Below are 122,085 nucleotides of genomic sequence, written 5' to 3' on the forward strand. Positions count from 1 at the left end.
TGCTTGAGAAATTCAGAAATGAAGAACAGGGGATTAAGAGGGAACCGCAGAATCCAAAGCCAAGAGATGGTCAAAAGCGTACTTTGACAAGGAATTAAGCATTTAGGAAACACCAACCTTCAAAAGTGATTAATATTAGGTGACCAAAAAGGTGTTTAAGATTCAAAAAATCAGCGCACGAGAGCGACCCTGAAACACGACAGGCCTTTTTCCTTCCTATCCAATGCTGCAATTGCAGAGATCAGAGGTACAAGATTGAATTGAATTCCATATTACAGCACTTTCCTCCAGATTTTGCCGCCCCTCATAACCCAACTTCATATGGTCCCTAGCCAACTGCCTTGACCTTGTTTCCTTCAACTTCTCCTTAGTAGAGTGTCATCGGAAACACTTATCAAATGACTTTATATTATAATAATAAGACTATGCTAATTAAGAATGAGAAATTAATAATTAATAAAAAGTTTATAATCATGTCCACAGCGGCTCCCAAAGAGAGTTAAAGCCGGCGTTGTCGTCGAAGAAGTTGAGATTGCTCTGATAAGCACTGGCGTGGGGAGGAGTGGAAATGAAATCGTCCACGGAATGCTGAGGCGATTGAGATTCCTGAGGAGTGGAAGAGGTCGGCGACATTTCCATGCAAATCAGAGCCACCAGATTGGCTTGCTGTAATTGCATGTTGACGAGCTCCGCTTGAGCCTTGGCAAGTTGTGCCTGAAGCTCATTCACTTGCTTCTGAAGCTGGCATATTGCACCAGCAGAACCATATATGGGGTCTCTTATTCTCGCACTTGCCTCGTACACCATACTGCTCACCGCATCAGCTCTCTGACTCTCGGGAAGTTCCTGAAATGCAAATCGAAGCAACCCAGACCCATAAGCATTTACCCAATGATCAGGGTCACTTGAAAGAAGAAAAGGGGTAATGAGAGAGAAAGGAGGAAACCTGCAAGAACTTGATGATGTTGCTGGCGCCGAAGACGCGGTGGGCGATGGTGAACTTGGCAGGATCGGTGGGAGGGAAATAGGGAGCCAAGACGCATTTGTCGGCACATCGACGCCTCAGAATCTTGCAAGCAGCACAAGGGCTGGCGATCACTTGGGGTGTGGGGTGGTGGGAGGCCAAGAGGAGGAATTAGTGGGGGATTGTGAGAGAGGAGTGTTTGCGTCACTGCCCTCCATAACGTTAATTTGCGTAGTGATCAGACAAGATTGTTGCGTTGTGTTTGGCTCTTGCTCTCTGTTTGTTGTGTTTGTGTATGAGGGAGTTGAGAGGCGCGGAAAGGTCTTTATAGAAAAGCGGAAGGGCAAAGCCACAGCGTCATCACTGGGGAAAGGTGATGTCAGTTTCAAGTATTTGAAGGGTCTCTCTTTGCCTGCGCGCGTTGCGTTTTCCCACTTCCTTTTCTCTTTGACTATCAAGCCCCCTCTCCACACTCTGCTCTTTTTCAACCAGTTTAAAACCAAAAACTCCTGTACAAACTACATAGTTATATATTCTTTTTCCTCATTTAGTTTTATATTCTCCTTTACGGATATTTAAGAATTGATGTGCCAAACGCGGCGTTGTTCTGTTTGCTGTCTCCATTTTACTTTGAAGAATGATTGTGGGGGCGATAAGTTTCTAAGGGAGGGGGAGAAAAACTGCATATATTTTTTTCCATAGGAATGGTTGGGGATGGCTGAAATTTCAAAACTGAATTTGTCGCACTCTAATGAGAAGTAGGGGAATTAGGAAATTAACGAATGGCAGGAAAACGTGTCGTTCTCAGACTCCAGCTTTCTCGGACCCAACTCGCCCCGAAAAGTCATGATCTCTGTTTAATTTAGTTAGCTTAAAGACGCAGCAACTGCTAATTCATCGCTTTAATAAATATCCTCCCGAAACTAATTAATTTACGTGCAGAATAAGGGTTTTGTATGAGATTAGCCGTTGTAAGGATTAGAATTATTAACAGTCCCCTCTTGTCTGTATTCGCTTATTTTCCTCTCGTCAAGCTAATCCATATCATAACAGACAACACAAGTTGTGGCAGCCTGGGAAGACAAAGCGAAGATAAACATATTCTCCTCCTCGGAAAAATCCAACCTTAGCTTGCTTAACCGATTAGATACATAAGACTAAGCATCTTACCTACTTACTCCAATTGACGACTTCCATGGATATGAGACGGATCCCATGAGGCATGTCCATATTATCCATATTCTTACTGCCTCGAGTTCTCTGTCTAAACATCCATCTATGGACATGGTCAGCCCTAAACTACCGATTGTCTCAACCCGATTCCTTGGTGCCAGGTGGCTCGCATCCGTTGGGAAAACGGTTTTGTTTTGGGGTGTAAGAGTTATTGGGGCTGCTGTTGCTGCCACCACCGAGACAATGCTATGTTTCTACCCTTTAACCACCACCTAATCACTCTTCAAATGTACTAGTATTCCACAAACACATTCCAGTGTCTCCACGAAGAAAAAGAAACACACACACACACACACACACACACTAAATCCATGGGACAAATAGGCCTCGAGAAGTGGGGACAAGGTTGGTGTGGAGCTGGTCAGCCCGGTGGACACACTGAGTTAAAAAAAAAAAAACTCTGCGATCCGAAGTCTTAGGCTGCCATAAACGATTGCGACCTTTCAAATCTTGGCAAAAAAATATAGCCATATTGTTCTGCTATAGCATCTACGACACATTACGGTTCTGAAAAATTATTACTTTAGTCTTGGGGTTCTATCTTCTGATCGAGTTTTCCACAAAAATATTCGAGGTTTCAACTTTGAGGTGGAAGTAGTTAGACCTTTGTTATTTGGGATAATATTTGTTAATTACGGGGATCAATTTCAATTGCTTTCTAGCCATCACACAGGGTCTTAAGCGTGTGGACCTTTAGCAGGATGAAAAGAGGAACAATGCGATCTCCACTTTACGGCTTACTCCCACCATAACGAAGTCCCCTTTTTATTTTTTTCCTTCGCACTTAAAAGCTATGTTCGTTTAGTGGTGAAGTAGTGGAAAAGTGTAGACCCTAAGCGACTTTGACAGCTCAATTTCCTGCCCTGTCCTGCTCCACTATCCCTTCTTTATGGCGTTGTCGTGTTCATTTGATTCTAACTGGATAGGCTTTACTTGCAAATATGAACACGTTACTTGTGAAAATACAAATACCAATGCGGAGTGAAACACCTCACTCTACTGGCAAGACTTCCATTGGATTTCGGTGTGGTCGCATATGATCATTACACAACCAATTAAAGCCAAATAACCCAAAGAAATCCACAAGTGCCATAAATGAGTGTTGCATCTGAAGCCAGTCAAAAATTATTAGTTCATGGGTCCCTTCTCATCATGAATCAGAACTTGTCCTGCCATGCAAGGAATGTAGAAATCAAACATGTTGAATGGTCATACTGATACATGATGGCAAGTGTCATAACAAATGCGTCCTTTTTAAGTGCATTTATTAATGCTCTACCATATCAGCACCCTCTGGGTCATCCCAATCCTCTTTTAGCAGAATTTGCAAGCTCAATAAATGCAAGTTCCACGGCTCATGAATGTTGGTCTTTGATCTTAATACCGATCAATAGGGTTCAAAATTCACACGCTAAACCGTGACCCAGAGGGTACTGAGCTGGCTGGAGTTTGATGAATGAAGAGCATGATCCAAATTCATAGACATTCTCCATCTGCTTGACCAAGACTTCCAAAAGCCACGGTTCGTGAGTGAGAATGAGTTGTGCACCACGTAGACGCAAGGATCATGACCCCGTTTAGGGGAAGACAATTAAGCACAGAGCTGTCAAAAATAAAATACAAGGTAATTCAAAATGCATGCATCCCCTAATAATGGCTTTTAGTTGTCATTTTAGGAAGAGAAATTCTTAATGCTCTAGAAGTTTAATTAGATTTAAGTCCACGCGGTTGTGAAATTGGAGTCAGTACCGCACTCAGACCGCTAAAAGTTAGTTGGGACACCTAACGGAAAATATAACAATGTTAAAAAAGTGTAGGCTCCCTGCTTTATGCCATCTCATTTGAATATGCTGATCAAATGCTTGTTATTTGGCAACTTTAATCTTAACATGTCAACACAACCATTCATGTGAAGGCCATCATTCTTCTTATTGTCTATGGACAAATGTAAACTCGCAATCTAATCATTAATTTCATAATCAATTATATTTTCATTCCATTTTTACTGCATTAACAATCTATAAGCCTTTTTCAATATTCATCATATTTTTGTATGCCGTTCAATTTCATTAATTCCGTGCAAGGCATGGGATGGTGACTAGGTTGTGATACTGATAAGCCCTCTGCTCCTATACTATATTCGTGATAATGCCAGACACTCCGCTTCTATATATACCATAAACAAGTTTTCAGAAATTTATGATCAAGAATTAATTTGTTTCAAAGACAGATTAAATATATCTACCCTATTGATGATTCTACTGAAAGTGCTTCCCTTTCTTCCGGTCTGTTACTGCAGATGTTCCATAATTGCACAATCAAACCGTTGGAAGGATTAAGAAGCGACCATGAAAGTCGCAAACTAACAATCGTCTTGTTTATCAACTTTATATTAAATAAAATCCCCTTATAGTTCTTTTCTCCACTGAAAAAGCAGAATTCCAGCCTCATTAACATGAAGAATCCTGTAGCCCAAGAAGAGATTTTTAGAGGAACTCGCTCTATTTCGATCAGGTCAGCTTCACAGTCAGAACAACCTAAGAAAACTGATGTTCTTACTGATTTCAACTTCTTTCCTTGGTGCCGAGCAGCACCCTCATCGACATGAATTACACATTGGCCTCAATCAAAAACCCTAACACCAACCCCCCCCCCCCAAAAAAAAATCACCGTATTACATCACTGCGCCCAACCCAAAATACTCGGATTTGTACGAGAAGAGTAAATTTTATAAGCACAAATAGGCTCAGGAAAGCCATGTCTCTCCCGTGCATTGGCAATTATTTCTTGTACAAGGTTGAATTCCGAAAATAGAAAAGCACCAGAGTTGTATGCTACCTTAAAGCATTCAATATTTTAAAAACGAGCGGATAGTTGATGCAAATATTACTAACTCAGCATGTATGTGTACTGCATGAAGTCTTTGTTTGAGAGTAAGTATGGATACCGAAATGGCTTCACCGGGGATGTATGAATATTTCGGAGCTAACGACCATCATCCAATTTTAATCTCAACATTTTAAAAACTAAATAATATGAGTGGAAGAAATCCAACAGACTATTAAACTATTCTTCAAAATAACAAGTGCTTTCTTACGAGTGAGGACACAGAATGCATAACCTTTCATATTAGTTTGCTCACTGTTACTCCACAATAGAAAACATTCCCTTAAAATTCATCAGCCACCCTACCAAATCCAGCAAGTCGTTCAACCTCATAGTAATCTGCAACATGTCAAGTTTAAGCATAATCAAAACTCAATGCACAAAATAAAGATGTTCAAGATATGAGTACATGCTAAATGAAGCAAAGCAATCGAAAATGACTGAGCATGAAAGAAAACTATTCAACAGTTTTTCATAGTTTTCATTCTGAACAAAAACGAGCATGGAAATGGTGATAAACATGTAAACCTTATATGCCGGATACAGCTGCGCAATGGCAATATGTAATAGATTTTTTTTTTCCCCTCCGCAGGCACATATGACAACGTGGGAAATACAGCCAGAATTACAATATCATGGATGTTATGTTTAAAATATTCTACAGCTATCTCTAGCAATGGCATTTCATAATTTAATTCATCTTAAGAAACAACAACAGATAAGTTTTGGCGGTGGAAAAAAGGCAAAATAAAAAAGTCCCGAATATCCAGATGAAGTAGAAGCAGAGGCGCTTAATAGTTAATATGTAGAAGCAGAGATGCTTAATAGTTAATGCCCTAATCATGCCAGTTGAGAAAGAGACTATCTGCAACTATCGTCTCACTCTTTAAACTCGTCTTCAATGAAGTCCTGGAGAGCAATCATTTTAATAGCATTGGACTTCAAGCTCTTTATTGCTTCAGCGGTTGCCAGAGCTCCATTAACCGTAGTTACAATTGGAACCTTGTAATCCAATGCCATCCTCCTGAGAGCCCGACCATCTATCTGATCAAGAGTGTCACCTGAACTGGTTATTACCATCAATTGAATGTCTCCATTAGCAATCATATCACCAGCATGTAGCCGCCCTTCATGCAGTTTCAGCACGGGTACAGCAGCAATTTTTGCTGATCGAAGAGCACAAGCCGTTCCAGAAGTTGCAACAATCTGAAATCCAATCTCGACAAAAGCCTTAGCAATCTTCTCAAGGTGTGGTTTTGTCAAGTCACTCAAGCTCAGGAACACGGTACCAGAAAGTGGTAACTTTTGGCCAGCAGCAATTTGAGCCTTAGCAAATGCAGTATTGTACATGGGGTCAATGCCCATGACCTCACCAGTGCTCCGCATCTCAGGGCTCAAAAGAACATCACAGCCAGGGAACTTTGCAAAAGGAAGAACTGCTTCCTTAACCGAGACATGTTTAGGAACAACCTCTTTTGTAAACTTGATGTCATAAAGAGATTTTCCGGACATAACAAGTGAAGCATACTTAGCCAAGGGGTGCCCAATTGCTTTTGATACAAATGGGACAGTACGGGAAGCTCGAGGATTGGCCTCGAGCAAAAACACGTCTCCTGATGTAGTAATTGCATATTGACAATTCATAAGCCCACATACATTCAGTTTTTTGGCCAATTTTTCAGTCCACGACCTAATTGTCTCCAAACAAGAAGATGGAACAGTTCTCGTGGGTATTGAGCAAGCAGAGTCACCAGAATGGACCCCAGCCTGTTCAATGTGCTCCATTATCCCACCAATGACCACATTGCCATGTGAATCAGCAAGAGCGTCAACATCAATCTCTATAGCATCAGATAAATACTTGTCAATTAATACAGGACGTTCTGGATCCACCTCAACAGCACTCTCAAGGTATGTCACGAGTTTATCATCACCATAAACAATTTCCATTGCCCGACCACCCAACACATAGGAGGGACGGACAACAACTGGATATCCAACATCTGAAGCAATAGTAAGAGCATCTGCTTCACTCTTTGCAATTCCTCCTTTGGGCTGTTCAATTTTTAATTCCCTAAGCATCACATTGAACCTCTCTCTGTCCTCAGCAGCGTCTATGGAATCAGGAGATGTTCCCCAAATGCTTACACTAGATTTCCCACTGGCAGTAGCTGGCTTGTGTTCGTCCAGGTACTGCTGTATAGGGAGAGCCAACTTTAAGGGCGTTTGACCACCAAATTGCACAATGATACCATCAGGCTTTTCCAGGTCAATGATGTTTAAGACATCTTCAACGGTCAATGGTTCAAAGTATAGGCGGTCACTAGTGTCATAATCTGTGGACACCGTCTCAGGATTTGAATTCACCATGATTGTCTCGTACCCTGCTTCCTGCAAAAACAATGGACAAGTCAACAGGTTGATAGGGTATAATCAGACTGTATATATAATCAAGAAAGAACGTTCCTTTCTGGGAGAAATGCAAAGTAGAACAAAGCCAAATTGATCGTATTAAATCACTTAACGCTAAGGCTGATTTTTAGATAAGTGATGGCATCATGCAGCAACGTAGGCACCATCTCTACCCCAAAGTTACAACTTCTAAAAAACATAGAAAGGAGAAACTAGAAAGAATAAAAAGATACTGAAAAATTTTATCTTTTACCATTTCTTAACCAGTTATCACCAACAAACACACAGATGGCAGAGCTTGAACTCTCCAACAATTGGAATCTCAATCACATAATAATAAGGAAACGAACCTGAAGAGCAAAAGATGCATGACAACAACAGTAGTCAAACTCAATCCCTTGACCAATTCGATTTGGCCCTCCGCCCAGGATTAAAACCTTCCTCTTTTGAGTGGGAGCTGATTCACATTCAAAATCATAAGAAGAGTACATATAAGGCGTGTTGGCTTCAAATTCAGCTGCACAAGTATCTACTCGCTTATATGCTGGAGTGACACCCAGAGACAATCGCCTAAAGCGAACTTCTTTCTCTGTTGATTTAGTGGCAAATGCAATTTGTTTATCACTAAATCCTCTCCTCTTCACTTCGTACAAGTCATCCTTTGTCAAATCCATCAAATTATGAGATGACAAGAAATTTTCCACGTCAAGTAGCTCCTTGAGCTGCGCAAGAAACCATTTGTCAATGTAACTGAGCTCATGAACCTCATTAATTTTCATCCCTTTCTTCATAGCAGCATATACGGCATGGATGCGATCTGGGTTAGGAACTCTCAGGCTATACTTCAATTGGTCCCAATCATAATCCAACTCCTTCACTTGTCCACATCCCCACCCAGAGAAGCCATATTCTAGAGAGCGTACTGCTTTTTGAAATGACTCTTGGAACGTTCGTCCAACAGCCATTGCCTCTCCAACTGATTTCATCTGTGTCGTCAATATTGGCTGAGAACCAGGGAACTTTTCAAAAGCGAACCGAGGAATCTGCAACATGAATAGTGAAGTAAAAAGTAAATAGAGTTGAAAAAAGGGACGCTTTCCTATGTAAAAGGCTCGTTGATAGCATTACAGTGAGTTACTTACTTTTGTGACAACATAATCTATTGAAGGCTCGAAACTAGCTGGTGTCTTTTTAGTGATATCATTTGGGATTTGATCCAGTGAGTAACCTACGGATAATTTTGCAGCCATCTTTGCTATTGGAAATCCAGTTGCCTTAGATGCCAGAGCTGATGACCTAGAAACTCTTGGGTTCATCTCAATTACCATCACCTCGCCATCTCTTGGATTGACAGCAAACTGCACGTTAGAACCCCCACATTCTACCCCTATTTCTCTCATTATGGCAATTGAGTAATCCCGAAGTCGCTGATACTCCTTGTCAGTCAAAGTTTGCGCAGGTGCAACAGTGATAGAATCTCCAGTATGAACTCCCATTGGATCAATATTCTCAATAGAACATATGATGACCACATTGTCCGCCAAATCTCTCATAACTTCAAGTTCATACTCCTTCCAACCTAACAGAGACTTCTCTATCAAAACTTGATTGTTTATGCTAGCTGCAAGCCCGGCCTTACAAATTTCCTCAAATTCTTCCCTATTATATGCAATCCCTCCTCCTGTTCCACCTAAAGTGAAGGCTGGCCTTATGATTAAAGGGAATTCGCCAATCTCGTTAGCAATTTCAATACACTCCTTGAGCGTTTTGCCAATGCCAGAAGGGGGCGTCTTAATCCCAATGTTCTTCATCGCCTGTTTAAACAATTCTCTATCTTCGGCCTTCTTAATTGCGTCGAGCTTGGCGCCGATCAACTCAACTCCGTACTTGTCTAAAGCACCACTCTCAGCCAGAGACACCGCAAGGTTAAGCCCAGTCTGCCCACCCATGGTCGGCAATATGGCATCCGGACGCTCCTTGTCAAGAACCTGCTCAACCAACTCAGGCGTCATCGGTGTGATGTACGTCCTATCGGCCATTTCAGGATCAGTCATTATCGTCGCCGGATTCGAATTTATCAGTATGACTTCATAACCTTCTTCTCTGAGCGCTTTACAAGCTTGAGTCCCCGAGTAATCGAACTCGCAAGCTTGGCCAATCACAATAGGTCCAGCTCCAAGTATCAAAATTTTCCTCAAGTCCGTTCTCTTCCCCACTTTTGGAGATGTTAGACTGACATCTTCAACTGGGGGAGTGGCAATGGCGCCCGCAGATACGTCCCTCTGTTTATGAGAACATTGAATCCCTGCAAACTGCCACGGCCGAAAGCATATGGAAGATAAATCTTTTGGCACCCCAAACTTGGTAGGGTTTGTAGTGTTGGCTTTCGACACCCGCAGATTAGGAGAAGAGACACGAAGAGGCTGTGAGAGCATTTCGCAATGGCAGATGCAAGAACCCAGACCCATCCCGAGTCAATCCTTGGAAGTGTAAGAGACTGATTCTTCGGAGAAGATGAAAGTGAAGGGGGAAAGACGAGCGTTATTTCCGGCGGGGCCGCTGTGCTGCCAGAGGCTTGAGCAGTATATAAAAGGCGGCGCTGTCTGTCGCAGCTCTCCGCCTCGCGGGGGGGTATTTAATTTTTGTATTTTCACAAATCACGTATTATTTGAATTGGATTGATTTTATTTTACAAATTTGGAAGGGGGGGTTGGGGGGATAAAATAATCTCGCAAATTTTCAACATACATGAAATTATATTATTACTTTAACATAATTTTAAAAATATTCTTTTGATTGTAAATATAAAACCTATTTTGTACTGTAATTTACACTACAAAATGAATTTTATATTTAGGAGCAGAGGAGAAGTATGTAATAAATGATTGTTAAAAGAATATTTGACAATATGCATATACTATCTTGAATTCTTAATATAAGAGTTAGTTAACTAATTTGAGTATATCAAGAAAGCTTGTTAAATTAGTTATTTGTAATAAACAAGTGTTGTCTCCATTAAAATACTTTTGTTAATCAAGTGTATTGATTTTAATAATTAATGAAACTTTTAACATATACAATAACTACAAAGATTATTTTGAAGAAAATAAATAATATAAAAAAGAAAATGAATTGGAGTCTTATATTTAGAATCAAATTAAAAGTCAAATCAGTTTTTATATTAAGGTGTTTGGATATAATTAAAACCATAGTTTTAAAAGTACTCTTACAGTATATAAAGTAAATATGTGGAAGAATTTATTTCGATTTACAGTCCAAACAGCCCCTAAGATCTGAATGTAGCAATAATTTAGCGTGATAAAACCTCAATAGGTGGAGAAAGCGTTTGATGTAAGAAGTTCTATAATTTAAAAAGTAGGGTAGGATTAACTCATTTTCACTTGAAAAAGTTAAAATTAAAGAATCACAATTTCAAATTCAAAAAAAAAAATAGTTAAAATTAAGAAAACATAGCTTGAGTGGGAGAAATAATAAAAATGAAAATAACAGGGTGGATTGTCCATGACCACTCACTGGGTGTGCGGGCTTCGAGCATCTACCCCTCAGTGTGCTGCTTCTCATTTTGCATCCCTTGAGCATGCATCATATCAACTTTTGCAACAAATTGCGTAAAAGAGGAATCACTTCACTTTTAGACCGCACAACGCATTTGAAATGTAAGGACTTGCTTAATTATGAGCAGTATCATTGTTCATCGGACAGGGATGGGACGAGAAATAGTGATACCGATTGTTAAAATAGTGACGCGGATTGTTAACATTTTTAATAATAACAGGCAATATTTTTATAATTTTAAATTTTTAATACAAATTTGCACCTTAAATCATGAAATATTTTGTTGAGCAAAAAAAATAATGATAAAAAACTAAGGGTGTTTGGATGAAACCAAACTGTGGTTTGGAAAAGTGATTCTGGAAAATAGATTCTGGAAAGAATAGATTTTATGAAAAAGTGATTTGAGAAGTGAGAGTGTTTGGATAGTTGTTATCAGAAGCACTTTTTATATATACAAATTACTAAAACAAGAAATAAGTTAATATGATAATTACAGAAAAAATAGATTTTATGATATATTTTAATTTAGAGGAATAAAATTGTTAATAATATATTTTTTATTAACATAATTAATAATACATAAGATAATATAATTAATAATTAATTAATATGTATATATATTTATAAAATATAAGATTAAATATTTTTATAAAAAAATATGTTTATAAAAAAATAACAAGATATATATCCTATAGGCTCTCACACTCTCCCTTTTTTCTCCAAAAGCAGAAAATTTTTGCTTTTTCTAAAACCATGGTTTTGGTTTTTGAAGGGGGTGTTTGGATAGCATTTTGTGCAAACCATGGTTTGGGCTTCCAAACCATGGTTTGCAAGTGCATCCAAACGGTGCCTAATTCGTTGAGCAAACAAAATTGACCGTAGACCCAGTGCTTTGTTTTCCCGTGTCTAGTTTTTAAAGAAAGAAGGAAAGGAAAGGAAAGAAAAGCAAAAAGCAGCATCTCTACATACAGTAGATGGAATAAGCCTCGAGGGGGCATAGCAATGGAGAGTGAGAAGATAAAAATGGGCGGCAACAAAAGGACGAGGGGACGGGATTCTCATTTCTCTGTGGCAGAAGACGACGGCACGTGATGAGAGAATAATGCCTTTGCCGATTACCATCTCTTGCAATGAAATATGGCATTTGGCAAGTTCAACTCCTATGAACATGCCTTCATAACTATGGCTGGTACTGTTTGAGCCCACTACACAAATATCCTAAGATCACAAGCACATGAAACTCCTGCTCTCTCGATGCCTTTGTTGGCTACTCTTTGTCCGTATTGTTGCATTTTGCACATCTTTAAAAGTGTTTTCACAAAAATTAATTTTGCTGTTACTAAAAAGTGTTTGGAAAATATCAGAAGTGCTTCTAAAAAGTATTTTTTCGTAAATCAAGATAAACTCATCAACACAGTTACTTTGTATACCTTAAAAAATATTTTTAAAATCATATTTTTAATTCTATCTAAACACCTCTTAAAAGGTTGTTTCTTTTCTTATAGAAGCTCAGCCAAAGGATACCGTGTTTGAAAGTTAACCCAAACATGTTCAAGTACAAATATCTGTGGGCCCTCATGCTGCTTTTAATTTTTTTTTTGTTAAAGTATAGGTATTTCCTTACTGAAGACAAGATACTCCTCCGGTCCTTATTATAAGACCCCATTTGACTTTTTATTTGGTCCTAATTATAAAAACCCAATCCATTTTGTCTATTATATTTATGCATTTTTTCCAAGATAATCTTTTTAATAATGATAGTTTTAGCCAATATACTTAATTAGAAAGGATATTTTAGGAATGATAACACTTATTTATTATAAATAACCAACTTAACTTACTTCCTTAATCTCCTCAAATAAGTCAATTGGGTCTTATAATTAGGACCGGAAGAGTAGTAAGAATGTAAGATAAGAGAAATGGGCTTCTAAATCCACCAAAGAGTGGGTCTTCATGTACGTTTGGGTCTTTGGGTGTCATTGGAAAAGGGCTTAATTTCATATTCGCTTGTACAAAAGAAAAAATATACCAACAGGGGTTTAGATCTAGCAGAAGGAACTAGTCTCTCACAACGTGACGAACCAAGGTTCGAATCTCCACTGAGAGAGATGCCCATATTTAGTGCTCGACAGTGTCTCGAATAGAATTGCTTCCAATAAGAGAATACTTATGTTTTAGCAAAAAAGAAAAGAAAAGAAAAAAAAAATATACATATGTATATTATATATTTTTCACGTTGGCACCAGAACACCAAAAATAAGCGCTTGTTTGGTATCACATTTATCAAGTGCTTACAAATACTTTTGCATAAATAGAGATAAAACTTACATCTCTATCTCTATCTCATTCTGTAAATCCAAATTAAAACTGCTTTTAAAAACTTCAATTGCTATTCCGAACAAGTTCTAAATTGTGATTAATATTCATGTTTCTGTCTTAAAAGCACAAGATAACTTTCATGGGTAGAACATGTCTCTGGTGGGATCAACGTTCAATTATTTATAAAAACTAATTCAAATACCAATAAATAGTTCATTTATAACGTCTGGCCACAAAAATTTATAACAAACCCTACAATTAGCAAATTATCAACAATGCATTCCTGTTTTCCCCCCCTAATTGGGCACATTAATAGTTGTCTCTGCAATGGTTTCTGCACTATATCAAACCGGTGGATCTCAGCAATAAGTACAATTAAAAGAGGAAGGCATTAAACATATGTCTTGCAGGAAATCTGAATGGATCAGGAAAAGGCATAATATACACATGCAGACGATGAGAGCAAATTAAAGTAACTAAAAATGAAACCTGGCAGGTTCAACTTTGGTCATGCGAGCTTCGCCGGCGGGTTCATCGTTGTCGATCTTGCGGTCGTTTCTGAAAGCAGCATAAGCGATGATGTAAGCGATGACGAGGATGATCATGACGACGATGTTGATAACAGAAACCTTCCTCCAGCTCTTCTTAAGGCTGGCCACAACCCCAGCCTTGCACGAGTCGCACTCATAACACAACTGACTCTGATCGTTGCTCCACCTGCCGCAGTCTGCGTTGGCTCCCGCCCCAACCCCCACCCCCGGGTTCCACACCGTCTCCCTCTCGTACACGTACCCACACTCTGTAGGAGGCTTGCAGCAACCAGACTACATCACAATATATTAACTAGTCAGAAGATGTTTGTGATTTAATCACGTCGTTTCAGTTCACATCATATTCAGATATATATATACATATATATATATATATGGCATCTGTGACCAAATTGTGTGTGACCGTGTGTGTCTACAAATGGAAGCCAAACGCGCATGGATATAGGATAAGAAAGACGTCAAGTCAATCTATGTCTTCCACATCACACTCACTGGCCTCTGAAATTAAGGGCACGAGGCTGGGGCAGACACAACACTAACTCGCCTTTGAATGATTTTCATAATTCCCATTTGACTATATTCAAAAATTGACAACACAAGCATAATTGTATGTTGTAATGTCTCACTATAGGGTCATTATTTGCATGACCTGTGCTGTTATGAAGTGTTTAGAAAAGGAGAAAAAAAGAAAGGAAACCAGTGACATCCGCTAGTCTATCTTTCCAGTCTAGTCGAAGATACATTTATTCTAGTACCCACCACCGCCTTAACCATACCATAATACGAGCCCCCGAGGCAGAGGCCACACCTAAAAAGCGTTCTTGGTTTGATTAATTGACGCGCGGGACATATTATTGTTGAAAGCAGAAAGCGACAACAGATAGCTTAATTATATCACATCTGTTTGCCACTGCCGAAAGAAGACCACCTAAATGGACCCCCCCAAAAAAAACTCGAGTTCAATCAATGATGATGAAGTTTAAGCAAATTAAGTTTGTGGGCGTGCTCCAACAGAGAATTAAAGGATTGTTATCCTTTTGATACTGCAACAGCGCCATCGCTCAGATACTTCAAAATCTGACAATCAATATTGAAATACTATACCATCCTCAATTTATGACCCTAAATTATAATATTCAACAAAAGGGTGGGGGACAAAAACGCATGATATGATTTAAAAAGTCCTCCACCGCCACCAAACCCAATTAGGAGAAACCATGGATCATGCTGGGACTAATTAATTTTATAAAGATATAGTAATTAGAGGGGGAAAACATTTCCCAATAAATGAGGCCTCCCTTGGTTGATGGCACTGGTCAAGCTTGAAACGCAGGCGAATGGCCCACTCACCACATTTCTCGGAGACTGTGCATGCAATACCCATCACCTCCACATGACGCTGGGTCCCTTACTATAAACCTCCGACGCGACCCAACCTTTCACCTAAATTTATCGCCAGACGCGTAATAACAGTAAAAAGAAAACATCTCCAAGAGACTGGCGGGTGGCGGGTAAGCCACACATGAAAAGCTGATTCTTCAAAATTCAGATTATACTCCTCCTTATTAATATAGAATCTAATTGTTGAGTTGGTTTTAATTTTAAATATAAGATATATTTTTATATTTATTAATTTTCTCTAAACTATCCCTATAAATACTCATTCAACCTATTAAGAAAAATAATTACAATATTTTAGAAAAAACATATCATATTTTTTTATAATTAACTAATTTACATAACTTCTTTAATCTAATCAAATTAGTTAAATGGGTTCTATATAATGTCGTAATATGTTATTTTGATACGTACGATGACGCACCAATCCTTGATGAAATAATATGTAAACAAGATATGGCGAGGATGAAAGATGAATAAGAGCAGGGACCTGGATAGGAGTGAGCCTTCTGTGGAAGAACATATCAGCAGTTTCAGGCATTCCACCAACAGTTCTCACCATCTTTCTGCAAACCTTGGAGTCCCTGATGCAAGAGCTAATCTTTCCCCAGTAGGTATCACTGGCCACCCGCTCCTCCAACCAACCCGAATGATCCTCCAGATAGTAGTCTACATAGGCCCGGTTCATCACCGCCCGACCGGAACCCTTCTCCGTCACGGCATAGGCGAAGATGATGAAGCCGATCAGAGCTGCAATGACGATGAACATGACGACCAGGTAGAGGCGCATTAGGAAGGTGTTGCGGTAACAGGCGCCGGCGAAACCCGCAAGAGAGACGACCATGATGCTGATTCCGATGACGATGAGAGGCCACTGGAGGAAGGTGAGGCAGTCTGTGTTGTTTGCTCTGCTGCTCAGCCATATGCCTCCTCCCAGTATAGGAATGGACAGCAGGAACGTTAAGAAGTTGAGTAAACCAATCAACTGGTTGCTTGTTCCCATCTTCCCAGCCAACCCTTCTTATTAATCCTTCCCCTTTTTCCTTTTGAATCTTTTTCTAGACTCTCTTAAGCGGATGCAGAGGCTGTAAACTTTTATTTCTTGTTTGGGTTTTGTGGGAGCCTAGAGCCTACATATGCTACTTGCGGTCCATCGATCAGTTCCAAACGTAAGAAATGACTCAAATGACCTTTTCCTTACTTGAAACGGTCCTACTTTCGGTTTGTCGCCGGGCTGATTTCAGTGAGACCTTTTTTTTTTTTTTTTTAACTTTTCAGAGTAGAGATGAGAGAATATACTCACCTTTTCTCTAAAACATAGGATAAAAGGTAAAGTAAACTAATCTCCGTTTATCGGGAAATGGTAATTTACATATGCGGATGTCGGCCTTACTCACAGGGGATATGCCACGTAAGATAAGCCCGTACCTTTTTCCGCCCCAATCTTCTTTTTTTGGTTCGGTGAGTTTGGGCCTCATTTATCAATACATGTAATACTTATCTTGTTATGGGCCAGAATAGTGAGCGGACCGGACCCACATGTCAGCTCGTCCCAGAAACCGCTTAGATTATGACCCCATGACTTTGTGTTTAAAATATATTTTCATTTATTTTGTTTAAATTTAAGTAAAATTAAGTCTCTATCAACCTATTGCACACAAAAATTAGCTGGCAAAAAAAATTGTACAAAAAAAAATTAATTCTACTGAAATTAAATCATACTGTTTCATAATACATGTCAAAATGATTAAAAGCTTAGGCGTAATTCTTAAAATTAAGAAAACAATTCTTAACCCTATAGAGAATTAGAGAGGAAGGGAGAGAAAATAAACTTTTAACGAACTTGGTTTAAAAAATTAGAAGAGTGGGGTTATAAAATATTGATAAAAAGAATATATAAGATAAAAGAGTAAGCAAAATTAACTTAAAAATTTTAATCCCATTTTTCTAATTTTTTAGATTAAATTCATTAGTATTTTTCCTTCCTCTCCTTATCTCGTACCAAACCGACCCTAGGGGAGGAGACTGAGGCGGACTGATTTTTTTTTATTGGGTCAAGCAAACAGGCTGAAGCCCAAAACAATTAAGTAGGCAGGCACCCTGTCCATACGTGGGGAAGCAGCAACCTGGTTAAGCCCTAATAATTAAAATCATGACTGAAGCCGGAGTCCAATTGCCACATATCTGACCCAACTTTCTTTGTACCGGGGAAAAAAAAACTCAATTTTCTTACCGTGCTTCCTTTTCCGGTGGTTCCAATAATTCAACTTAATTTCAAAGTTGCCATCAAATGCAAAACGCACGCCCTTCATCGTTTGTTCCCAAGAGGTTTTAAGCAGCGGCTGTTGAGTTTTTTTAATCCAACAACCCGAATTGAACTGTGAAGCCCGGCCAGACTGAGCTTCACTTGAGTATCGTCGGAACCTGATTTTCCAATCTAAACACACATATCATTAAGACGCGCATGTGTTCATTAGTTGTGCATATAAATATGAATTTTGAAGGAACGAATTTTTTTTGTCACTTTTAAACCGCAAAAAAAAAGAGAGAGAGGTCACCTCTTTCAGTCGTTCACATTAATTGATGAGCAATGTCATCATCTGTCTAGTAAGCACTAGATTTCTGTGAATATTTGAAGCTCCTTTTACTTTTGTTATAACAACTTAATTAGTTTTTTTCCTAATTAAGTATAACTACAATTTATTATGTATAACTAATGGGATTTAGATATCCTCTCTAGCAACAAAATACTAGGCAACATGAAAGGAAAAGAAATAACGAGACGAGCGGGCACTAATGCTACCTGATTATTTTCATATGGGTTATTTGCCGAAAAAAATTAATCGATGGGTTTGAAAAATATGTATACTTGTGCACGAAATTATATTTATTTTACTTTTTAGTCGTCTCAGTTTACATGTCAGTTAATTACGTGGCAAAAGTCAACAATGTGCTCTATTTCGTGGTCGAAGTAGGCTGCAGTGTACATATTTACAAGATTTCGTGGGCCTATAAGATTTGACGGTAAAAATATTTACAAAAAATAATGTTTTAAATTGATAATGGTATAAAACTTTGCGGAAAAAATTGCTAGCTATGTAGAACCACACACTTTTTTATGAGGTAGCGCACTGACGCGCAGAACAACGATCAAAGACTCCGTGCTAATGCATGCATTCCATTTATTCCCAGTTGCTGTTGATTTATTTATTACTCTTCCGGTATTTGATATAAGATCTATTTAACTAATTTGATTACATTAAAGAAGTTAGATAAGTTAGTTAATTATAAGAAATATGACATATTTTTTCTAAAACACCCTAATCATCTTCCTTAATATCATAGGAATAATTTTAAAATTTTTTTTATTTGATTATGGTTGAGAAAATATTTATAGAAATAATTTTTAAAAAATTGATAAATATGTCTTATATTTATAACTAAAATTAAATTAATAATTAAGTCTTATATTAAAAAAAAAGAATATTCTTAAACTGAAATGCGAACCCCTGCGAGACATTTAAACCGCGATCCACCGAATCTTGTCCACAGTCATTGATTGTTGGGGGCATATCGATATTCATGCTGTCGCTGACTGTTTTTCTCTTGCCAAATCCCCAACTGGATATGGCTGCTGAGTGCCATGAGAGACAAAAGCCATTCCGAGGTTGCTGGTCATGCTTCACTGAAATTTTTAATTCGTAGGGATACGAGATGTTCTCTTCGGCTCCAATATAGAAATAATAGCGCATACTATATTTTAATTCTAGGAATCTAGGTACCTGGTGAAAATACGACGCTGTCATATCTTGAAGCTACCGACATTTCACAGACCAAGACTGGTCAGAGATTTCAGACTCAGACCGCACAAAACTACGAATTATCGTTCTCATGCTGCCTCTTCTCTCTCCCCCCCCCCCCGGGTCTCTTTCTCACTTCCTCCTGTTACCATAAGCAAATTATACTTTCACTACTCTCTAAGTTTGGCTAACATAGCAAACAAATCTGCGATCTCATTAGTCTATTCAACAATAACATCGTAGAACAAAAAATTTGACATCTGCTAGGGGGGAAAAAAAAGCAAGCCAGAAACAGGAAGGGAGGTGATTCAAGCGAATCAAATCCCTTGATCTTAACCCAAAACTCTAGAGAAATGAAAATTTAAAAGCTGATATTTCAGTCACGAGAGGAAATCATCAGTCCTTCTGTTTGTTTCTTCTCTTCTTCGATCTTATGATCAATGGAGAAGCATTGAGTGTCTGTCTACATTAGCGGACTATTGAGAAGACCGTGCCAGGATGAACCGAGACCATTGTTCCAACTTGCTCTTCCTGAATCGAGCCCTCCCATGTTCATGTCCCCATTGAACTGCCATGGAAGACCCCACAACACCTTGTTTTCACTTTGTTCTCTTCCATTACACATTATTTCTTGCTTCATAGTAGTGACCGACACTGCTTGCGTTGTGGGTGCATTATTGATTTCTTGATCATACGGGAGCATCATCTCTGCGTTTCCATTGTCCACTTCTCCCATGTCCCCGTTTCCATATCCGCAATACAGGTTCTGCAAATTATTATTCTGCTGGGTTTCCACGAATCCAGTTCGAAATGCATCTAAAAAGCCAGGATTTGTGGTGTTGCCGAGGATATCATAATGGGAGCTAGTGGGGTTCCCCAAAATTGATAGATCATGGTCATCATAGCCCAATTGCCCAGAAGATTGTTTTTGGAGCCTAACTAATGCGAGGGTGAGGTCATTAGAATCATAAGATAAGGAAGGGATGGAAGCGAGTGGGTTGTTGTGGGGGGTGAGAGGTTGATCTTGAGCCCTCTTTGATGATGAAGATCTCTTGTTCTTCCTGCAGCCTCCACCCACTGGAACATTCCTTAATGTTCCTCCTTTGGTCCAATATCTCCTGCATGACTTGCAGAAGTATCTCGGCTGAGAAAGACTGTAATTGTTGTAGTAACAGAATTTGGTGTTGGTGGAGTCACATCTTGGGCACTTTAGTGCTTCTTCCGGCTGAGGTCTCGGCTTCCTCTCTTGCTGTGCTTTTGAGCAAGCTATCATATTCTCCAGTGATTCGTTAGACATTTGCTGTGAAAACAAAAGCACAATTGGAAATTATTAGTAAGCATGAAAACCAAGAGCCACGGTGCAATTCCGCAGGTGAATTTTGAAATCGAGCGGGGTGGGGTTCATGAGATTACTCTTTAAATTCTTTCATGGGTATAAAAAAATAAAGCATGCGGGGATATACAATTACTACCTAGAAGCACGAATTAGAGAATTTTATATATTGTGGAAGATAATCGAAGAGGGAAAGTTTGCCCTAGCTTCCTAGCTGGGTTTAAGAGATCAGTCTTAAACCACGGTTCCACGTATCCGTTGGGATGGAAAAGCCATTCTTCATTCTACAAAAGAGAGACGAAACTTTCCTATACTTGCGCCAAAGGATTTTTCATAAGGCGCGAGAAATCAAAGATATATATGCTCTTATTTACTGAAGTTCATTTTCGTTTATTGCTTTGCAACGTACATATAGCTAAGTTGATCATGAAGAATTGACGGAGGAAGGCCTGAGACCCCAAACCATACTCAAGCCCAAACGTAAAAGAATTGAAGGGGAAGAGGAGAGGTAAGAAAAGGCATAAAGAAGCAAAGAGAGAGGCATGTGAGCGGGAGAGAGAGGAAGCAGCCAGCCTACCTGGTGTTGTGCACGGGAAGGATCCATCCATACAGTGAACTCAACCTGAAAGAATGAAGAGTCTTAGCTTGATTTGAGTATGAGGGTGTGGGCGTATTTGAGTATGGGTATATTAGAGAGAAAGGGAGGCAGCAGAGGAACAGAAACGTACAGACAGACAGATAGAGAGAGAGAGAGAGATCAGAGAGATGGAGGGAAGGATGAGGATGAGGGGATCATGAGGAAATAGGAGAGGTCCCAGATATATAAAGCAAACCCGAGAGAGAGAGAGAGTGGCAATGATGGGGGGTTTCATGCCGTACTGGACGATGATGATGGGTGAGTTCGGCTTGCACGCAGACAAAGCGTTTCGAAAATTCCAGTCCTTCCCCCCATTTCTGTTCCCCCTCAACGCTTTAACATATTTTTGTTCTTCGATTCATATACTGATTTTCATTTTCATTTCTGTCAATGATATAACACGCTTGGAAAATCTACGTTTCTTTTTTAATGTATGATCCTATTGTGATGCTCGAAATAGTGCAATACTTATTACTATATTCGGTTTTTAATATAAGACCCTGGTAAATTTTATGTTGGTCTTAAATATAAGACTTCAATCCATTTTGTTTATAATATTTATATATATTTTAAGATAGTTCTTCTAATAATGATAGTTCTAGCTAACACACTTGATTAGTAATGATATTTTAAAAAGATAACAAATATTTATTACAAATAACTAATTTAACTTATTTTTTAATATTCTTAAATTAGTTGACTACCTCTTATAATTAAGACACGAAGCAGTATTATTTTATCAGTTTTCTTGTATTTCCAAATTGACAAGAGGTGAATATCGTGCTCAAGTTCTCAGCGGTCCTTCCGGTTGCTGTGCTGGTGGGACCTTTGTCTCGCGTGGATGCAACTATTAGTGGGGCCCAGAAGGGACAGACCCGTGTCCGGGGGCCCCACGCATCCGCCAATCCATGGATGAAAGCATACTCGGCCATACTATGAGCCTCCCAAGCATTCTAACCTCGTGGACTCCTGTTCCCATTATGATCGGGAAAACTACTAATGAAGGGATGAGCAGTTTAAGGAAGATATGAGAAGAAAACAGAGATATGGTGGAGTAAGAAGGGAGGATAGTGGGGGGATTTGGAGGGACCCATGAGAAAAGAGAGCATGATGAAACAGATATATATGAACGAAGGAAGGGGATATGGTGGTGGTTTGTTGAATGTTGGGATGATGATGTGGACGGATAATGATGCGTGGGGGGACAGCCATGGGACATGGTGGACAGTCATACAGTCCATCAATCCCTCCTTCATTCTTCCATAAACATATATATATATATATATATCTATCTTTGGCTTCACTCACACCACTGTGCTCACTACTGTACCACTGTTCTTCATTCTGAATGGATTCATTATGAATTATTATTGAGTTGCTTTGTTCGGATGATATTGAATGTAATGCCAACACGTTTGCCTCCCTCTCTTCCGTATGATACAGCCCTACCTAACCTCACCTCCTCACTCATCTATCTACACGCTCTCCGTTCTTGCTTTCCCCTGCTCTTTGCCTCCTGCTGGTCCCTCCTCCCCCCACTCTCTTGTCTTACTCAACTCCCACTTCCTGCCCCACCCTTCTCCCTCCCCCTCCTCCTCCCTTCAATTTGGCCCCACTCATCATTCAATTACATTCCTATGACTAAAATTAACATGGACTTGCCACCTCTTAAATCCCATATTCCAGCATATTCATTATTTGTTCTAATCAGATACTAGACCCTGGCCGCTTAAAAAGGGGATCAAACCCGTAATCTTCTATTGAAAAGAAAGTTTTTATGCTGCTAAACTGCAACATATAATACAATTGACAACCCATGTTTTCATATTTAATATTAAAATTATTTATTAAAAAATAACAATAAAAGTCTCACTCTAACCAACATGGCCCCTCTGTCCAATCTTACTCCAAAGGAAGACCAGATAATGACGCTCTCCATCATATCTTTTCTTGATCAGACGAATAGGAAATGATGTACTGCCCTGACTATTATATTTTATTTAATCCGTCAATTCAGAGGGCATGGAATGATTAGTTTCGTCTTATTGTCCGGCTCAATCTGATTAATTATCCCTCTGGGTGGCGCTTTGTCGTTTAGCTGTTGGTAAACAAAAGTACTACCACTATTCATCATCTTTCGTTCTTTAATGCAGGCTACTTGGACTAAAGTTAAGAGCCTATATATCTATATAGCCCGCATTCATTCGTTGCCTTGCTTTGTCAATGGTTAATTACTAGCCAGCACATATCAGCCAAGAACATGCGATCCACCCGGTACGTGTGTGATTGCCCACCTAACGAATCATTAATCGCTATCATACCCAAATCCCGTACATTATTGAGGAAAAAAGAATAAGACTGCATGTGTGATTTAAGAAGATAAGCGAATCGGCAATACGTCCTACAGTCGGCTTTAATGAGCAACGAGATCAGAAAAAAAAGAGAGCAAACAAAAATTATGGAGTCGTGTAATTTTGTCCATAGGCTACGGAATTGGAAGTGTTCACTGCTCACCCCTTTTGATTTGTTGCTGAGTTGGGGGCAATACTTCCATGGCCATATGCGCAGCAGGATTCTTGGAGGGAGTGGAGAGGACGGGAAAAACTAGGTTACATATAGCTTTAAAAATATACTATTGGACTGTCATTATCATTTAAAGCTGTGGAAAATAATTAGCTAGCACTCAACTCAATGATTGATCCCACTATATATGATATATCTAACGGATCCTATGGCGAGTTCTGCTTTGGCTGCACCCTATGTGTCCATTCAAACCGAACTTTGATTGAAGAGGGGAAAAAAAAGGCATAAACCCGTCATGGTTGAATAAATTAATGCATGGGTTTGGGACGGTCAAGTTGATCCAAGATGGGAGGGTGCAAAACGGGGTGGGGGGGCCACCATGAACAGGGACGTCATAGGGATGAGTCATGCCGGTTGACCGGTCAAATTAATCTCAGTCAAAGGAAACAGTAGGGGAGAGAAAAATAATGTAAAAAGTGAGGGAGAGGGGATGGGAAACTGTGCCCAACATTCCAGGGCATTTCTTCGAAGAAAAGAATCTGGCGTTCCCACTTTAATTCCCACTTGTGTCTTCCACAGAATCTTTGTCTCTGTTTGGTATAGGATGATATCAAGTCTGATTTTGTGTGCTCGTTCGTTTTGTTCAATCATTCCGCATTTAATTAACAAGTCTTGGGTTGTGGGATTCCATTCATTATTAATACAATATTTCCCCCCCAAAAAAAAAGAGCCCGATCGATGTGAAAGCTTCATGAAAACTTTGGACCCATATCCTGCGTGATTGTCACCGTTCGATCCAGACATCACAGAAGCCAAGCCAGTACGCATTTTCCTATATGATAATAGCGGATTCATAATTAAGAACAAAGGCCAGTAGATACTACAATGATCTAACTCATCCATATACACGTCCATTCTCTTCATATTCTTAGCATCCAAGGAAGCTAGACATCATGTAATTAATTTATATTGGCCAGGCGTTCAGAGTTCCAATCACAAGGCCTTAAATTTTCAAATTTGATACGAATTAATCAATTTGGAAGTGGGTGTTTAATTATTTTATGGCTATATGTGCTGCTTCCACTGATTATTTATGGACCCCATGTCATTTAAGTAAAAGGGGATGGCTAAGTCATGGGATTTCAAATTTCGCTAACATGATTGTTTAATATTCTTGGTTGAAGCATATATAGACGATAGAATGAACTATAATTCAGTCACGCATGTACGCAGGTATGAAATTAAACAAATATCACTGTTACAAGGGGTATATATATATATATAATGGCCAGTGCTAATAAAATTAGCCCAATAAAAATTGGCATGCCCATTAAAAATGTGATTCGTACGTTTCCAAAACTTGACTTGATTAAAATTTAAGTTTTTGTTATAAAAGGAAACAAAATTTGTTGATTGGGAATGAACAGTAGGGGGGCAATGTTAGTGGGAAGTGTGTGAACTGCGAAGGGCGAAGCGCGGAGACAGTGGAATGTTTGAACTTTGAAACGCAAAACGCGGGAGGAGGAGAGAGAATGTGAAATGGAGTGATCGAGAGGAGAGGGAACAGAAGGCAGTGGGAGGTGGGTCCCGGATATATCGCCATATGCGTGGCCGTACACGTGGCATTAGTCAGAGCAGATGGTGGGGTGGGGTGACGAATATTGAGGTTTACGAGGAAATAACAAAAGAAGACAGAGAGAGCTAGAGATAGCTACGTAGAGGAATAGGGACATTTTAGTTAGAGAAATAGTGGGCCACAGCAACGTCAAAATCTTGGAAGGTGTCCGAGTGGGCCCTCGCTATATTCTCCTCCCTTCTCAAGCAAAGCATCATCCGTCCATCGCCATGTCTTTTCCAACTGTCCGCCTTCTTAACATGCAGTACAGTGCAATATTCACACCGTGTCGCTTCCTTAATTCACATCAGCGCACAATATTGGATATTAAAAATCAGATTCACGATCACAACACGGATGGCTATTTTGGGTGGCAAAGAAGAGGGAAAAAGAGGGGAGGGGTTGAGGGGGAGGGCCTGGACCGGGGGTTGTTGGCGAAATGTCACGTGGACCAAATGACCCGTATGTCACTGCCGACACGTCACCCATCCCAGCGTCGGCCCCTGGATTTTGCGTTCTTTCTGCCAACCAGTTTTCTCCGTCCCCGATTCCACCCGGCGTGATCCACGCAGCCCCATCTTCCTGAGCCCACCTCCACCTCCTGACCAGGAAACAAAAACAATCGCCGTAAGAAACCGACCATCAATTATCAATTAGTCTAATAATAGCAATGGAACCCAAATTCTTTCTCCCTGTGTGTATCTGAGAAACAGCTATTAGATAGAATTATCCATTGCCTCTGTCAACAATATTTCACGCTGCGTGAGATATACTTCCTGTAACGTCCCTAGTCAGTCAGCGACATTTTGTAGAGGTATTTTCAGAAATCATGGTTTTCTTTTTTCCCTTTCAAAAAAAAAAAAGTGCTATAGATCAGCAAATTTAACTGCGCAAACGTCTCAAGAAATGGATAGTGTGACTATGCGAGTTCGTCCGTCCAGGTTGTGCTGACATAGTGTATTGCTGCTACTATTCTTTTTTTTTTTTTTTTGCTTGCTTGATTCCCGCTGTTCAAATATTGACTGCTAATTTAGCATGCGCGTGTATCGTTGGTCTATTTGGCAATAATTTTATGTTACACGCACATGACGCGTCTTTTTTTTCCCTAGCAAATCAATTCTGTAAGAAAATCTGTTTCGAGGTATTTAATGCTCCACGTTTTCAATGATATAGGTTAGGTGATCATGTATCTGTGTGTGTGTCTCCCCACTCTGTTTGTTGTATCCGTCTGTCTCTGGCGAAAACTTATAGTCGCATATATGCGTGTGTAGCCGAGGACTGGTGTGGTGTTTTCTTTAGCCACGCATGGCTCTACTTTGACACGTGAGTCTTCATTCAAATGATGAGGGGTCGGTGGATATTTATATAACGATCCCAGCACTTGGGTCTTGAGTTCAAAGTTGAAACAAATATCATACTATATCTGGCCTTAATATAAGAATTAGTTAACTAATTTGAGTAAATTAAAAAAACTAGTTAAGTTAGTTATTTATAATAAATATGTGTTGTTTTTTCTAAAATATTCTTATTAATCAAGTGTATTGGCTAAAACTACCACTATTACCATGATTACATTGTTAGAGACAAATATGAAAGATAAAATAGATTGAGATATCATATTTAGAATAAAAATAAAAATCAAACGAGTTTTTATATTAAAGACCGGAGGTAATACAATATATATATATATATGCCTCCCGTTCGAAAACCGAATGATGTATAGTGAGTTGCCATACGCTCAGCAGCATAAATAAACACACCACAGTGTTGCTCTTCAGCCCAGACATCATTAAACTAACACGATGTAATGATCCTTAGTTATATGATCAAAAATAAAAAAAACATAATGAATATTTGTTTGTAAGAACTAAGAACCTCGCCATAAAGCACTACGTCATTTCTCTTAATCAAGTTTCTTTTTTTGCAAGTACAGGTATTCTCAGGAAGCAATCCTCCGCGTCATTTGTTTGCTTAATCAAGATCTGAAATATCTACATTTGTCATTTTGTTCACCTGTAATGTTTTGGTTGGGCCCGTCCATGTGGCTGCTCAATCGGTTTGCGTCTTCATTGAACACTGCCTTATCCGTGGGCCGTAGGGGTCATGGGCGCTGATTGGGCAGGTCTGAGGACTTTTCTTTTCCGTTTTTACTCCTGGTCTTGATGCTCATCAATTGGGCCGGCCCGATGACTCATTTCTCCACGTAGTCCTTCATTTGGGAGCGTGAGTGTGAGACCAAACTCAACACTGCCATGCTTTAAAAACACTAAAAAAACTAACATCTCATATCATAAGAGGGGAAAAGACGCCCTTCGCATTTTTGCCCCGGGGAACAAATTCTTTTGGACTAGATGGGGTTATTTACCAGTAATGTTCTTCTGGTTTCTAAATCAGATTGGCAACTGGGAGTGTAGTTACTTGGAATTTTAACGGTGTTAGTTATCAGATTCTTCATTAAATATCTGACATGTCGACTGAATTCGTTTAAACACGCTATAATTATTGACGATGAGCTGGGAAAACATCTATTATATTTTCATTTTTTTAACAAATAAAATGGTTTCTGTATTCCTATTCATTCGTCTGAACCGCTGGTTTATGTGGATTAATTGAGTGAGCAAGCTTACTGAATCTGATCCACGCCAACTCAGAAATTTGTAAGATTAGCGCTGTGATTGGGTAAGCAGAGAGGTGTTTTCATAGAAGGTTGCTTCCCGTAGGATTAATTAGTTGTGATTTTATGACTCGGTGTTTGACCAAATCCATGTGGCAAGGGTGGAGAGAGAAGTTTTAATTATGATTTTTTTTTTGTCGCTTCAGGCTAAAGGATAGGCTTTTTTTTTTTCCCTCGTTTGGGGGAGGGGGATCGAAGAGCTTCCAAGTCAGCTTCGTATGAATGAATAATACATATACATCCGCCTCGGTAATCCAGTCTGACTTAGTTTGTTGTCAAACTAATTTGTCCCACTCCACAATAGCCTTCAGATTCTTGCATAAACGCCGCATTTTCTTTTGGACGGCAATAATTTTTCAATCTTAATCTCTGGTCATATCTCCCCATCTTAACGCAGTGGAGAGTGACTGACTTATCACAATCAGACAGGTAAATGATATCTTTTTCTGGGGGGTTATATTATCATGACCAGTAAATACTGTGCCAGGATGGCATCAATTTCTTTAATTTACGATACATGCTCGATATTGACTAATCAGTTAACAACCCGTGCGTAGTACCTGTCTACGTCCATCCATTATATAAAATCGACAGAAAACCACCCTATTTATAAGTTATTCGGCTTACTCCTCATAAACAGCATCGATCCAAATAAACATGTATTTTGGATGCAGATAGTCTCATCCTGGACGTTTCACTTGAAAAGCAAGTTTAGCTCCGCGCGCGAGAAGGATATTAATAATAAAGCGTAGATTCATTAGGATACTAGCGCACGTCGTGGCCACTGCTTTTCTCATCGGTGGACGTCCTTATAAATTTAGCCAGCCTTCTTTCCACCAACGACCAACTTTTATGATATTAAGAATAAAGCGTAGATTAGGATGTAAGAAAAGCTTAAAGTCCTTCTCACTTGCTCATGTTAAATCTGAATGTTTTCTGTTTATTTTCGCGGGAGATAATATTTATTTTGATCTGTGAATGAATTAAAATTAGTGAATCTTGTAGTAAATGGAATTGATACTCTTTTTATTGAACTGTCATAAATATATATATATATGAAAAATGAGAAAGAAGATGATTTTCGTTTTATGCGCGGGGAATCCGCATTAGGTGGTAACGTGACAGTCGTCCACCTCGAAAGAACAATGGGCCGTCCACTCAAAGCATTACAACCTGGTGGACGATGATGTACGACCTCACTTCTACTATAAGCTTACTAAGAATTCAAAAAATAGCGTCATTTTTAATATATATATATATATATATATATATTTGAACTAGTTTTCCATTTTACAGTTTTTGAGACAACGTGAATTTTCCGATTCTAGTGGCAGTTGCCAAGGAAAACTGTAACCAGACTCCCAATTAACGTGCCAAAGCTTCACACACACCCGCGCGCACCATACAGGAGACGTTTTCAGATCTGAAGCCAACATCCGTTTTCATCATGGTTACCCGGAAAATGGAGCAGTTCATAGATAACATGCCGTCAGTGGACCTGATGCGCTCGGAGAAGATGACCTTCGTTCAACTCATCATCCCTGTTGAGTCCGCTCATCGGGCCGTCACTTATTTGGGCGAACTCGGCCTCTTCCAATTCCGAGATGTAAGTTCCTCCTCAGATCCTAACTTGCTTCTGACTAATCATGTCTGTTCCCCCCCCCTGCTCGTCTTCCTCTTCCATTCCCCTGTTCCTTCGTTTAATACGAATATTAGTTTTCTGAGTTCGAGGTATTGTAATAGTTTAGTGTGAAGTTTTTGCATTTGCCGTTGTGGGCGGTCGAATCAGTTTCAGTTGAGCTGACGGCGAGCCCCTGCAAATGATGACATCGCAGCATTATTGAATTCAATGTTGAATGTAAGTTGATCAGAATTCAGTGCTGGCATGTGGATTTAATGATAACTGGATTTCTTCCTGCCGTCTTATTGGACCCCCCTCATGTGAACATTTCCTGAAAACTGATCCAACATTCAATTTATTTTTAAATCAATAAGACATGTTTCCTGGTGTGTTGCATATGCGAGTTGCATTATATCTCCTGGTATACTCATATATATATTGTTGAGTGTGTAAAATATGGACAACTACGTTATGGTTGACTGTTAGTTTCGCAAGTTCTTCAGATTTCCCATCCTCATCCATTGTGAGTGATATCTTGTGCCAGTAGTTCAGAAATGATGACTGGAGTTCCATCAATTAGGTCATGACTACCTAGCAACTTGCTTAAATTTATTTTTTCCTCTGTTGACTCAGGAAGCCAAATGGGAAACCGGTTTATTTGGTTCCTATGTAGTTCTATCCTGAGTAAATGGATATGGAACTCTGTTGATGATAACAAGTTTTACTAGCAGTCCGGTCAAATTGATCTCACTTATGATCCACTATGTTTTATACTCGTGTTAGAGGACTACTTATGGTAATGGTTGTTGATGTATGTCTGATGCGAGTACTTATTTTCGATGATTGAAAAGGACACTAACTGTTGGCTGCTTTTTTACGTTAAATAAAATGAATAACAATTGGTGGACCACGCATTTGTGAAACTTACTATATGTTTCAATCAGGAGGTGTAGCTTTTCCTGGATCCAGACTCCTGTTTGCGTATTATCTGAATTTGCTGGGTACACAAAAATTTTGAGGGCATAATCTCTTTTCTGTATGCCTACAACAAGAGAGATTATAAATGCGGTGGTTTATTTGAATTTTCAGTGTTATATATTAGCATTATTTTTTTATTATGTATCTCTTGATGAAGGGTATTTTGAAAGGTAACTTTGCTGCTGAGTTTTAGAGTTGGTTTTTATCTTTTTTATTTGCTTTCATAGGTGAGTTCTGGAAGTACTCTTTGGTTTTTAACAAATCGTGGCCTTAGAAGTACTAGTGAGCAAAAATTCATGCTTCTGCGATATCTAACCAATGCATCTCTTTTTGACATGCTTTTCTCTTTTGCAGTTAAATGATGATAAAAGCCCTTTCCAGAGAACATTTGTTAACCAGGTATTTTTCACCTGCACTAACTAGAAATTCCAACAAATTCTGAAATCTGAGTGCCTCAGTATCATACGTTTTGACATCTTATTTGCATGATGACTGATTGGTATTACTATGGGGATGTCAGTCTATATTTGAAATTCAGGGAGCTGGCAAATTAAAAAAAAAAAAAAAGAAAAAAAAAAAGAGATAGAGAGAGAAATTCAGGGTCCATTCTTATGCCCAGTTACTGTAGTTCCGTATCCTTGTGTCACTGTATTTGCAACTTGGATTTACTTGTTTGAAAGGGAAAAACTAATGATAATCAGGAAGACAACTTTTGTTGATGAAATCAAATCTAATAATTGCTCTGCTCCTCAAAAGTTGTTTTCTGAAACTTGTAAGTTGGCTTAACTTGGTGAAAGAAATTGCTTTTTATTCACACAGACACACAGAGAGAGATTGCCTTTTAATTTTTTATCTTTTTTGGAATTAATATCAGCAACATATTAACTTTGTGGTCTAATGCTTAAACAATGTATATTTTGACACAAGATATTATTATCACTCTTCTGCAATCATGATATATATATGTTGAAATGATTTTTTTTTAATCACTGATATCAAATGTATTTCTTTACTGGTAGGTCAAGCGATGTGCAGAAATGTCAAGAAAGCTACGATTCTTCAAAGACCAAATCAACAAAGCTGGTCTTATGTCTTCTCCTCATCCTGTTTTGCAACCAGATATTGAGTTGGAGGAACTAGAGGTCTTTGTCTATTTTACTTTCTACTCTTCCAGATATAATTTGTGTCCTAGGCTCTGAATTTGAGTTATTTGATGCTAGGCTGCTAGCAATAACATGATTCCGTAGAAGTTGTTGCTTAGCAATTGGCCACTCTATAAGCAGATTCTTTATACTTGAATCTGACAATATATGCTCTTTTGGATTCATGTTATTCCAGTATCAACTTGCTGAGCATGAACATGAGCTAATTGAACTGAACTCTAACAGCGAGAAACTTCATCAATCATATAATGAGCTCCTGGAGTTTAGGATTGTTTTGCAGAAGGTAATTTTTCTTGCCTATTTGTGGTGAGCATATTGTGTTATTCTTAGAGGTAGAAGTACTAAAGGTTCTACATCCTGCTGTCTATTTTTGTTATGATTGTTTTCACATCTGAGTTTCCTCATCAAAGAAAGGCCTTTCTGATCACCATATAGCATTGGTTATGTTCCTCATCTCACATGTTATTCTGCTATATTACCGCTCTCATGTACAACGTCAAATATTAATGATACCATGATCTACTGCCACAACAACTTGATTGCTTTAGTATGGAAATGCCTTCAATACACTCCCTTGTTTTATGTATAAACTATGACTGGGGTAAATTTCAGGCACATGGTTTTCTGGCCTCAAATCATAGCCATGAATTTCCAGAGAGGGAGCTGGAGGAGCATGTATACTCAAATGATGGTTTTGTTGACACAGGATCTTCACTTGAGAAGGTTGCTCAGTCTTCCATCATCTAATGGGAAAAGTGTGAAGGCTTTTACTAAATTTTTAACGGTATTTTCTCTTCAAATCTTCTCATTATAAATTGTTTATTTTACAGGAAATGAAGCCTGGCTCATCATATCAATCTGGTTTAAGATTCATCAGCGGAATAATTTGTAAATCCAAGGTTCTTAGGTTTGAAAGGATGTTGTTTCGAGCTACAAGAGGCAATTTGCTTTTCAATCAGGCTGCAACTGATGAGCTCATAGAGGATCCCGTTTCAAATGAGAAGGTTTTTTTTTTTTTTTTTTGGGTTCATTTTCCTTTCTTTCATATTACTTTTGAAGGGTCACATAAATTATCTACAATCATTTCTAAAACATTTTTTTAAAATTTGTTATTGTTGTGACTTGTCCTGTTTGCTGCCGACTTATGTTGCCATTAATGTTTTCTGTCCCTACAACCTGAACTGTTCTTTTCAGATAGAGAAAACAGTGTTTGTCGTGTTCTTCTCTGGGGAGCAGGCAAGAACAAAAATTCTTAAAATCTGTGAGACATTTGGTGCACATTGCTACCCTATCCCTGAAGATATAACTAAGCAAAGACAAATAAGTAGGGAGGTGAGTATACTGAGCCTAGAAGGAAATTTCTATGTCCATCCTCCCCTCCCCGCGCGCTGGGGGGGGGGGTTTTATTTCTAGCCTATTCTATGCTGGCTCCCCCCCCCCCTCTTCAAAATCTAAATATACTCTGCAAGAGATTGCATTTTTAAGTTTTCTTTACAGTACCTTGGGGGAATGGACTCAGCTGTAGTTTTTTGCTCCGCCCATTCCTTTTTCCTGGAGGGGGCATTAGACCTAGTGCTGCATTCATTCGCAACCAACTATGGCTTGTCTTTTATTTGTTTGATGTTGTTCAACATGTCATCATTGCTGAGCGTAAATATGCAAACTCTGGTGTTTGTGGTTGAAATTTTGGTCTTCGGTGATAGGTCTCATCACGCCTTTCTGACTTAGAGGCGACTTTGGATGCTGGGATTAGGCACCGGAATAAGGCCCTAGCTTCTGTAGAGGCTCATCTAGCAAAATGGATAAACATGGTAAGCCATAGCTCATTTATGGTATGAATCCCTAGCTGATCAGTGTGCAACTGACAATTATTTATGATTAACTAATGGATTGCACCATGACCATCTGCTCCTAGGTAAGAAGAGAGAAGGCTGTGTATGATACCCTGAACATGTTAAATTTTGATGTCACAAAAAAATGTCTCGTTGGAGAGGGTTGGTGCCCTGTATTTGCAAAAACGCAGGTACCCTGCTTTTAGTTTCCCTCGTTTTATTTTATCCTCACCTACTTCTTTCCTTATAATTTTGGAGAAATTGAAGATGTATTTAATTTGGACACTCTGACAAGGGTATTGCTCTAACATTTTTCAGATTCAGGAGGCACTGCAGCGTGCAACTTTTGATAGCAGCTCTCAGGTTGGCATAATCTTCCATCCAATGGATGCAGTGGAATCACCACCCACATATTTTAGGATCAACCGCTTTACGAGTGCATATCAGGAAATTGTTGATGCATATGGGTAGGCATAATGTCTCCTTTGTAGCATGCTTTAACTCCTGTATTTGGTTGCAGTATCAGTAAATTGAACGGAATCTGTATGTTCTTTCTGATTAACCATAGTATAGGAAGATTCTTTTTGTATCTTCTCTTGAAGTGAACTGCTCGAATTGTCTCAATGTTGTTTTGGCCTGACTTGGTGAATTGAGGAGTAAAATTAAGGTTTGACCTTCAGGTATGGAGAGGGAAAATTTTCTACCTTTAGTAGGACTTCGGTTTGGCACTAGCCCTTTCCCACCCCTGATTTGCCACTAGACTTGTTTGCTTGTCAGAAAATCCATCCTAGATCGTGTAAAATTTTTGTAGCTATTGAATTTTATGATTTGATTCGCCAAAACTTGTTTTATTATAGTAGCTTGTATTCTTTCATTTATCTCGAGAATGTATCATAGCTCAGATAAACTTTCTAGCTTATTAGATGACATTAAGTTGGTAACTTAGAAATCAGATAAGATATCTGATGAGCCCTTTTACTTGGCAGTGTTGCAAGATACGAAGAAGCAAATCCTGCAGTTTACACAGTTATTACATTCCCGTTTCTTTTTGCGGTGATGTTTGGGGACTGGGGTCATGGAATTTGCTTGTTGCTGGGGGCATTGGTTCTTATAGCACGTGAAAGCAAGCTCAGTAAGCAGGTAATTTGGTTCCAACTGTGGCATAACTAAAATAAATATGGCAGTATGCTGTTGTTGTCAGAAATGCTATTTACTGCGAGCTATGAGTACGTAGTGTTATTTGTGATTAGCTGAAGGGTGTAATTTTGGTGAACTTATAGGAAAGTCACTGTAATGTTATACCACGAGTCTATGCTAATATTTCATGCAAGCGCGGGAAAAAATGGACAAAGGACTTGTTACTTTTATTCTGCTGTTGCCCCTGGATTCGAGCATCTAACATCTCTATTTACCTTTCGCCAGAGACTTGGAAGCTTTATGGAGATGATATTTGGTGGCCGTTATGTGCTTCTTTTGATGTCGTTGTTTTCAATCTACTGTGGGTTAATCTACAATGAATTCTTCTCTGTTCCTTTTCACATTTTTGGGAAGTCTGCTTACACATGCCGAGACACTTCATGTAGGTATGCACTATTTAACATTCATCTCTTTCCATCTGGTGATTCTGGTACCAATTGAGTGTTTTGTGTTCTATTTCTTGGATAGTCATGCCTTACCTGTTCATGCCTTATGTTGCACATTTTGAGTTCACATGTATTTTCATTGCTTCTCCTTCAACTCTCTGGCACTCCTCTTCCAAGCAGCAATGGGGTAGTTAATCAAATTATCATTATCGAAATATTTACTAAAATACGTTTGTTGATTCAAATCATTCTTCTGCTTTTCAAGTTCTGGATAGCCGTTCCCTGGGAGGAATCTCTTAGTCTTAGTTTGATACCATCAATGTTATGATTGTTCTTGCCGAAGGCAGTTGATATATTTCAGTAGATATTTTCATTGTATTTTTGACCCTTTTGTATTACAAATGCATCTGTCCATGAACTTTTGTTTGATCCTACCCAGGAGTGCTTTTGTTAAGAAAACTTCGCCGCTGTTTATTTGAATTAATTATTGTTTCCCTTATAATGTTACCTTTTTATTCAATTAATTAGTGGGGATAATTTTGTTTGCATCTTTTTCACAGTTGTCCCTCGTTATTTTGATATATTTCCCCTACCTAACTGTTATCTTCACCTTCTCATATATTCGTTGGCATGGTATAGGCTTTGTTGGTGTTTTGTTTTAAGTCATTCTCATTTCTTATCAGGGATGCACGTACTGCTGGCTTAGTCAAATCACGAAATACATACCCATTTGGGGTGGACCCTAGCTGGCGTGGAAGTCGTTCAGAACTGGCTTTTCTCAATTCTCTCAAGATGAAGATGTCCATTCTTTTAGGTGTGGCGCAGATGAACTTAGGGATTATATTAAGCTACTTCAATGCGCATTATTTTGGCAGCTCAGTGGATATAAGGTGTCTCTCTTCTGCCCGCCCCTACAGCTTTTACTGTGCTATCACTTCACTAGGATAAGCTCACTCTCCCGGTTGCTTTTAGGTACCAGTTTGTGCCACAGATGATTTTTCTGAACAGTCTCTTTGGGTATCTTTCTCTTCTCATTGTCGTTAAGTGGTGCAATGGTTCTCAGGCAGACCTTTATCATGTAATGATATACATGTTTCTTAGCCCCACTGATAATCTTGGTGAAAATCAGTTGTTCTGGGGCCAAAGACCACTTCAAGTATGTTTCTGGTGACTTAACTCAGTGTTTCTTATCGAATTGTTTTATTTCTTGTTCTTCGTCGTTCTGAATTACTGCTTGTTGTATGCAGATTGTGTTGTTGCTGTTGGCTTTAATTGCAATTCCTTGGATGCTGTTTCCAAAACCCTTTATCCTAAAGAAGCTTCACCACGAGGTACCGATTTTGCCTGGCTTGTGTATGATTTCTCTTGGACATTGAGAATTTTATTTACCTAAACCTCAATCTGTGCACAGATGTCTAGAAACGTATCCTTGTCTGTTTGAGTTTCTTCTTTATGATTCAGGATTGCTCCCTAAGCTTGCGGAGCCTCAATTCTTCTCAACTTCCTTCAAACTAAAATTTGCTTAAATTATAAGAACTTGTGACTTTCTATCGGCTATGGAGAGATTTTGTCTGGCTTCAGTTTTCTGTGTTTCGTTGACAGCTATCAAAGTAGCAATGTTTAAGGAGTCCAACAAATCTGCTAACTTTTATCCTGATGATATGATGTAGAGATTCCAAGGACGCACTTATGGTATGCTTACTACCACTGAGATGGATCTCGAGGAGGAACCAGATTCTGCCAGGCAACATCATGAGGAATTCAATTTCAGTGAGGTCTTTGTTCATCAAATGATCCACTCTATCGAATTTGTTCTAGGCGCAGTTTCAAATACTGCATCATATCTTCGACTTTGGGCATTAAGGTTTGTTTTTGGCCATGATTCTCTCTCATTTTCATGAATTATCATTTTCTGTAATATTGTTCCTTGGTTGATATCTTTCATCACCATTGCAGCTTGGCCCACTCAGAGCTTTCAACTGTTTTTTACGAGAAAGTGCTACTTCTTGCTTGGGGGTGAGTTTGGGCATGCTTCGTCTTTACTTTATCGAAGTTTTTTTATATTTCCTTTGTTATAATTGGTGTTGGCCACTCTTCTATATAGATTTGATGTTCGTCCCTTAGTTGACAAATTCATGATCTATTATCAAACTTGGGTGGAATGGGATTTTCTTTCAAGCTTTTGCCCAAATACAAACTTCTGAGACAGGAAATTACTCAGTTCTAAATAAAGAATGGTTTTCATGATATGGAAAGACTCTAGACATCCAGGACCAACGGAGGTTGATGATTTGGGCTTAAGGCAGGAATGAGGCATTAGAGGATACTTTATGCTTTACTACTGCTTTGGTATGTCTGGTTTTGGGTGACATTAACAACCCTTAATAAGATTCTGAGAAGTTAATTACGTAACACGTAATCAAGCAGGTTCTTTACTTGTAGCTTTGCAGTATTGCTTCATGTTCATGTATGATTAAACATTATTCTTCTTCTTCTTCTTTTTCCGTCAGATTTTGCAATCATTATTGTTGTTGTTAATTGCAATCATAACAGGTATGACAATCTTGTTATCCGGTTAGTGGGGCTGGCCGTCTTTGCCTTCGCAACTGCCTTTATTCTTCTCATGATGGAAACCCTCAGCGCTTTTCTCCATGCACTGCGCCTTCACTGGGTAGAATTTCAAAATAAATTCTACCATGGCGATGGCTACAAGTTCAGACCTGTTTCCTTTGCCTCGTTAACAGAGGACGATGATTGATCCGATTCTCAAATACACGAATGGGACTATTTACATAAGCAGGAGGACCATAAAAAGAAAATGTATAGGAAATCCAATTTGGCGGCTGTGGAGTTTGGGTTTGCTTAATGTTATGCTGCCTGACGCCGACATTGCAACAGAACTTATGGGTCATTATCCTATGGCTATGCTACTGTATAAAATTGCTGCCAACAGTTACGGATGCCATCTTTAGGAGGACATTTACTCAAGGTTTTTTTTCCCTTTTTTTCGGGGACAGGTTGTTATTCTGTTTCTTAGAATATAGGATAGGAAAAGGGAAAAGTCAAGGGAGGATAACGTCTACACTAACTCTTGTAAGACCGGAGATTCATCATAGACTCTAGCAATTGGATTTTAGTTTTGGGGTTACACACACAGACACACATTGTTCCGCTGCTTTGGCTGGAACGAGATACTTCGTTCGGAATTTTTCTTGTAATGAATAATGATTATAGAATTGTAGAAATTATAAAATTCCATTCTTTATAGTAAATCAGTTGAATAAGACATGGGAATGTGATTTATTTGGAAAGTAAATGCTTTATATACTAGCATGATGAATCGCCACGGATCTAATGTGCAAAGGGAGTATGAACCACAATAATGGATAAGTTTACTCATAATAATAAGCACTTTTTTGGCCAAAATAATAATAAGCACATTAAATCATTGATTTTGCAGGCAATTTCAATGGTTTTTGCAAGGATAGCTTGATTATTAAAATATTTAGAATATGTTAGATGCTCTGATAAATTAGAATAGGTCAAAGTCACGATAACCAGAAAAGAATTTTAATATTCAAAAACAAGAAATTTATAAATTGTGCCAACTGTTAATAATGAGTAACCCTAGCATGCCATAATCTAAAACATAAGTATCTAATTTGAAAATGCCTTGCTGTACTGGTCAATGGTCAGAACTTGATAACCTTGAAAAGAGCATGTTCCTTGTGATGATAAAAGCTAAAGGAAAAATAAAAATTCATAAATAAAATTTAGGGTGAAGGATGAATGAAAATTGATTTTTTATGCAACTTTTGAAATTGAATATTACCATGTCAACATTTTTCCTTGCTAGAAACCACCACCAATTTCCTTTCGAGATGTGGAAATTACCCAAATGGGTTTTGTATCTTTCAACAAGCTTGATTTTGATTTGATGTCAATGCCTCATGCTTAAAGGGAAAGCGCACCCCTCTGACCCTCGTTTTCCAGGTGAAAGTACGGAGAAAAAGTCTAAGCAGGGCCCAATAAGCATGGATGATTTGGATGGCCCAACTTATTCATCTTCAGTGATCCTTTTCTTTTTGGACCAATCTCGGAACACTCCTTGCAGATAAGACAGGACTCCATTGTCAATCTGGAATAGTAATGTGTCTAGTCTTGTAATTCTAATAAGGGAAAATTACAGTGAGGTCCCAAGTAATTAAAAAACAAGTCCCAGATGTTGTCATTCTCACGGTAGGACTTGTTATTTCAGGCTGCTCAGGTTGTTACTTGGGACTTTATAGTGATTATTTCTCTTATGTGGGACTTGAATGTAATTCTCCCTTCTAATAAACTCAAAGCTCGGCTGTTCTGAGTTCCCGCTTTTTAATGGTTTCAAACACTCCTATCAATCAGCACGCACACTAACCGACGCCCGATCCTTTCACTATCGACGGTTTGAAGTTTGAACCCCCAACATTCCATTGCCATTGCATCGATCGATCATTCTGGCATTAATCTAAGTCAACGATGGATTCCGATCTCTCGCTCTTAGAGATCTCTGTTGAAGACGATTCTCTTCTGCATATTCCCAGGGATAACTCTGGTGTTAACAATGCCTCCACCATTTTCTCTTGCTCTCCTCTTCATTGCCACAGATCTGTTCCTGCTCTTGCCCCTCAAACTGGTTAGGCTTCACTCTTTTCATCTCCTACTCTTTCAATTTGTTCCTTGCCCCCTCCTCATGGCTTTCTATATCGTGCCTGGTTTTTTGCTTTTTGTCTTATTTGAACGTTCCCGCGGCAGCTATCCATCTGTGTTCCCTAACGTATGCAAATATCCCATTTTCTGATTCCTTTTGTTATGATTTTTGTAATTTGGCCGGGTCAATTTTGTAATGATAGAAATAATGTCAAACTTATCACCGGAATAAAGCCTGCCTACTTCAATTTGTACGGCTGATTTAATGAACAATAATATTAATAGTACAATGTGGGTCATGTCTGATCCATGCGGCTTTCATATCCTTTTTCCCTGTTTGTTGGACCGAGCATATACTGATCAATGAAACACGCAGATGGTAGAGTCGGTGCAGTGGGTTTCAAAAAGTTGGAAGCACCAAAGCTTAATGTGGAGCCCCAGCAGATGAAGAGGAAGAAGAAAGTGGGTGGATACAATTTGCGGAAGAGCTTGGCATGGGATCGAGCTTTCTTTACTGAAGAAGGCATTTTCTCCTCCCCTGGCTTTCCGTCACATAAAATGTAGACTTAGTGAAACAAGTTATAATTCATGTTCTGTTCAGGTGTTTTGAACCCCTTGGAGCTGTCTATGATTAGCGGCAATCATAGTACGGCTAATAATGAGTTGACGATGATCGATGAAGAAGAAGAAAATGCAATAGTGGGTGACGGAGACATTGTCGGTGCTTCATCAATGCTACAAGACATTGAGGAAAATTTATTTAAGCCATTGCCAGAAGATAGGAAGATTGGCGCTTCCTCATCACCGGTTTCTCATGCATTAACCAAAGATACGTTTACCTCTGCATCCTTGGTTTGTCTCTACTCTGTAAAGTTTATATAGTTTTTGTTGGAAATATATTTCTTAACGCTTTTTAATTTCCCTTGTTTATCCTTCTGTTCGTTCGATACTGATATACTGATGATACTCTTTAGGCGAAGCGGAAGGTGCTTGCTGTCAATAATACCAATAGAAACGGGTCTAAAGGTGATGCCTGTCCTCGGCCAATTGCTTCATCTTCATATCCTGCCGTAGGTTTTCCACAATAGTTAAGAGTTTCCAATTATTGCATCCGTTTAATTACGTTGTCAGCATTTTTATATTTAGTAAACTATTAAGTACTGGGAGAGTTTGCTTTAACTCCTTTGAAAGCTGAAAAGACCTGACACATCAAAAGCACAGAGAAAAGAATCAAAATCAAAAGGTGCCAAAATACCTCTTCCAAAATCCCATGTTCCCGTGACTACAACCACTGCAAGAAGTGGAGCATTGGGCATAGGCTGCTCAAGAAGAAATCAACATGATCATTCGGGTAAATTTGCCAATCTGCACTTTCTTTGTTTTTCCCTCTTGAAAACATTTGTTAAGAATTTGAGGTTTGACAAATTCAAACATAAGATATATGTTATTATTGTGTAAAGGTGATTGGATTGACCAGTTTAATTTTGAAAGAGCTTTGTGGTTTCAGTGTGGATTTTATATTTGTTTTTATAGTTATAACTTTGACATCAGACTGATCGTTATCTTCTGTTAAATTTGCGTCTCTTGTACAGCTGCTTATGTTCAGAAGAATGCTGCAGTAAAAGGTCCGCCAAGAAACCCAAAAGGCGGGCATATTAATGCAAAGTTTGAAGTGACTGACAAATCTTCAGTCACTAGGAATAGTAAACGACAAGCTGGGAAAGATTTTGTGAGACCTTGAACCTTCAAAGAGGCTGTAAATTTAAAAGCATTCATTATTGGCCGTCCATTTTGTATTCGTTCTGTATAACTTAGTATTCCCATCTGCTTCTTCTGAATATTTTTATCTTCCCAGAATGACTCAGAATCACATCCACCGCCTAGGTTACAGCATCAAGCGGTAACTGAGGCAAGGAAGGGCTTTGAACTCCATCCTCCACGGCGTGATTGCAATACTGGTGAGAAAAAGCAACCCACACAATTTCAAACAGCAAGACCATCAGGCTTACGGATGCCATCTCCCTCACTGGGATTCTTCTCTCAAGTACGATTCCTCTGTTTGGTCGCATATTCCATATTTATATTCATGCGTCAATAGAATAGCAGTCTTGTACGATCTCTTGCTCATTTATATAACTTTCTTGCAGCAAAAAGCCTCTAGTCAACATAGCATATTGCATAAAGGCTTCAAACCTAGCAAACCTGCTGAAAGTAACATTCCTAAATTAAATAAAGTTGAGGTGGATTGTGTTAATGAAGCAAGGGGTCTGCATCCTCCTGGAAAAACTTCTGAAACTGTCAAAGGTGGGACAAATAATTGCACTCCAAATGTAAGCCTTACAGATGTCAAGTCCGAACCATGCTTGCAGGTAGAAGATAATCAGAAAAGAGAAGTGCAATGTTATTCCTTAGGTTCTGGGGAAATAACTGAGCAAGGAAAGGTTGAAACAATTCCAGAGCATGTGAACGACAATGATAAGAATCTTCTTTTAGAAAGTGATATCAATATGGTTGATCGTTTGAAGACTAAGGTTGATGAGGATCAATTCGAAGAACCACAATCTATGTGCTATTCTAGCACAAAAAGAACTTCCATAGGGAAAGATGATTTGCCAACCAGTGCACTGAATGCCATAGAGCACGAGGTAGATATGAAAATGAAGCCTCTCGTGTGTGATGCTCAGATCCCTAATGAAGGTTCGGTGCCACAAGCAGAAAATGGCTCTTCATTTACAGACTGCAGACACTCTGGAGTCTTAAAGGAATACAATTGCATGAAGATGGTACAGGTAAATTCAAGTCTTGGAGATTTTAGTGAAGCAGTATTGGGTGTATCTCGGGAACGAATTCCCTATAAAAGTACTGAAGGGGTCAAAGATTGTGTTGTTGACTTTGATAAACATGGAGCGGACGCGCAACTTCATTTATTAAATGGAAATCTGGCATCTTGTTACAATGACACCAGCCAACTTATTTCAGAGGCCGTAAATCAACAATCACAGTACTTTCATATTGTGAACGGAGGTTACAAGGAACAGTCTGAGAATCTGAATTTAAGTATAGAAGCAGAAATAAATTCAAGAAGTGATAGCGAGTCTCATGTGAACGTTCGCTTGGTTCATGCAACAACCTCATCGTCTCAAGAGTCTCCTAAAAAGCCTTTGCTAGAAGTCATCGATGCCAGTGAAAGTGTGCTCAAAATAGCTGAAATGGAAGACTGCAAGCACACAGGGGATGTTCAGTCAGGTTCTGTCCACAGAAAATCGGTTGATGATGAATATGACCAGCTTATTGACTCAAAATTGATTCAGGATATTTCTTCTAGGGGTGCTTCATTGCATTATGATTTGTCAGTTGCTCAGCGTGATGTCCTTGGAAACTTTGACCAACAAGCTAGGATGCTTACATCTAAAATGAATAACATTCTTTGCCAGAATGAGAATTCAGTAGTAAATCACAGCCCCTCGCATGATGAGAGCGACTCCTTTGAAACTCCTGCAAATGCCAGTTTAGATACGAAAGACTTCTTCGGAGGAGCAGAAACTCCCTCTGGCCTCCATGAAAATAAGCTATTAGCGCCGACAATCACAGAACCAAATGGCGCAGAGAGACGGATTGAAAATTTACGTGTGAAAGATACATCAGTGATGTGCTCCGATGAAAATCCCCTGATTTGCAGCCGCAATGACAACCCCGGTACTTCACTTGGCAAACATCATTCTCCACTAATGGTTGAAAGCACTAATAGAGAATCACCTCCGGAGCTTCGAAGACAGGGACTTGTAGTGGATGTTGATTTTTCGCAAGTTTACTTGAATGGTGATTTGTTCCCTGCAAACAATGCTTGTTCTGAAGAGATCAGAAGTGAAATTTTATTTGAAGGTGTGTCAGAACAATGCAATAACAATGCAAGTGAGGATATTATTTTCAAACATCATATTCAGGCTGCATCTATGATTAAAGATGGAAGCTTTGACATGGATGAAAGGACAAAGCATTTACCAGATGGTCCAGATCAAGTTACTGCTGAAACTGTTGAGGTTGACCCTAATCATAAAGTTAATGAATCCAATATAGCATCTTCTATACAGGGGAATGAAGGCCAGATTGTTGATCGGAAATACAATGAACGTTGTTCGTTAAGTATAAGTTTGAAGTCACAAATTGCAGATAATTTGATATCCCATGAACAAATTCCAAAGAGCATCGAAGCCGGTTCGTTGAAGAGGAAAAGTTTGTCAGAAGAAGCTGAAATTATTGTCTCTGGCAAAGATGAGATTTCTAATGCCAATGTTCAGAATCAGATTGCAGAAGATAGCGGCGAAATATTTCATCTGTGAGTATCTCTGATGTGGCAAAATTTCTTCATATGTATCTGTTTTCTTTTCAACCTCAGACATCGGTAATCTGGATGCCTCGCGAATCACGATTTGTAATCCTCAGTATTTTGAATGACAGTAAGAAATCCGGAACCAAAAGGAAGCAGAATGTCTCTACAGTGATTCCTCTTCAAAACGTTGCTCCGTTTTCTGATGAATGGTTAGCTGCAATGGAAGCTGCTGGAGAGGTGACTTGAATATAAATATTGACCGGATCCGCGCATACATTGATAATTGATTAATTCGTTTTCTGATATTGCAGGAAATTTTAACAATGAAAGGTGGCGCTGTCCAAAATTCTCCCACCGAGAAGCCTCAGCATGAACCAGGTCCATGGTCCCCGGTAAGGTCATTTTGCTATTTTAATGTTGTTCCGATCATATAAAGTTTTAGATTCCGACTCACAAACTCTATAATCTCGTTTAAATTTGATTCTTTTTTTTTTTTATTGGTTTATTTCTTGCTGAACATGTTAAACATGATTACTACTTACTGCGGCATGGGTCTTAATTTCCATGTTTCGCTTTGGTTTGCAGGTAAGACGTAAAAATCAAGCAATTGGACCATATGATTGCACCAAATACACCAATATGAATATCCCCCATTCCTGTCAATAATAACTACTGAAATATGATCCTTATAATCTTTGAACTAACCATTTAAGTTCTCATTTTTATTTTAAATTTTTGGAGCCATTCAGACGTTGTAGAACCTGCTGTATTGACTATGGAGAACCGAGTGCTTGGCAGATAGAGTTTCAATTTCCACACGACTTGCTCTGAAAAAGCTTCAGAGGAAAAATAAGTGTTGGAGGTTGAATATTATGCAATTTGTAATTTGTAAATTGTGTATGATACACTGCTTTTTTATATACTTTCGGCCTGTGTACAATTCTTTTGATTCTTTACGCAGTGATCCTCCACATGCGCAAGATGCCATCAAATTCCAAGTTAATCCGCATCTTTCTATATACTATGCAGTCCAAAATAAGTCAGTTACTATTTATACGCCGAATGACTTGTACTAAATTTTACGAACGTACATATAAATTATTTGTGTCCAAAAAAGAACGATTTAGATACTTTTTTAATTTCATTTTTATTCAGTTGAATATAATTGCAATCTGAATTGTGAGAATCACTAAGGCATTGACTACCTATAGGGGCAGAACTACTATTATTCTTCTATTGGTGAATAAAAATTTAAGTAATTTAAGTCTTAGGGATTCATATGAATATTCAAATCTTACCAATTGAATTTCTTACTTTAAATAAAAAAATATTATATATATTATCATTTTACAGATTTAATGAAATTTTATTTATAATAATACAAGGATGTTAAAAATATTAAATGAGATTATGATTATCACATAATTCTTGCAGCTATACAAGTTAAAATTCAGTGTTAAAATGTTTTTTATTTTATAAGGATTTAATTCAGATAAAATAAAACAAACACCTGATTTTTTTTCCTGCGTCGAAACATCTGATTCAAAATTGACACCTCGTGATTTTTGCTCCTGAAAATAAATCAACCATGGGGTGACCCAAGGCTTTTTAGGATTTACGTTCCCTTGCCATAGCCAACACTTCCCGCTAAAAAGTAAAAAGCCAAGCTCCACGTCCCCCCAATATTCTGCGAAATTAATTTGCCGAAAGATATTTTGAACTCCTAACCCTTATTTCCCTCTATCTTAATTTAAGAGGCAGCATAACGAAATGTTGGGAAATATCCTTTAAAAATTATAATTACCGGTAGTTTGATTTAACTTTTTAAATAATGACTAGGTAATACTCTACTCTCGGCGAGTCGAGGGGTATTATTATTTCAATGCCATTCAACTTCAAATGAGATGAAAATTACTTGAACAGTTGTCCCATAACAGAGAATGAACATCACAGGAAACTACCATGCTATCACTGTTCAGGTCAGGCAAAATACATATCTCAAGATGGGCATATCTTAGACATTCTTCCTGAAAACCAAAAGACCAAAATAACAAGATATGGGCGGAACACTTGCCACCGAGGCGGCGGGCAGTTTTGTCTCGATTCCAGCTGCTTATGCCTCAGCAAACCTGAAAAGCCAAGCTTTGATTTAAGTTTCCTGCTATAACTCATGACAAGCATAATCAAATAATAATGTTGAAATTACACATTCCAAAACACTTGTTTCAACGCATCAAATAGCCAATATTAAAACCAGCAAATCAAATTGGAACGTCTTTCTAACACTCATGGAATGTCATGAAAAGGTTTTATTTTATTCATCTTGTGACCATGTGTAATCACCACTAGTACTACAGTTCTCATCCTTCAAGTCAACGATACTGGAATAGATCCTAAAATCACAGCTAACATAAGTTTGGGAAAGCATCTTCATCCTGAATTAAGATGAACAATTAAAGATGAGACTAACCCAAGTTCAGAGAGTTTTAGATGTGCCTCGGCATAATCAGCAAAGAACGCATCTTCATCCTGAATTACAGTAATAAATCGGCGAGAATTAGCAACTTTTTGTTAAACGTCATTACAAGCAAATGCCATATAAGAAAAATGCGAATAATGTACCCACCGCTGCATATTTCTCAACCAGCGGGCGGAATACTGGATCAGACAGGAGTGCTTTGTCAGATGGCAGCTGCAGGAGGCCTTCTTTCTCACCAGACAACAGTTCCCTGCAATAAACGACATTAGTGATAATTGAAAATGGAGAAAAACCCAGGGGCAACGCAACGAGTCAAACATACTAACTTGAAATACGAGTTGTCAAAAATCAGAGGGTTGGACGTCCAGGGACCCTCAAATCCAGAACGTTCCTTGTGGCACCTTCCCTATCAGAACAGCAGGTGTAAATATAAGAATAAACCTATGCGACAATATGCACACATGTACACAACACAACAATTCTATCGATACTACCATTTATGGAAATGAACTTACAAGGGTGTGACCACCGGAGAGAGCAACAATATCTTGATCGCTGAGCCCCATATGATGGCCAAACACATCCCTCAGATGATCAGAACCTACAGCAAACAAGACGTAAGCCCCAGAAATTTATCAACAGAAGCAGATCTCTGTACTTTACTTATCCCATGTACTTACCCTTAGTGGCATCAGGCAAGCGGCCCTCCGGAGGTGGCTCTGGCTTGTCCTGTCAAAAAGAATGTATCACTGTTAGCCTCCGAACTAAAGCACAAACAAAACTGAAATAGTGCTATCACGAACGCAAGCAAACAGATCGAATGAAATTGCAAAACAAGGATTCAAGAAGTTACATATTGATCTTCAGCGATTTGCAAAACAATAATTCTCCAGATTAAATATTGATAATCAGTACAGTTATGATTTCATACGGTAACACACGCAAAAATGACCGGAATTATCTAATCTACCAATTTCTGTACAACAGTCCCATCCTTAACGAACGCGTTAATTCAAGAATAAAATCCAGACAACTTTCTCAAAGGAACAGGGAAAATACCCGCAAGAAAGGACATGATCAAAGATCATGGATACTTCTTTCTTAGTTTAAATCGCGACCAATGTAAACTATCACAAAACCTTTTCATTGCCTCACAAAGACAATCGAAGATACGACAAAACGTATGTGAGTTAAATAAATAAATAACGAAAAAGTATAAGATTAAACATCAGAAAATAAGAGGAATGAAGAACGGTACATGAATTCATATGGTTTATAAGAAATTAATCAACAAGGGAGTTTAGTGGGGACAACCAGAATAATTGGCCATACCTCTCTTCCGGGGTGGAAAGGAATTTCGGGCCCACCAGTGACCTCGACAGCTACCACACCAGCCAGCTAATTTGCCACAAAACGTGAACGACTGTTAAGTATGTAATGAAAAATAGCGCAAATAACAAATTCCGCCAACGGTTTCTCACCTGGTAGAAATCAGCGTAGGTCAAGATGGGAAACTGCTCCTTGATGGGCTCCAAAAGCCGAACAGCAATATCAAGCCCGTTGTTGGCCCCGTGAGCCAGTTCATTTGGGTGTTTGATGGTGCCAAAGGGACCACCGGTCTTGGTCTTCACGTCATAAGTCCCAGCAGAGTGCCACCTACAGAAGGATGAAACGAAGTCAAGTCACAAACTAACGGCAAGCCACTGCAGCGGATTCAAATGTAAACGATCGGGCATCTGAGTTCTTTCTGTCAACATTAAATGCAAAGCGGAAACATACGCCAAACGGAGCATGATCGGAGCACAGTTCTTCTCGGCGATCAGACCCCTGAGCTTCTTCTTGGCCTTTTCCACGGCCTTGAGATAATCGGCACTAACGGTAGGGTACGATTTGCCCATGGTTATAACTAACGAGAGAGCAAAGCCAGAAAAACAAAGTCAAATTTTCTTGATCCATAAAACCGATCCTCATTCAGATCTCAGAAATGATAATGAAATAGCGTAAAAATTACGACGATTTGGACAATCGATGAAATGAGATTTGGAAGCTCAGGCGGAGGCAATATTGCAAGGGGCACGTACCTGAGAACTGAGAGGAGCTGAGAGTTGAGACCAGAAAAGGGAGCGCACAACCCTAACACAAGAGTGGCACGAGGAGAGCACAAGCCACTAGTCTGAGATGGAGAGGTAGATATAGGGAGGGGGCAGCTAGGAAAGTTCTAGTAGATTATTATGAGCCGTTGGATATCCTCAATCCAGCGATTGTTAATTTGTTATGTTGATTTGAAAACTGAACGGGTGGGATGGATGGAGACTCCCCTTGCGTCCCAGCAAGACGAAAATGAGAGATGAAAAGGTGTTTTTTTTTTTGGTCAGAAAAATGACGAGGAAGAAAACGAGGGAATGTGAGGGCTATACTGTGAAAAGAGAGATGCCAATGTCAAGATTATCAGATTGTACGAAATGGCGAGATTTGTTGACGGACTTCATCATTTATTGGGAGTTAAATGACAAAAGCACCCTCCAAAGGACAATGAAATTAATTTCTCCTCAACAGCTGGGAGAAAAAATGTAAATGGCTTTTTAATGACTGCCATATTTACCCAAAAGTTGATAAGGATTTCGCTGATGTTCGTAATTCAGGGTTTTTGAATCATAGCATTCGAATTACATTGTTTTACAATAAATATGATTTTTTTTCCTGCAAAAGGAAAAAGATGATTTTAATATGTCACGGGGATCGGAAAGTAATTCACCTCATGACTGGCTTGGAATGTTCGCAACACCATATAAATACCGGCTGCCTCCTTCGTGTGAACACGCCCTCCCCCGGAAAGATTCCATTTTGTGAGCACAACTAAGATCACCGGTTAAGGCACAGTGCCGCGTGCCCTTTCTCTCTTCCCTATTTTGATTGGTCCACGCAAGCGGCCCTTGGGGGAATGCGCGCGGCACATAGATTTTATCCTGGAATATCCAAGTTTCAACTTACTCGCGCAAATTTTTTTAACGAAGGGCTGTGTCGTGAAAAAAAAAAAAAAGAGTGCTCCTTCGTTTTTAATGTACAAGTAAGTTAGAAAATTAATACTAATTATAAATATGAGATATTAAATTATTTCATTTCTCTTGTTTACTATTTTTCTCAAATTTTTAAATTTTATACATAATCTAATAATATGTGGAGATATTTATAGTGATTAAATCACAATAATCAATTTATTTAAATTTTTTAATGTACGAAAATTAGTTACTTAGCTTTTACACATATTATGGAATATTAAAGGCTTGTTTTGAGTTTTTATTTTTTATAAAATGATTTTCAAAATTTGTTTTAAAATTTTTTAAAAAATGACATTTTGTTAAAAACTAATTTGACTAAATTAAAAAAATTAATTAAATTAATTATTTGTAATAATACATATTATTTTTTTTAAGATAATCTTATTAATCATGTGTATTAACTAAAATTACTATTTGATAAAATTTATATCACATACAAGTACTATAATATATAATCTCTTCGAGGTGAGAGACAAAATAAGTTGAATTTTTTATTTAAAATTAAAATATATATTAAATTAACTTTTATATTTAAAAAAAAAAAGAAGAAGTAGTAGTTTTAAAATCCATTTGGATCATGTCCACGAAAAACTTGCGGTATTGACGTGGCAGTCCGCATTCACCGAATCGACCATCTCAAACTTGCCAATCAAAAAGTTTCCCAGCCAATCATCATTCTCCCGCGGGGGAGAGTCATTGTTTATGCCCACGATAAGTGTTACTGAGTCGAAATGCAACCATGCTGATTTTATTCCATACTTAAATTATAATGTCTGCCAATCTTTTATAGTTTTTATAATTATTATCTAGTGATTATTTTAGTGGTGCCTTAAAATATAAACACAAATCATTCTAGTTATTTTAATTTTGTTATCATCATACTGGTAAAAAAAAAATATTACCTCCGATCCTTAATATAAGATCCTGTTTGATTTTTATTTTGGTCTTAAATATAATACCCAATCCATTTTGTCTCTCGTATTTATACATTTTTTTCCAAAGTAGCTTTTCTAACAATAATAGTTATAGTCAATACACTTGATTAGCAAGGATATTTTAGGAAAGACAACACCTATTTATGACAAATAACTAACTCAACTTATTTTTTTAATCTCCTCAAATTAGTCAACTAGCTCTTATAATTAAGACGGAAAGTGGGAATAATTTTGTTGTCATCATGCACACACGCGCATGCAGGTATATGCGTGTGTGTCCGTGTAAGTGTAAGGACTCCCCAAATAGCAGTAACAGTGATCTTGTTTAGAGATAGAGGCCACGTGCACCCTAATGACGCTGAAATGAGAAATTACATATGAACATAAATAAATAATTGAAATTCTTAATTATAGTAGATGTTTTGTTCGACTTCACACCACTTTAAAAACGGCAATCTAGATTCCGTTCACGACAAATACGTATTTGGTTGGCTCTTAAACGCTGACATTAGAACTAAGGGGGAGAAATATCATTATATTACAATTTTTTAAGACTATAAGTTACTTCTTTAAAAATCGGTAGAATAATACGCATAATATACTACTTCCGGTTTTTAATATAAAACTTAGTTTGATATTTATTTTAGTCCTATATATAAAATTCAAATTAGCTTTATCTCTAATATTCATCGATTTTGCTCTCAAGTAATTCTTATAATAATTGTTTATGTTAATAAATTACTACTAACAGGTAATTCAAATACACATGATTGATAAGACTATTTTACAATAGACAATACAAATAACTAATTTAACTATTTTTTTAAATTATTATTTATATTAAATTCCGTATTAATGATCTTTCTCTTTAAAGTATGGACAAAAATGTGAACAATTCTATTCCCAGCAAGGGACCATACGTTGTCCTGAAACAAACGCTGCAAATCCCTACTTCCATACACAAATATCACATTTGGATTCAGATGCCCCTCGCCTCCCTTGTTCCCATTACTAAGATAGTCTCATTCTCTCTCGTCTCTGCGTCATCAGTAGTTTGGTCTCCTCATAATCATAACTGCTATTATCACAAAAAATTAAACTTAAATCACTAAAATTTGATTTGAAGAGTCACATATACAAAGTACTTGAAAATAGAAAAAATAACAACTTCATAAAATATTAAATCTCAACTATTTATTTTTTATTCAACGATAGAGATGTATTGAGGAAAAAAAAGAGGAAAGGGATCTAAATTCATAGTAGTTGATAGGGACCAGTCTTCTCCAGGCAAGCGACCTTCCCTTTTTTCATGGCGCGATCATGGTTTTTCTTAATAATTGTTTTTGTATGCATTGAAGGCATTAATTAGTTAATTAATATGATAAAATATACAGAAGTTCGCGAGGAGGTTGTTAGAACACGTAATTTAGAGTAATAAATCTGTTATTTGATGCTCATGCCATCGAATATAGCATCAAATTTTTTTCTGCCGTCAGAATATATTATTAAAATTAAAGTATACATCTCTTCAGTAACCACTTCTTTTGGAAAAAAGAACACCCTTTTGTCATTTAGGCTGACACGAATAGTGGGAAGTAGGAACCATCCTTCTTTAACCAACCGACTTTGTAGTTCAACATGAAGGCTCGGACTTTGCTAATTAATTATTGAGCAGAACTCTTCTGGTAACATGAAAGGTCCACCACCTAATCGAAGTTCAGGAAGGTGTACAGTTCTTCCTGCGACCGCCGCACGGTGTGTTCCTTTATGTGATCGTCTTTGCAGGTTGAAGTTGTGTGATTTCTCCTGCAAACTTCTGTTTGTTTGTTAGGGGCACGCGGGCTTCAAACTGTCATCCCCATGCCGGAGGGTTATTGGGTACAAATGGACCATCCAAGGGAAAACCTGACACAGTCAGTAGCACCCTAGCCTTTTCTTCAGCTGTTGCAGGCACTATTCAGGCTTCTGCATTGCCCAGTGATGTGACCCGGAAGTCAACATCAGGTGATGAGAATTATATTATGCTGCCTAGAGTAAAAAGTGAATTGTTGAATCCAGTTAGACTATACAACAGTATGGATAATCTACGCAGAGAAAGTGAAAAGGCTGCAATTTCCAATCTTTCTGTACCTGTGAATTTGAACAGTCAACCGTCTTCTCAAACATTACCCAGAGATAGCGATAGAGGAAATTGTACTACAGTGAACACAACAAATTCTACTGACATCCCCAAGCAGTTGTGCAGCTCTGGTCCTGATGAAGCCATTGCTGCTACCGATGAAGAGATTCAGCACCTGTGCTGTGATATGTCCTCAGTTAACATTGATAGAGATGCCCAAAATGAAAACCATGTTATAACCAAACCTAACAGCCCTCCATCTGATGGCGAAATGACAAATTTAGAGATGCACTTGCTAGCTAGCAAAGCTACTGCATCCAATAATAAGTTGTGCATTCCAACGGATCAGTGTGATTGGAATTTGGAAATTAGATTCACAAGATCATTAAGTATCAAACAAACTGAAGTGGAGGATGATACAACATCTTTTGATAATTTAAGATTGAAGGATCCAGAAGTTTGTTGCCCTTCTTATTTGCCAACATCAGCACAATTTTGTTGATTTATCTAACCATTCCAGCCCTCATCTTCTGCAGCAGGGCGAACCTTGTAGTGCTATAAATGCTGGTTCTTTATCAGCAGATAATAAAGTTGGGGATGATTCTTTATCACATGCATCTAGCATATTATGTAATGGTTACCCTGAGAAATTGATCTGCAGCAGCTCTTATGGTTTAATAAATAACACCATCAAACGTTCTTTAATGCTTCGAGATGAAAGAAATGAGCAACGCATCAGAAGGTTTCCCGCTATAGCAGTTAATGTTAGAAATGATGCTGCTATGGATAAGGGTGAACATAGTACAATTTCTAATATATTGTCAATGAACTTTGGACCCTGGGAGACTCATTGACATCACAAGATTTCGCTAAATTGTTGGGTGACAACACTTATAACCAGTATAATCCATTAGAAAAATCTGATTCATGGAAAGTCCAGAGTAACAGCCAGTCAAGGTTCTCTTTCGCAAGACAGGAGGAATCCAACATTCAAACATTTGATGCACTTCCATGTATTGGTGTTTGTGGGCAACCAACGACTTGCTCACTCATCCAGAACTTTGCAGAAAGAGACTCATATTTACATAAGTTGAGTATTGGAAATGGTTTCCCTATCAGTAACACTGAAGAATCTGAAAATTTAGGCAGTAGCCACTCTGTTGCTTCTTCTAATGAGCTTCCTGGTGAGTACCTGTAGCTTCCCCTTATTGGCTCATTTTAGTTTACATAAAATTTTCTGCTGGCATTTCCTGTGATTTGGGGTCCTTTTACTTCTTTTTGCTATAATTCTTGAGCTTTTTGTCTTTTTAGCATCTTGCCTTGGAGATTCTAGATGTCAAGTATTATGTTGCCCACAAGTTCTTCAATATGGGTTCTATGACATTGTGTTAACTTGACATTCTGAGTTTATTTATTTTCTTTGGCATTCAAGCTTACAGATAACTATTTTCCCCCAATTTTTATTAGTGATAAACTGACTCGGTTACAGGCTTTCTGCATCTCTTTTTCCTGATTTTTTGAAGAGTCAAGTAATAACTCAGGCTCTAGAATTTTGGGTTATTTGTTAGCATTCTGGCAAAGTTAGTTATTGGCCAACTTCTTGTAATTGCTACGGTAACTCAGCAGTCTATAGCCGTTTAATTACTTTCTGTCTACAATGATTTATAGCTGTAACAAGAGCTCAAATTACTGCTCCACCACGATTTTCTGCTCCAAGGAGGGCACCACCACCCGGTTCCTCTTCTCATGCCAGAGTTGAACAGGCTTTTGAATCCTCATCTGGTTGGTTGAGATTTTTCTCTAGGTATATCATTTTGATTTTTATATGGCAATTGTTCTCCACTTGACAGGGGATTTCTCTAGGTGTATCCTAGGGAGTAGTGAGCAAAAGAATAAACGTTTGATGGAATTGACTCAAGGGAAATTATTTTGGCTGCAGCTTCGTTCCTTAATAGTGTTTGCAATTTATTTCGTTGCTACACGATGCAACAGGGAATGTGCGCACTGTATTATTCTGCGATATATGGTTCATAGTCATATATATTCAGATGCTAGCGTTTCTTTTAAGTTAATCCAGCAGTTTTTCATTAATTCCCTGCCTTGCTTATTTTCTATTGAAGGCTTATTTTCTTCTTAAAGATGCAAAGAAATTCATAATTCATTGTGCACGCAAGATTTATTTATTAGCAAGGATAAAAAGCTCGACCATGCTATTTCAAGGGGTCTATCCTCAAGAAACATGTTTGTTCTCAGGTTCCAGCTGCGGTGTGAAATGTCATATTGCAGGATGCTACCAAAGCTTCTTCCATTTACTTGAAAAAAGAAAGTGGTCCCGCATTAAAAATAAAAATTAACCTTGACCTTTGAATTTAATCGATTCATTTTCTCAATGATGTTACAGATTTTTGAAGTTGACAACAAAACTGGGGCGAAACTCGCGCGGCCCATTGGCGTCTACTTTTTTGACACTTGACTTCGGACCCCTGCAAACGTACAAGTACTTTCGAAACAAAAATTTCTCTCATATTCATGGTAAAAAAAATTGTCTTTGGACCCTTGCAAACGTATAAGTACTTCGGACCCTTGTAAAATATATAGGCGGCTGTACTGCTCGTCTTATAAATAATGTGACTTATTTCTAGATTTTATGCAAACGAACATAACTTTAATTTTTTATTTCAAAATGGATCCTTTCCCTTCTTTCTACTCAATTTTCGGTTAACTTGTATCCAGAAAAAGAGTGGAAGAGAAATAGTAGGCGCTTTAGGAAGACCTAAAGAGACGAAAAAAGAGAATATGTAGGCTTCATTCAATGAATTTACCCTCTCACTCTCTAAATCAACATAAAATATAAAATCTGGCCGAAATAGTATGTTTCATTATCCAAACCTTTAGGTAGAGTTAATTTAATTGAATTTCATTGCTTCCATTGATGCTTTCAGAATGACGAGTACCACTGACCTCTGCCTATGTGCCTAAATTTGTGAAGCACGTGGGAGATAAAGTGAATTTAGATTATATATTTAAGACTAAATTAAAAGTTAAATCAGCTCTTATATTAAAAACCAGAAATAGTAATAATTTAGGTGCCCAATCTAACACAGTCTGGCTTAATGAAAGAGGCTAGTCTCTCAGAACATAACAAACCAAGGTTACTCGGGTATTATTTGATAAAACATTTAACATGTTCTATTAATACAAAAACTATCTTAAAAAAATAGATAAATATGAGAAAGAAAATAGATTGATGTCTTATATTTATAATCAAATTAAAAGTCAAACTAACTCTTATATTAAGAATCGAATGTAATATTAATTTAGGCGCCAAATCTAATGCGGTCTGACTTAATGGAAAATCTCTCATAATATCACAAACTAAAGTTTGAAATTCTGTTAGGAGAGGTGCTCATATATAGTGTTTTGAATAAAATTATCTCTCATAAGATGATGCCTATGTGTAGGGAAAAAAATAAGTGTCCAAGGTATGTATTCTGTTCTTGAGCTCCAAGCTTGCAAATAATACCAAGGAAAATCAGAGTAATCCTAATCAAATCTCTAGGGAGCAATGACGTCCAAGAGGGAACACTTTTTGGTGGGTCGTAAGCTGAAAGATAAAGTACTTGTTTGGAATTACTTTTAAAGAAATATTTGTAAGAACGTTTTATGTGAGGTAAGATAAAATTTATCTTATATATTTATTTCATATTTTATAAATTATGATTAAAATAAAATTTCTCTTACATATTTATTCCATATTTTATAAATTATGATTAAAAAATTATTTATGAACTATTTGAAATGAATCCAAAATTGCAAACAAACAAACGTGGGCACCTCGATCATCATCTTCACCCAAAAATAGATTTTTCGATACCCTCCCAAAAACTGTATTTTATTACGATGCAATTTCCTTTGTCACCCAACTAGCCTCAAGTCGGGTTGTCTTCTTTGCATCCACATGTTTATGATTTTGAAATTAAGACGCACACCACCTTTGTCCTTTTCTCTCTTACATCACCCAATCTTTTAATACGCCGACGCTCACAATTTTTTATTTCCCTCTCCCGCCCCATTAAGCAAAGTATTGTAAATTATGACACTGACGCAAAACACATGTTGTTCCACATAGAGGCCAATGTCAAACATTCTCCATTTTGAAGCTTGATCAAACAAATCAAATCCTAATATGAAAGCTTAAAAGAAACAAGACTGGTTATTTTGTAACGCTAGAGCACTAGTGCATTGGGGGGGGGGGCATTAGCATCTCCTTCGGAGGTGGTCCAAACTGGACCATAATTGTTTAGCCAAGAGTTATCAATCACGAGTCAGATCTCAAATTATACGTCGATCAGTAACTGAATTATACAAAGCAATTAGATCGCAAACATTTTTGAGGGGTTTGTTTTTTTCATCTATATCATTATTATAAGAGAGGCTGAGGCTAGGGGGCTGCGTGCGGGGACTTCATCTGGCAATGTTGAGTTGTGTTGCCTCCGGCTGCACTAGATGGATCAAAACAGATATCACGGGGAACTGAGGTCAAGCTCAGAGATTTTGTTGGAAAGATGGTAGCCAATGGAATGGTAGCTGAAATTGAGAATCCTGATGATGCTGCAGTAGAGAACGGTGGTAATGGCGTAGCAGGAACCTGGCCTTGCGTTTGCCAGCCCCATTGAGGCAGTCCTTGTGAATGATCTCTACTGATTCTCTTAACCCTTTCCTGCCAATTTTTTCCAACATAAAGACAGGTTATAAAGATCTATCCCAACGATAGAAGATATCATCATGTAATTGTTCTCTCAATGCTGCATTACATGCTAGGTAACGAATACGGTCCCCTGGAAACATGTTATTCCAATATGCTGGAGGAACTTTGGTGTCAAAGTTAGCACACTCAATATCTAATCATCAGAAAATTAAAATGACGCGGTCACTCACAAGGAATGTTTTTATGCATAAACATGCAACATATCACTTTATCAAAAGATCAAACGAATCATTGTTGGTGTTAACCTGGATGTTGATAAAGGCTTTCTAAGATAACGTAACAGCACAGCCGTTTCCATTCAAACCACATGTTGCTGTTGGCACTCATTCAAATTTCTCAGATTTTGTTATTACATGTTCCGTACCATTAGCAGGGAAACCCACATATTCACAGAAGGGTTCTAAAGCAAGTAAAAACAAATAGAGAACTCCATTGACCGTCTCGAATATAAATTACACCAAAAGCACAACACACATATTCAATATGTAGAACTTCGGAACATAGAGGTCAACTTTCTAGTGCCACCAAAAAAGAAAAAAAGAAAAGAAGAAGAAGCAGCATTCTTAATTGTTCAAAGCGGCTAGCGAGAAAATCAACGTCACGGTTGTTTACTGAGAAACAAGTAGAATAATCTGATTGTAAATCCATACACCAGACAATGGAATTCACCTGGTTAGGAAAGAAACCAGGATAGACGCCATTCCATGCAAAAGGACGCTCCTCAGTACCAACTGGCCTTTTCAGCGATGGATCACCATTTGCTGAATCAATATTGATATCCATCTGCAGAGCAAGAGAAACCATCCTTATTATGACCTCAATGCCAGAAATACGATTTCCCAAAGAGAAAAACTTTTTTTAACAAATATAAATGATGCCAACAAAGAGAGGGATAGGGGATTGTCAGTAGCTACATGTGAACCTACTAAGTTCAAAAGAATGCTGCTTGCAGATTAAATTCCCCTTCGCTTCATCGATAAAGGTTGTTATAGCACTAGCTCGAAAGCTTTAATAATACTATCAAACTTTGCTTCTTATATAACGTGCGATAAACCTAAAGTAATTGTTGGCCAAAAAAACCTAAGAAAATAAAGCTGTATTATTCAAATATACCCTTGAACTTCTTCCAGTTAGCATGTTGTAAGGGATAGGTTGCAACTGAAGGCCCCTATTTTCTTCTAGGCCACTGCCTGGTGTAGCTATGCCCAATTTGAGGTCAAGATTATGACCGCCACCTGATGAAAATATTTAAAACCCCATTTCATGAATGAACCTTTTTTAACACCATGACAATAAATGGAAAATCGAACATGAAAGTAGAAGATATTTGTTACGACCTTCAGTAATGACCTCAGGCTTCATCTCCCCTTCGTATGTTCTTAGTTCAAAGTTGGTCACTGCCTCCCTTCCGTTGCATTTGATAGCTGCCTTATCATAAGCCCTGAGTTCCGGAAAATCAAGAAGGATAGAAATGTTGGATACAAACCTAATGAGCTTATTAATTTGGGGTAATAAATTCAGTAAAGGCAGAATGTAATTCATGTATCAATTGGACCTTGCAGCTTCTACTTCGCTGTCGAATAGCCCAAGATATATATACCTGCACGAAAGCATTGCAATCTCCATAACGAAACACCTTTGCCAATTGTCTCATTGAAACAGGCATCTTAGGTATGCATTTCCAAATTTGGAAAAGTAAGGGGGGAAACATTGAGAACCAATCTGAAGCCAATTATCATTGCATGCCAAATAGGTATTTAAATTTGCAGTGTCCTAAATTTCATAAAATCGGGGTAGATCACTACTTTAAGTTATTTAAAATAAGTCCTCACTTTTTGCCAAGGAATTGTCCCATTCGAGCCTCCCAGCGACCACACTTGTGCAGTGTTACTCCTCGGTATTTTGAGCTCCCCCTTGAGAAACCAGTACTCTGGCGACGAAGTATGTGTACGAATTCCTCTTTGGTGAGATTTTTCGTCTGTGGATCATTTACAAAATATTGAAAAGTCCACTCAGATGCATCGTCAAGACTTTCTTTTGTTTTCTTTTTTTGTGAAAAGACTCATTTTAAGTGCTTGTGTTTTCTGTCAAACCTGCTTAAGATCCTCCTCGTAATCATTGAGATTGAAATTGATGTCAGCATCAACTCCCCTGAACTTAATAGCAGCACGGTCGTAGGCTCTAAATTGGAAAATTCCCCAGTCAATTGAGGAGTTCGACCATCCAGCTTTTAAAACAGAAGAGAAAGAAAGACGAATTCTGAAGCTAAGTTATGCGAAGAAAATTTAAAGTTGCGCAAATTTCACCTGGCAGCGGCATGAGCAGTATCAAAACCACCTACAAGCTCCAATACGAAATTTCGTCAAAACATGCTAAAAATAGTAAACCATAAACTATGGTTGATTTAGTAAGGGCATTAAAAAGTCCAAATCCATACCCAAATAGACTTGCTTCCCGCAATCCCTTCACCAGGTAATATGAAAGAAAATAGAAAACAGGTCAGAATGAATTCGGTACCGTGTATTGTGAAAATCTAAATTCAAAAGCAAATAGTCTCTTGGAAGTACATCTGATAGTCTCTGTTGCAGAAACTAGATTTGCCAAACTAAACCGAATCGTTGAACTAAACGACTATAACTAATACAGAGCAACTACGTAAGAGAAACGTCGCAACATAAAGAGCACATACGAAAAAAATTAATCTGAAAAGCCATTTCTATATAAAATTACCAACCAGATATGCGATTCCCATCTTCCAGTCCTTCTGTAAAAGGTGACCCCTCTGTACTGCGAGCTCCGAGACCTTGGACCCCTTCTGCTCTTCTTTACTTGCTGTCGTGGTTGTTGCTGAACTTGGACCATCTTCATCTCTCCGTTACCAACCTGATGATCAAAGGAAAGACTCATCCAGCTCTTTCTCGATGGAAGGGCAGACAAGGACTGACCCTGCCAATTCGCAGACTCGCCGTCCACCCCTTTAGTTTCATTAAACAGAAATAGCTCCTTGGTTGCGACTTCTTGCACGCCTTCCTCCTTAAGGATATCGAAATTAAAGGTGAAGGCGTCCCCACCGCGTGTAGAGCAGGAGTCCTCATCTCCTCCATTGCTGGACCCGTCAGCATAGACATTAGAGGAATTGGAAGTCCCCGATTTCGCCATTTGATTCCCTGAGGCTTCCGTTAGCTCGTCAGAGAACCTGATGAGTTCATCGTTACGAGAGGCATCAGTCGAATCGGCATTCAGATTAAGGTCGAACATGGTGGTTGATCTTCGTGTGGAATCTGATTTTCGTATCCTCCCTTTTACTGCTGCAGTTTATACTATATTATCCTAAACATCACCAGTATTTTTCTTCCCGGAGATGAATTCGAATGAGAAATCGATCCGATGGAAAGCACATCAACAGGTAATGTAAGCAAAAAGCCAGAGAGCTTCGAAGAACGAGGATTCTAACGCAGAACAAAAGAGAAGCGAAACGGAATCAGAAGGTCCTCCACTGCCTCCAAAAACGACGGAATAAGTTGGAGAAAGAGGAAGCGGCTCAGGAAAGAAGGCGTGGGCGGGAAGCTATCCAAGTGGCATTGTTCATATAATCGGCGGTAAAATGAAGGTCGGAGAAGAAATCACGGCCGACTCCGGGATTCTAACGGCACATGGAGAGAAAGAGAGGGATGCGACGTGGGGAGGAACATACGACTATGAGCCCATTCTAAGAGAAGTCGGAATATATAAACATTATCTCTCTGATAGAGAGAACCGGCTGGTTGGGTGACCGGTCGTTGATATTATGAAGCAGATTTTTGCGAACCGTCACTGCTAAACTAAACCTGCTGTTTCCGTCTTGGTTTCATAGACGGAAACAGCCGTCACTACTAAACTAAACCTGGCCGTGTAAGTCTGTTCTGTAAATTTGTGCTACAATGTTTAACCTCATCATATACATTCGGGAGGGTGGTGGTTTGCTTAACATTTTACGTAAACGTTAACATTAGTGATTAGTGATGGATTAAACAAATGAGATTTAGTTAATTGAATGAACGAGGAAAGCGGACTAGTCAGGGAGGGCGGGGGAAGGAGGATTAGTTAATTAATACAAACAGTAGTACGTAGTAGTATTATTTAATAAGAGGGGAGTGACGGAATTGAACGGGCGATATCGTGACACGTCGTGAAGTGACAGCTGGGGAGCACTTGTTTTCAATGAAGATAAAGAAAAAAACGATGTTCCGTTTTAGGAAGGGGAGGAAGAAAAGAACGGTGGAGTGAGTAGAATTCCCAGAGTGTCCTTCTACTCCTCCGTCCCCGTTAACTCAAATCTCTAACACGAGTAACTCGTGCTTATTCTTTCCTTCCCCCGACACTCTGGTATCTGTAGACTGTAGTTAGTTATCCGCATGGGCTCGGCTCCTTTTTCCGTTCACCAATCCGCGCACTTGCATTACAATTACAATCATGCCCTCTCCCTCCTCTCCTCAAAATACTAAAATAGGCGTCACTTTGAAACTTGCTTGCTCGCGGGTCAGCACCGCACTCTTCGCCTCAGCCGGCCGCATTGAGGTATTTCAGTAAATAGCGCTCTGACTATCTATAAATACAGCAACCAGCGTTTTTCTTCTTCTTTTTTCCCCATGGGGGTGGGGGTGGGCTACATGCAAAGCAGTGCTGCACTCTGTCAACAACTAATAATAACGAGCCATACCGGTAACTAAATTTAAAATCTGTTCGCATTTGGTTAAACCGAAACCAGTTTCAGGCTTGATAAGTACCTAAATTATCAGATCTAAATCATTCATATCTTATTTGGATTGTCCGTATTGATTTTCATCTTATTTTTATTTATTTAAAACAATTATTTTAGTAAGTTGAGAATCTAAAATAAAGATAATCTCTTAGCTATCATTCTTTTCAAAAATAGTTTTTTATTTAAAAATAATTAATTAGAGATTTTAAATATGAATCATTCAAATCAGATATAGATGATTCAGGTCTGATGAGCTTATAGTACTCATCAAAATGATGAGCATTGAGACTGCTTCTAGGTTAAACCTTTTATCAAGATATTTATAGCGCCTCTAATCTCTCATGTAGGATTTAGATGAAGGTTAGACTCAGATTTAAATATAAAATTTTAATTAACTTGATTTCTGGTATTTATATTTTTTTCCAAACTATTATACATATTAAAAGAGTTTGCCTTGTGTGGTAGTTTTAGTACAAATTATTTAAAAAAATTATTTTATGAAAATTAACAGTTTTTTAATAACTGATAGCTAATTTAAATAATTTTTTTAATCCGTTCAAATAACTGGTTAGCGTTTATTAATCATATGTGATTCACTGGAGAAATCGTTAATAATAACCCTTCATATTTCAAATGAGAACAGAGGCAGAGAAACCATTCTTGAAATAAGAGGGTCGCAGGAAAATCACCAGATGGGACCGGGCTGATATGACGAAAATATATATTCTCTTTCCCCTTGTCTAATTCCTTCATGCCAAATTAATGAGGCCATTAGTTAAATATGTAAATTCATATTATTCATTTTCTTTTTTTTTAACCAGTATATTATTCATTTTTCTTAAAACAGCTAGAAGCAATTAATTATATATGTAAATTCATATTATTGATTTTCTTAAAACAGCTAGAAAATCAGTACATTGCATAAAGCTTTATATAATTATATTTGTTAGCTGTAACACTAATTTTATGCAAAATCATATATATCTATATATCTGTGTTGCCTTGTGCCACAGTTAAATTAAATTAAGAACACCAGTACAAATGATTTATTTAATAGTTTTTTTTTCCCGCGTTTTGGCTGCAAGATCAAGCAACTTTTGTCCTAAAATGTGCAGTACGAAAGCCAATGGAAGGCGAAGTTCAATTCATTACCCCTCTCAAGGCCGAAAACACACGCTCATCATATATAATAAAACATAACATATAATATATACATGGGATTTGGAACTCGATATTCAAAAATAATTTTTTATGCAATTTTACTCTTAAAAATATTTTTAACCAATATCAAAGCACCCTAAGTTTAAGATATTGAATGTTACTGGAAACATTGTTTTAAGATAGTGAGTGTTGTCAAATAAATATTTGAAGACATTATACGTAGTAAAAATTAGTTTAGACTACTGAATACTACTGAAAAAAATATTTGAAGGTGTTAAATGTTACGTACTTTGCCCATTAATTAACTGTCAAGTCATAAATTCAGTGCAACTCAATCATCATTATATTTTAAAATTAATTGTTTAAAATGTTAGTCATTATATTTCAAAAATTAAACCTGTAAAAAATCAAAGTTATTTCTTAAACACATAGATCTTTAATTTAAATAATTATAACAGCAGGAATTGAGATACATTAAGTCAAAATTTAAGTACTAAATTGTTTGAATATTTGTTGATAGAGATGTCTATTACTCGTAGTTAGTAGCCGGCAATATTTCAAATAAGATTGTTTATAGTAAAAAAATACATACATAGTAAAAAAAAAAAAAATCTAAGTACTTCCGGTCCTAATATAGGACCAAATTGTTAAGTTGGTTTTGGTCCTAATATAAGATCCATTTTCATATATTATTAATTTTCTCTAAATTACCCCTATAGATACTCCTTCAACCATAATTAAGTAGAAGAAGGAGATGTAGTATTAAGAAAGGATTGTGGTATTTTAAGAAAAACGTGTTACATTTCTTATAATTAACTAACTTACCTAACTTTTTTAATCTAATCAAATTAGTTAAATGAGTTTTATATTAAAGACCGGAAGAGTATCCAATTTTAATCAACCCAAGATTATAGAAACGAGGTCACACAGTTAATGTCCTCATGCAAAATCTTGACCAAAATGTGAGGGTGTCTTTATTTGGAAAAGTGGAAAGAGCCTGTCTGTCAACAGATATCCGAGCATAACAAAAAGGGTAGTCATCCCAAGTCCCAACATAAAATTTGGTTAAAGTGAAGATGAAGAGCGATCCACTCGGTTCAGTCAATGTGTTAGCCGTTTGGACCTCTTGGTGACGGCAAACTAGAAGGAACAGTTACCCAAACAGAAAGAAAAAAATCTAAAATTAAAGGGGTACAGAGACCAGAGAGGACCGGGGGACACACAGACACACGAGACGAGACACATTTATGGAAGCTGGGGAGTAGAGATCTAAAAATTGTTTTTTGTTTTGGGGGGGGGGGGGAGGTAGGTGTACGAACGGTATGGTTAAGCGCCGCCCACCAAACGCAGGCTTCATACTGCTCACACCCAACCAATTCCCCCTCCTTGTACGCTACTAACGTTGTAGCCTACCTATATATCTTACTCCCTCACTATTCTCTGCCCTCTTCCCTCCTCCCTCCTCCTCCTCCATTCAACCTCGCGCCCTTCATTAATCTCGCCGTCCCCAATTTTTTATTTCGTTCTCTCCACGACTCCTTCCTCTTTCATTCCCGCTTCCATACTCCACCACTAACTTAGTAACTATATTACTCCCCCTTTGATTATCTTGTGGAGTATATATAATTTTTCACCTTCATGCATATATGGATGACTCTGCTCATCGTAATGAATCGCATATATATATATACACACAAAAAGCAGTGGGGGAGGGGGAAACCAAATAATGGGAATGAATAATCATGATGAGGCTGAGCAACAAAACGTGGTGAGTATACATGATATTTGGATGCCTGCTTCCATCATTTTGGCATGCTTTTCATAAATTAGGTCCGGCTCCACATTCTGTAGGTGTAACCAATCATATACGATCCGGACTTTCCGTGAGGCAGAGTAATAATAGGAAATTCAGTCTTGCAGATCTAATCGTATTTAGCCAGAGGCTTCGATTATGCGGTTGACCAGAAGAGATCATGGACCAATCTCCAGGGGACCCGCAGCTTTGATACGAAGTGAGGGAAACATGACCCGTTTTTAAGGTTAGCGGAAAAAAGAGCTCAAGGAAACACAACAACGTGAAAAATATCAAGTACAGTGAGGAGATAGAATGGGAAAGCAAAGTTTTGGGCAAGGGAGGCATACGAGGGATGCGAATAAAGGGCGGGGAGCTGGGACGTCACATCACCAAGCAAAATAATGAAGGGGGGAAAAGGAGGAAGCTGGTCCCCACGGGCTTCCTGAAGTTTCTGCCAGCAAGGATAGAATAAGGCCAAAACACCCCAAAAGAGGAAACGGGACACCTACACGTGGCAGTGGAAACATTGCCGGGAATAAAAATAAGGCAAGGAACAAGGAAAAGGGTGAATATTAGTATATGTGCTTTTGTGAGTCGCACAATCATGACGAGTTGCTCGTAAGGGTAATCATGGGCTCCTCAGAAACCTTTTCTGGTAAGCTTCGTTTTCCAAATCGGGCAACCCCTTCCGTATTCACTATGCCACCCAACCCCACCACTCCGATTTGATGCCTCCTCTGCCTCGTCCCCACCAACCAAGTCGTCCGAGCTTCAAATTTCTCGCCCTCTTCTTTTTGTTTTTTTTTTCTCATATTAATTATTCCCTCTCTTTTTTATTTTAAGAACTACTGCTAGTTTAATACATAACCAAATGATGTGTCAAAATATTTTTTTAAAAATCAAATCACACTCATCACGACTAATTAATTCGTCTCAATTCTTTAAATATGTCAAAATTAATTAAATAGGTCTTATTATATTAATATCAGAATGGAATATAAACTGTGATGGTCTTTGTGCCCTGCTACTATTGCAAAATTGCCATCGGATATGCCACTACGTAAAAATATCTGCTTTTAAAAGGCACACATATCCTTTAAAAATAACAGCATATTATAGATTATGCGCATCTTATAATAACAATAATAAATAAATAAACAAACAAGCGATTTAAATTAACGCCAGCGATAGGAATTCATAAGCAAACAGCTGGGAACTTGAATCATAGTTCTTGTGCGTGTGGTAATCTGGTTAGAATGAGCCTAATCTTTATTCTATATACGACGTTAAAGATTAAATTCTACGTTCATTGAAATGTACTCTTTGAACCTTATAAATAAAATTAAATAATGTTGTGAGTGAAATATACTTTTTTTTACCTCATAAATAAAATTAAAATAATAGCATACCAAAAAATAAATAACGAGTCAATAGCAGCAGTGATATATTTTCAATATATTATATTGATTTTATTGACCCGGGCCCTGGGCAATAATCCATGTCTAGATTTACTTATGGGCTTGTTCTCCTTGGTTCCAATTTATCTTACTGTTAAGAGAGCTTCTGACTTTGCCGAACCACTGTTTAAAAAAGTTATTTCTTTCTACAAAGCCACCCTTGATGTGCTTATTAACATGAAAATTAAAACACCCTCTTCTTAAAATTTTGATTATTCGTCGGTTTAAAATTTTCTGTTGACAGCCTGAATATTGACTTGTGTTAGCTGCGGAAAAAATATCATTTAAAATAAGAAAAAAAAGAGTACGAATTCAAACCACGATGCTCCCACATTTTTGCGTAATATAATACTGTGGATGTGGAATAAGCTTTTAGTATGGAGACATGGAATGATGCAAATAAAATTGATGGCCCAGCCAATTATCATACGATACGTACTTGTCCGGTGTCGCTTGCCATCGTCGTCCCACTCTCCTTTTCTTTCCTGTCAAAACTGATGCGTCGCCAGGCTAATAAAAATATAGAAAAAAAAATGTAAAAGTTTTCAGTGTGGGCTCAAATTATATCTTAAAAAATTAACGTGCGTATTAGTGGCTGCATAAAAAGGCATGTGGGTTTTATTCGATCACTCACGCTCTTCTTTTTACGTTAAATGATTTAAATTAATGACTTGATGATTTTTTTATTTTAGCAGACGTCGTTTAAGAATATAAATATACTATATTTCTATAATGGAAGGATTGTATCTGAAAGTAGATTATATTTGAACGGGGCATCCAATTCCAAGGGGCATCTTCTGGTCCAAGATTTTTGTTTCGTCTCTAGTTTTTGGTCCTAACGTTGAAAAGTTTGTCTGTGATTTAAATAAAAAGGCTAGTTCGAATTTCCAAAACTCCATTTTATATGTGCGAATTAATGGCTATTAGCCACCGTAATTAATTTTGCGGCCTTTTTTGTTTTACTCCGTCCTTCCCCGCAGTTTAGGGGCTTGTTTGGATTGACTTATAAGTAGCTTTTCAAACGTGATTTACGGAATACGAGGTAAGTATGTGAGGAGAGTTTTGTCTCGGCTTACGTGAACTTGCTTAAAGCCCGTTTTAACGGAGCTCCAAACAAGCCCTAGGTTATTGTTTCATTCTCGTAGTTGATATTCTTAAAATAGTGATCTGGTTTAGCTGAAGGGGCTCAAATATGTGCAGAACTAAACTAAATATGCACATGGAATTAATTAAATTAGACGTTCCCATATATTATAGAGAAATGGGCCTGTTTCCTTTTTAAAATTTTTATTAGAGAAAATGATGGAATTGGCGGTATGGATTTGCCTTTGGAGAGGGGGGAAAGCGTACGAGGTTTAAGGATAGGGAGACGTGGACGCTGCTTCTCCATTCGTGTTAAAAGCGTCTTATCCACTCGTTTTGTCAAACCTCCTCCCCTTTTGCTTATTTTTTAATTCTCATTATTACTATTATTCTATATTTTATTATTCCCCGCCACCTTTTTCTTTCCTCATTTCACTTCCTATTTTTTAAATGCTTCTGTTCCCCACCCCTTATTCTCATTTCCTCAGTACTCCAATTATTGACGCACAGAATCTACTGAACTCGAATTACTCATATGCCCTTGTACCTCCCCTTGATTGCCAGGCCAGGGATATTATTATAAAACATGTGCCTATGGGAATGGCTTCTTCTTCTTTTCTTTTTTTGGTTCCGAAAAATGTTTAGTTTTTTCCCCATCTTAAAGCCAACAAAATAGGAAAGGGCCAAGGCCCAGAAACATGAAGACTTCAAAAAGTTTGCCGGTATCAGTCCGATTCTAGTGGAAAGAATCACGGCATCATATATCAAACGCACCAAAAGAGGCAACAAGCAACGAATTATTAAATTATTAAAGAAAAGCATCAATATTATTCGGAAGGAAACCAAGATATAAATAGTAGTATTAAAAATACCAAGTACCCCAACCAAAAAAGATGCCACTTGTACGATGAGCCAGGTTGTTTCGTCTTCCGAGTATCTAATTAACTAAGCGTATAATGTTTCGGGGAGATTAAGATGATTAAATTTATTACAAATAGGCAGGGAGCGGCAAATTACTTGTACAGAACAGAGCCGTATCAGAATTAATTATAGAACCGAGGTTGGAATGTATACATGCATGTGCTTCAAAGTCTAGCGAGATTCACGAACTTCTGATTCAGATTAAGGTTCAGAAGATCTTTTTTATTATGTTCAAATCAGGCTGTTCTGCGTGGTCGATTATCCACCGTTTATTTATTTGTTTACGTATATGCTGTATGAGGCGGAAAGACGACCAGATTGTCCTAACGAAAGACATCGCATGATATATAAAACCCTAGAATCGCATTGGAATCTCTCACTTCGGCCACAAGTACAAGGAACTGCGTAGTTTAAGTGCTGCTTTAGGCAAGGGCAAGCATCGAACTCCACAGTTTTATGATTAAAAAGCTCCGTTTCTTTAGAAAAAGAGAGAAGCCATTAAAGTATGTGGTCAATAGAATCTGGATGGAGTGCGCTCTAAGCGATGAAGATACAAATGAATCAGAATTCAGAAAATGTAGTAGGTCGATCCAATCGAGACTCACATGCTGTGCTGTGCCCCTTTTGTCACCATAAATTTTTTATTTTATTTTCTCTTTTATACCATTATACTTAGGAGGCTAGCTCATGTCAGTCTGACAATCTTACCTAGAATGTGCACCCAAGTCATGTGTATTTAGTCTTACTTCAGACGGATTAAAACAGACATAATTCGTAGCTTACCGAGTTTCCATGTGCTCCTGCAAATTGTAATCAGCCATATCGCTTCAAACACCAAAACATGATATTCCATTACCTGTATATCTATTCTCTCCAATCCTTCATATCCCACTTTTCTTGCCTTGTCTCCTTATACCGGCATTCTTGGCAGACATGGAATTGTACCATTCACTAAAAAGACATGTGGAAATGAAGGTAATCAATATAATTCGCAAATAATCCTTTTTGAGTACTCAATACCCAGAAATCCGGGAGGCGGTGGCATTGGGCAGGCCCAAAATTCTCACGGGTCTAGGCCCACCATGGCCTCCTCTCTGCCTTCGTTTGTTAATGAGATGCTCCTCTCAGCCGCCATTACCATACAATCCTGGTCACTTGTCCAAGTTTCCATATAGAGAATATCTGGAAGTAGTTGACCAAGCAAATTGGGCTTTTTGAGGCCTCTGCCTGATTGGATTTCAGTGACATTTTGCCTGGCCCAATCAGTCCCAAACATCAAAATTAAGAGGGAGATTTCCTTTCTTGTACTTTGGAGGGACGTCCCTTAGGGACTGATCACACGGTTACATCTTTCTATATCCCCCCACGCTTCAACACGATCGCATTTCTCTTACTAAAATTAAAAACTCTCCAGTGCAGAATCCCGAAACTCAAATTTTCACTCTGGTAAAAAAAAAAAAAGAAACTCAAATTTTCACTGATCCATTAATTCTCGGTGCCTTGACATTTACTCAATTTCACACAAAACCGCCGCTTCTTCTCATTCTCCTGTTTTTGGTACGAGACGCAGAATGTCAGCCACTTGCTCATCATCTAAGAAGAATATTCCCCTAGCAAGAGGAAAGATCAAAGCTGAAATTTTTAACAGCATTTTCAACTCAGTGCTCTCTGCTGTCTTTGCAACTTGGGCATTCTTTGAAAGTCTTTCCCAAGGGGAAGCGTCAGAGAACCATTGATATGCACTTGTAATAAACAATAATGGCAAAATGGTGCGTGTATTGGTGAATAGAAATTTTCTTTAATGAGTATATTCGTGATGTGCCCCTTAGAAACAATAGCAGCAAAAAGACACTAACCATTGCGCCATCGAATAAATATTCCCTTTAATGGCAGAAAAATTGGGTGCCCCTTTTGCAGTTTCCAAGTCTTTTTTCCTTTCTTTCTTTCTTTGTTTTTTTTTTTACCTAGCCACCCTTGTCTTTGAAAATTACACACATAAATTATATAGCCGAGGCCATGCTACTCCTCCGGTCCTTAATATAGGACCCAATTCTTGAGTTGGTTTTGGTCCTAAATATAAGACCCATTTCTCATATTTATCAATTTTCTCTAAATTACCCCTATAGATACTCTCTCAACCATAATTAAGTAAAAGAGGGAGAGGGAGTATTAAGAAAGATTATTATGGTGTTTTAGGAAAAATGTGTCACTTTTCTTATAATTAACCAACTTACCTAACTTCCTTAATCTAATCAAATTTGTTAAATGGGTCTTATATTAAGGACCGGAGGAGTATTTAACATGGACGTGGCAGCGGAACACCGATAAGGCGACGACTTATTGGATTGGGCTGAGAGTGGCCCATATTTAACTAACCCAAACGAACTAAAGCCTGCTCTAGCTATTTTCTTTTTTAATATATTTTCTATTTCATTGTAAATTACGAAATTGATCCCATTTATTTTATCTAATATTTTTCTACTTAAGCTATTTTACATTTTTATTCTTGCTTAATTTTTTACCTCAATATTTCTTAAATTTTCCAACTTCATTAATTTAACACGTCTGACTTGGTTGGGACCGTAGCTTCCAATTCCATATCCTCTCTATATGCCCAATATTACGTACTCAGGTAAACAACTATTATTGGAGAGATCCCGAGTGAGTGATCCATTAATTCTTCGTCCCCAAGTCACTGAGTCACGGCTCTAACGAATCGCTCCCATCTTCCATTTTAAAACACCCCCACCCAACTCACACTTCAGATCACTCCTCTCCCTCTCTTCTTCTGAACGCAGCCACCTTCATTCACTGCTCTGCCAGTTCTCTTCACACATCTAAGCTCCACCACTATTCCTCACTTCCCCCGCCCTTTCTATTAATCGCTTCCATGGACGGCCCCAAATCCGACAACCACACCGTTCAGTCCCTGCCTCCCCGACGAGGCCAGATCAAGGCCAGAATATTCAGGTCTATCTTCAAGTCCGCCAAGGTACTTGCTTGTTCCTCTGCTGGCCACCGTCGCCGCGCCGAAGATGAGGGACTTCCTCTCTCCTCTCCCTCCCTTGCAACGCCAATTTCCAGTGGCTACAATACAGATTCTTGATTTGCCACTCCTGATTTTTTCCCTCTCTGACGAGGTCGATGCTCCATCGATCTCAGTTTTCGTGTTGAGTTCCTGAGAAATTATGCAAGAACTGGCAGTTCTGGATATTGATCCTCTGTATATACGGAATTATGCAGACAGACCCTGTTGTAATTGGATTTCTACGCGTGTATTGGTTGTATAAACATTATTTCGTTTTTTTTAATCTCTTGTATCTGCTCATTACCCATCAAAATTTTCCCAGATGTTGATGGATCACGGTGTGATTTTAGTTGAAAATGGATATGGGGATGCCCCTTTGAACTTTTTCGTGGTTACTGTGCTCAGAGTTGGGTGAGTTGACCGATTCGCCTCGATTCTGATGATGCAGACGCAAATATTCCCCCTTCTCTCAAGAGTTCTCTGCTCATTCTGCTTATTTATCTGTTTATGAAATCTTAGCTGGAGACAGTCAATGGAGTCTTGTGGCGAACGGTTCTTCGAAAATTTAAGATTTTTTTTAAAAACCATTTTCATGCTTCCTTTGATTTCCGCAATTTGACGGACAGCGAAAGAAGTAAAATGTGCTTTTTTGGGATGTCGTCAGACTGGGAATTTCAAAAAGAAAAAAAAAAGCTATTTATATGACTTCAATCCTTAAGTACATGTAACTGTGAGCAGGCCGAAAAAGAAAAAACCTTAAATACGTGTAGTGTGTATGTGGACTACGGTTGTTAAAAATAAAAATAAAAATAAAAAGTTAAAAGCCGTTTATCCGTTGGGGGACTGTTTCCTTTTCGCTGGGGAAGAATTCAACAGTCGTTGAGTCGATCTTTGGCTTCTCGCAGGGGATAAGATTGTTTAAGCAATAAAACACATCCAGTTGGCGTCACCCTGCCTGTATCGATCACTTGTCCCCCCCCCCCCCCCGGGTTGCCGAGAGAACCAGCTTGCATTAATCAAATCCGGTCTCAAGAAACGAACATAACAACCAAATAAATAACAGTAAAAGCATTTTCGCTTGTCTATACTGGACAGGTCGGAAACAAAAATCTGTGGGCCTCAGATTGAAGGTGTATTTGCACCTGAAAGATCATATTTTATCTGTAATCAGTGGATGTAAGAAGCTACTACGTGGATCACAGTATTTCATAATGCCCCGTGTGAGTATTTCAAGTTAGGAAACAAGAATGAGCAAAGATTCAATACCAGTTAATTGTCACGCTGCGATCAAAACGAAGATTAAAAAATGTTTATTAATCACCATCATTGGATTCCCATAAAAATTTAATCTTCTTTTATTATTTATATACGCTGCAACTGCTTCATGTGTGGACAAGGCACAAACAGGACTTGACCATTCAATATATGTCATCTTAACCTTTGCTTTTTTCTGTTTGTCCAGTAACAAAAATCCAGTTTTGATACTCTGGTGTTTTGAAGAATTCCTGCCAGGTTTTTATATTTTTCTCTCTCATTCATAACTTTATTTAATATCGTAAATATATAAAAAAAATTAATTTGAGACTGGTCTAATAAGTTAATAATTATTTTTTAAGTTTTGATTAATTAAATAAAGTGACTTATACGTTGAATCAAAAATAGTATTTTTGAAGGAGGGGTCATCCAATCCACATAACTATTACTATAGTATGACTATCATAATGTTAATAAACCATGGCGTCTTTTATAATGAAGTTACAGAAGTTTACTTTTGTTTAATGCATAAGATATGGCAAACGAACATGCTCTTTTATGTGCAGACCGGGTCAACGGCAAGTTAAATGCATTCATCTGTGGTTTTTAATATAAAAATAGATTTGATTTTTATCTTATTATAAATATAAGACTTTAATATACTATGTTTCTTATACTTATTTAAGGTAATCCTTATAATATTGATAGTTTTAGCCAATGTATTTAATCAGTAAGGATATTTTAAAAAAGATAATACCTATTTATCATAAATAACTAATTTAACTAGTTTTTTAATGTACTCAAATTTGTCAACTAACTCTTATATTAAAAACAGGAGGCAGTATTTAATAATTATAAACTTTTTTCTGTTGTTTGACCGGCTATAAACCTTATGATACAGCTGTAGCATTTGACGTCTGTGGGACCTGATAGTCGTTATGATGCTCTTATATGTTCATTATTAATTTCAACAATAGCATAATAATAACTTTAATAATTCAAACCCATTAAATACAAGACACTGACTATTTTATCTCTTGTATTTATCCATTGTCATTGTTACAAATATAGTTCTACCCATTATACTTTATCAGCAAATAGATTTTAAAAAAATAACATATATTTATTATAAATAACTAATATAACTGATTTTTTTATTATATTTAAATCAGCTAACTAACTCTTGTACTAGTATACTACTATAAAGGACAGGATATATGCAATTTGGAAAAACGAGTGTTTATTTATGTTTTCTTGACTTTTTTAAAAATAACGCGGCCCCTGGAGAAAACAGAAAACCGACCACGTCTTGCGCTTGAAAATTGAAATGATTCGGTCCGGGGTGCCTTGGTGACTAAGAAAATCTGATTTGAGAATACGTCACGGCTTTCGTCACTGAATGAAGTCAGCCAATGAGCGAACAAAGAAACAGAACATGTTTTTTGGTTTTTTCATATCTTGTGTATTCTTCGTATTCTAGTTCCATTTCCTCTCATCTGTAGTCATTTACTTGTATTTATGCATATGAGAGGATATCTTTAAATTCAGGATAATAAGTTCCGGTCAAAAAAAAAATTCAGGATAATAAGCTCTTCGATGGCTGGGGAACGAGCTTTGATGTTATACATTTCCATGATAAAAGATACTCCTCCGGTCCCAATGTAAAATCTAAGCCATTGATTTGAATAAATTAAGCATGTTAGTTAAATTAATTAATGTGATATATTTTTTTTAAAAAATCGTTAGCATATTCTTATATCAGTTCTTATTCAACTTCAACTACTTCATCCGCATCCACGCACACATATGCTCTATGCATATGCATATTCATAAAACAGTCACGAAGTATTATAATTGCATCAGGGTCAGAGCCCACCAATTCTTTGCCGAAGAGGCTTAGAAGGCCCACATGATGTGGGCCAATGGGCCAAAACGGGTCGTTTGGGCCGGTGTCTTTCCTGGGGCTGGGTCATTTATGGGCCACTGTCCCATCTATCCGCGTATCTGCAATTTTTGGTGATGACTACGTGTTTGTTTTCGCGTAGGAACTCGGACAAGTCTTCATAGTTTACTCCGTCGTCTCGTTCCCACTATGGTCTGTGCTCTGCAGTCCACGCGAGATTTGAATTGGAGATTTGAATTTCAAAGTAACGCATCCAATTTCATGGTGGATTTCCCATCATCTTCAAAAGCTAAAGGCACTCAACGGGCTCCGTCAAAGTCCCCCGACGGTCCTACGCTCCCTTCCTTCTTCCTTTATATACCCACTACTCACCCTCCTTCCCCCTTTAACATTCCCCTTTCACTAAAAAGCTTCCTTTCAACCCCTAACACATGGAAAATTCTGAACCCCTCCCGATCAAATCCATGGCGATTCCCTTTCATGGAGGCAAATACGTGAGATTCAACATTCTTGGCAATCCTTTCGATGTTTATGCCAAATATGCGCCTCCTATACAGCCTGTCGGACGCGGCGCTTACGGCATCGTTTGGTATTACTTCATCTCATCCATCCGTTGGTATACTTTAATTTGTCTATCCCCGTTAATCTTTCTGATTGTTAGTGCAGCTGTGCGACGAATTCTGAGACTAAGGAAGAGGTTGCGATTAAGAAGATAGGGAACGCATTCGACAACAGGATCGACGCCAAGAGGACACTTCGTGAAATCAAGCTTCTCAGTCATATGGATCATGACAACGTATGGCTCTTTTACTCTCTGATTGTACTTGCTTCCCTTTTCCCATCTTGTATCATCCAACTATGACAGCATATGCTTGATTTTTCTGCCCCTGTGCATGAGACACTGAAATGACGGCTTTGATTGCACCTGAACTTTGTAGGCTATGTCTTGTACATGACTCTCTTCAATGGTATTGTGCAGATAATTAAAATTAAGGACATCATACGGCCGCCAGAGAGGCAAAATTTTAATGATGTTTACATTGTGTATGAATTGATGGATACTGACCTACACCAGATCATTCGCTCTCCCCAGGATCTCGCAGATGAGCATTGTCAAGTGAGTATCTTGGAATCTTGCGAATGTAATTCTTAGCGTATAAAGTTGAGATGACGGATTGCTAGCTTTATTTTTTCCTCAATTAATTCACTGATTTTGAACTCAAGAGATTCGGTTCGTAAACAGAATATTGTAAAAGACTCCAGCTTATGCTGAATGTTAAATGTCATTGCAGTATTTCCTATATCAGCTCTTGAGAGGATTGAAGTACATACACTCTGCAAATGTGTTGCACCGAGATTTAAAACCAAGCAACTTGCTCCTCAACGCAAACTGTGATCTCAAGATATGCGACTTTGGGCTGGCCAGAACTACCTCTGAGACAGACTTTATGACAGAATATGTCGTGACTCGTTGGTATAGGGCCCCTGAATTGCTATTGAATTGTTCAGAATATACTGCAGCTATTGATGTATGGTCCGTTGGCTGCATTTTGATGGAGATAATTAGAAGGGAGCCTCTATTTCCGGGCAAAGACTATGTTCAGCAGTTGACGCTTATAACAGAGGTATTTTTCTTCTCCCCGTTGACAATTTGAATTCTTAGCATTCTGAACTTTTTGGTAGACAATAGGAGTGCCAGTAACTAGTAAGTGAAGGTCCCGGATGGGTAAAATATTGCTGAACACAGTCCTCATAGTTATCTTCATCAATCAGCTCCTAGGTTCTCCAGATGATTCAGACCTTGGATTCTTGCGAAGCGATAATGCAAAGAAGTATGTTAAACAGCTCCCACGTGTTGAAAAGCAACCCTTCGCATCGAGGTTTCCTGATGTGTCGCCATTGGCAATTGATCTTGCGGAGAAAATGCTGGTTTTCGATCCGTCCAAACGCATAACTGGTACGCCTCTTTTGGTTTGATAATCGTTTCTATCATTCGTTCATTTCCTTGAATTGTATTGTATGTCTGGACAGTGGAAGAAGCGTTGAATCACCCGTATTTGTCAAGTCTTCATGAGATCAACGAGGAGCCCATTTGCCCAACTCCTTTCATCTTTGATTTCGAGCAGACGACTTTAAGCGAAGAAGATATAAAGGATCTCATATGGAGGGAGTCTCTTCACTTTCATCCAGATGAGATGGCGGAATAGTCCAGGAAAATCGGTCCTTTGCTCTTAATGTTTGGTTTTATAAAATATCATATACGAGTTTGGAACTGGTTGGAGAGATGGTGAATGCGATGTTGTAATCTGTATAGTGAGAGTGAAGAGGGAGATAGGTTCACCCGGGATGCAAGTTTCTTTTTCTTATTTTTTCGCTCCTTTTATTTTTCGAGCTTTTGCACCGTCTCATTTTGGTTGACTGTCTGTCTTGCTGAAGCGAGGGTTATATGCCCCACAACCCTTTAGCCCATGGCTTCTCATTGTAGAAAACCAAATGCAGCAATGCCTAAGCCACAATAGTGGTTTTTTGTTTGGTGCTCTTATTGGTTTCTTGTCTCTATCCGTTGACTTCTTCTCTCTCCTTTTTTAAGGGGCATATAAATCCAGTAGTAACGTTGATTCAGATTTGCAATGGCTCTGACACTTGGCGTGTGAACTTGTACGCTCCCTTTTTTAAAACATGGTAAAGAATTACAGAGGATGGTGGAACGTATTGGCTATTGATTTTCCTTTTTCTTAATTTTTTTTAAAATCTTGATATGCACAATCGGTTGAGATGAATGAAAAAAAATGTTCAAATAAGAATTATAGTTACAGTAAGTTTCACTTACACGTTAATCCATAGCATTTACACATCCTCTAATGTCTTGTTAGAGGAAGGACCTAGTAGCAATTAATCTCTTCATTTGAGACCTACTGTAATTCTTTTCATAATAAATTTATGAAAAAAAAGGGTTACATACCCCTAGTAAAACTTTGATATAAATAATCATTATTAGTAATGATAACAAAAACACATCGAGTAATAAATATCTCAACTTAATATTAACGTATGTAATAAAATCAATTACTCCTCCAGTCCTAAATATAAAACCCCTGTACTAGTATGTATGAAGATATCATATTTAGGACCGGAAGAATACTTGGTTTTTGAATTTATTAGAAGGAAGATCGCCTTTAGTATCTTTAAGATTGTCTTGTCCATTGTCATGGCAGTTACTCATGGATTTTTTTTTTTTTGGGGGGCCAACAATTATCTTCAGATCCAATTCTGACACTTGTGCAAAGCCAATCTGCGGAGTTGTGTTGTAAACTTGTAATCATCAAAGTAATGCCACCGGCTACAAAGTTTTCACGTTAATAGTGACATAGTAACATCAATACAGACTAGGGATGCACCGAAGATGTATTGCATATCTACATGCTCGTTTCGTGAGCCTTTCAATTAAACTAAGATCGATGCTCATCAATGTTAGTTGTGAAATTTTCACCGCAGTGTTTGTTGAGAGGTTCGCCACTACTCCCAACTCGCATTCTATACAAGCAAGATCTACAAGATCAATGTGTGGTGTAGTGTACTATGATTGCCAGATGACAGACTAAGGGGGTGTTTGGATGGAGCCAAACCATGGTTTGCAGAATAGCTTCTGGAGAATAGATTTTGGAGAGAATAGATTTTAAAAGAATAGCTTTTCTGAAAAAGTGATTCTGATAAAGTGAGAGTGTTTGGATAGTTGTTGTCAGAAGTGCTTTTTTATATGTGGAAATTACTAAAAAGGACATAAGTTTAAATGATAATTACATATAAGATATATTTCATAATATATGTTTATTTGAAGTAAATAAATAATATTAATACAAAAATTAATACGTATATATATTAATAAAATAAATAAAAATGTTTTTTTGCAAAATGATTTAATAAAATAATTAAATATGTATATATATTAATAAATAATATATATTAATAAAATAATTAAAATTAAAACGTATATATATATTAACAAAATAAGTAAATATGTTTTTTTGTAAAATATATTATTTAACCTCACCCTCACAGACTCGGTCACTCCCCTCCCCTGATTGACGATCAGATTCCTGGGCCCACCAACAATCAATTATTTGAAGCAAGCAGAAGCAGCCCTCCGTCTCATTATCCGAAACCAAGGTTTTGAGGGACAAAACCATGGTTTCCCTCAAAACCATGGTTTCAGTTTTTTGAGGGGTGTTTGGCAAATTTTTTTCCAAACCATGGTTTGGAGACCCAAACCATGGTTTGGGAGGAGAGCCAAACACCCCCTAAATTCCTTTCCCAAAGGCTTACCCTATACCAAGTCTCAACAAACTCCTAGCTCCTACTTAAATGTTTAGAATATGATCACTTGTTTAGGTTGGCTCCCGAGTTTGCCGAGAGCCTTATCCAATGCTGTCTTGAAATGGTCAAAGGGAACCAGTTCCATCCTGCAAAGAGGGTGGACAATATATCAAATTGATCCGTTGACACAATGAGGAACATCAAGCGAACAGTTCATGCAAAGAAATAATAAAATCCAAGAGCTAATTGTTAATTTACAATTTGAATTCGGTAGGCAGAAGACATACTCATATTTCAACTTCCCATCTCGCACAAGACCCAGAAGCCTGTCTATCATTTTTCTGCTCTCTCCAGCTTTATCTGCAGTTATCCACTTCTGCAACCAGAAACCCCTCAGGGAAAGATCCTGCACATATGTAGTTTTAAAATTCAGTTACAAATTATAAGCCAGAGCAAGATTCTATAGTCTACCAAAGCATACAGGCACATAATATCGATAACTCAATTCGTCATAAACAAAAGTAATCAAATAGGAGGATATTCCAAGATGAAACTCTATTCTGACTCTTGGAACGCCTTACATCTATTGTCAACAGAATGTGACCTCTCACACCCTTTGAGAGAGGAAATTGCGGACATAAGATTCATCATCTTCTCCAACAGGGATCTGGAAATTCATCATGCTTATAGAGAGACAATTATGTGTGCTGACTACCTAGCGAAGAATGCTCATGGGACGTCCAGGGAGTTGAATCTGGTTCATATACCCCCGGCCTTTTGTTTGGATCAAATGTATCATGATTTAGGAAATAGCTTAGGATCTCTGTCTCCTAGGAGTTAGTCTGATGACTTAGTTTTACTTTGAAGCTGAGCTTGCCCTGTTATTAATTAGAGGAAAAAAAACGTAATCAAATAGGAGAATGAAGAAAGTACGTGGAAGTTATTAACCTTAAATATGAAGGATGAAGTTGACACTGTGATAGGCTTCTTAGACATTCCACCATATGTCACCAATGTTCCTCCCTGTCTGCAAGGCATAAAATTACTTAAATTCAAGAAAGAATACTTATTTCAACAACACGAAAGAGTTGCAACTCTTTAACCAGCTTTCCATGTTATACCTCAAAAATTTGAGAACCAGGGAAGCTGAATTCCCACCAACGCAGTTGAATCCCAATGAAGGTTCAGGCATATCACCCTATCGTGTCATGACCAAAAAGAAAATCGCTCTATAATATCAATGAGATGTAAAGTAAACCATTTGACACTCATAAAGGCATTAATTCTACAAATAAATTTTATAAACGACGCGCAGTAAAAATAATACTTGTGTGATGCTCTAATAGGAGTGCAAAAAAATGAAAGGGGAGGAGGGAGGCAAACAATTTATCTATACTTGACGCGTGATTTGACACATTGTCAACTTCTAGCCACTCCTACCATTTTCACTCTTACAAACCACACAGAGTCTAAGGAATGCCATCACAAACGGTACAGGTCGAAATGTATCCAGACTACTCTTCTACATACCTGCTTTTCAGTTGGGAAAAAAGATAATAACTATTATCAACATTCAACTGAATAAATTAACGTTTATTCCAGTGATAAGAAGCCACCAACCAAATCAACAATGATATGTCAAGACTCGGAAGATACCAAGAGACTCTTGACGTTCTTCACTTCCAACTGGCTCTCAGTATAAACTTCATCAGCTCCCAATTTCTTAAGTTTTTCCTTTACTTCATCAATCCCTGCCCTGCCAAGAATTGAGTTGGCGTGCAAGAATAAGACTCCTCATAATTATTATTTCCAACAGCAGAGGAAAAAAAAGCAAGAAATTTCAACTTCTGGTTTTAATATAAGATAATGCAATAAAATTAAGACAGAATAAGCTTCGATCTCAATGTTTTAGCTAAGCTTCAACAAACGTTGACATTCAGAAGCTCATAATACCTACAATGAACCATCAAATCAGTACCTGTCCCTTACTATGTTGATGTTGTGAACACCCCGAGATTGTGCAATCTGAATGACGCACTTACCAACCATGCTTGTAGCCCCATTTTGCACAATAGAATCTCCTGTTGGTATCCACGATACGAAGTTCAATCAAGCATCAATTACTCAACTCCACAATGAAAATTTATTGAATTTGTAGACAACTGCAGTACCTGGATTCAAAGTAGTGTAATCTTCAAGCATCCTCAGGGCAGTCAAAGGATTGACAGTAATTGTAGCAGCATATTCTATGGGCACATCCTTATTTATTTTATGCCACACATTCTGATCTTTGACAATGTATGTTTGCCATGTCCCTGTGCCAGAGGAAAATCAAGTACCTTTTGATACGATCAGAGAACGCAAAGGGTTCAATGGGATGTTTCTACATTCCAATTAGAGAAGAAAATATGATTTTCTCAACCTCTTGACACATGATATGCTTTTTGAACCAATTTTGTGCGTATGAACTGAAGATATTTGAACCGGGCAGTTTTTTAGATTGCCAGTACGAAGTCTTCTAATCTGCTCAGGTTGCAATTGAATTCGAGTTATAGGAACGGGGACAAGCGGCGTCAGTGCATTTATTTCCAATTCTATGACCTCAGAGCGACTTAGAATAAAAGCTTAAATTCGTGTAACACGGACAATAGCAGGCATACTAACTCATAAAAAGGTCTAATTAATAAATTTTAGAATCATATTTATTAATCGAATATGAAAGAAATATCAAATGGTGAAATCAGCGAGAGAGGCGCACCAAAAGAAGGTGGAGAAGGAATAACCCAATCACCAGGAGATAGAGCTGTAACTGCAGAGCCCACTGAATGCACCTCTCCGATGCCTTCATACCCACCAATAGCTGGTAGTGGCGGTCTCACAGGATACACACCTTCAAGTAAACACCATATTATTCCAAAGTCGTCCATTCGATGAACGAACCCTAACACAAATAGTCATTATGGAAAGCAAAATAACGTAAAATTAGTAGCAGGATAGCAAACCTTCAATCCTATTGATATCGGAGGGATTGATAGGAGCAGCAAGCATCTTGACGCACACATCATTCTCTTTGATTTCAAAGGGAGGAAGGCCTATCAACTTGGTGACGGAGTCAGGCGAGCCGTGAAGCTCGTAGACAACAGCCTTGGAAGGTGGCGATACAGCGGATGAGAATGCTCGCACGCTTTGGGATTGGGCACCATAAGTTAACTTCCGTGTTAAGCCGAAGAGCAAAGATGATCCTTTTCCAGCTTTCCCACCCAGCGATCGCCACAATGCCATCACTCTCAGTCTGTGCTTCTCTCTCTAAGGATTCTTCCGGACAAATTCTCCACCCCGCTCAGCTCAGAACTTAATCAGCAGATCACTGCTCAGCTACAAAATATGTGTGGATCTCCATGTTAAGAGCAGCCTGCAAGGAAGGTGATCGTCGCTCATTTCAAAACTTCTATTTGGTACTTTCCATCTTTAAAATGGGTTAAGGAGGCCCGTTAGTCCGGATGGGACATGCTATTGTGATGGGCAGCACAGCATGGGATGTGTTTTTGAAAGCTTGGGCCTACTTTCTTGTTTCGTGTTCTGGGCCAACGCCCTTGAGGAAAAACTCTGAGAGATTTGTGTTGTAACAAGTGTTGGTCTAAGTACCAACAGAATTTGGATCTAATAAAAAGAGTTAGTTTCTCACAGTATGATGAACTAAAATTTGAATCCCTACTGTAATAGGTACCCACATTTAGTGTCAGTTAGTGTCTTGAATATGATTGCCTCCAATATGATGATACCTATGCTTTAGCCAAAAAAAAAGTGTTGGTCTAGGTGGGAGGGATTTGGACACCTTAAGCATCATATTTTAGGTTCGATATTTGAGGTGATATGTATAGAAAAAATATTGTTGGAACCTAATAGTATCTCAAGAGATTAGTCTCTTACTGTTCAAGTGAGGGGATATTCTGGACAGAAGAGGAAAAAAAAAAAGCGGATTTGAAACTTGAGGCTGGTACTGTTGAAAACTTAAACGGACTCATCGTTGATTGCTTTTGGGAAGTTAGTTCAGATGAACTGGATCGCAAAATTCTGTGATGATGGTGTGTAATGCGTGGGTGCATTGCGAGTTTGAAGAAGGCCAATGACGCGGGCACAGAAACTGAAACATATATTGAAGGCAAATAAACCTTCATTCTGAACGCCATCCTAGTACAACACGAGTCAAAAAGTAAGCACGCAGGAAAAATATTATAGTACCAATTTATGTGAACATGTTTATAACGCCCGAATAAATACTTGTGAGTACAGTTCCTAGGAATGGAAGAGAAGCTCCTAGGAAACACCCAATATTTTATCTCGTCAACTTAGCCAGCTTGTGTTCTGCTGCCCCCAACCTGACAAGGTCAGTGTGGGATTATCACATGGTCAAAAAGTTTCTCGAAGAAATATTTTTGATGAATAGAGTGAACGCACTTGCAAGTTGCGAAGGAAAATAATAATAATAATTATTATTATATATTTTGTCAATTACAGGTTTAGAGAGGTCACTAAATTGTTAATAGATTTGAATATGTGGTACTGCTGACTCCTGATATACGGGTAAAACTTGTTGGACGCAGGACAGATTAAGGGTATCTGGGGTTAGTTAGCCAACCTAATATTATTTATTCCCGCTTCCTATCCTACCCACATCGTCCAATGCAGCTCTTCCTCACAGCTCACGCCTCGCTATTCAATTTTTTTAACCCAAACCAAAAAAAAAAAAAGGGCAACCGGACAGCGATTGATTTCTCATGCCCCAACATTCTCATTGGTCCGCTGTTCCTTGCGGTTTGACCGTCTTGCCCCACCACTTTTCCCACCCTAGAAAATGCACGGACTTACCCGCTGTCCTCTGGGCCCACATCAATTTCGAATGGATTAAAGGCAATGTGGGCCGCCCTATACTTCTTTTATTTATTTAATTTTTTAAAAATGAAGGGGAAATTAGAATTAGTTCTATGTTGACCCTCTAGGAAGATCCATGCCGTTCAACGTGGCGCACATGCTCTTTTTCATTGGCCATCCTCTGCTTCCACAACCCTCTCTCTTGCTTCCAAATTATGGGGATGAGAATTTGTTTACGAAATGAGGCGTGTAATCCACACAAAATAAAAAGGGGCCAAATTAAATTCGGATTCTGGAGCACCCCCATTTAAGCGGCCATACTGGAGTAGGGTTGATGGATAATGCAGAGTTTTGCACTTGGGGTTTGTAGAATCACAAGGTTGCAATTTGAATATCTGAGTTTCACTTCAACTAACTAAAACACCGGTTTTACAAATAACAGGGCCGGTGCATAAACTTCCAATCAATAAGACTACCTAACACTTAGTCTGTAATTTAATAGGGTTTAAATTTGGACCGACAATTAACCCTAATCATTACCGAATCATCCATGTATAAGCATGTTTTACTCTCAATTCTCAAATACCATATGCAATCCTTAATATAATAGCTAAGAGTTAGTTTGATTTTTAACTTGGTTCTCAATATAAAATCTAAATCCACTTTGTCTTTCATATTTATCTTTTTTTTTTTAACTAATTCTTATAGTAGCTGTACATATTAAGGTTTCATTAAATGGTACTTTTAACTAATACAAATAATGAGTAAGGGTGTTTTAAGAAAGACAATACCTATTTATTACAAATAACTAATTTAATTAATTTTCTTAACATCTTTAAATTAGTTAAGTACGGCTAGTTTCTTACTTTCTTTTGCTGATAAACAACAAAACTTAATGAGGATAATTTTGCAGAAGAAGTAGGAATAATCACTTTGAGTCTTTGAGCACTGATACTACTGGCAGCCTCATCTTCCTGGCCGGTCCGAGGGGGATGGTTTTATATATATATATATATATATATATATATATATATATATATATATAGAAGAAGGTAGGTGGGCGCCATAAACATAATAGAGCATTTGCCTTCACCGAGCTATTGGTGATTGATTAATCATAGATTACCTTTATGCACACTCACTCTAATCATGGCTCACTACGCATACATGCAATTGGCTTCCCATTCAACGGATACCCCAAGTCACCATCCTCTTTAATCACTAAAGTGCAGTACCCACTTCCTGCTCTTATAATATATTTAATTAAATTACGCTAACGAACATTTGATCCATCCATATCAAATCAATACCATCATTTTCGTACCTCAGACGATTATTTAAATATTTTCGACTGTTCAAAGTACGATTTTTCCCCCGCCCCATCGAAACCTTTAGTCACGAAGTTAATTTCATTCCCTATCACCATGGTACATAGGATATTGTGTTGCACTTGATTAGATATAGCGAATTTAGCATCCCAAACTATTAAAAAAAGTAGATTGTTGGGTATAAATGAAAAATAACAACATGAATTGTTGAATATATTAGGAAAGTAGTATCATCATAAATAAAATTAATATAGTATATACTTAAAATTAAGCTCTTGCTTAAAATAATGACGAGAAATACTTAATATATCATCATTAACTCAAATGTTTATTTTCTTTAATTGGGAAAAGGAGAATTTATATGAGGGACACGTATGGAAGTAGAATTTCTCTGCTAATGGTTCTGTAGCCTATTAATATATATAATTTCCTTGTAAGTTGGGATCGAGTTGTGTGAGTCCCATTTGTCGTCTTAAATGATCATTAGTGCATGCTTCCTCTGATTCAAAGAAGGAGAAGAAGAAGCTCTAAGATATCTGGTCTCTTTTTGTTAAATCATAGACGGCCGTTTCTGATGAATTATTAGTAAATATCCATTAGCAGAGTAGGAAACCGATATTTGAGCACTAAAATACAAAAAGAAAACTACAGTCACTCATTGAATAGGAAATGCAACACATAGGGAGCAAAAGAAAGCAAGGAATACAAGAGAATGAAGTCGAAGTTGGTCAACCTCCCATTATTAATCGCTAAAATATAATAAAAAAAAATCAGTTTCATACTATCATCCATATGATATAGCCTAACTGCCCACGACTCTCAATTTGTCCGCTCTAGCCTTTATGACGTCCCATGCACAGAGCACACAACACACACAGCCACACACACTTGCAGAACGAATATTACTTTTTCTTCGACAAGGACATTATGTGCATGCACACTTGGCTCTATATTTACATGTTTCTTAAAAGTTCTTAAAATAATGCAGATAAAACTGAGAGGAGACGCATGGCGAGATGGAGATGGTGGGGGGAGGCTAGCTGATGGATCCAAAATCGCAGGATTGACCTCAAAGCAGACGACACGTGTATGGATATGATAACCCGAAATGTCTTGTACGAGAGATCATATTTATTTGAAAACCGTGGCAACGTTTGAATGGAAGAGAGTTCAATCCCAATTCTGATCACGTCTCTTTCAAAAAACCCTTCCTTACGCTTATATATTTTATTACTAATCCAATCAGATTATTCCGCCTCATCTCATTTTCCTGCCTTGTCACTCTGGTTTCCTTTGTTTTGGGTCATCCCCTCGTCTTTAATTTCTCATTACTTCTTCTCCCACGCGTAATATTTTAATTAAATGCTGGAACTTTCTAGACCACCCTGGTGATGAGTCCTCTTTCTTTGCCATTTTCTTTTTGGGTTGGCCGGTTTTTCTGTTATTTGTCTTCATCCTCACGTTCTTTAATTAGACTGCAAAATGACACTCCCGCTAATTAATCTAAAATTGTCTATTAATAAAACCAAAATCCCTCTACATATGTTTTTTTCCCTTCCACTCCATGTCATGCCCAAACGAAGATTATATAGGCAGTTTTTGGTATGGCAACCTTTTCAAGTGAAATCCACTTATAAGAGTGAAGTTTCTCAAGCTAGAATAATTATGATAATGAGCCGCAGCAGTTTGGAAATAATTATTTTTCTGTGAACGTATTGCAGATAGCGAGGTTTTCTACAACTTCTGAAGATATATTGATATTCATGTTTTTACGCGGGCGTAGATTTTTAGTGTAATAATTTAAAGAGCTTTGTTTTCTTTCAGAAAATATAATTAATTAAATACCTTGTTTTCTATGGAACTCTTCCGGGGATTTAAGGATGAAGTAATTAAGAAGTTATTTCGAATGCCTCTTTCTCTTCCTACTCGAGAATGGGAAAAATAAAAAATGCATAATAAATAATACTCCTTTGGTCCTAAGTATAAGATCCTTATATATAGTACAAAAAATATCTTATATTTAGGATCGAAAGAGTAATTTGTTTGGAGATAACACACAGGGTTAAATGGCGGGGATTGAACAATTATTGAAACATGTTACAAATAAAGAAGTAATTAACATAGCCAAAGGGAAAAAGGGGTAGATATAATGATGAGAAGGAGGAGGAATCCAAATTGAATTGCAAAAATAAGTAAAATGATGCCACTTCTCGGAATTTCTTATACGTAAATCTTCTTCTACATACGTACGCGGCCGATCACTGCTCACGCCTGTCTGTTTGTGTACGTGTTTGTGAGAGAGAATTAATTAGTGGCAGATTTTTTTTAAAAATTAATTAGGTGGGAGAAGAATTTAAAATAGGAGCCAAAGTCAAATATCAAATGAAACATTTTCAGTGTCCCACCTTACATTCCTGCTCAACATGATTCCGGCCAGCGCGCGCCGTGCTTTAATTATACATGGTGCTTAAACAAATTTGGCAGGCACGAAGATGAAATTAAGAATCATGGCAACAAAATAATAAGAAGATGAGATATTAAAATAGAACAAAATAAATTATAAATAAACGTCATTTATTTATAGGTACGAATATAAAATATTAAGCATCTTGGCAATAACCATGTGTTTTGCTTTTAATATTTATCAAACAATGTAAATATTGTTTCATCCACAGCTGGGCAATACCGGCGACAATTTTATTTTTGGTAAAGAATACAGGTGACAAGTTAATTCATCAGCTCTTTCCAATACTTTATGAATATCTTCTAAGTTAGTTGGCAGTCAAATCTACCAATTTTAATTAAGTTGGTCGGCCTCATTTAATAAATTTATGTTCCACCATAGGTTACAGGTTTTCATTCATCCCCAGGCTGAATGATCCCCTGCGCACAGGCATGCAAAAACATAAAATATTCCCCTTATATGTTGTGTAAAATCGAAGAATTTTATTTACTGACTCCTATTGGTTTATACTTAAAGGATTAGTTATAATTTAATCCTCTCAAAGTTACCCGTAATTTATAGTCACGGATCTTTTTATAATCACCAACTGAGTTTAGAGACAAGAAGATTTATAAATATCACAACTCGACTGACAATTATAAAATTTTAACTTGCAAGTTTAAATTTTTTTATTTAACATGCAAATATAATGTTGTTGGAAATATCTACATTTAACTTTATAACCTAATTTTTCTTATCTTCTGTTAGGATGAGGATTTATGGTTAATTTTAAGAATTCAACTACTACTGAAAAAAAATACCCCCTATTTATGACAAACGCGTTCAACAGAAGGCAAAGTAAACATGCCAGTACTACTCGGTAAGTTGAAAACGGAACCAGTGATCCGGTATGGCCGAGTTCATCTGAAACCGCCTAACGTTAATTAATTTGTTGGCAGTTCTCACCGGTGACGGCGCCGTCAAGGCCGCCGAGCTGGAACGCGTTCGGCTCCAATCGTTCCGTTAGGGGGCCGATGTGGAAGTGCGATGCGCGTAGGCAAGGTGGGCCCCACTTTCGGCGTCATCGCGTGGGCCCTAGTGAATGGTTCGAGATGTTGACCTTTCTTGCCATTTCATGGGAAGGAGATCGGACGGTTCAGAAGAGCGCGTTGGTGTGATCTGTACGCCACCGGCGGACTATACCTTCTACGAAAGACAAAGATCCATTGCAGTTGCGATGCACACCAGCTCGCACCAAATCGATGAACAGCAGCTGCCTTGCGCCACGTCAGCGTAGCAATGTCTGATAAAACGAGTAGAAGGCAGCTCAGCGTAGAGCCGAAAGAGTCCGTGAGCCGATGATATTAAACTAAAAGGGCTTGGCGCATTCAACCAACTCCGGAGCTGATTATGCCCCTCGTATTATGGAAATGACAGAAAACTCCAATCTCTTTTTCGTGGCGTCTCTTTATTAGCGAGTATAAAATTTTTTATTACAATTCATGCTCATCTCATGTAAACCCTGAAAACATTAAAGCACCAGGAACATCGCCCAAAACTTCAGAAGTGCCCCTCTCTCTCTCCCCTGCTGTTTCTGCCCTCTCTTTCCTTCCAAGTCTTTGACACTCGATTGCCTGTATTTTCATGCTCTGGTCTCTGTTCTAGGCTTCGTTTTCTTGGCGCGCCTTAGACTGAGAGGGATTATGGGTTGCTTTTGTTTTGCAAAGAAATCAAGCAGAAAATCGCAGGCCAACGACTATAGCCAGAGCGCAAAGCCCAACAATCACACAGGTGCTGGTTAATTTTTTCGATGATCTTGATTTAATTTACTTGAATGTTCAGATAACACGCATTTGGCTAATCGACTGAACAAACTGATTACCCATTCTCTGTGATCATGGTGATCTTTATTTTTTCTTGTTTTCTGAGTAATCTACCTTTTTCTTTTTCCAAAGATTCTAGACATGGCTATGTCCTGAACTCATCAATGTTCATTCTTCCCGGCTCGTCGTATGCCATCTCTCTCAGTCCTTTTTTCTGGGTATGAAAATCAAGTGCACCTCCTTTGTTTTATTTTGGTGGAATGTTTCCCAGGAAAAAAAAAAAAACAGTTTTCTTTGGAAACGGAAAGAAAATTGTGAACTTGGTTTTTATGTAATTTATGTTCAGTATCAAGATTAATCGTGGTGGTCGGTGTTAACGTTCTCCTCTGATATTCCTAATCTTTCTCAGAAGTCATCGGATAAATTTTGACATCTATTGTCTATTTCGAAGTATTCATATAGGCCATGCTTCATTCTTCTTTCTCTCGGTCGCTTGCGTTTTTGAAAATACTCAAAGGGTAATCGAAAGTCGGGCTTGTCTTTTTGCACTTTGTTTACTTTTAAATTTTGATGGTTGTGGGTTCTCCAGTCATCTCGAATACAAGTCATTTCCTTTTTGATAAGTTGCATTAACTTGGACGCCTAGTGTCTCGTCGGATCCCTTTACCTTGGGCGCATTTTTGCATTTCTTACAGATACGGTGAAAGTTGATTTGAATGTGAATGTGACGAAGGAAGCTCATTCTAAGGGTGATCAACTTTCTCAGGATGTGAAGAGATTAAATTTATCGGACAATGGAGACACTAGTGGTAGCACGGCTCAGACTTTTACTTTTGATGAACTTGCAGCGGCAACAGGAAATTTTAGGTCGGATTGCTTTTTGGGAGAAGGAGGGTTTGGCAAGGTTTACAAGGGGCATTTGCAGAGAATAGACCAGGTTGGTTTGGGATTGAACAAAACTTATCAGTGAAATATTAATCTGGTCCAGCCGTTCTAATATATTGTGTTTTGTGCTCTTGTGCATCACGTTACTGTGCATATCTAAGGTTTCTGTCGAGTTGCAATGCGATTAAGATTTGTTATTTTTAATGCAGGTTGTGGCTATAAAGCAACTTGACCCTAATGGACTTCAAGGAATTCGGGAATTTGTTGTTGAGGTTTTGACACTTGGTCAAGCAGACCACCCTAATCTTGTGAAATTGATTGGGTTTTGTGCTGATGGAGATCAGAGACTATTGGTCTATGAGTACATGCCATTAGGATCTTTGGAGAACCACTTGCATGGTATATACTATGATCCTAATATCTCATTTTTCTTCAGATAGAATCTACACTCAGCAAGTTTTCTTTTTTTAAAATCACCATTGCATTGCTTATTGATATCCCCCATTCCACCTCAGATCTTCCACCCGGTAGAAAACCACTTGACTGGAACACGAGAATGCAAATAGCAGCCGGAGCTGCAAAGGGCTTGGAGTATTTACATGAGAAAATGAAGCCCCCGGTCATATACCGTGATTTGAAATGCTCAAACATCTTATTAGGTGAAGGATATCATCCCAAGTTATCTGATTTTGGTTTGGCCAAAGTAGGCCCAAGCGGCGATAAGACACATGTTTCAACAAGGGTTATGGGCACGTATGGTTACTGTGCTCCAGATTATGCAATGACGGGTCAGTTGACGTTCAAGTCAGACATCTACAGCTTTGGCGTTGTTCTTTTGGAGCTCATCACAGGCAGGAAAGCCATTGATAACGCTAGACCTGCCAAAGAACAAAATCTGGTTGCATGGGTATGTCAATGCTTGCTTATTCAGGGTTACCACTGAAGTCCATGTTAGTTGATTTACTTTTGCAGATATTTCCTTTCTTATTATCTTGTGGTAAAGAAATAGAACTGCAAGTGCAAATGCTCATAAATCTGTGGCACTAGTTTTGATTGGGCATCAGTTTTTTCATATTACCTTACATTTTGCCAGGGTTATGCTAAGAACTAGAACCATAGTTGGCATTCAGTTGAAAGAACCAAAGGTGGAGGCTTTATATGTGCTTGCACTCCTCAAAAATTTCAGAGAAGATAGCCTACTTAACTATTTATTGGTTGCATCTTTGATTTTTTTTTTTTGGTCCTCCGATGGTCTGATGTGAAACGCCTGAGACAGACAATTTTCTGAAACTTGCTGACTGAATTATGAATTATCTGCTCATTAATTTTCCATAAGGAAATTGGCGCTTTCTATTAACTTCTCCCTCCCTGCCATGGGCCTCAAAAAAAGAAAATACCCCTGCAAAATTACTGAGAATCCCATTCGTGTGTCAATTTATTCATTTGTTTGCTCTTGAATACCACATGTTCTGGTTGAACGTTTCATTTGCATATTTTCCTTCTGTTGTTATCTCACCTATGTGAAACGAAACCTAACTGTCAATGTGGAGCTTGGATGGTTCTGGTGTATATCTTGGATTGTGCACAACACAGACATATTTTTCAAGAATTTTTTAAACTCCTGTTCTTCATGGAATGCAATTTTTCTTTACATACGCTTAGAACACAGTTATGTTCTTTTTGTGTGCTTCTGAAAAAAGTTATGTGAATTGAGAAAAAAATAAGTAACTTGGGTTTTATGTGGTGTTTGCAGGCAAGGCCGTTGTTCAAAGACAGGAGAAAATTCTCCCAAATGGTAGACCCATTGCTGGAAGGCCAGTATCCCGTGAGAGGTTTGTACCAAGCTCTGGCTATTGCTGCCATGTGTGTTCAAGAGCAGCCTAATATGCGGCCTGTGATAACCGACGTGGTTACCGCATTAAACTACCTTGCCTCCCAGAGATATGATCCCCGAACTCATCATCAAGTACACAACTCCAGAAGAAGGGATGACGATCAAACACATCTTGCTCGTAATGGTTCTTCCTCGGACAGATCATCAGATTAAGAATATTTGTGCTTGTTCATATGTCAGTGTGCCTTGCTATCAATTTTTGCTTCACAGAAGATAACAAGGCGCTTTTACAATCTTTTGTTCTATTTTTTATATATATATAAAAAGAAAATTTTCTGATATTTCCTCTGGGTGTACATGTGAGCTGCCTTCCTTGTATTAAGAAGCCTCTTCGTAGGATTTTTTCCTTTTGCCCATTTATTATGAGAATTCAGCCTCAGTCATAATAAATGACTTCTTCCAGCCCACATCTTGAACTTACTCATGCTTTAACAATGATCTAGACCTCGTTACACAAGTTGCCGCACCGATGATTGTCTTTATCCCGTGTTTGAGTTCAGCAATTATATTGAAATTATTATATGCATATAAAATTTAGATAGAGAAACGGCCACTCCTAAATTCATAACTCTATACGCCCCTGCTTACGAAGGCTCTGAGTTTCTCTCCCCCAAAAATGGAAGGAGGACAGTTTAGCAGAGAATGGATAAAAATGACAGTTACTGGGATGAGAAACTGAGGTCCGTACACATCCATAAACTACCCCTCTGAGAACGGCGCTAACTAACAGAGATCACGTCACGTGTATTGCTATATTTCCATATAAAATAAGTGCGGTCTCTTTTTATTTTTCATCTGCTTAATGACACGTGGATAGTACAATTATCAAATGCCACCTACATATATTTTATACACCCTGCTGGTGAGTGTGTAATATCAAGGCCAGTGGCAGGCGGATAATTACCTCGGCGCTTTGGCCATCCACATGCGTTGCCCGCTTAACCAATTTCCCGCCCGAAAGTTTGCTGATTAACTAAACGAGCAGGGAACCCCCAAGCCTTGGAATTATTAACTGACACAGTTTTCTTCCATTTTATCATTGCAAAACGCCAACACTCACTCTCTTCTTCTTCTGAATCTGTGTGAGGGCGATAACATTCAGATGCAGCAAAGGACCTCAAATGCGAGTTCTCGCGGCTCTGGCGAGCACAGAGCCGTCAATCTCGGCGATCCTTCACAAACAAAGCGAGGAAAAACAGACGGTGATGATACGTCCGGCCCTCCACTTTACGATACGCGAAGCACCAATGGAAAGAGAAAGGTTTCCTTATCACGATCGGCAGAGAAATGGCTTCACGCTATTCCTTTGATTCTGCTGCTTTGCCTTTTCCTGCTTTGGTTCAATTATTTTCCAGGTATAAATTTCAACACAACTGTGCTTGTTATCCTCATATTGTTTTACTTTCTTCGTATTCTGACTTGTTCTAATCTACTGTTCTATCATCTTTCAAGCGTGTACCTTGTATTCAAATAAATTATAGTTGCTGATTGCTAATAGTTTTCTACAAGATAATCAACTTTCATTCCATTCTTCGCTGTTATTCCTAGTGTAAATCTCGGTTGTTCGATCGAACAAGTACTTTTGCCACTTCTGTGGTCATTAAATAGGCTTAGTAGCCCTTGGGCTATTTGTTTATCATAAAATTACTGTTCATTCGGAATTTTCTTCAATTTTCTAACAAAGTCTTCTCTATAAATTGTTTGGACTTTTGAAAACAGTGAATGTGACGGTTAGAGATGGTAGAACTACAGTCATACATCAGATTCATGCACCGCTGCCTAACACTACACATGCTGATCTCGCCATATTAGTGGTGTCCGCACCACCAATCTTGTCACTTGCTCAAAATCTGTCACACCACAATGAAACTTCCTTGCATTTGGTGAGCTCGCCTAATTGAAACATCATTTTCTTCCAATGAATAAGGTGTCAGGGTTTGAAGTTTTACCGAACTTTGTGTCAATTCATCTCCGATAAGTTTGAGATGCTCTATTGGACAAGACAGCAAAATTAGCTGAACCTATGTTTCTTTGCAAGAACCATATTTTGGTTCTGTTGCCCTGGTTGAACTTGTTATGTAGAATACATGCCAAAACGAACTATCACTACTGACATGCCTTTTTGAATTTACATGGCGGAAATGGAAAACAATATGCACTGGACGGCAAAATTGTAGCTTGTATTTCATGGTCAGTAACAATATCTCAATTTGTGTTTCGTGGACCTTCTGATGCAATCGTAATCTTAGGATTTAGGAAAATGACTAGAAGCTATTTCTTTATCTATACGCCTTGAATAATGAACTATATGTACCTTTCCATGCTACAATTCAGCCACTTCACCATCTCGACAATTGCCCACCCATATGTACATGGTTGATCTTCGATGTGATGGCAGAACTCTACAACAGTCCCTCCTTGGCGACTGCAAAGGAAGTTTATTAAATATGGACGGAAATGTATCTACGTTATTGTAAATCATTTTATCTCATTTGAATCATTGAGAATCCGTACCTTTTGCCAGCGAAAAGGATCTGGTTGCTTTAAAACAACAATGGAGTTGATTTTTTCCGGAGTTTCCATTTCCCCCTGGCAAAAAGGAAGTCTAGATTTCTCACGAGTATATGTCCCAACAATTTGTTTACTGGCTCGATCGTATCGAGACGTGTTTATGTAGAAAATGAAGGGTTTTCGACAGCGGTAATGGGAAACAGGCCTCGTGTTGAAGGAGTATCCGTTGTAATCAGCTTTTTTGAACCAATTGAGAAAGGTTCTCGAGGGCATCTCTAATTCTCTTGGGGACAATACTCCCTTGAGGACTTGAACCACGTAGCCCCACGATACAGAGATGGACCAGTATCTGCTTCTGTCGTAGCAGATTGATTGCTGCATTATGCTGGACGAGTCCATCTTGATGGATTGCATCAGGTGTCTGAGGCCTTGTACTCTGTTCATTCGGGGGAATATGGGTTCCACAACATCAAGGTGGTGCATTGTCACTAGTGGGGTCACGGGATGTGCCCCCAGGAGGCCTAATAGGTTTCCGTGCACATCATACTGCACAACCAAGACATAAACAAGTAAGAAGCAAAACCACTGACCATTTCCATCCAATAATATTAATTAGTGTTACCTGATGAAACCCAAGTTCCTTGGTTAGCGGCACACCTATCTCAGCCATGCAAGCTTGAATTCGGTCATCGCTGCCATATAAACCCGGGTATCGCTGAATGCAACGATCCTGTACGTTGGCCAACTCCTTGGCCAATGGATAGCTTATAGCGAATCCTCCTCCACCATATGCCATGGAATAAGAGAAGTATATATTCTGAGCATGACTCTCTGATGAGCTCCCAATATAGTAGAAGTGTCTGTGATCGTACTTGGAAAGAATTCTGACTACATTATTTACCACAAACACTGTGTCATCGTCTCCCATCACGAACCACCTCACATCCTTCATCCCAAGCTTGAATGTCTCGGTTACTACCCTTGAAATCCTCAGTGCAGATCTATCCCCCTGAGGGTTCGTATATTTGAAATTTGAGGTGTCTCCAGAAATTCGAATCTGGGGCAGCCCCTCGTCACTTTTAGTACTTACTTTTCCATCCAACCAGACTATCCCTCTGGTTACGTTAGGCTTCCACCATATCTTTATGTATTCCTTTCTGGTATCCCACAATTTGGATGAAGCTGCTATCCCAAACACAATGTGTTTGAGTTCGGTGTCCTGCCTTTTAGATAACAGAGGGGGCGGTGATCTAACTGTAAGGTTCTTTTCTTTTGTTTCTTCGCCTCTGCCAGCTTTCTCTTGGTCGTTAATGGTAGCTGAGGATGTGTTAGTCAGATGAAAGTGTTTCGTGGAGGCGTCATCTAAATGTGGGGAACAATCTCGATGCTCATTCTGAAAGAGGACGAGGTTGGAGGAGTAGAGGATGTATAGCATGATCATCGCCAGAATGAACCAAGAGATTATACTTGTAGAGCCTATCTGGATCATTTGTTGCTGGCAAGCAGAGTACATTTGGTTCCAAACTGATTTTTTCTCTTCCACGATCTTTCAGGTGGTTGAAGCTCAGAATTCATCGGATCATGCAGAGGGAGAGAGAATAGTTACTAATTTGCGTTTTTTCCCCCCCGGTGCGGGCTTTTCGTGCTTCTAGGTGAGGTTTGCTGATGCGCTCAAATAATAGAACTTTTTTTTTTCCCCTTTTTTAGTCTTGTTATTCCAAAAAAAAAAAAGATCATTTTTTTTTCCAAAAAATGAAATGCACTGAGGTTGGGAGGTTTTAGGAGCCCAATTATAAACGGGCAGCTCGAAGCCCGGATATAATGCCTCTCCTTTTGCCAGGAAGAGCTCGATCACATGTTGAACTCTGGAAACCCCCTTCGGTTCTTCCGCTTGAAATGGGTTTTATTTTCATGGCAATATATTAGCCCTCCTAATTCTTAATATAAAAATAGTTTAACTTTTAATTTGATTCTAAACATAAGATCCTAATTTATTTTATCTTTTATATCTTTTTATTTTTTTTCAAAGTAATTATTGTAATAGTTACACATGTTAAATATTTCATCAAATATTAAATATTAAAGTTAATACACTTGGTTAATAAGGGTATTTTAAAGAAGATAGTACTTATTTATTATAATAACTAATTTAACAAATTTTTTAATCTACTCAAATTAGTCAATTAACTCTTATATTGAAAATTAGGGATGGTACATCTGTATTTTGCCTGCCACCTTACATTTTCAAATCAAAAACTCAGAAATTGTCTCTCAGTCCGTACTTTTTGTTTCTCTCGTTGTCGTGAAAATAGTGCAAGGACAATTAGAAAGGGTATCGGATTCGCCTTGCCCAACACGGATGTGCTACTCGAGTGATGGTCAGAGCTGTGGATGTTGATGGAAGTAGAAATTTGGGTCAGGGGTCCCTTATCCCTGCCATCCCAGCAACTAAAGGACATTCAAATGTGCGACTGAATCTGATGAATTGCATGTGGCAAGTACAAGCCGACGGTGATCCAAGGCAAATGACGCACAGAATGGGTTTCTTTGAAAGTGTCCATTTCGTCCCAAAATTATCTTTACCCACAGTCGGCAGTCCCATGATCTTTTACTTCACTTTCAACCATTTAAATTCCAAGATTCTAAAGAAACTCCATCATTGTCTGTGTAGAATGTAATATATCGTGTGATGAAATAGCAATTAATTAATATGAGAAGCCATGTATTATTGAATAAAACAGTATGAGGTGATGTGAGGGTCACACGGGAGGAAACAGATAAGAGGATACATGCAAAGGCGTTCACATGGGTTATGGGACATTGGGACCTCTACCATCTCTTTCCTTTCTTTCATTTTTTTTTTTTTTTTGCCTTTGGGCTGGACAGACAATACATTAATTAAGAACTGATGAGTGAGACTACCTCAAGATTAAAGGCGTAATAGATCTGGTTCATCACCCGTCCTTCCTTTAAGTTGTTTTTTCTCCACGAGCCGACGCGGCATCACCCAAATGTCAACTAAGTGGGGGAGGCGTATGTACAAGACTTTTGTTTTACTTACCGTGATAAATAAAATGTTCTGTTGACTTACGTCCACTATTACTTGTGTATCATAAAAGCAAATAGGTGTTGATTAAGAAGTGACGAAGAAGATAAGAAAATAATGAAACGGAATAAATAGCACTACGATATGTGGAATCTTCATGTGTGGGGGCCCATGCCACACATGCATGGGTGAGAGAGAGAGAGAGAGAGAGAGAGAGAAACCAAGGCAGCTTAATCAAATCCTGCGTCTCAAATAACTTACTAATATAAAGTTAATTGATACTCTCATATTTCGCTTTCAGCCAACTTCCCAGCAGGCTTATCTTTTTTCCCCCTTTTAATCCTGAAAACAATAATATTCCAACAAAAAATTAGAGCAAGGGATGACGTTTGTTCATGAAGAAGAAGATGGTATTTGATGAGAGAAGAACTTATCGCTTTGTATTCTAAGGTATCCTGGAGAGTCCACGTCATGAAGTTGAACATATTGATGAAAGCAACTTTACCTGAGTAGCACCACATGTTGAGGCCCAGAAAATGGAAAAAAGAAAAAGAAAAAAGAGAAGGGTAAACACCCTCCGCCATATATTACATTTTCCACGAAATATTTTAATTACAACACTCTCCTCACTTTTTGTGGTCGTGTGTCGTCCCCATCAACCGCCGCCCTGGCGTCCCGCCTTCTCATTCCCAACCCCTCCTCCGTGCCTGTGACCCCTGCTTTCCTATTATGTCTGTTTTTTCCTTCCAAAAAAATGCCACCCCGTTGTGTCTGCTTTGTGCCACGTGTCTTATCTCCTCTGCTCTCTCTCTCTCTGTGTGCACAGCTCAGCATTTTTTTTAAAAAAATTGTGAGTGTTATGGTAATAAACTGGTAAAAATGGAAGGGAGATATTTACATCACATGTAGGTCGGGGCAGTATTGGGATATTTTTTTTCGGTTGTGTGGCGTTGTTGTTATCATCAGTTATAGGTGGGCTTGCCCGACACAGAGACGAAAACAGTATTGTCGTAGGAACAAGTGGTCGGTACATTCTGCAAATATCAACGTGGCAGAGACAAGGTATACATCCCCCCTCCCTGCTCTCTCTTGTTCCTTTGCTCTCCTGCCAACCCACTTCCAGTCTGTCACTCATTTACCGCGAGCTCAAGTCATTGCAGGTAAGCTTCTCAAGAACAACCTTACTCCGTTGCCAGAGTGAAAACGAAATCATTCCTCTGAAGAATATTTTTCCTATGAAGTTTTGAAATGATTTGAACAGTGACCCTAAACCTGCTCAGGATCATGTGAGATTTCGACGCACAGGGATAAGAGGCCAAGCCTTTTTCGACAATGATTGTCCCCCTTTAGAACTCTTTTCTAGAATACCATCTCCTTCATCTCCCTTTCTCTTCCTATATATCCTCCATCCTTTCTTCGCTTTCTCTGAGCAAAAAACCCTCCAGTCTCATCACTAGCATTACAGAACTCCTTCCTCAGGTAATTGCAATTTTAGTTATATCTTCATTTTCTTTTTCAGTTTTTGAACTTCTCTCATGCTTGCCGAATTGTCCTTATCCTGGGCTGAGCTCTTTGATGAACTCTTGTAATGTAAACTTTTATATATGTTACCTCCAAAGCCGCTGGTGACTTTTCCGATCGACACTTGTCCCGCTTCACACTTGCACGCTAACTTGTTTAGTGACTATAACCATTCTCCTAGACTTCAACCGAGTCGTCAACACTTCTCAATCGATTTCCAGGCATTAAGGATGCTCTGCATTATGCAGAGCTTCCATGACTTATCAGAGACAGTAATATCCCGCAGACACCGTGCTGCTGTTACTTTTATATTGCCATAATTAGCAAAGAACCCACGCATTGTCCTCGTCTCGGCTTTAATGTATTGATAAATTATGTCTCCCTCGTATTTCTCCAGTCACATACTCCAGTTTCACTTACCGTTGACAAAATCTACCTAGAGTGATGTGTGATATGCTTCCATCACTCTCCAGAGTCCCTATTACAATTACTGACCCTACCCCACGATACTCTCATATAAATGCTAATCTCTTGAACTACAACAACTATGTGTGTGGGAGTCCGAGTTGAATTTCGGACTCGATCATTATTCTCCACACATTAATAACTTCATCTAATCACTGAGATTCAAAACAGGGAGAGATGGAGGGTCTATACTGAAATTTTGTTCGTAATATTCACATTCTGATTACATATGAACGCTTCGTAACAGTGGGGAGATGGAGCAGTCAGAAAAACCAGCAAAGCAATCACAAAAAAGGTCATCATTTCCGAGAGACCCTCGTGGTTCGCTCGAAGTGTTCAACCCTTCCTCCTACTCAACGGACAGTCCATCAGATTCGCCGTTCCGATCTCAGCCAAAGTGGAAAACTTGGACAGAGCAACCGACCACCGCCACCCACAAGGATGAAGTCACCAGCACATCATGGATGGCCCTCAAGGACTCCAGTAGTCCATCGCAGCAGACTCTGTCCGCCATTCTTAACGAGCGACCTGAGCAGACCCCGAAATCCCCGTCCTCCGTGAATTTTGCCGGAGAAGTAGGCACGGCAGCGCAGAGAGCTGCTGAGTGGGGACTGGTGCTGAAGACTGACACGGAGACGGGGAAGCCGCAGGGAGTGGTTGTGAGAAACTCGGGAGGAGAGGAACCAAGTGCGAAGATCTCAGGTACCTCGAGAAGGAACTCAAATAACTCGGTGAGAAGCTCCGGTGACTCGTCGGAAGACGGAGGAAAAGAAATACGGGGATTTCCGAGAATTTCAGAGGATTTGAAGGATGCTTTGTCGATGTTCCAACAGACTTTCGTGGTCTCGGATGCGACCAAACCCGATTATCCGATCATGTATGCTAGTGCCGGATTCTTTAAGATGACGGGTTATACTTCCAAGGAGGTCATTGGAAGGAACTGGTAATATAATTTAATTTTCTGTTTGTCTTTCTTTGACAAATTTACATCAATATATTTTTTAGATACACAAATTGACATCAATACATAATCTATCTATTATATAAAGCACGTTTATATTAAACTGACGAAGTTGCTTTGCGTTAAAAAATCATTATTCTAATTTACAAAATTAGAGATGCGGTAATTTTTTAATAGTGGGATGAGAGTAACGGTCATTGTAACTGTAATAACGAAAAATGACGGTGGGTGGGGCCCAGTCGCTTTTTACAGGGAGCGGGTACGGATCCGGAGGACGTGGCAAAGATAAGGGAGGCGCTGCAAGCAGGGACGAGTTACTGTGGAAGATTACTGAATTACAAGAAAGATGGCACTCCTTTCTGGAACCTCCTCACCATTTCACCCATCAAGGACGACGATGGCCAAGTCCTCAAATTTATTGGGTTAGTTCCCTTTCTCTATTCCTAATTTCAATTTTAATTCGTGGGGCTGGTCGGGACCCCTCTTCTTATTTCTTTTTTTGGGTTCGGCCACCTGGGACCGAAAATAGACCCCTTTAGTTTTGGCACACACAAGGCGTTTGATATTTTACTGAAAGGGGGGAGAGCTTGATGAAGATGACAATGCCTGTGAATGGGGCTAATATCTTGTAGGAACAGACAATCCTTAGTATATGATGGGTCACTTCAAAGTAGTGTGCGTCCTTGGTTTATTGGATGTGTTGCTCAGAGTATATCATCTTCTTTCAAGTGAAAAATTATACTCCTCCGGTCCTTAATATAAAACCCATTTAACTAATTTGATTAGATTAAAAAAGTTAGGTAAATTAATTAATTATAAGAAAAGTGACACATTTTTACTAAAACATCATAATCATCTTTCTTAATACCCAATCTCCCCTTTCTACTTGATTATGGTTGAAGGTGTATTATAGAGGTAATTTAGAGAAAATTAATAAATATGGTAAATGGGTCTTATATTTAGGATTAAAACCAACTCAAGAATTAAGTCTTATATTAAAGACCGGAGGAGTAGCATATAGAGAGGTGCTTATCCAAATGGTTTTCTGTGCGCACATTAAAGATTTGCTTCTCTTTTTGGTTGAGGAAGCCTCACCATAATTGTTTAGAGGATTAAAGTACTTGCTTTTCACCTAAAACAGCTAACTTTATCAATCATACAAGGAATAGTCCTTTTCTTTCACAATTTAAAGATGTCTTTTTAGCTAAGTGCATATTTTGAGCGCAAGGGAAAAATTTCAATAAACCATATTGATGTGGGATCGTCGTCACTTTTAATACCATTCACGGAAATAATAGGTTGCATAGAATTTATGGGTACCTTAATCTCACTAAAGGGAAGGGAAGGGGGAGGGGGGAACCTGAACCGAGCTGAATGTAGAAGATTGCTCCTTGCAGCATCAAGAATCCCATTATTGATAAGAGCACGAGGCTGTGGATATATACTCTTATATTTTGAGCTAACGTTACGTGTTTGTCAATTCCTGCTGGCTAAGATTCAGACCTTGACATTGATTGCTGCGGGCCTTGATGTAACGAGACAGTGTAACACAAGTAAAACCTTACGCTTGTTAATGAACGGCGATTACGACATTTGTGTGGCATTATTAATTCAATAGTAACAGTAATACTGTGGGATGATTACTTATGCCTTATCTTTTGTGGGTGACTCTGACAGAATGCTAGTAGAGGTTAGCAAGCATACGGAGGGGTCCAAGGAGAAGACGCTACGTCCCAATGGATTACCCGAATCTTTGATTCGATATGATGGTATAGAATAATTGGACACATCTGATATTTTCCGGCTTCACTCCTAATGTCATGAAAAATCTTTCATTATGACGGTAAACTTTAATCTGGCTTCTCAAGAAATAACGGCTTTCCTGGAAGCTGCTTATTGAACTCTCCAGACAGGAAAAACAGATAAACATGAATGGAATGAAAGGAAACGACATGTCTATCTGATCACTAAATACTGATAGATCATGTTTCGGAGTTTGATGCGAAGAAATACTGATTAATAAAACTGGTGAATTATAAATATATAATTTGTTCAGTTGATTTTTTGTTTTTGAACAAAGTTCACTGGAAAAAAAGAAAAAGCATTGAAGCTGCTGGCTGCATGGATTTTGATATAGAATCATACAAAAAATTTACGGCCCAATAGAAAGGCGTAATATGTTTGCTTATTCCCGAGCTTTGAGAAGACTCTAAAGACTACTGAAACATAACCACGTCTTGAAGAGCGAAGATTTCAAGCTGTCTGAATCATGTGGCCACTAAGCATGTTTCAAACGAATTTTATAACCAAGCAAAAGTAAGAATATTACAGGCTTAACTATACTAATGACTTTCTATTACAGTTCGTCAAAAAGAGAAGGCTTCCTCTGCAGTATCTGAGTTAGTAAAGGCAGTGAAGCGGCCCCGAGCAGTCAGTGAATCAGGAAAACGTCCATTGATAAGAAAATCTGGAGGTGATGAAGAACATAAAGTAGAAAGTTTGCCAAGGAGGAAATCAGAGAGCGTTGCTGCATTAAGGCCAAAACCACATGGGGGGCGTCGAAATTCAATGCAGCAAATCAATGAGCTGCCTGAAAAGAAACAGAAAAATCGTCGTCGTTCTTTCATGGGGTATGATTATTCTTCACTGAGTTCGGCTCTCCGATTTTATAGTTTAATATGTCGTTTGCGTATGATTCGGTATCACCGCATTTTCTTCCTGTTCTTCAGGTTCATTAAAAAAAGTCAGCCCAATGATGAGAGCTTTGAAGACAATGAAATTGTGGAGGGCAGCTCAGGGAGTGAGGAAGAAGATGAGAGGCCTGATAGTATTGATGACAACAAACTAGCGCAAAGGGAGAAGCGAAAGGGTCTTGATCTTGCAACAACACTTGAGCGTATTGAGAAGAACTTTGTCATTACAGATCCAAGATTGCCTGATAATCCCATCGTAAGATTCTTCTTAATAGTTGATTACAATTACAACAGTGATACTATAAATTGGATTTGTTACTGGAGATGAAGACGTCTCACACGTAAGTGTTTTTGTATTTGTTATCCAGATCTTCGCATCTGATAGTTTCCTAGAACTCACCGAGTACAGTCGTGAAGAAATTTTGGGAAGAAATTGCAGGTATGTTTTGAAGTAATCTTCCATTAGCATGGGAATGAATATTAAAACAACAGCTCTTATACTAAAAAGCATGACACTGGAAATGGAAGCGTCCATGTATAATTTGAAAGTCACCTGCATTAATCTATGTGGTGATCTCAGGTTTTTGCAAGGGCCTGAAACTGATCCAGCAACTGTGAGAAAAATTAGAGAGGCGATTGATAACCAAACAGACGTTACGGTGCAGCTGATTAATTATACAAAGAGTGGTGAGCATTTTTATATCTCATAGGAGAGCCATTTCAATAGGCTTATCTCATTATATACTCTTGTTTTAGAATTTCCCTCTATGCCTGCAAATGAAATATAGCAATCTAACACTGAATTTCAACCAGGCAAAAAGTTCTGGAACTTGTTTCATCTGCAAGCTATGCGTGATCAAAAGGTATATGTCTTTTTTATATTCATTTGGAGGTGTTTTTTTAAATATCTTCTCTTGTGGATTGTGTTGGGACACATTGGCGCAATGTAATCCATACTATCGACCCCACCTACTGGAATAAAAATTGCTACTGTTGTTGTTTTTATATCTTCTTATGTGGCTTTTGTTCTGGGTCATTGTTGCTTTCCATTAACCTATAATTTCAACAGAGCCAAATTGAAACATTTATTCTATAATCTTAGCGATTTCTCTTTTCGTTCTTGGTTTAATAGGGAGAAGTACAATATTTTATTGGAGTTCAACTTGATGGTAGCCAGCATGTGGAACCTCTTCACAACTGTATTGCAGAAAACACGGCAAAGGAGGGAGAACAGTTGGTGTGGCCTCTTTCCAAGTGACATTAAATTAATTGTTAGGATCAGACATATTTACACATTCAATTAGAAGCTTCATATTTGAGAGTCTAAGATTGGCTGTGTTTTTCCAATGAAACTAATAGGCCTCTTTTATGACTAAAGAACAACATGCAAATGATTTTTTCTTGCACTATTTTTAAAAGTATCTTTTTTATATCTATTTTGCTTTGTTTTCCTCGTAGTTATATCGAGTTTTTCCCTCAGGTTAAACAAACTGCAGAAAATGTTGATGAGGCAGTGAGAGAACTTCCGGATGCGAATTTGGTAATGTATCTTACTGATCTTTTTTGGAAGAGCTTTTGAATTCAATTAGTGACAATAACATTAGATTGCCTGCAGACACCAGAAGATTTATGGTTAAACCACTCAAAAGTGGTCCTTCCAAAACCTCATAGGAAGGATAACCCTGCTTGGAGTGCTATCCTGAAGGTATTGCTATCATGTTGTAAACCATGCCATGCTTTCTTGTCTCTGAAGTTATTTATACTTATTAATGGAAGAAAGATTCAGGAGTTGAATGTACGACATTGCTCGTTTGAAATCTGTGCTGATCTACCTCTGTCTTTATTTTCCCATGGTTTTCATTGGCTCACCGAAAACCCATGACAATATTATTTGTATCCCTTTTTTTGTATTTAGTTGAAGATTTTATTTATTATGAGTTGGTAAGCATGACAAGAGAAACCCTTCTAAACCTATCTATGCTCTCATATAAGTATTTGGATATTCTTTCTATACACTTCTTTATCTCTTGCATGTTACATTTTGCTAGCTACTTATGTAACAATGATTTTGCAGATCCTGGAAAGTGGAGAGCAGATAGGCTTGAACCATTTTAGGCCAATCAAACCTTTGGGATCTGGGGACACTGGCAGGTTGTTTTCCAGTTTTTATTGTTCATTTCCCGACAATTTTAGGCCAGCTTGATTTGGTGGAATAAAGGTTAAATTCATCCCCCGGTAAAATGAATTATAACAGCCACTGGAGAGAGAATCAAAACTTCTAAGTGCATTTCTGTGGTATTTGGAAGATCCATCAATACTTATGAACTAGTGTTTCTTTTTCCCGACTGATAGAGAACAGTGTGCGAGTAATGGTAACATTATTTGCTAATGGTCGAAGACTTCAAAAAGGTTTTTCTAAAATTTTCGGCACTGGCATTTCTGTATCTAAAAGGAATATAGAGGAATTGTCCTCTGCTTTCTCTGAAAAATTTAGAGAGCTCACACTGTATAATCTTTGGTGAAAATTTCTTGACCAATACGGATAATAGGAAGTTTATTTCAATTCTGCTCCATGAGAAGATGAATTATCCTCTTGTTTGCTGGCTTGCAGTGTGCATTTGGTGGAGCTATGTGGAACTGGCCAATATTTTGCCATGAAGGCTATGGACAAGGGTGTTATGCTAAATCGCAACAAGGTAACGTACTACGTCATCATTTAACATTTCCTTTTGGTTATGTAGTTTAATTTCCATCCCTTAAAATTCGTGTCAATGACGACCTCCAAGTAAAATTTCTCTAAAACATTAAAATCTGTAATCAGTTCGATCTTTAACACTATCTATGTACTATGATTATGTGTTATTTCATGGTAAATACATTTATAGTGACACTTTACCCCTTTTTACCCTTATGGCAGGTGCATAGAGCTTGCACAGAGAGAGAAATCCTCGACATGTTGGATCATCCTTTTCTTCCCGCATTATATGCTTCTTTTCAGGTTTGAAAGTCCAGTATTACTCTTAAAAAATGCTTATTAATAATTAATGTTCAGATAAACTAGTAGGAGTATTTATCATGATTACTCGATCCCTTTTTCTGACGTCTATGTAGAGAATTGCAATGCCAATATGTATCAAGCTCTTCAACTTTCGTCTCTGCTTTATAGAGATGACTTCCCCCTGATTTTGTCATATTCCTTTTCCTAGCACACTCATTTGAGTAGCTGCAATCCAAGTTGTCAATGATGCCTACATGGCAGCTTTACTTTATCGATTTGACTGTCATCTATTTGCAGACCAAAACGCATATTTGCCTGATAACTGATTATTGTCCCGGTGGAGAACTGTTCCTGCTTCTAGACCGGCAGCCAACAAAAGTTATCAAAGAAGATGCAGCAAGGTAAATTATGCTACAAGTGAAAACAGTATTAATGCCAGGCTCTTTTATTCATCATTGCCAACTTTTAACGCTGATAATCATTTTACAATTCTTGAACTTATATTTCTATATTGGCCTCGAACTGACATGATGCGGTAATGATTATAGGTTTTACGCTGCTGAGGTTGTGGTTGCCCTGGAGTACCTTCATTGTCAAGGTAGGCTCTTATTCGTTATTAACCTTTGTATGATTACCCATTACAAGATGATAATTTCTGCTGTTACCTTCACAATTTAACTAAAAAAAAAAAAACTTTTGGTCCAAAAGAAAAACTCAAAAAAACTGTCTTATAACTCAGGAAATTTTTAGTGAACATTATTTTTCTACTGAAACTTCAATAAACTTACCAGTATACAACTATTTAATTATTTATAGTTGTGGCAGAAAATTTCTTATCAAACTGAGGCATCAAACATTGCCCTTTGGACAATTCTGTGAACGTTTTGCTCCTAAAACAAAATTCCCTCCTTGCAAAGTAGGTTCTGTGTGCATGTTATCACATTTCATAGTTAGACCAAAATCGAAATTATATTATTTGGTAACAATTTGTAGGAATAATATATCGGGATTTGAAGCCAGAGAATGTATTACTCCAGAGCAACGGGCATGTGTCTCTGACAGATTTTGACTTGTCATGTTTAACATCCAGCAAACCACAGGTATCTTGGTGTCAAGAGCTTCGGATTATGCAGTTCTTAATTGTATTAGAAGCAAAACTTTTTAACCCTTGACTGTCGTAACAACTATGCCTGATTTCCCTCATTTGCAGCTTTTAATTCTACCTTCAAATGAAAAGAAGAAACAGAAGGGACAACAAACTCCAATATTTGTGGCCGAACCTATGAGAGCTTCAAATTCTTTTGTTGGCACAGAAGAGTACATTGCTCCGGTTTGTGACTTCTGGACATTAAGATGCAAACAAATATTCAAAATATGCATTTGTTACGTTAGTCCTGCTCACGAATAATTTTCAACAAAAAATCATTTTTCACTGCTTAATTTCTGAAGTTTATGAAGCAGATGTTTCAATTGCATAGATTATGTCTGCCTCATTGTAATTGAAAGTTCAATACGTTGTGCAGGAAATTATAACTGGTTCAGGCCATACTAGTGCTGTGGATTGGTGGGCTCTTGGTAATTGCTAACGGTTAAATTTATAACAAATGAAGGAGACTAAATCAGTTTTCTAAATTTCAACCACATAAGAAGAAAATTGAATGCATTTATATATGTCCTGAAGGGACACGTGTAGGTTTTCGCAGGAAAAATATGAGACGGGCATATTTGAAAATTATGAACCCCATAAAGACTGACTTGATTGCTCTCTCTCTGTTTTTTTTTTTTAGGCATTCTTCTGTATGAAATGATGTATGGATATACACCATTCAGGGGGAAGACAAGGCAGAAAACATTTGCTAATATTCTTCACAAGGATCTTAAATTTCCCAAAAGTAAACCGGTGAGATAACTCTGCCGAACAAACCTATAAATTATTCTCATTCGATGCATAAAATTTTCACGCCGGTACGATATATGATGCCTTTTTGGTCCCGCCAGTCGGAAAATGCATGCTTGTGAAAGAATTCGTCGAATTTATTGATCAAGCTGTCATCAATGCAACTTGTTATGTTTGATGCTACGAACTGTTATTCTGGTGTGGCTTACGTTCTTTAAAGTCACCAGAGTGTCTATATATTCATACTTCCGAGTCCATTTTTGACACGATTGATAACCGGAACAGAGCAGTTATTGAAAGATTGACGATAAAATTATATGATAATATTGTTCGTGTTAATTAGCATTTAGTTATAATGCAGGTAAGTCTCCATGGAAAGCAGTTGATACACAGGTTGTTGCACAGAGATCCCAAAAACCGATTGGGCTCACAGGAAGGAGCAAACGAAATAAAGCGGCACCCATTCTTCAAAGGTGTCAATTGGGCCCTCGTTCGTAGCATGGTAACATGAATATAACGTTGAACCTTCAATTTCAACCTCTGGTTTCGATCTTTCATTTTTGATGGTCACACTCTGATGAGATAAGTAAACAATTAATTCTGTTGTTATCAGAACCCTCCTGACCTGGACGCTCCTCTCTTCCGGGCAACTGAAGATGAGAAGGAAGTCAGAATTGTTGATCCTGCACTGGAGCAACTGCCAACAGATTATTTCTGAAAGGTTTCTCTATCTGTTCTACCCTCCGCTTGAGCCTAGTTACGCTATTTTATTAACCAGTAACTTTCTGGGTTTGTAGATTTGAGCTTGAAAGATATACCTCTATCAAGAAACACATGATGTGCCTTCGAGTTGTTAAGCAAAGGAATTTTATTCTAGTCGTAGGCAAGGCCTTAAGTCTCTCTCTCTCTCTGTCTCTCGGTAATTTATAAATAGTTTGAATGGAATGCTTCTAATTTGCCTGGTAAAGTTGTAAATATTTAGCCATGTTTTACTCCCCTGTTCTCTCTGCACCATACATTACTCAGAAATAGCCTTTGATAGCACGCGTAAGATAAGGTAAAGCTTCCGAAAAAACAGTGTTGCTAAAATGTAATGCGGAGGGAAGGATTTGATAGCGATATTCCAAACTTGCCACCAAAGCCTTGAACCTAGCAAACGCCTTCAACGTGTATCTAAAACCATACTATCTTGAAAGAAGTTTCACGTTTATGCCAAATATAATAACATCCCAAGAATTTTCGAATTATAGAAGCAATTTCAATTATCAGAAACCGTTGACATGGGTAAAGATGCGAAGTTACAGCAACTAGTCTTAGTTTTCTGCTCAATTTCAATGAAAGTAACTAATCAGTAGGTATTAGAGCCCATGCCAAATGATTAGTCGAAAGAGAACTTGAAGTTTGCTTGAATTTGGGATTGGAGGGAACATGGGAATGATGTAATCTGATTGGGAAGCTTTCCATCTACCACAATCCAAGCCATCATCTGATCGGGATTGATTACTGTCTCAGACAATCTCAATACTCATTGTTCATCGAGACGTCATGATACAGATTCTGCTACGCGATATAATATCAGACTTTAATTTAAATAGATGTAGTATAAAGTGTTTGATAAGGTGGGGTTCTGTTTTGAAGTCACTGACCGATGCTTGGTAGCAGAATAGCATTAGCCATAGAGATGAAGAGGAGAGTTCATGGCTAATAGTATCAACTAAAATATGGCTCCACTGATTCAGCAAATTCACGCCAAAACGATTGGATGATCGCAAATGAGACTGGTGAATGAATCCCAAGACACTCCAGTACCATAACAATATGACAGCATCCATATCTAAGAATGTACAGGTGCTAGCCGTATGCAGCGACCCGTAGCTGTGAAGTGTGATTGTGAACTGTGATCATCAAGGTCGTTCTGCAATCAAAATTCAATAATGGGGCCTTGAGATTTGCACTTTGATGTAGAAAGATGAACATGCTTGACTTTCACACAGAAAAAGACCCAAGTGCTTCTCATCAATCCTTCCAAATCCTTGTTCACTGCAATTATACGCCAACCTTCCACTACTAGGATTAATGTTTTTCGACCGACAATGACCGTTTTTGTGGAATATTTAGCTTAAAGATCATAGTTCGGCTTGACACGACGTCTCTCATTATTTTTTATCATTCCAAAATGTGTATGAAGATTGGTTGAAGGTGAGTGGCTTGCCAAATATCGTGCATTGACATCCCAAGGAGAAAAGATCGGTTTCAAATCGAACTTGCAAGATATTAGAAAGGAAGACATAGTTGCGGAGATGACAGGTTAAAATGACACGTCTGTATCCATTTCCCATTTTCTTTCATCCATCTCTCTCTCTCTCTCTCTCTCTCTCTCTCTCTCTCACACACACACACACACACACACACACTAGTGAAAGCTATCAAGCGTTATCATGATTAGATGATCACGCATTTCAATCTCTAGGAACTTGACGCAGAAAGGTCAATGTTCAAACGCATTATTCTGGAAGGGATATATAAAAGAGTTCATGTTTGATTTCTCTTGATGTCTGTGTCAGTTGATGTTACTGCTACTCCTTCGATAACATGTTTTTACAAGTGAAACCAAATGAATGGATGCCATTTCTTTCGTGAACAGTCAGTACTGGTCCCAAAAGATCGCCGACCATATATTCATAGATTTATCACCAAAGAACTAAAAATAAAAAAGTGTTGACAAAAATGAAGGGAAATTGATAGTTTATCAAAGCATTGGCGGAAAAGGAGAGAAGAATCTAACGTGAAGATGAAGAGGTTAATGGAAAGAGCATATAATTGATTACAATGAATGTGATGAACAAAACTAATGAGGAGGAGCTGATGCCGGAATAAAGAGACGTTTATAAGCGTAATTACAACATGTATATTGATTAGAGTACTGCGTGCTGAAACATCGTTGTCAAGGGATGGAAGAGGACTTGGGACGTGAAACTGATGTACAGGCAGAGAGTAAAGTGGAAGGTATGATAGAAAGGTCAAAGAGGGCATGATGGAGGAGGAGAAAATGTTGAAAAGTTAGGGATAAGAGAGCTCTATGGAAGAAGCGGGTGTTATAGGGACATATACCAGTTTTGTTGTCTCTGATTCATTGGCAATTCCGTCCTCACATGCACGCCTTTTCTCTCTTCTTCCCTTGTTTCGCTCCCTGTATCTATCAAACTCTCTCACACACACATGTATGTACTGTTTATATTTTGCATGTGTGAATTCAGGGTATTCCTGATCACTTTTAATTTGAGATCAATTTCCATGATGTCAAAAGCATTTGAGATTAAAACTCTCCTAAAAAATAACATTTTCGGAATTCAAAGAACTTGTTGGCGCTATTGCTTATATTTTAAAACACTGAATTCATACATATATTATCAACAAGATAAATTGAACCAAAGGTGAATATAATTGAGAGGATAGAAGAGATGTTGGGAGCAGTGACAAGGATACATCAATTGGACCAGAATCGAACTGCCAAATCTGATAGCAATGGGAACCACACCTCCATATTTTGGTACCCCGTTGGCAACCTTCTCTCTCTCTCTCTGTTTACTTACATTGTGCATCCCACTGTTCTTCTCTCTCAACTCCTTTCCTTCATTCACTGTTTCTATCACTCCAACACATGCCTCTCCCTTTTCCTTTAGAGATTCCATATTCTGATGAATCTGGACCCCATTCTCCTCCATCTTCAACTTCTTACATCATTCATTTTAGTAAGCCTTACCCCCCCACCCTTAATGTCTCCTTCAGCGCAATTGTCCCACCTTAATTAAAGCTAATGATTCTTAATTATAAGTAGTTAATTACAGGATTAATTAGCAAATGATCGGGTCTAGAAGAATGAAGAATCTATATGTATGTAATGTATGATGAATAATGATTAAGAGTCACATGCAGTGCAGGAGATGTGAGGGGAGAAAGTGGTGGTGGCCGGTGGGGGCCGGATTCCAAAGGTGCAGCGAGAAGAAAGCAAGTTGGGTACGATTTGATGAGCCCACGTCTGACAGGCAATATGACATATTTGCTACAAAAACTTTGGGACCACCTCTTTCAAAGTGCCTACTCCTCCCTATTCATTAGTACTCCTCTCCATCTTTGACCGTTGTTGTGCTGAGCACTTTGAGTTACAGGCTTACAGATTCCATTTCCTTTTCTAAATTATTCCCAACGAAAATCCCACAATATATCCTTCCAGCCCCTACGTACCTTTTTTGTGTCTGCTCTATCCAGTTCCAGTTCAAGTGCAAGAGGATAAGCACAGATTGCTTTCCATTGGGTCTCCGGCCTTTCTTCCTCTGGTTACTAGTTTCATGTTTCCTATGGAAGCATTATTTAATGCCAATATTAGACTGAGATCTCACCCCAAAAAAAAAAACAATTATAAATGGCAAAGGAAAAAAAAGGTTCATGGGCGGGTTGGCTCCGACGCTAACAATCATGGGAACAGGCTTTTTTTTATAAAAAAAAAAAATCCACTGGGGAATTTGATGATATTTGTTCTAAATTTATTCACACCCAAGTTTTTGAGGATATAATTCTTTTTTTATTTACAATTTTTCTGTGTGATAATTTCCCCTTATTCAATAGTCCGACTTTTTTGCCAAAAAGAATTGTCCGAATAAAAACAGCAAGGTCAACGCTTCTATATAAAGTATGACGCTTACTCCACGTCATCCCTCTAACTCCCCTCTCTCTCTTCTGCCCTTTTTGTATTTTTCCCTTTTATTTTATTTTTGGAATCCCCTGTCACCCGGGGGGCTATTATATAATATATATTTATATACCAAATAAACTCGTCTTCTCCCACACACACTTTTACTCATACACCGGTATAGTTCTCGTTCTCTGGGTCGCTCCTCACTTTTATTCTTGCTTCAGTTAACCACGTCCATTCAACCCCGTCCCTCCCAAGTCCCAACACGTACACTCCATGAATCACACTGTCACCAGATTCTCCCGCGCTGCCGACTTCCCCGGAACATGTTGCCTGAGGCCGGCTCAGCTCCGACAAAGGGTTTTCAGTGCCAACCGGAGTCGGAGGTGAGCCACAGCAGTTGCAGCAGTGGGTGTAGCGGCCATGGATCGCCGACTTCTCTCATGAGTTGCCAAGGCGTGTTTCAGAGGAGCATAAGCAGCCATTCTCTGCAGAGGACTGAGGCCCACCACCCCGTTTCAGCTTTATTCGCAGACTTGCTGGAGGAGGCCCCGGTGAGAAAAGTTTACAGTGCCGGTGATTTGCAGGTGCCTTTTCCGATTATATTTTCTGATAATAACTAATTAGTTATGACGAGCTAAACTGCTTTGTTGTCTTCTCATGTTTTTTTCCCTTGAAAAAAAGTGAATCAATTCATGACAATGAGCACGTGTTGATTATAACGAAACAGAGGATGATGAATGTATTGCGAAACCATCGGCGGTCGGAAAGTCCATTGCGGAGCGAAAGTAGTATGATCATCGAAGGAATGAGCAGAGCGTATCCTTATGGCCCGGAGGAGAAGAAGGTGAGGATTGAGAGATACAGAATCAAGAGACATAAGAGGAACTTCAACAAGAAAATTAAGGTTTGGTCACTCCTCTTATATATATGTGCATGTGCGAGAGAGAGTGTAAACATGAGTTTAGTTAGAGAAAGAAAGAATAAGAAGTAATATGACTGTGTACGTTGTTGCAGTATGAATGCAGGAAGACGTTGGCGGACAGCAGGAGGCGCGTCAGAGGAAGATTTGCAAAGAGGGAAGAAAGTGAGAAGAAGAGAGATGTGATAGAGAATGAGAGTGGAGAAGAAGAAGATGAAAATTGGGACAGTTTTTTTGAAACATTGGTAGATGCAAATCTTGTTCAGGAACCATGAGGCCTCTCCTATTGGTGCTGACTTGCTGAGTGAGCACTCCTAAATTTGATTGCATTGTCATTCTTCCTCTTTCGCTTGTCGGATGGGCTGCACCTTCGTAGCAGTCAATGTCAGTAATATAGTAGTAAGATGTAAATACAAGGGTCAACCTTTTGTTACAGTTTAATGTCCATTGACTCCTTTAGTGCCCTTTTTACTTTTCTGTAGTCTCAGCTCCACATGGAGTGGAATGTATCGTCTAATGCTGTTATTGAATGATGCTCTTTTATAATTTTCAATCAGAAAAGACTTATTATTATTATTAATTATTAATAAAAGAACTTTATTGATTACTCCTGAAAAATATTAAAACATTTTATATTTTAACATAAAAAGAGTTTTGAACAGAGGAGTATTTCCTCTTGCACTCATTAAATTTAGAGGTAGACAACAATTAGATCCCGGGATTCTGTCTCTAAGTTCCCTCATGCTTCGTTTACATGATTCACAGTAGCATGTTATAATTGCATTTAAGGTAAGTAAGAGAAAGATTTCCCAGGTATGTTCGTATAATAAAACTTTCAAAATCAAAAAACGCAAGAGGTAATTAAATTAAATAATTTTTGAAACTTGATATCGGAGTCAAGATATTCACTTGATTTGGTCTGAAACAATCAATTATATAAAAGAGGCGGCGCAATATTTAGGTTATACTACCGCTAATAGGGAGAAGATTCAAAAGAGATACAGAGGGCGGTTTAGTTTAGTGGAAGAAGTGGGAAGTGCAAGTGAGGTCTTTTCATGAGATGGTTTGCTTTTGAATCTGAGGTGTGAAAGCTCTCCTTCATAACAAACGCCGACAGGTGAATACTTAATAGGAATGTGACTAAAATCAAATATTGCTGCCAATTTTATCTTTTAGGGTGTGTTTGCTACGATGGATTTGGAGGAGAGAGGAGGAAGGAGGAAGGATTTTAATTATTTTTCTTTGTTTGGCAACACACAAATTTTAGAAGGGGAGTCCTCAACCTTCCCTCTAAAATTGAGAAGATTTGGAGGGAAAAGACAATATTTTACCATGTTGTGACCATTATGCTTATATTTTGTCATGTGATGACCATTATACCTATATTTTAAATAAAATAAGGACGAAATTGTTCATGTCAAAATATTTTTTCCTCCTCTTTCCTCATGAATCAAACAAGATAATATTAAAACTCATCTCCTCCCCTCTTTTTTTATAAATCCAAATAAGATAATATTAAAATCCTTCCACTCTCCTCCTCTCCCCTTCCCATCATTAAAATCCCTTCCTTTCCTTTCTTTTTATTGAGTCAAACAAATCTTTAGTTGAGGCTTGGCCTAAATCCTACAAAAATTATTAGAAGACTCCAAAAATTAAATGTAATTACTAAAAAAATTATACAACAAGCAAGTATAATGAATCTATTATCTTCTTTTTTTTTTCATCAAATTATCATTACATGTTGCTCGCTTGTTGTGGGGTTTTAGTACGTAATTATATTTTCTTCATGAGACCTAATTTTTCCAAATATGTAATGTGTATTTTTTTTTGTCTTTTTAATAAATTGTTTTGCTATAAAGTTATATTGCTGCCAATTTTAACTATTTTTTCCTGTTATGCAACTCAAATTCGCAGCCCCCTAATTACTCGTCAGTTTCGTCCTACCCATGGCTTAGTCTTTGGGTGTTCCATTATGCCTGAGGACATCGCCAGTCCCCACACATGCAAGCGTCCAAATTAAAGTCATTCTAATTTCTATCTCCGCCTCCAACGCTGCTAAGTCCCCCAATCTGATTTACACCTCTCAACTTCACTCTTCTATCCTGAAAAGGTGTTTATGAGCCAAACCACAAGGATGATGAGAGGTTCTCGCCTTCTCGGCTGCACGACAAACAACGGGCATTTCGGTTTCAGACTTTCAGGCATTCCCTATCACCACAGTGATTTTAAATGTCAACTTGCTTCCTCTTTACATTCTATCACAAACAATACTTTATAGGGTAACAATTTTAATAGCCAAAAAGGAAGAAGAATAAGAGCCCAGTGATCATAACTCTATCGTGAGAGGAGACATAAAAAGTGATGGTGGAAATTTAAACATATTGACTTCTTCCAAATGATTCCATGGAGTACCATGCCTTTCCGCCTCCTCAAAGATGGAATCCTTGGAAGCCCTCTCTAATTCCCAATGGGATTGGCTTCATCTCCCCTTCCCTCGCACTAAACGCAAGAATCATCTCTCATCCAACTTCTTCCCTCTCCTTTCACATTGGGGGGTGTTTGGCAAAACCAAAACCTAGGTTTCAGAATCACTTTTTCGCAAAACGAGATAACCTCCTCCACATATTTACTTTATAATCCGTAAAAGCACTTCTGAAACCATGGTTTGGTTTCTATCCAAACACCCCCCAAATGTGACTTGTTAAGTAATACAAGTTTATCAAACTGATTTTTTTTCCAAAAGTCAATCCAAATATTAACATTTTGAATATATAAAAATTAAACCAAAAACATGCAGTTGTTCCCACATATTAACCAGCCCTTGTGAGCCGTAAACTATCCTGATAACAGGATTTTGTCACCACTAAATAAAATGGATATACTATTATAAGAAATTTTTTTTCCTGAGCTAGAAACTGAAATTTTACCTTAAGTCTTGGCCAATAAATAATAATAATTGAAACAATAAAAAAGTAAAGGGAAAATGAATCACAATCATCTCATCCTAGTTCTACTTGTTATTCTTTGAGCTTTCTTCTTAAAAGGCATTGGATTCGATAATCGCTTGAAAGGTGATAGATGCATCCCGCCTGTTGTCCCCCGCTTCACTCTAGATTTATCTAAAGATAATGACAACGTAAAAATGCAGAACATCAGTGTCTTTGTTTCACAAATAATGTTCAAGATGCAAGATATTGATTATCGGTGTTACAGGAAAAACTAAATTACTTATATGTGTTGCAAGTGAATAATCATGAATCACTTATAACCTGCATATCAAGAAGAAATGCGTTTCTACTCAGAATTGTCCACCTGCAAAGACTTCTTAACTTGAATGTAGAAGAGCAGGTCTGATTTTGAAAACCAACTTTTTCGATAACTCAGCATTGTGAAAAGAACACATCAAGATAATTTTCTCAAGTTGCAAGATCGCATAAAGCAATATGATTATGATCCAAGGAAGCATATGGAGGAAACGATTGGAAAAATATGCACAGGACTCCCGTATGATGGTAAGAGTTGACACTTGATCAAAATAGAAAATATAATTACACACACACACACACACACACACACACACACACACACACACACACACACACACACATTTCAAAAATAGAAACCAAAACTTAAGTCTAGGGATACCTGGCATAGACTGGACCTTGCCATGCTGATGAGAAGTACAATCGTCCACATGCTTTTGATCATCTGTTGTTATATCTGTTGCAATTGAACAATCATCCATTTTGACCTCATTAGATGTTTTTTGAGACATCTCACCAAGGTCAACTGCTTCGGATCCATGTCTTTTAAATTGTTCATCTACCATTGAAGTTTCGCATATAGATTGGTTCATCTCCAAGGTCGTAAGCTCTCCTATTACAATATCCTGCTTCGGTAAAGCTTCCTGAATTTTGGCAATCCCTGCATTCAAATTGATGTCAGAGGCTATATTAATCTCATTCTAATTATATGCAGCGGCAGGAAAATCACGGTAGATTGGGTTAAGATTTCTTATTTACCATTGATATTGTGTATGTCCTCTAGTTTGACATCTACTGAAGATGTGTCCGGTTTCTCATTCTCCTCTGGTATTATACCATCCAATGCAATATTTGAGATGCATTTATCTGACTGATATTCATATGTATTCGCTTTTAAATAGGTGCGATTTTCATCTAAATAATTTAGACATTTAAGCTCGAACTCTGTACCAGAGGGCGGAGTCTTTATTTCTTTAGTGACTTTAAAAGCTTCAGAAGAGCCCTTCGTACAACTTTGCATTGTGAGATTGTCACAGCTGGAAGCATGATGTACTGCTGGAGCATCAGATAATCCCTCATCTGATTCAAGACAAACATCAAGAGTGGTTGACTGCTCGGCTGGGTTGTTAAGCACAGCTGTTGATGGAGTTACTTTTTCAGTAACATGCAGGGAATTATCATTACCATCTAGGAAGGTAGGGGCAGAATTACTAGCAGATAAGAAATCCCCGACTTGAAAACCATGAGATGGTATGCTGCAAATTGCAGACGCAAAGTCAATGGCTTTCGTAGTTTTTGATGCATCTGACTTGGCCCTGTCCTCCAACAGCAGATCACCTTCACCACTGGAGATAGGATCCCAATTAAATAACTCTTTATGCCAAGCTTCTTCAGACTTAGATGCTGCACCTACAACTTCTACTTTTATTGCCCCCTTGTAATATTGCTTTTTCCTCAAAGATTTTGTTAGAAGAGTCCTGCAAACCATTTGAATGATATACAATATACCTTAAACAAAGGAATCAGGTGCTTTAAAGGTTTTGGCAAGCAGTCATACTCATACCTACAATTTGTAGAAATAGCTGCTTTAGCTTTCTCCATGGAAAGCCCAAGTAACGACGACAAATTAGCAACATCATAGGGCCCTCTTAGTTCATTAGCAGAAGGAGCAGCACTTGATAGGATGATGTTTCTTCCTCGAGTCCAATCCACCAACAACTATATGTTCAATCAGATTGTAGGTTTACCATTCTTGATAATTTCGGCATGAATGAGTAAGATAGGAGCATATGATTTGAATTCCAACACTAGAACAAAAAACGAACTTCCATGTCTAGATAATATTTCTAGGTCTAGCCGCTTAAAAGTTGAAACTCAGGAAGAAAATTAAACGGCTTTATTCATCTGCAAACTGAGCCTAATGTATAAGCCTGCAAAGTATAAGTGGCATCCAGTCTTCCCTATGCGAGTTTAACAAACCTCTTGTAGAATATGAATGGTGTGTGAGACTCATAGAAGAAGAGAAAAGATGGCAACACTTCCTTTCACATCCTTTAATCCAATAGAAACAAACCCACCACTCTTGAATGTCCAAGCAAGTTTACTTAATGGAGCCATATGACAAAGTGATCAAAACCGACGTAAGTCATAATAAATTTTTTTTTAAAAAAAAAGCATAATAAAGAATAAAAGCGGTCCAAATCTTCTAGCATTTAGTAATTTAGTCATTGGAATATGTAATAATATAGAGGGTCGCTATTACCTTAGCATTGCATATCAACTGCCTCCTTATCTGAGGGTCCGTGATTAGACCAGAGTAAATGATTTCAAAACAAACTCCCCGCTGCATATCAATAAGCCTTATGTTAATTTAGATGTTGTGAGGACCATTCAAATGCTCTTCTAATTTTTAAAAGAATAAAAATTAAAATTAAAACGAAAGAAGTATAGTTGAGGGCAAACCTCAACAGCTGCTTTGACCATAGGATGCTTCAATCTAAAGGGCAACTTGCCAGAGAAATCCATCGAAATGATATCTACCTACAATAACTTTAAATATCAGAGTTCACTCTCCGGATTTTCAGTTGTTACTAGATAGCCATCGTTAGCATTATCTTTGATACTTTATTTATCTCTCCTTTAACGAATGCCTTTTAGTAACTGTAACAAGACTAAAATTGATCAAACGCAATATACTATTTCCCTGTGACTAACACAATTATGAAGAAGGGGCGCAGAAAAAGGAATTATACATTTTTGTTTCCAAGCATCATGCGTCAGAGAGCAAACGAAATATAACAAACCTCCATTCTCTCACACGCTTGATCAAACACGGTCTGATTCAATGGCCTAACAGCCACCAAATCGTAGGTCTTCAAAATGGGATTTCCCGAATTGAGGGCCTGAGCCTGCGATGGGTTGTCTGCACAAACAGTGAGGCGCGTATACTGACGGAACGGGGCAGCCGACGGGATTCCTAGAACGTCACGGTGGAGCTTAACGGACAGGGAAAGAGAAGGAGCAACCTTGAGAAGAGACGAGAGGGTGAGGAGAGGGATGCAGCAACGGTGGCTATCAGACATCACACCCTTGATCGTACGGTTATAAGCGATTCCCGTGTAGCCTAACTCCATGGCCTTGACCACAATCTTTGTCCGTTGTCTTTGAAGAGTGGCCTTGTCAGTCAGCGAGGGTTCTAAATACGGTATATTAAGGTCGAAGAAACCCATGTCTCTTCCCAGCACTGAAATTATTTGCTGTTATACTGAATAAAGAATTGTTGTCAATCTCAAAGTAGCTCTCCTTCGCCCTCTTTGCCCAGACCAACTGTAAAATAGGTTTTAAACTTGCCCGTGTAGCCTGAACAGCTTTCCGTGCATTCCGTGTCTATCATCAAGTAAAGCAGAATAAACTGAAGCATTGGCTATATTTATACAACACAGTAGTTCTCGGACAGAGTTGACAACCTTAACTCTGATCTGAGATCATTTGAACGACCAACGGTGGTTGACGCGGGTGGTCGGTGGTGAGAAAAACAGTGCGCCGCCTTGCGAGGCGGAAAGAGGGGAGCGCGCGGATGTGCCCAGGCAACAGAGGCGCCCCCCACAAAAAGAGGTTATTATGCGTGCTTTTTTTTAATTAATGAGGATTAATATCATCTCATGTGCCTCGGGTTTTTTTTTGTCCAACAAGTTTTAAATTATAAAATTTAATCTCTTAAAAATAAAATGATCTAAATTTTTATTAGACCATAAAAATTAATATTTTAAATAAAAAACTTAAAAATTAAAACTTATATTTTAAATTTAAAGAATTAAAACAAAAATAACAAAAAACTTAAAGAATCAAAATTTATATATAGTATATCTTATAATTTTTTAAGAGTTCTTACAATTTTTTTTATTAAAAAAAAAATGAATGCATACTCTAAAACAATGTTAACATTTCCGGGCCAAAAAAAAAACAATGTTAACATTTTACAACATTAAATATAAAATTTATAAAAAGATATACTACGTAGTATTCATTTAGTTATAAGGGTTCATATAAATTTTGTTCCTTTAAGTTTGTTCTTATTTTAGTTTTTGTCTTTTAAATTTTAAACAATAAGTTGTAGTTTCTCAAGTTTCCTTTCTTCCTATAATCTAATAAAAACTTAGATTATTTCATCTCTAGAAAAACCAAAATCTATTATTTAAAACTTAAGAAACAAAAATTGAAATGAAAACAAACTCAAAGGATTAAAAATTTTATTAACCATATTTATAAAGCAAAAGTTATGGGACTCCAATTCTGCCATAAATTTTTAAGGCTCAAAATTACTTTTAAGGCTTGTATCATTTTTAAATATCATTTCAATTCTTTTACACTTTGAATACAATTTAATTTAATTTTTTTAATGAATGAATGTAATTTAAAAATAGAAATTTAAATTTAAACATTAAACAATAGAAAGGTTTTAATTTTTAAGAAAAATAACAAATAAAGACCTTTAAATTACCAAAATTACAAGGTCACCTAAATAAACCAAATTGTCAAGAAGAACCAATCTCAAATTGTAATTATGAAATCAAGCTAAAAAGACAAAAATGTCATTGTTCTCTTTCTTCCATCACCCTAGCTCTTTCTCTTTCCTTTTGCTCTTTCTCTCTGTCTTCGTCCTTCTCTCCCTCTTCATCTCCCTCCCTCTCTTCTTCCTTCTATTCCTCTCCCTCTTAAAAACATTCATCTCCCGCTTG

At 38.1% G+C, this 122,085-nt stretch overlaps 16 protein-coding genes, 1 long non-coding RNA gene and 1 pseudogene across 28 annotated transcripts; 9 read left to right on the top strand and 9 right to left on the bottom strand.

Moving 5' to 3' along the window:
- Positions 1-298: 298 nt before the first annotated feature.
- LOC114716270 (LOB domain-containing protein 1-like) lies at positions 299-1,291 on the bottom strand (annotated as a pseudogene).
- Positions 1,292-5,900: 4,609 nt separating this feature from the next.
- LOC114716251 (carbamoyl-phosphate synthase large chain, chloroplastic-like) lies at positions 5,901-10,063 on the bottom strand. Its single transcript, XM_028901232.1, has 3 exons — positions 8,638-10,063; positions 7,846-8,538; positions 5,901-7,474 (listed from the first exon to the last, which is right to left on the bottom strand). The coding sequence occupies exons 1-3, from the start codon at positions 9,961-9,963 to the stop codon at positions 5,963-5,965; spliced, it is 3,531 nt and encodes a 1,176-aa protein (XP_028757065.1). The 5' UTR covers positions 9,964-10,063; the 3' UTR covers positions 5,901-5,962.
- Positions 10,064-13,706: 3,643 nt separating this feature from the next.
- LOC114716256 (tetraspanin-3) lies at positions 13,707-16,406 on the bottom strand. The gene is made up of 2 exons (XM_028901236.1): positions 15,830-16,406; positions 13,707-14,214 (listed from the first exon to the last, which is right to left on the bottom strand). Exons 1-2 carry the CDS (start codon positions 16,340-16,342, stop codon positions 13,867-13,869), a joined length of 861 nt encoding a protein of 286 aa, XP_028757069.1. The 5' UTR covers positions 16,343-16,406; the 3' UTR covers positions 13,707-13,866.
- Positions 16,407-19,321: 2,915 nt separating this feature from the next.
- On the bottom strand, positions 19,322-21,329 carry LOC114716255 (dof zinc finger protein DOF2.1). The gene is made up of 2 exons (XM_028901235.1): positions 21,050-21,329; positions 19,322-20,439 (listed from the first exon to the last, which is right to left on the bottom strand). The coding sequence occupies exons 1-2, from the start codon at positions 21,074-21,076 to the stop codon at positions 19,603-19,605; spliced, it is 864 nt and encodes a 287-aa protein (XP_028757068.1). The 5' UTR covers positions 21,077-21,329; the 3' UTR covers positions 19,322-19,602.
- Positions 21,330-29,219: 7,890 nt separating this feature from the next.
- Positions 29,220-38,414, top strand: LOC114716253 (V-type proton ATPase subunit a1-like). Its single transcript, XM_028901234.1, has 18 exons — positions 29,220-29,527; positions 30,875-30,919; positions 31,540-31,662; positions 31,859-31,966; positions 32,296-32,406; positions 32,514-32,687; positions 32,878-33,015; positions 33,387-33,494; positions 33,599-33,706; positions 33,834-33,982; positions 34,502-34,655; positions 34,938-35,098; positions 35,782-35,988; positions 36,071-36,254; positions 36,346-36,429; positions 36,769-36,962; positions 37,055-37,114; positions 37,652-38,414. The coding sequence occupies exons 1-18, from the start codon at positions 29,369-29,371 to the stop codon at positions 37,854-37,856; spliced, it is 2,472 nt and encodes an 823-aa protein (XP_028757067.1). The 5' UTR covers positions 29,220-29,368; the 3' UTR covers positions 37,857-38,414.
- Positions 38,415-40,191: 1,777 nt separating this feature from the next.
- Positions 40,192-45,245, top strand: LOC114716252 (uncharacterized). The gene is made up of 10 exons (XM_028901233.1): positions 40,192-40,307; positions 40,386-40,636; positions 40,759-40,844; positions 40,975-41,135; positions 41,377-41,513; positions 41,640-41,828; positions 41,932-44,120; positions 44,243-44,351; positions 44,426-44,506; positions 44,700-45,245. Exons 1-10 carry the CDS (start codon positions 40,229-40,231, stop codon positions 44,778-44,780), a joined length of 3,363 nt encoding a protein of 1,120 aa, XP_028757066.1. The 5' UTR covers positions 40,192-40,228; the 3' UTR covers positions 44,781-45,245.
- A 724-nt stretch (positions 45,246-45,969) lies between these two features.
- On the bottom strand, positions 45,970-48,775 carry LOC114716241 (L-ascorbate peroxidase, cytosolic). Its single transcript, XM_028901221.1, has 10 exons — positions 48,675-48,775; positions 48,373-48,499; positions 48,075-48,249; positions 47,926-47,991; positions 47,274-47,322; positions 47,109-47,194; positions 46,920-46,999; positions 46,741-46,843; positions 46,585-46,643; positions 45,970-46,243 (listed from the first exon to the last, which is right to left on the bottom strand). The coding sequence occupies exons 2-10, from the start codon at positions 48,489-48,491 to the stop codon at positions 46,228-46,230; spliced, it is 753 nt and encodes a 250-aa protein (XP_028757054.1). The 5' UTR covers positions 48,492-48,499; positions 48,675-48,775; the 3' UTR covers positions 45,970-46,227.
- A 3,502-nt stretch (positions 48,776-52,277) lies between these two features.
- Positions 52,278-55,023, top strand: LOC114716197 (uncharacterized). The gene is made up of 6 exons (XM_028901154.1): positions 52,278-52,342; positions 52,419-53,163; positions 53,243-53,498; positions 53,621-53,890; positions 54,375-54,510; positions 54,993-55,023. Exons 1-6 carry the CDS (start codon positions 52,278-52,280, stop codon positions 55,021-55,023), a joined length of 1,503 nt encoding a protein of 500 aa, XP_028756987.1.
- Positions 55,024-56,813: 1,790 nt separating this feature from the next.
- LOC114716227 (ethylene-responsive transcription factor RAP2-7) lies at positions 56,814-61,299 on the bottom strand. Of its 4 annotated transcripts, XR_003737610.1 has the most exons (12): positions 60,209-61,299; positions 59,912-59,937; positions 59,781-59,811; positions 59,568-59,655; positions 59,307-59,452; positions 59,030-59,074; positions 58,812-58,915; positions 58,588-58,709; positions 58,144-58,257; positions 57,720-57,874; positions 57,521-57,607; positions 57,345-57,426 (listed from the first exon to the last, which is right to left on the bottom strand). XR_003737610.1 is itself a non-coding variant. In XM_028901197.1 (10 exons), exons 1-10 carry the CDS (start codon positions 60,730-60,732, stop codon positions 57,148-57,150), a joined length of 1,479 nt encoding a protein of 492 aa, XP_028757030.1. In that variant the 5' UTR covers positions 60,733-61,273; the 3' UTR covers positions 56,814-57,147. The 4 variants fall into 4 exon arrangements, 2 of the variants coding, with proteins under 2 accessions (XP_028757030.1, XP_028757031.1); XR_003737611.1 differs by lacking the exon at positions 57,521-57,607 and having other exon boundaries at positions 57,360-57,426; XM_028901197.1 differs by lacking the exons at positions 57,521-57,607; positions 57,720-57,874 and having other exon boundaries at positions 56,814-57,426; positions 60,209-61,273.
- On the top strand, positions 61,009-71,441 carry LOC114716233 (uncharacterized). Its single transcript, XR_003737612.1, has 3 exons — positions 61,009-61,073; positions 70,295-70,305; positions 71,431-71,441. It is a non-coding gene; the product is annotated as an uncharacterized LOC114716233 (long non-coding RNA).
- Positions 71,442-74,992: 3,551 nt separating this feature from the next.
- On the top strand, positions 74,993-77,359 carry LOC114716230 (mitogen-activated protein kinase homolog NTF6-like). Its single transcript, XM_028901204.1, has 6 exons — positions 74,993-75,406; positions 75,484-75,613; positions 75,797-75,934; positions 76,110-76,442; positions 76,591-76,774; positions 76,849-77,359. The coding sequence occupies exons 1-6, from the start codon at positions 75,249-75,251 to the stop codon at positions 77,022-77,024; spliced, it is 1,119 nt and encodes a 372-aa protein (XP_028757037.1). The 5' UTR covers positions 74,993-75,248; the 3' UTR covers positions 77,025-77,359.
- LOC114716228 (probable serine/threonine-protein kinase PBL5) lies at positions 76,819-92,781 on the top strand. 2 transcript variants are annotated; one of them, XM_028901199.1, is made up of 5 exons: positions 89,324-89,565; positions 90,293-90,534; positions 90,692-90,881; positions 90,998-91,389; positions 92,236-92,781. In XM_028901199.1, exons 1-5 carry the CDS (start codon positions 89,478-89,480, stop codon positions 92,527-92,529), a joined length of 1,206 nt encoding a protein of 401 aa, XP_028757032.1. In that variant the 5' UTR covers positions 89,324-89,477; the 3' UTR covers positions 92,530-92,781. The 2 variants fall into 2 exon arrangements, with proteins under 2 accessions (XP_028757033.1, XP_028757032.1); XM_028901200.1 differs by lacking the exons at positions 89,324-89,565; positions 90,293-90,534 and adding an exon at positions 76,819-76,829 and having other exon boundaries at positions 90,732-90,881.
- LOC114716229 (enoyl-[acyl-carrier-protein] reductase, mitochondrial) lies at positions 79,122-92,084 on the bottom strand. 3 transcript variants are annotated; one of them, XM_028901202.1, is made up of 10 exons: positions 92,074-92,084; positions 82,134-82,498; positions 81,890-82,021; positions 81,303-81,446; positions 81,110-81,212; positions 80,788-80,887; positions 80,253-80,329; positions 80,080-80,158; positions 79,419-79,537; positions 79,122-79,277 (listed from the first exon to the last, which is right to left on the bottom strand). In XM_028901202.1, the coding sequence occupies exons 2-10, from the start codon at positions 82,411-82,413 to the stop codon at positions 79,184-79,186; spliced, it is 1,128 nt and encodes a 375-aa protein (XP_028757035.1). In that variant the 5' UTR covers positions 82,414-82,498; positions 92,074-92,084; the 3' UTR covers positions 79,122-79,183. The 3 variants fall into 3 exon arrangements, with proteins under 3 accessions (XP_028757035.1, XP_028757036.1, XP_028757034.1); XM_028901203.1 differs by lacking the exon at positions 92,074-92,084 and having other exon boundaries at positions 81,923-82,021; positions 82,134-82,555; XM_028901201.1 differs by lacking the exon at positions 92,074-92,084 and having other exon boundaries at positions 82,134-82,554.
- A 549-nt stretch (positions 92,782-93,330) lies between the features above and the next one.
- Positions 93,331-94,722, top strand: LOC114716232 (uncharacterized). The gene is made up of 2 exons (XM_028901205.1): positions 93,331-93,731; positions 94,096-94,722. Exons 1-2 carry the CDS (start codon positions 93,479-93,481, stop codon positions 94,275-94,277), a joined length of 435 nt encoding a protein of 144 aa, XP_028757038.1. The 5' UTR covers positions 93,331-93,478; the 3' UTR covers positions 94,278-94,722.
- LOC114716198 (uncharacterized) lies at positions 94,700-96,400 on the bottom strand. Its single transcript, XM_028901155.1, has 3 exons — positions 95,510-96,400; positions 94,891-95,433; positions 94,700-94,801 (listed from the first exon to the last, which is right to left on the bottom strand). The coding sequence occupies exons 1-3, from the start codon at positions 96,398-96,400 to the stop codon at positions 94,700-94,702; spliced, it is 1,536 nt and encodes a 511-aa protein (XP_028756988.1).
- A 2,616-nt stretch (positions 96,401-99,016) lies between these two features.
- On the top strand, positions 99,017-109,463 carry LOC114716226 (phototropin-1). Of its 3 annotated transcripts, none has more exons than XM_028901194.1 (23): positions 99,017-99,093; positions 100,167-100,862; positions 101,120-101,302; positions 102,558-102,649; positions 103,243-103,510; positions 103,610-103,829; positions 103,942-104,012; positions 104,154-104,260; positions 104,387-104,436; positions 104,706-104,810; positions 105,054-105,113; positions 105,189-105,278; positions 105,648-105,724; positions 106,185-106,269; positions 106,491-106,571; positions 106,869-106,972; positions 107,120-107,169; positions 107,565-107,671; positions 107,782-107,901; positions 108,095-108,146; positions 108,359-108,471; positions 108,830-108,970; positions 109,082-109,463. In XM_028901194.1, the coding sequence occupies exons 2-23, from the start codon at positions 100,174-100,176 to the stop codon at positions 109,184-109,186; spliced, it is 2,970 nt and encodes a 989-aa protein (XP_028757027.1). In that variant the 5' UTR covers positions 99,017-99,093; positions 100,167-100,173; the 3' UTR covers positions 109,187-109,463. The 3 variants fall into 3 exon arrangements, with proteins under 3 accessions (XP_028757027.1, XP_028757026.1, XP_028757028.1); XM_028901193.1 differs by lacking the exon at positions 99,017-99,093 and adding an exon at positions 99,115-99,412; XM_028901195.1 differs by lacking the exon at positions 99,017-99,093 and having other exon boundaries at positions 99,458-100,862; positions 109,082-109,189; positions 109,266-109,463.
- A 3,976-nt stretch (positions 109,464-113,439) lies between these two features.
- LOC114716187 (two-component response regulator-like APRR9) lies at positions 113,440-114,630 on the top strand. 2 transcript variants are annotated; one of them, XM_028901140.1, is made up of 3 exons: positions 113,440-113,748; positions 113,892-114,068; positions 114,179-114,630. In XM_028901140.1, the coding sequence occupies exons 1-3, from the start codon at positions 113,488-113,490 to the stop codon at positions 114,356-114,358; spliced, it is 618 nt and encodes a 205-aa protein (XP_028756973.1). In that variant the 5' UTR covers positions 113,440-113,487; the 3' UTR covers positions 114,359-114,630. The 2 variants fall into 2 exon arrangements, with proteins under 2 accessions (XP_028756973.1, XP_028756974.1); XM_028901141.1 differs by having other exon boundaries at positions 113,440-113,715.
- A 2,206-nt stretch (positions 114,631-116,836) lies between these two features.
- On the bottom strand, positions 116,837-120,934 carry LOC114716268 (uncharacterized). 3 transcript variants are annotated; one of them, XM_028901252.1, is made up of 8 exons: positions 120,151-120,934; positions 119,810-119,887; positions 119,610-119,690; positions 118,911-119,065; positions 118,532-118,824; positions 118,106-118,426; positions 117,729-118,007; positions 116,837-117,202 (listed from the first exon to the last, which is right to left on the bottom strand). In XM_028901252.1, the coding sequence occupies exons 1-8, from the start codon at positions 120,574-120,576 to the stop codon at positions 117,078-117,080; spliced, it is 1,758 nt and encodes a 585-aa protein (XP_028757085.1). In that variant the 5' UTR covers positions 120,577-120,934; the 3' UTR covers positions 116,837-117,077. The 3 variants fall into 3 exon arrangements, with proteins under 3 accessions (XP_028757085.1, XP_028757086.1, XP_028757084.1); XM_028901253.1 differs by having other exon boundaries at positions 118,106-118,171; positions 118,298-118,824; XM_028901251.1 differs by having other exon boundaries at positions 118,106-118,824; positions 120,151-120,933.
- Positions 120,935-122,085: the final 1,151 nt, after the last annotated feature.

The sequence above is a fragment of the Neltuma alba genome, unplaced genomic scaffold, assembly GCF_004799145.2.
Source record: "Neltuma alba isolate B1F8T4 unplaced genomic scaffold, ASM479914v2 tig00011648_pilon, whole genome shotgun sequence".
Taxonomy (NCBI): Eukaryota; Viridiplantae; Streptophyta; class Magnoliopsida; order Fabales; family Fabaceae; genus Neltuma; species Neltuma alba.

Bases quoted from the DNA above. Each gene is read 5' to 3' on its own strand.
- LOC114716228 (XM_028901199.1), top strand. From the start codon at position 89,478: ATGGGTTGCTTTTGTTTTGCAAAGAAATCAAGCAGAAAATCGCAGGCC. The intron at 90,882-90,997 runs GTATATACTATG...ATTCCACCTCAG, and splicing joins TTTGGAGAACCACTTGCATG to ATCTTCCACCCGGTAGAAAA. The intron at 91,390-92,235 runs GTATGTCAATGC...TGGTGTTTGCAG, and splicing joins AACAAAATCTGGTTGCATGG to GCAAGGCCGTTGTTCAAAGA.
- LOC114716187 (XM_028901140.1), top strand. From the start codon at position 113,488: ATGTTGCCTGAGGCCGGCTCAGCTCCGACAAAGGGTTTTCAGTGCCAA. The intron at 113,749-113,891 runs GTGCCTTTTCCG...ATAACGAAACAG, and splicing joins ACAGTGCCGGTGATTTGCAG to AGGATGATGAATGTATTGCG. The intron at 114,069-114,178 runs GTTTGGTCACTC...ACGTTGTTGCAG, and splicing joins ACTTCAACAAGAAAATTAAG to TATGAATGCAGGAAGACGTT.
- LOC114716255 (XM_028901235.1), bottom strand. From the start codon at position 21,076: ATGGATCCTTCCCGTGCACAACACCAG. The intron at 20,440-21,049 runs GTAGGCTGGCTG...TTGTTTTCACAG, and splicing joins CTTCCCGTGCACAACACCAG to CAAATGTCTAACGAATCACT.
- LOC114716227 (XM_028901197.1), bottom strand. From the start codon at position 60,732: ATGTTCGACCTTAATCTGAATGCCGATTCGACTGATGCCTCTCGTAAC. The intron at 59,453-59,567 runs GTTTGACAGAAA...AATGATCCACAG, and splicing joins ACGAGGAGGATCTTAAGCAG to ACGAAAAATCTCACCAAAGA. The intron at 58,916-59,029 runs GTCCAATTGATA...TCCGGAACTCAG, and splicing joins AGCGAAGTAGAAGCTGCAAG to GGCTTATGATAAGGCAGCTA.
- LOC114716230 (XM_028901204.1), top strand. From the start codon at position 75,249: ATGGAAAATTCTGAACCCCTCCCGATCAAATCCATGGCGATTCCCTTT. The intron at 75,407-75,483 runs GTATTACTTCAT...TTGTTAGTGCAG, and splicing joins GGCGCTTACGGCATCGTTTG to CTGTGCGACGAATTCTGAGA. The intron at 75,935-76,109 runs GTGAGTATCTTG...ATGTCATTGCAG, and splicing joins TCGCAGATGAGCATTGTCAA to TATTTCCTATATCAGCTCTT.
- LOC114716251 (XM_028901232.1), bottom strand. From the start codon at position 9,963: ATGGGTCTGGGTTCTTGCATCTGCCATTGCGAAATGCTCTCACAGCCT. The intron at 8,539-8,637 runs GTAAGTAACTCA...TTCATGTTGCAG, and splicing joins TAGATTATGTTGTCACAAAA to ATTCCTCGGTTCGCTTTTGA. The intron at 7,475-7,845 runs GTTCGTTTCCTT...TTGTTTTTGCAG, and splicing joins ATGCATCTTTTGCTCTTCAG to GAAGCAGGGTACGAGACAAT.
- LOC114716198 (XM_028901155.1), bottom strand. From the start codon at position 96,400: ATGTACTCTGCTTGCCAGCAACAAATGATCCAGATAGGCTCTACAAGT. The intron at 95,434-95,509 runs GTAACACTAATT...TTGGTTGTGCAG, and splicing joins AGGAACTTGGGTTTCATCAG to TATGATGTGCACGGAAACCT. The intron at 94,802-94,890 runs GTACGGATTCTC...CTTCCTTTGCAG, and splicing joins ATCCTTTTCGCTGGCAAAAG to TCGCCAAGGAGGGACTGTTG.
- LOC114716232 (XM_028901205.1), top strand. From the start codon at position 93,479: ATGCAGCAAAGGACCTCAAATGCGAGTTCTCGCGGCTCTGGCGAGCAC. The intron at 93,732-94,095 runs GTATAAATTTCA...TTTTGAAAACAG, and splicing joins TTGGTTCAATTATTTTCCAG to TGAATGTGACGGTTAGAGAT.
- LOC114716253 (XM_028901234.1), top strand. From the start codon at position 29,369: ATGGTTACCCGGAAAATGGAGCAGTTCATAGATAACATGCCGTCAGTG. The intron at 30,920-31,539 runs GTATTTTTCACC...CTTTACTGGTAG, and splicing joins AGAGAACATTTGTTAACCAG to GTCAAGCGATGTGCAGAAAT. The intron at 34,656-34,937 runs GTAATTTGGTTC...ACCTTTCGCCAG, and splicing joins AAAGCAAGCTCAGTAAGCAG to AGACTTGGAAGCTTTATGGA.
- LOC114716226 (XM_028901194.1), top strand. From the start codon at position 100,174: ATGGAGCAGTCAGAAAAACCAGCAAAGCAATCACAAAAAAGGTCATCA. The intron at 104,013-104,153 runs GTATGTTTTGAA...TGGTGATCTCAG, and splicing joins ATTTTGGGAAGAAATTGCAG to GTTTTTGCAAGGGCCTGAAA. The intron at 104,261-104,386 runs GTGAGCATTTTT...AATTTCAACCAG, and splicing joins GATTAATTATACAAAGAGTG to GCAAAAAGTTCTGGAACTTG.
- LOC114716197 (XM_028901154.1), top strand. From the start codon at position 52,278: ATGAAAGGTCCACCACCTAATCGAAGTTCAGGAAGGTGTACAGTTCTT. The intron at 53,499-53,620 runs GTGAACATAGTA...ATAATCCATTAG, and splicing joins TGATGCTGCTATGGATAAGG to AAAAATCTGATTCATGGAAA. The intron at 53,891-54,374 runs GTGAGTACCTGT...AATGATTTATAG, and splicing joins TTCTTCTAATGAGCTTCCTG to CTGTAACAAGAGCTCAAATT.
- LOC114716268 (XM_028901251.1), bottom strand. From the start codon at position 120,576: ATGGGTTTCTTCGACCTTAATATACCGTATTTAGAACCCTCGCTGACT. The intron at 119,888-120,150 runs GTTTGTTATATT...AAGTTATTGTAG, and splicing joins AAGCGTGTGAGAGAATGGAG to GTAGATATCATTTCGATGGA. The intron at 119,691-119,809 runs GTTTGCCCTCAA...ATTGATATGCAG, and splicing joins TGGTCAAAGCAGCTGTTGAG to CGGGGAGTTTGTTTTGAAAT.
- LOC114716229 (XM_028901202.1), bottom strand. From the start codon at position 82,413: ATGGCATTGTGGCGATCGCTGGGTGGGAAAGCTGGAAAAGGATCATCT. The intron at 80,330-80,787 runs GTATCTTCCGAG...ATGACACGATAG, and splicing joins AGAACGTCAAGAGTCTCTTG to GGTGATATGCCTGAACCTTC. The intron at 80,159-80,252 runs GTATAACATGGA...TATGCCTTGCAG, and splicing joins CTGGTTCTCAAATTTTTGAG to ACAGGGAGGAACATTGGTGA.
- LOC114716241 (XM_028901221.1), bottom strand. From the start codon at position 48,491: ATGGGCAAATCGTACCCTACCGTTAGTGCCGATTATCTCAAGGCCGTG. The intron at 47,195-47,273 runs GTAAGTACATGG...TGTTTGCTGTAG, and splicing joins CTTGCCTGATGCCACTAAGG to GTTCTGATCATCTGAGGGAT. The intron at 46,844-46,919 runs GTTAGTATGTTT...CGTTTATTGCAG, and splicing joins TTTGACAACTCGTATTTCAA to GGAACTGTTGTCTGGTGAGA.
- LOC114716256 (XM_028901236.1), bottom strand. From the start codon at position 16,342: ATGGGAACAAGCAACCAGTTGATTGGTTTACTCAACTTCTTAACGTTC. The intron at 14,215-15,829 runs GTCCCTGCTCTT...ATTGTGATGTAG, and splicing joins GAAGGCTCACTCCTATCCAG to TCTGGTTGCTGCAAGCCTCC.
- LOC114716252 (XM_028901233.1), top strand. From the start codon at position 40,229: ATGAAGAGGAAGAAGAAAGTGGGTGGATACAATTTGCGGAAGAGCTTG. The intron at 40,637-40,758 runs GTTTGTCTCTAC...GATACTCTTTAG, and splicing joins CGTTTACCTCTGCATCCTTG to GCGAAGCGGAAGGTGCTTGC. The intron at 44,121-44,242 runs GTGAGTATCTCT...TTTGAATGACAG, and splicing joins AGCGGCGAAATATTTCATCT to TAAGAAATCCGGAACCAAAA.